General features: G+C 45.7%; 1 protein-coding gene across 1 annotated transcript; it reads left to right on the top strand.

The window, feature by feature from the left end:
* Window positions 1–30,085: 30,085 nt before the first annotated feature.
* Window positions 30,086–78,757, top strand: smad3a (SMAD family member 3a). Its single transcript, XM_031812743.1, has 8 exons — window positions 30,086–30,641; window positions 50,716–50,909; window positions 51,272–51,406; window positions 54,932–55,057; window positions 59,134–59,346; window positions 61,251–61,388; window positions 61,633–61,777; window positions 74,106–78,757. The coding sequence occupies exons 1-8, from the start codon at window positions 30,439–30,441 to the stop codon at window positions 74,227–74,229; spliced, it is 1,278 nt and encodes a 425-aa protein (XP_031668603.1). The 5' UTR covers window positions 30,086–30,438; the 3' UTR covers window positions 74,230–78,757.
* Window positions 78,758–111,343: the final 32,586 nt, after the last annotated feature.

The following is a 111,343-nucleotide window of genomic DNA, read 5'->3' as shown; positions in this document are numbered from 1 at the left end:
TACTACAACTGACTCAATGCAACACACACTGGGCTATACCCACACACTCACACATAATACACTGACTCAATGCAACACACACTGGGCTATAACCCACACACTCACACATACTACACTGACTCAATGCAACACACACTGGGCTATACCACACACTCACACATACTACACTGACTCAATGCAACACACACTGGGCTATACCCACACACTCACACAATACTACACTGACTCAATGCAACAAACACACACGGGCTATACCACACACTCACATACTACACGGACTCAATGCAACACTCACTGGGCTATACCCACACACTCACACATACTACAGGACTCAATGCAACACTCACTGGGCTATACCCCACACACTCACACATACTACACTGACTCAATGCAACACACACTGGGCTATACCCACACACTCACACATACTACACTGACTCAATGCAACACTCACTGGACTATACCCACACACCACACATACTACACTGACTCAATGCAACAACACACTGGCTATACCCACACACTCACACATACATACACTGACTCAATGCAACACTCACTGGGCTATACCCACACACTCACACATACTACACTGACTCAATGCAACACACACTGGGCTATACCCACACACTCACACATACTACACTGACTCAATGCAACACACACTGGGCTATACCCACACACTCACACATACTACACTGACTCAATGCAACACACACTGGGCTATACCCACACACTCACACATACTACACTGACTCAATGCAACACTCACTGGGCTATACCCACACACTCACACATACTACACTGACTCAATGCAACACACACTGGGCTATACCCACACAATCACACACAACTACACTGACTCAATGCAACACACACTGGGCTATACCCACCACCACATACATTCACACCACTGACTCAATGCAACACTCAGGGCTATACCCACACACTCACACATACTACACTGACTCAATGCAACACTCACTGGGCTATACCCACACACTCACCACATACTACACTGACTCAATGCACACCTCACTGGGCTATACCCACACACTCACACATACTACACTGACTCAATGCAACACTCACTGGGCTTACCCACACACTCACCACATACTAACACTGACTCAATGCAACACACACTGGACTATACCCACACACTCACACATACTACACTGACTCAATGCAACCACACACTGGACTATACCCACACACTCACACATACTACACTGACTCAATGCAACACTCACTGGGCTATACCCACACACTCACACATACTACACTGACTCAATGCAACACTCACTGGGCTATACCCACACACTCACACATACTACCACTGACTCAATGCAACTCTTCACTGGACTATACCCACACACTCACACATACTACACTGACTCAATGCAACACACACTGGCTATACCCACACACTCACACATACTACACTGACTCAATGCAACACACACTGGACTATACCCACACACTCACACATACTACACTGACTCAATGCAACACACACTGGGCTATACCCACACACTCACACATACTACACTGACTCAAGCAACACACACTGGGCTATACCCACACTCACATACTACACTGACTCAAGCAACACACCTGGGCCCCACACTCACACATACTACACTGACTCAATGCAACACTCACTGGGCTATACCCACACACTCACACATACTACACTGACTCAATGCAAACACACACTGGGCTATACCCACACACTCACACATACTACACTGACTCAATGCAACACACACTGGCTATACCCACACACTCACACATACTACACTGACTCAATGCAACACTCACTGGACTATACCCACACACTCACACATACTACACTGACTCAATTGCAACACACACTGGGCTATACCCACACACTCACACATACTACACTGACTCAATGCAACACACCACTGGGCTATACCCACACACTCACACATACTACACTGACTCAATGCAACACTCACTGGACTATACTCACACACTCACACATACTACACTGACTCAATGCAACACACACTGGGCTATACCCACACACTCACACATACTACACTGACTCAATGCAACACACACTGGGCTATACCCACACACTCACACATACTACACTGACTCAATGCAACACCACTGGGCTATACCCACACACTCACACATACTACACTGGCAATACAACACACACTCACACATACTACACTGACAATGCAACACTCACTGGGCTATACCCACACACTCACACATACTACACTGACTCAATGCAACACTCACTGGGACTATACCCACACACTCACACATATTACACTGACAATACACACTCACTGGGCTATACCCACACACTCACACATATTACCCTGACTCAATGCAACACACACTGGGCTATACCCACACACTCACACATACTACACTGACTCAATACAACACTCACTGGGCTATACCCACACACTCACACATACTGCACTGACTCAATGCAACACTCACTGGACTATACCCACACACTCACACATATTACACTGACAATACACACTCACTGGGCTATACCCACACACTCACACATATTACACTGACTCAATGCAACACTCACTGGACTATACCCACACACTCACACATACTACACTGACAATACACACTCACTGGGCTATACCCACACACTCACACATACTACACTGACAATACAACACACACTGAACTATACCCACACACTCACACATACTAGACTGACAATACAACACACACTCACACATACTACACTGACAATACACACTCACTGGGCTATACCCACACACTCACACATATTACACTGACAATACACACTCACTGGGCTATACCCACACACTCACACATATTACACTGACTCAATGCAACACACACTGGGCTATACCCACACACTCACACATACTACACTGACTCAATGCAACACACACTGGGCTATACCCACACACTCACACATACTAGACTGACAATGCAACACACACTGGGCTATACCCACACATTCACACATACTACACTGACAATACACACTCACTGGGCTATACCCACACACTCACACATACTAGACTGACAATGCAACACACACTGGGCTATACCCACACACTGACACATACTACACTGACAATGCAACACACACCGCTGTTTATACTGATTGCCAAGTCACTTTTACCCCACCTACATGTACTCTACAAATGACCTCAATCCCCTCCACTACCCCTCCACGTTGACTCAGTACTGGTACCCCTGCACATTGACTCGGTACTGGTACTCCTTGTATATAGCCTCGTTATTACCTCAACTACCTCATACCCCTGCACATTGACTCAGTACTGGTGCTCCTTGTATATAGCCTCATTATTACCTCAACTACCTCATACCCCTGCACATTGACTCAGTGCTGGTACTCCTTGTATATAGCCTCGTTATTACCTCAACTACCTCGTACCCCTGCACATTAACTCAGCACTGGTACTCCTTGTATATAGCCTCGTTATTACCTCAACTACCTCGTACCCCTGCACATTGACTCGGTACGGGTACTCCTTGTATATAGCCGCGTTATTACCTCAACTACCTCGTACCTCTGCACATTGACTGGGTACGGGTTCTCCTTGAATATAGCCTCGTTATTACCTCAACTACCTCGTACCCCTGCACATTGACTCAGTACTGGTACTCCTTGTATATAGCCTCGTTATTACCTCAACTACCTCGTACCTCTGCACATTGACTGGGTACGGGTTCTCCTTGTATATAGCCTCGTTATTACCTCAACTACCTCGTACCCCTGCACATTGACTCAGTGCTGGTACTCCTTGTATATAGCCTCGTTATTACCTCAACTACCTCGTACCCCTGCACATTGACACAGTGCTGGTACTCCTTGTATATAGCCTCATTATTACCTCAACTACCTCGTACCTCTGCACATTGACTGGGTACGGGTTCTCCTTGAATATAGCCTCGTTATTACCTCAACTACCTCGTACCCCTGCACATTGACTCAGTACTGGTACTCCTTGTATATAGCCTCGTTATTACCTCAACTACCTCGTACCTCTGCACATTGACTGGGTACGGGTTCTTCTTGTATATAGCCTCGTTATTACCTCAACTACCTCGTACCTCTGCACATTGACTGGGTACGGGTTCTCCTTGTATATAGCCTCGTTATTACCTCAACTACCTCGTACCTCTGCACATTGACTGGGTACGGGATCTCCTTGTATATAGCCTCGTTATTACCTCAACTACCTCGTACCTCATTGACTGGGTACGGATTCTCCTTGTATATAGCCTCGTTATTACCTCAACTACCTCGTACCTCTGCACATTGACTGGGTACGGGTTCTCCTTGTATATAGCCTCGTTATTACCTCAACTACCTCGTACCTCTGCACATTGACTGGGTACGGGTTCTCCTTGTATATAGCCTCGTTATTACCTCAACTACCTCGTACCTCATTGACCGGGTACGGGTTCTCCTTGTATATAGCCTCGTTATTACCTCAACTACCTCGTACCTCATTGACCGGGTACGGTTTCTCCTTGTATATAGCCTCGTTATTACCTCAACTACCTCGTACCTCATTGACTGGGTACGGGTTCTCCTTGTATATAGACTCGTTATTACCTCAACTACCTCGTACCTCATTGACTCGGTACGGGTTCTCCTTGTATATAGCCTCGTTATTACCTCAACTACCTCGTACCTCATTGACTGGGTACGGGTTCTCCTTGTATATAGCCTCGTTATTACCTCAGCTACAACGTACCTCATTGACTGGGTACGGGTTCTCCTTGTATATAGCCTCGTTATTACCTCAGCTACTACGTACCTCATTGACTGGGTACGGGTTCTCCTTGTATATAGCCTCGTTATTACCTCAACTACCTCGTACCTCTGTACATTGACTGGGTACAGGTTCTCCTTGTATATCGTGTCATTATTACCTCAACTACCTCGTACCTCATTGACTGGGTACGGGTTTCTCCTTGTATATCGTGTCATTATTACCTCAACTACCTCGTACCTCATTGACTGGGTACGGGTTCTCCTTACATATCGTGTCATTATTACCTCAACTACCTCGTACCTCATTGACTGGGTACGGGTTCTCCTTACATATCGTGTCATTATTACCTCAACTACCTCGTACCTCATTGACTGGGTACGGGTTCTCCTTACATATCGTGTCATTATTACCTCAACTACCTCGTACCTCATTGACTGGGTACGGGTTCTCCTTACATATCGTGTCATTATTACCTCAACTACCTCGTACCTCATTGACTGGGTACGGGTTCTCCTTGTATATCGTGTCATTATTACCTCAACTACCTCGTACCTCATTGACTGGGTACGGGTTCTCCTTACATATCGTGTCATTATTACCTCAACTACCTCGTACCTCATTGACTGGGTACGGGTTCTCCTTGTATATCGTGTCATTATTACCTCAACTACCTCGTACCTCATTGACTGGGTACGGGTTCTCCTTACATATCGTGTCATTATTACCTCAACTACCTCGTACCTCATTGACTGGGTACGGGTTCTCCTTACATATCGTGTCATTATTACCTCAACTACCTCGTACCTCATTGACTGGGTACGGGTTCTCCTTGTATATCGTGTCATTATTACCTCAACTACCTCGTACCTCATTGACTGGGTACGGGTTCTCCTTACATATCGTGTCATTATTACCTCAACTACCTCGTACCTCATTGACTGGGTACGGGTTCTCCTTACATATCGTGTCATTATTACCTCAACTACCTCGTACCTCATTGACTGGGTACGGGTTCTCCTTACATATCGTGTCATTATTACCTCAACTACCTCGTACCTCATTGACTGGGTACGGGTTCTCCTTACATATCGTGTCATTATTACCTCAACTACCTCGTACCTCATTGACTGGGTACGGGTTCTCCTTACATATCGTGTCATTATTACCTCAACTACCTCGTACCTCATTGACTGGGTACGGGTTCTCCTTACATATCGTGTCATTATTACCTCAACTACCTCGTACCTCATTGACTGGGTACGGGTTCTCCTTACATATCGTGTCATTATTACCTCAACTACCTCGTACCTCATTGACTGGGTACGGGTTCTCCTTACATATCGTGTCATTATTACCTCAACTACCTCGTACCTCATTGACTGGGTACGGGTTCTCCTTACATATCGTGTCATTATTACCTCAACTACCTCGTACCTCATTGACCGGGTACGGGTTCTCCTTGTATATAGCCTCGTTATTACCTCAACTACCTCGTACCTCATTGACCGGGTACGGTTTCTCCTTGTATATAGCCTCGTTATTACCTCAACTACCTCGTACCTCATTGACTGGGTACGGGTTCTCCTTGTATATAGCCTCGTTATTACCTCAGCTACTACGTACCTCATTGACTGGGTACGGGTTCTCCTTGTATATAGCCTCGTTATTACCTCAACTACCTCGTACCTCTGTACATTGACTGGGTACAGGTTCTCCTTGTATATCGTGTCATTATTACCTCAACTACCTCGTACCTCATTGACTGGGTACGGGTTCTCCTTGTATATCGTGTCATTATTACCTCAACTACCTCGTACCTCATTGACTGGGTACGGGTTCTCCTTACATATCGTGTCATTATTACCTCAACTACCTCGTACCTCATTGACTGGGTACGGGTTCTCCTTACATATCGTGTCATTATTACCTCAACTACCTCGTACCTCATTGACTGGGTACGGGTTCTCCTTACATATCGTGTCATTATTACCTCAACTACCTCGTACCTCATTGACTGGGTACGGGTTCTCCTTACATATCGTGTCATTATTACCTCAACTACCTCGTACCTCATTGACTGGGTACGGGTTCTCCTTGTATATCGTGTCATTATTACCTCAACTACCTCGTACCTCATTGACTGGGTACGGGTTCTCCTTACATATCGTGTCATTATTACCTCAACTACCTCGTACCTCATTGACTGGGTACGGGTTCTCCTTGTATATCGTGTCATTATTACCTCAACTACCTCGTACCTCATTGACTGGGTACGGGTTCTCCTTACATATCGTGTCATTATTACCTCAACTACCTCGTACCTCATTGACTGGGTACGGGTTCTCCTTACATATCGTGTCATTATTACCTCAACTACCTCGTAGCTCATTGACTGGGTACGGGTTCTCCTTACATATCGTGTCATTATTACCTCAACTACCTCGTACCTCATTGACTGGGTACGGGTTCTCCTTACATATCGTGTCATTATTACCTCAACTACCTCGTACCTCATTGACTGGGTACGGGTTCTCCTTACATATCGTGTCATTATTACCTCAACTACCTCGTACCTCATTGACTGGGTACGGGTTCTCCTTACATATCGTGTCATTATTACCTCAACTACCTCGTACCTCATTGACTGGGTACGGGTTCTCCTTACATATCGTGTCAATATTACCTCAACTACCTCGTACCTCATTGACTGGGTACGGGTTCTCCTTACATATCGTGTCATTATTACCTCAACTACCTCGTACCTCATTGACTGGGTACGGGTTCTCCTTACATATCGTGTCATTATTACCTCAACTACCTCGTACCTCATTGACTGGGTACGGGTTCTCCTTACATATCGTGTCATTATTACCTCAACTACCTCGTACCTCATTGACTGGGTACGGGTTCTCCTTACATATCGTGTCATTATTACCTCAACTACCTCGTACCTCATTGACTGGGTACGGGTTCTCCTTACATATCGTGTCATTATTACCTCAACTACCTCGTACCTCATTGACTGGGTACGGGTTCTCCTTACATATCGTGTCATTATTACCTCAACTACCTCGTACCTCATTGACTGGGTACGGGTTCTCCTTACATATCGTGTCATTATTACCTCAACTACCTCGTACCTCATTGACTGGGTACGGGTTCTCCTTACATATCGTGTCATTATTACCTCAACTACCTCGTACCTCATTGACCGGGTACGGGTTCTCCTTGTATATAGCCTCGTTATTACCTCAACTACCTCGTACCTCATTGACTGGGTACGGATTCTCCTTGTATATAGCCTCGTTATTACCTCAACTACCTCGTACCTCTGCACATTGACTGGGTACGGGTTCTCCTTGTATATAGCCTCGTTATTACCTCAACTACCTCGTACCTCTGCACATTGACTGGGTACGGGTTCTCCTTGTATATAGCCTCGTTATTACCTCAACTACCTCGTACCTCATTGACCGGGTACGGGTTCTCCTTGTATATAGCCTCGTTATTACCTCAACTACCTCGTACCTCATTGACCGGGTACGGTTTCTCCTTGTATATAGCCTCGTTATTACCTCAACTACCTCGTACCTCATTGACTGGGTACGGGTTCTCCTTGTATATAGACTCGTTATTACCTCAACTACCTCGTACCTCATTGACTCGGTACGGGTTCTCCTTGTATATAGCCTCGTTATTACCTCAACTACCTCGTACCTCATTGACTGGGTACGGGTTCTCCTTGTATATAGCCTCGTCATTACCTCAGCTACAACGTACCTCATTGACTGGGTACGGGTTCTCCTTGTATATAGCCTCGTTATTACCTCAGCTACTACGTACCTCATTGACTGGGTACGGGTTCTCCTTGTATATAGCCTCGTTATTACCTCAACTACCTCGTACCTCTGTACATTGACTGGGTACAGGTTCTCCTTGTATATCGTGTCATTATTACCTCAACTACCTCGTACCTCATTGACTGGGTACGGGTTCTCCTTGTATATCGTGTCATTATTACCTCAACTACCTCGTACCTCATTGACTGGGTACGGGTTCTCCTTACATATCGTGTCATTATTACCTCAACTACCTCGTACCTCATTGACTGGGTACGGGTTCTCCTTACATATCGTGTCATTATTACCTCAACTACCTCGTACCTCATTGACTGGGTACGGGTTCTCCTTACATATCGTGTCATTATTACCTCAACTACCTCGTACCTCATTGACTGGGTACGGGTTCTCCTTACATATCGTGTCATTATTACCTCAACTACCTCGTACCTCATTGACTGGGTACGGGTTCTCCTTGTATATCGTGTCATTATTACCTCAACTACCTCGTACCTCATTGACTGGGTGCGGGTTCTCCTTACATATCGTGTCATTATTACCTCAACTACCTCGTACCTCATTGACTGGGTACGGGTTCTCCTTGTATATCGTGTCATTATTACCTCAACTACCTCGTACCTCATTGACTGGGTACGGGTTCTCCTTACATATCGTGTCATTATTACCTCAACTACCTCGTACCTCATTGACTGGGTACGGGTTCTCCTTACATATCGTGTCATTATTACCTCAACTACCTCGTACCTCATTGACTGGGTACGGGTTCTCCTTGTATATCGTGTCATTATTACCTCAACTACCTCGTACCTCATTGACTGGGTACGGGTTCTCCTTACATATCGTGTCATTATTACCTCAACTACCTCGTACCTCATTGACTGGGTACGGGTTCTCCTTACATATCGTGTCATTATTACCTCAACTACCTCGTACCTCATTGACTGGGTACGGGTTCTCCTTACATATCGTGTCATTATTACCTCAACTACCTCGTACCTCATTGACTGGGTACGGGTTCTCCTTACATATCGTGTCATTATTACCTCAACTACCTCGTACCTCATTGACTGGGTACGGGTTCTCCTTACATATCGTGTCATTATTACCTCAACTACCTCGTACCTCATTGACTGGGTACGGGTTCTCCTTACATATCGTGTCATTATTACCTCAACTACCTCGTACCTCATTGACTGGGTACGGGTTCTCCTTACATATCGTGTCATTATTACCTCAACTACCTCGTACCTCATTGACTGGGTACGGGTTCTCCTTACATATCGTGTCATTATTACCTCAACTACCTCGTACCTCATTGACTGGGTACGGGTTCTCCTTACATATCGTGTCATTATTACCTCAACTACCTCGTACCCTCATTGACCGGGTACGGGTTCTCCTTGTATATAGCCTCGTTATTACCTCAACTACCTCATACCTCATTGACCGGGTACGGTTTCTCCTTGTATATAGCCTCGTTATTACCTCAACTACCTCGTACCTCATTGACTGGGTACGGGTTCTCCTTGTATATAGCCTCGTTATTACCTCAGCTACTACGTACCTCATTGACTGGGTACGGGTTCTCCTTGTATATAGCCTCGTTATTACCTCAACTACCTCGTACCTCTGTACATTGACTGGGTACAGGTTCTCCTTGTATATCGTGTCATTATTACCTCAACTACCTCGTACCTCATTGACTGGGTACGGGTTCTCCTTGTATATCGTGTCATTATTACCTCAACTACCTCGTACCTCATTGACTGGGTACGGGTTCTCCTTACATATCGTGTCATTATTACCTCAACTACCTCGTACCTCATTGACTGGGTACGGGTTCTCCTTACATATCGTGTCATTATTACCTCAACTACCTCGTACCTCATTGACTGGGTACGGGTTCTCCTTACATATCGTGTCATTATTACCTCAACTACCTCGTACCTCATTGACTGGGTACGGGTTCTCCTTACATATCGTGTCATTATTACCTCAACTACCTCGTACCTCATTGACTGGGTACGGGTTCTCCTTGTATATCGTGTCATTATTACCTCAACTACCTCGTACCTCATTGACTGGGTACGGGTTCTCCTTACATATCGTGTCATTATTACCTCAACTACCTCGTACCTCATTGACTGGGTACGGGTTCTCCTTGTATATCGTGTCATTATTACCTCAACTACCTCGTACCTCATTGACTGGGTACGGGTTCTCCTTACATATCGTGTCATTATTACCTCAACTACCTCGTACCTCATTGACTGGGTACGGGTTTCTCCTTACATATCGTGTCATTATTACCTCAACTACCTCGTACCTCATTGACTGGGTACGGGTTCTCCTTACATATCGTGTCATTATTACCTCAACTACCTCGTACCTCATTGACTGGGTACGGGTTTCTCCTTACATATCGTGTCATTATTACCTCAACTACCTCGTACCTCATTGACTGGGTACGGGTTCTCCTTACATATCGTGTCATTATTACCTCAACTACCTCGTACCTCATTGACTGGGTACGGGTTCTCCTTACATATCGTGTCATTATTACCTCAACTACCTCGTACCTCATTGACTGGGTACGGGTTCTCCTTACATATCGTGTCATTATTACCTCAACTACCTCGTACCTCATTGACTGGGTACGGGTTCTCCTTACATATCGTGTCATTATTACCTCAACTACCTCGTACCTCATTGACTGGGTACGGGTTCTCCTTACATATCGTGTCATTATTACCTCAACTACCTCGTACCTCATTGACTGGGTACGGGTTCTCCTTACATATCGTGTCATTATTACCTCAACTACCTCGTACCTCATTGACTGGGTACGGGTTCTCCTTACATATCGTGTCATTATTACCTCAACTACCTCGTACCTCATTGACTGGGTACGGGTTCTCCTTACATATCGTGTCATTATTACCTCAACTACCTCGTACCTCATTGACTGGGTACGGGTTCTCCTTACATATCGTGTCATTATTACCTCAACTACCTCGTACCTCATTGACTGGGTACGGGTTCTCCTTACATATCGTGTCATTATTACCTCAACTACCTCGTACCTCATTGACTGGGTACGGGTTCTCCTTACATATCGTGTCATTATTACCTCAACTACCTCGTACCTCATTGACTGGGTACGGGTTCTCCTTACATATCGTGTCATTATTACCTCAACTACCTCGTACCTCATTGACTGGGTACGGGTTCTCCTTACATATCGTGTCATTATTACCTCAACTACCTCGTACCTCATTGACTGGGTACGGGTTCTCCTTACATATCGTGTCATTATTACCTCAACTACCTCGTACCTCATTGACTGGGTACGGGTTCTCCTTACATATCGTGTCATTATTACCTCAACTACCTCGTACCTCATTGACCGGGTACGGGTTCTCCTTGTATATAGCCTCGTTATTACCTCAACTACCTCGTACCTCATTGACTGGGTACGGATTCTCCTTGTATATAGCCTCGTTATTACCTCAACTACCTCGTACCTCTGCACATTGACTGGGTACGGGTTCTCCTTGTATATAGCCTCGTTATTACCTCAACTACCTCGTACCTCATTGACCGGGTACGGGTTCTCCTTGTATATAGCCTCGTTATTACCTCAACTACCTCGTACCTCATTGACCGGGTACGGTTTCTCCTTGTATATAGCCTCGTTATTACCTCAACTACCTCGTACCTCATTGACTGGGTACGGGTTCTCTCCTTGTATATAGACTCGTTATTACCTCAACTACCTCGTACCTCATTGACTCGGTACGGGTTCTCCTTGTATATAGCCTCGTTATTACCTCAACTACCTCGTACCTCATTGACTGGGTACGGGTTCTCCTTGTATATAGCCTCGTTATTACCTCAGCTACAACGTACCTCATTGACTGGGTACGGGTTCTCCTTGTATATAGCCTCGTTATTACCTCAGCTACTACGTACCTCATTGACTGGGTACGGGTTCTCCTTGTATATAGCCTCGTTATTACCTCAACTACCTCGTACCTCTGTACATTGACTGGGTACAGGTTCTCCTTGTATATCGTGTCATTATTACCTCAACTACCTCGTACCTCATTGACTGGGTACGGGTTCTCCTTGTATATCGTGTCATTATTACCTCAACTACCTCGTACCTCATTGACTGGGTACGGGTTCTCCTTACATATCGTGTCATTATTACCTCAACTACCTCGTACCTCATTGACTGGGTACGGGTTCTCCTTACATATCGTGTCATTATTACCTCAACTACCTCGTACCTCATTGACTGGGTACGGGTTCTCCTTACATATCGTGTCATTATTACCTCAACTACCTCGTACCTCATTGACTGGGTACGGGTTCTCCTTACATATCGTGTCATTATTACCTCAACTACCTCGTACCTCATTGACTGGGTACGGGTTCTCCTTACATATCGTGTCATTATTACCTCAACTACCTCGTACCTCATTGACTGGGTACGGGTTCTCCTTAATATCGTGTCATTATTACCTCAACTACCTCGTACCTCATTGACTGGGTACGGGTTCTCCTTACATATCGTGTCATTATTACCTCAACTACCTCGTACCTCATTGACTGGGTACGGGTTCTCCTTACATATCGTGTCATTATTACCTCAACTACCTCGTACCTCATTGACTGGGTACGGGTTCTCCTTACATATCGTGTCATTATTACCTCAACTACCTCGTACCTCATTGACTGGGTACGGGTTCTCCTTACATATCGTGTCATTATTACCTCAACTACCTCGTACCTCATTGACTGGGTACGGGTTCTCCTTACATATCGTGTCATTATTACCTCAACTACCTCGTACCTCATTGACTGGGTACGGGTTCTCCTTACATATCGTGTCATTATTACCTCAACTACCTCGTACCTCATTGACCGGGTACGGGTTCTCCTTGTATATAGCCTCGTTATTACCTCAACTACCTCGTACCTCATTGACTGGGTACGGATTCTCCTTGTATATAGCCTCGTTATTACCTCAACTACCTCGTACCTCATTGACTGGGTACGGGTTCTCCTTACATATCGTGTCATTATTACCTCAACTACCTCGTACCTCATTGACTGGGTACGGGTTCTCCTTACATATCGTGTCATTATTACCTCAACTACCTCGTACCTCATTGACTGGGTACGGGTTCTCCTTACATATCGTGTCATTATTACCTCAACTACCTCGTACCTCATTGACCGGGTACGGGTTCTCCTTGTATATAGCCTCGTTATTACCTCAACTACCTCATACCTCATTGACCGGGTACGGTTTCTCCTTGTATATAGCCTCGTTATTACCTCAACTACCTCGTACCTCATTGACTGGGTACGGGTTCTCCTTGTATATAGCCTCGTTATTACCTCAGCTACTACGTACCTCATTGACTGGGTACGGGTTCTCCTTGTATATAGCCTCGTTATTACCTCAACTACCTCGTACCTCTGTACATTGACTGGGTACAGGTTCTCCTTGTATATCGTGTCATTATTACCTCAACTACCTCGTACCTCATTGACTGGGTACGGGTTCTCCTTGTATATCGTGTCATTATTACCTCAACTACCTCGTACCTCATTGACTGGGTACGGGTTCTCCTTACATATCGTGTCATTATTACCTCAACTACCTCGTACCTCATTGACTGGGTACGGGTTCTCCTTACATATCGTGTCATTATTACCTCAACTACCTCGTACCTCATTGACTGGGTACGGGTTCTCCTTACATATCGTGTCATTATTACCTCAACTACCTCGTACCTCATTGACTGGGTACGGGTTCTCCTTACATATCGTGTCATTATTACCTCAACTACCTCGTACCTCATTGACTGGGTACGGGTTCTCCTTGTATATCGTGTCATTATTACCTCAACTACCTCGTACCTCATTGACTGGGTACGGGTTCTCCTTACATATCGTGTCAATATTACCTCAACTACCTCGTACCTCATTGACTGGGTACGGGTTCTCCTTGTATATCGTGTCATTATTACCTCAACTACCTCGTACCTCATTGACTGGGTACGGGTTCTCCTTACATATCGTGTCATTATTACCTCAACTACCTCGTACCTCATTGACTGGGTACGGGTTCTCCTTACATATCGTGTCATTATTACCTCAACTACCTCGTACCTCATTGACTGGGTACGGGTTCTCCTTACATATCGTGTCATTATTACCTCAACTACCTCGTACCTCATTGACTGGGTACGGGTTCTCCTTACATATCGTGTCATTATTACCTCAACTACCTCGTACCTCATTGACTGGGTACGGGTTCTCCTTACATATCGTGTCATTATTACCTCAACTACCTCGTACCTCATTGACTGGGTACGGGTTCTCCTTACATATCGTGTCATTATTACCTCAACTACCTCGTACCTCATTGACTGGGTACGGGTTCTCCTTACATATCGTGTCATTATTACCTCAACTACCTCGTACCTCATTGACTGGGTACGGGTTCTCCTTACATATCGTGTCATTATTACCTCAACTACCTCGTACCTCATTGACTGGGTACGGGTTCTCCTTACATATCGTGTCATTATTACCTCAACTACCTCGTACCTCATTGACTGGGTACGGGTTCTCCTTACATATCGTGTCATTATTACCTCAACTACCTCGTACCTCATTGACTGGGTACGGGTTCTCCTTACATATCGTGTCATTATTACCTCAACTACCTCGTACCTCATTGACTGGGTACGGGTTCTCCTTACATATCGTGTCATTATTACCTCAACTACCTCGTACCTCATTGACTGGGTACGGGTTCTCCTTACATATCGTGTCATTATTACCTCAACTACCTCGTACCTCATTGACTGGGTACGGGTTCTCCTTACATATCGTGTCATTATTACCTCAACTACCTCGTACCTCATTGACTGGGTACGGGTTCTCCTTACATATCGTGTCATTATTACCTCAACTACCTCGTACCTCATTGACTGGGTACGGGTTCTCCTTACATATCGTGTCATTATTACCTCAACTACCTCGTACCTCATTGACTGGGTACGGGTTCTCCTTATATATCGTGTCATTATTACCTCAACTACCTCGTACCTCATTGACTGGGTACGGGTTCTCCTTACATATCGTGTCATTATTACCTCAACTACCTCGTACCTCATTGACTGGGTACGGGTTCTCCTTACATATCGTGTCATTATTACCTCAACTACCTCGTACCTCATTGACCGGGTACGGGTTCTCCTTGTATATAGCCTCGTTATTACCTCAACTACCTCGTACCTCATTGACTGGGTACGGATTCTCCTTGTATATAGCCTCGTTATTACCTCAACTACCTCGTACCTCTGCACATTGACTGGGTACGGGTTCTCCTTGTATATAGCCTCGTTATTACCTCAACTACCTCGTACCTCTGCACATTGACTGGGTACGGGTTCTCCTTGTATATAGCCTCGTTATTACCTCAACTACCTCGTACCTCATTGACCGGGTACGGGTTCTCCTTGTATATAGCCTCGTTATTACCTCAACTACCTCGTACCTCATTGACCGGGTACGGTTTCTCCTTGTATATAGCCTCGTTATTACCTCAACTACCTCGTACCTCATTGACTGGGTACGGGTTCTCCTTGTATATAGACTCGTTATTACCTCAACTACCTCGTACCTCATTGACTCGGTACGGGTTCTCCTTGTATATAGCCTCGTTATTACCTCAACTACCTCGTACCTCATTGACTGGGTACGGGTTCTCCTTGTATATAGCCTCGTTATTACCTAAGCTACAACGTACCTCATTGACTGGGTACGGGTTCTCCTTGTATATAGCCTCGTTATTACCTCAGCTACTACGTACCTCATTGACTGGGTACGGGTTCTCCTTGTATATAGCCTCGTTATTACCTCAACTACCTCGTACCTCTGTACATTGACTGGGTACAGGTTCTCCTTGTATATCGTGTCATTATTACCTCAACTACCTCGTACCTCATTGACTGGGTACGGGTTCTCCTTGTATATCGTGTCATTATTACCTCAACTACCTCGTACCTCATTGACTGGGTACGGGTTCTCCTTACATATCGTGTCATTATTACCTCAACTACCTCGTACCTCATTGACTGGGTACGGGTTCTCCTTACATATCGTGTCATTATTACCTCAACTACCTCGTACCTCATTGACTGGGTACGGGTTCTCCTTACATATCGTGTCATTATTACCTCAACTACCTCGTACCTCATTGACTGGGTACGGGTTCTCCTTACATATCGTGTCATTATTACCTCAACTACCTCGTACCTCATTGACTGGGTACGGGTTCTCCTTACATATCGTGTCATTATTACCTCAACTACCTCGTACCTCATTGACTGGGTACGGGTTCTCCTTACATATCGTGTCATTATTACCTCAACTACCTCGTACCTCATTGACTGGGTACGGGTTCTCCTTACATATCGTGTCATTATTACCTCAACTACCTCGTACCTCATTGACTGGGTACGGGTTCTCCTTACATATCGTGTCATTATTACCTCAACTACCTCGTACCTCATTGACTGGGTACGGGTTCTCCTTACATATCGTGTCATTATTACCTCAACTACCTCGTACCTCATTGACTGGGTACGGGTTCTCCTTACATATCGTGTCATTATTACCTCAACTACCTCGTACCTCATTGACTGGGTACGGGTTCTCCTTACATATCGTGTCATTATTACCTCAACTACCTCGTACCTCATTGACTGGGTACGGGTTCTCCTTACATATCGTGTCATTATTACCTCAACTACCTCGTACCTCATTGACCGGGTACGGGTTCTCCTTGTATATAGCCTCGTTATTACCTCAACTACCTCGTACCTCATTGACTGGGTACGGATTCTCCTTGTATATAGCCTCGTTATTACCTCAACTACCTCGTACCTCTGCACATTGACTGGGTACGGGTTCTCCTTGTATATAGCCTCGTTATTACCTCAACTACCTCGTACCTCTGCACATTGACTGGGTACGGGTTCTCCTTGTATATAGCCTCGTTATTACCTCAACTACCTCGTACCTCATTGACCGGGTACGGGTTCTCCTTGTATATAGCCTCGTTATTACCTCAACTACCTCGTACCTCATTGACCGGGTACGGTTTCTCCTTGTATATAGCCTCGTTATTACCTCAACTACCTCGTACCTCATTGACTGGGTACGGGTTCTCCTTGTATATAGACTCGTTATTACCTCAACTACCTCGTACCTCATTGACTCGGTACGGGTTCTCCTTGTATATAGCCTCGTTATTACCTCAACTACCTCGTACCTCATTGACTGGGTACGGGTTCTCCTTGTATATAGCCTCGTCATTACCTCAGCTACAACGTACCTCATTGACTGGGTACGGGTTCTCCTTGTATATAGCCTCGTTATTACCTCAGCTACTACGTACCTCATTGACTGGGTACGGGTTCTCCTTGTATATAGCCTCGTTATTACCTCAACTACCTCGTACCTCTGTACATTGACTGGGTACAGGTTCTCCTTGTATATCGTGTCATTATTACCTCAACTACCTCGTACCTCATTGACTGGGTACGGGTTCTCCTTGTATATCGTGTCATTATTACCTCAACTACCTCGTACCTCATTGACTGGGTACGGGTTCTCCTTACATATCGTGTCATTATTACCTCAACTACCTCGTACCTCATTGACTGGGTACGGGTTCTCCTTACATAACGTGTCATTATTACCTCAACTACCTCGTACCTCATTGACTGGGTACGGGTTCTCCTTACATATCGTGTCATTATTACCTCAACTACCTCGTACCTCATTGACTGGGTACGGGTTCTCCTTACATATCGTGTCATTATTACCTCAACTACCTCGTACCTCATTGACTGGGTACGGGTTCTCCTTGTATATCGTGTCATTATTACCTCAACTACCTCGTACCTCATTGACTGGGTACGGGTTCTCCTTACATATCGTGTCATTATTACCTCAACTACCTCGTACCTCATTGACTGGGTACGGGTTCTCCTTGTATATCGTGTCATTATTACCTCAACTACCTCGTACCTCATTGACTGGGTACGGGTTCTCCTTACATATCGTGTCATTATTACCTCAACTACCTCGTACCTCATTGACTGGGTACGGGTTCTCCTTACATATCGTGTCATTATTACCTCAACTACCTCGTACCTCATTGACTGGGTACGGGTTCTCCTTGTATATCGTGTCATTATTACCTCAACTACCTCGTACCTCATTGACTGGGTACGGGTTCTCCTTACATATCGTGTCATTATTACCTCAACTACCTCGTACCTCATTGACTGGGTACGGGTTCTCCTTACATATCGTGTCATTATTACCTCAACTACCTCGTACCTCATTGACTGGGTACGGGTTCTCCTTACATATCGTGTCATTATTACCTCAACTACCTCGTACCTCATTGACTGGGTACGGGTTCTCCTTACATATCGTGTCATTATTACCTCAACTACCTCGTACCTCATTGACTGGGTACGGGTTCTCCTTACATATCGTGTCATTATTACCTCAACTACCTCGTACCTCATTGACTGGGTACGGGTTCTCCTTACATATCGTGTCATTATTACCTCAACTACCTCGTACCTCATTGACTGGGTACGGGTTCTCCTTGTATATCGTGTCATTATTACCTCAACTACCTCGTACCTCATTGACTGGGTACGGGTTCTCCTTACATATCGTGTCATTATTACCTCAACTACCTCGTACCTCATTGACTGGGTACGGGTTCTCCTTACATATCGTGTCATTATTACCTCAACTACCTCGTACCTCATTGACTGGGTACGGGTTCTCCTTGTATATCGTGTCATTATTACCTCAACTACCTCGTACCTCATTGACTGGGTACGGGTTCTCCTTACATATCGTGTCATTATTACCTCAACTACCTCGTACCTCATTGACTGGGTACGGGTTCTCCTTACATATCGTGTCATTATTACCTCAACTACCTCGTACCTCATTGACTGGGTACGGGTTCTCCTTACATATCGTGTCATTATTACCTCAACTACCTCGTACCTCATTGACTGGGTACGGGTTCTCCTTACATATCGTGTCATTATTACCTCAACTACCTCGTACCTCATTGACTGGGTACGGGTTCTCCTTACATATCGTGTCATTATTACCTCAACTACCTCGTACCTCATTGACTGGGTACGGGTTCTCCTTACATATCGTGTCATTATTACCTCAACTACCTCGTACCTCATTGACTGGGTACGGGTTCTCCTTACATATCGTGTCATTATTACCTCAACTACCTCGTACCTCATTGACTGGGTACGGGTTCTCCTTACATATCGTGTCATTATTACCTCAACTACCTCGTACCTCATTGACCGGGTACGGGTTCTCCTTGTATATAGCCTCGTTATTACCTCAACTACCTCGTACCTCATTGACCGGGTACGGTTTCTCCTTGTATATAGCCTCGTTATTACCTCAACTACCTCGTACCTCATTGACTGGGTACGGGTTCTCCTTGTATATAGCCTCGTTATTACCTCAGCTACTACGTACCTCATTGACTGGGTACGGGTTCTCCTTGTATATAGCCTCGTTATTACCTCAACTACCTCGTACCTCTGTACATTGACTGGGTACAGGTTCTCCTTGTATATCGTGTCATTATTACCTCAACTACCTCGTACCTCATTGACTGGGTACGGGTTCTCCTTGTATATCGTGTCATTATTACCTCAACTACCTCGTACCTCATTGACTGGGTACGGGTTCTCCTTACATATCGTGTCATTATTACCTCAACTACCTCGTACCTCATTGACTGGGTACGGGTTCTCCTTACATATCGTGTCATTATTACCTCAACTACCTCGTACCTCATTGACTGGGTACGGGTTCTCCTTACATATCGTGTCATTATTACCTCAACTACCTCGTACCTCATTGACTGGGTACGGGTTCTCCTTACATATCGTGTCATTATTACCTCAACTACCTCGTACCTCATTGACTGGGTACGGGTTCTCCTTGTATATCGTGTCATTATTACCTCAACTACCTCGTACCTCATTGACTGGGTACGGGTTCTCCTTACATATCGTGTCATTATTACCTCAACTACCTCGTACCTCATTGACTGGGTACGGGTTCTCCTTGTATATCGTGTCATTATTACCTCAACTACCTCGTACCTCATTGACTGGGTACGGGTTCTCCTTACATATCGTGTCATTATTACCTCAACTACCTCGTACCTCATTGACTGGGTACGGGTTCTCCTTACATATCGTGTCATTATTACCTCAACTACCTCGTACCTCATTGACTGGGTACGGGTTCTCCTTACATATCGTGTCATTATTACCTCAACTACCTCGTACCTCATTGACTGGGTACGGGTTCTCCTTACATATCGTGTCATTATTACCTCAACTACCTCGTACCTCATTGACTGGGTACGGGTTCTCCTTACATATCGTGTCATTATTACCTCAACTACCTCGTACCTCATTGACTGGGTACGGGTTCTCCTTACATATCGTGTCATTATTACCTCAACTACCTCGTACCTCATTGACTGGGTACGGGTTCTCCTTACATATCGTGTCATTATTACCTCAACTACCTCGTACCTCATTGACTGGGTACGGGTTCTCCTTACATATCGTGTCATTATTACCTCAACTACCTCGTACCTCATTGACTGGGTACGGGTTCTCCTTACATATCGTGTCATTATTACCTCAACTACCTCGTACCTCATTGACTGGGTACGGGTTCTCCTTACATATCGTGTCATTATTACCTCAACTACCTCGTACCTCATTGACTGGGTACGGGTTCTCCTTACATATCGTGTCATTATTACCTCAACTACCTCGTACCTCATTGACTGGGTACGGGTTCTCCTTACATATCGTGTCATTATTACCTCAACTACCTCGTACCTCATTGACTGGGTACGGGTTCTCCTTACATATCGTGTCATTATTACCTCAACTACCTCGTACCTCATTGACTGGGTACGGGTTCTCCTTACATATCGTGTCATTATTACCTCAACTACCTCGTACCTCATTGACTGGGTACGGGTTCTCCTTACATATCGTGTCATTATTACCTCAACTACCTCGTACCTCATTGACTGGGTACGGGTTCTCCTTACATATCGTGTCATTATTACCTCAACTACCTCGTACCTCATTGACTGGGTACGGGTTCTCCTTACATATCGTGTCATTATTACCTCAACTACCTCGTACCTCATTGACTGGGTACGGGTTCTCCTTACATATCGTGTCATTATTACCTCAACTACCTCGTACCTCATTGACCGGGTACGGGTTCTCCTGTATATAGCCTCGTTATTACCTCAACTACCTCGTACCTCATTGACTGGGTACGGATTCTCCTTGTATATAGCCTCGTTATTACCTCAACTACCTCGTACCTCTGCACATTGACTGGGTACGGGTTCTCCTTGTATATAGCCTCGTTATTACCTCAACTACCTCGTACCTCATTGACCGGGTACGGGTTCTCCTTGTATATAGCCTCGTTATTACCTCAACTACCTCGTACCTCATTGACCGGGTACGGTTTCTCCTTGTATATAGCCTCGTTATTACCTCAACTACCTCGTACCTCATTGACTGGGTACGGGTTCTCCTTGTATATAGACTCGTTATTACCTCAACTACCTCGTACCTCATTGACTCGGTACGGGTTCTCCTTGTATATAGCCTCGTTATTACCTCAACTACCTCGTACCTCATTGACTGGGTACGGGTTCTCCTTGTATATAGCCTCGTTATTACCTCAGCTACAACGTACCTCATTGACTGGGTACGGGTTCTCCTTGTATATAGCCTCGTTATTACCTCAGCTACTACGTACCTCATTGACTGGGTACGGGTTCTCCTTGTATATAGCCTCGTTATTACCTCAACTACCTCGTACCTCTGTACATTGACTGGGTACAGGTTCTCCTTGTATATCGTGTCATTATTACCTCAACTACCTCGTACCTCATTGACTGGGTACGGGTTCTCCTTGTATATCGTGTCATTATTACCTCAACTACCTCGTACCTCATTGACTGGGTACGGGTTCTCCTTACATATCGTGTCATTATTACCTCAACTACCTCGTACCTCATTGACTGGGTACGGGTTCTCCTTACATATCGTGTCATTATTACCTCAACTACCTCGTACCTCATTGACTGGGTACGGGTTCTCCTTACATATCGTGTCATTATTACCTCAACTACCTCGTACCTCATTGACTGGGTACGGGTTCTCCTTGTATATCGTGTCATTATTACCTCAACTACCTCGTACCTCATTGACTGGGTACGGGTTCTCCTTACATATCGTGTCATTATTACCTCAACTACCTCGTACCTCATTGACTGGGTACGGGTTCTCCTTGTATATCGTGTCATTATTACCTCAACTACCTCGTACCTCATTGACTGGGTACGGGTTCTCCTTACATATCGTGTCATTATTACCTCAACTACCTCGTACCTCATTGACTGGGTACGGGTTCTCCTTACATATCGTGTCATTATTACCTCAACTACCTCGTACCTCATTGACTGGGTACGGGTTCTCCTTGTATATCGTGTCATTATTACCTCAACTACCTCGTACCTCATTGACTGGGTACGGGTTCTCCTTACATATCGTGTCATTATTACCTCAACTACCTCGTACCTCATTGACTGGGTACGGGTTTCTCCTTACATATCGTGTCATTATTACCTCAACTACCTCGTACCTCATTGACTGGGTACGGGTTCTCCTTACATATCGTGTCATTATTACCTCAACTACCTCGTACCTCATTGACTGGGTACGGGTTCTCCTTGTATATCGTGTCATTATTACCTCAACTACCTCGTACCTCATTGACTGGGTACGGGTTCTCCTTACATATCGTGTCATTATTACCTCAACTACCTCGTACCTCATTGACTGGGTACGGGTTCTCCTTGTATATCGTGTCATTATTACCTCAACTACCTCGTACCTCATTGACTGGGTACGGGTTCTCCTTACATATCGTGTCATTATTACCTCAACTACCTCGTACCTCATTGACTGGGTACGGGTTCTCCTTACATATCGTGTCATTATTACCTCAACTACCTCGTACCTCATTGACTGGGTACGGGTTCTCCTTACATATCGTGTCATTATTACCTCAACTACCTCGTACCTCATTGACTGGGTACGGGTTCTCCTTACATATCGTGTCATTATTACCTCAACTACCTCGTACCTCATTGACTGGGTACGGGTTCTCCTTACATATCGTGTCATTATTACCTCAACTACCCTCGTACCTCATTGACTGGGTACGGGTTCTCCTTACATATCGTGTCATTATTACCTCAACTACCTCGTACCTCATTGACTGGGTACGGGTTCTCCTTACATATCGTGTCATTATTACCTCAACTACCTCGTACCTCATTGACTGGGTACGGGTTCTCCTTACATATCGTGTCATTATTACCTCAACTACCTCGTACCTCATTGACTGGGTACGGGTTCTCCTTACATATCGTGTCATTATTACCTCAACTACCTCGTACCTCATTGACTGGGTACGGGTTCTCCTTACATATCGTGTCATTATTACCTCAACTACCTCGTACCTCATTGACTGGGTACGGGTTCTCCTTACATATCGTGTCATTATTACCTCAACTACCTCGTACCTCATTGACTGGGTACGGGTTCTCCTTACATATCGTGTCATTATTACCTCAACTACCTCGTACCTCATTGACTGGGTACGGGTTCTCCTTACATATCGTGTCATTATTACCTCAACTACCTCGTACCTCATTGACTGGGTACGGGTTCTCCTTACATATCGTGTCATTATTACCTCAACTACCTCGTACCTCATTGACTGGGTACGGGTTCTCCTTACATATCGTGTCATTATTACCTCAACTACCTCGTACCTCATTGACTGGGTACGGGTTCTCCTTACATATCGTGTCATTATTACCTCAACTACCTCGTACCTCATTGACTGGGTACGGGTTCTCCTTACATATCGTGTCATTATTACCTCAACTACCTCGTACCTCATTGACTGGGTACGGGTTCTCCTTACATATCGTGTCATTATTACCTCAACTACCTCGTACCTCATTGACCGGGTACGGGTTCTCCTTGTATATAGCCTCGTTATTACCTCAACTACCTCGTACCTCATTGACTGGGTACGGATTCTCCTTGTATATAGCCTCGTTATTACCTCAACTACCTCGTACCTCTGCACATTGACTGGGTACGGGTTCTCCTTGTATATAGCCTCGTTATTACCTCAACTACCTCGTACCTCATTGACCGGGTACGGGTTCTCCTTGTATATAGCCTCGTTATTACCTCAACTACCTCGTACCTCATTGACCGGGTACGGTTTCTCCTTGTATATAGCCTCGTTATTACCTCAACTACCTCGTACCTCATTGACTGGGTACGGGTTCTCCTTGTATATAGACTCGTTATTACCTCAACTACCTCGTACCTCATTGACTCGGTACGGGTTCTCCTTGTATATAGCCTCGTTATTACCTCAACTACCTCGTACCTCATTGACTGGGTACGGGTTCTCCTTGTATATAGCCTCGTTATTACCTCAGCTACAACGTACCTCATTGACTGGGTACGGGTTCTCCTTGTATATAGCCTCGTTATTACCTCAGCTACTACGTACCTCATTGACTGGGTACGGGTTCTCCTTGTATATAGCCTCGTTATTACCTCAACTACCTCGTACCTCTGTACATTGACTGGGTACAGGTTCTCCTTGTATATCGTGTCATTATTACCTCAACTACCTCGTACCTCATTGACTGGGTACGGGTTCTCCTTGTATATCGTGTCATTATTACCTCAACTACCTCGTACCTCATTGACTGGGTACGGGTTCTCCTTACATATCGTGTCATTATTACCTCAACTACCTCGTACCTCATTGACTGGGTACGGGTTCTCCTTGTATATCGTGTCATTATTACCTCAACTACCTCGTACCTCATTGACTGGGTACGGGTTCTCCTTACATATCGTGTCATTATTACCTCAACTACCTCGTACCTCATTGACTGGGTACGGGTTCTCCTTGTATATCGTGTCATTATTACCTCAACTACCTCGTACCTCATTGACTGGGTACGGGTTCTCCTTACATATCGTGTCATTATTACCTCAACTACCTCGTACCTCATTGACTGGGTACGGGTTCTCCTTACATATCGTGTCATTATTACCTCAACTACCTCGTACCTCATTGACTGGGTACGGGTTCTCCTTGTATATCGTGTCATTATTACCTCAACTACCTCGTACCTCATTGACTGGGTACGGGTTCTCCTTACATATCGTGTCATTATTACCTCAACTACCTCGTACCTCATTGACTGGGTACGGGTTCTCCTTACATATCGTGTCATTATTACCTCAACTACCTCGTACCTCATTGACTGGGTACGGGTTCTCCTTACATATCGTGTCATTATTACCTCAACTACCTCGTACCTCATTGACTGGGTACGGGTTCTCCTTACATATCGTGTCATTATTACCTCAACTACCTCGTACCTCATTGACTGGGTACGGGTTCTCCTTACATATCGTGTCATTATTACCTCAACTACCTCGTACCTCATTGACTGGGTACGGGTTCTCCTTACATATCGTGTCATTATTACCTCAACTACCTCGTACCTCATTGACTGGGTACGGGTTCTCCTTACATATCGTGTCATTATTACCTCAACTACCTCGTACCTCATTGACTGGGTACGGGTTCTCCTTACATATCGTGTCATTATTACCTCAACTACCTCGTACCTCATTGACCGGGTACGGGTTCTCCTTGTATATAGCCTCGTTATTACCTCAACTACCTCGTACCTCATTGACCGGGTACGGTTTCTCCTTGTATATAGCCTCGTTATTACCTCAACTACCTCGTACCTCATTGACTGGGTACGGGTTCTCCTTGTATATAGCCTCGTTATTACCTCAGCTACTACGTACCTCATTGACTGGGTACGGGTTCTCCTTGTATATAGCCTCGTTATTACCTCAACTACCTCGTACCTCTGTACATTGACTGGGTACAGGTTCTCCTTGTATATCGTGTCATTATTACCTCAACTACCTCGTACCTCATTGACTGGGTACGGGTTCTCCTTGTATATCGTGTCATTATTACCTCAACTACCTCGTACCTCATTGACTGGGTACGGGTTCTCCTTACATATCGTGTCATTATTACCTCAACTACCTCGTACCTCATTGACTGGGTACGGGTTCTCCTTGTATATCGTGTCATTATTACCTCAACTACCTCGTACCTCATTGACTGGGTACGGGTTCTCCTTACATATCGTGTCATTATTACCTCAACTACCTCGTACCTCATTGACTGGGTACGGGTTCTCCTTACATATCGTGTCATTATTACCTCAACTACCTCGTACCTCATTGACTGGGTACGGGTTCTCCTTACATATCGTGTCATTGACCGGGTACGGGTTCTCCTTGTATATAGCCTCGTTATTACCTCAACTACCTCGTACCTCATTGACCGGGTACGGTTTCTCCTTGTATATAGCCTCGTTATTACCTCAACTACCTCGTACCTCATTGACTGGGTACGGGTTCTCCTTGTATATAGCCTCGTTATTACCTCAGCTACTACGTACCTCATTGACTGGGTACGGGTTCTCCTTGTATATAGCCTCGTTATTACCTCAACTACCTCGTACCTCTGTACATTGACTGGGTACAGGTTCTCCTTGTATATCGTGTCATTATTACCTCAACTACCTCGTACCTCATTGACTGGGTACGGGTTCTCCTTGTATATCGTGTCATTATTACCTCAACTACCTCGTACCTCATTGACTGGGTACGGGTTCTCCTTACATATCGTGTCATTATTACCTCAACTACCTCGTACCTCATTGACTGGGTACGGGTTCTCCTTACATATCGTGTCATTATTACCTCAACTACCTCGTACCTCATTGACTGGGTACGGGTTCTCCTTACATATCGTGTCATTATTACCTCAACTACCTCGTACCTCATTGACTGGGTACGGGTTCTCCTTGTATATCGTGTCATTATTACCTCAACTACCTCGTACCTCATTGACTGGGTACGGGTTCTCCTTACATATCGTGTCATTATTACCTCAACTACCTCGTACCTCATTGACTGGGTACGGGTTCTCCTTACATATCGTGTCATTATTACCTCAACTACCTCGTACCTCATTGACTGGGTACGGGTTCTCCTTACATATCGTGTCATTATTACCTCAACTACCTCGTACCTCATTGACTGGGTACGGGTTCTCCTTACATATCGTGTCATTATTACCTCAACTACCTCGTACCTCATTGACTGGGTACGGGTTCTCCTTACATATCGTGTCATTATTACCTCAACTACCTCGTACCTCATTGACTGGGTACGGGTTCTCCTTACATATCGTGTCATTATTACCTCAACTACCTCGTACCTCATTGACTGGGTACGGGTTCTCCTTACATATCGTGTCATTATTACCTCAACTACCTCGTACCTCATTGACTGGGTACGGGTTCTCCTTGTATATCGTGTCATTATTACCTCAACTACCTCGTACCTCATTGACTGGGTACGGGTTCTCCTTACATATCGTGTCATTATTACCTCAACTACCTCGTACCTCATTGACTGGGTACGGGTTCTCCTTACATATCGTGTCATTATTACCTCAACTACCTCGTACCTCATTGACTGGGTACGGGTTCTCCTTGTATATCGTGTCATTATTACCTCAACTACCTCGTACCTCATTGACTGGGTACGGGTTCTCCTTACATATCGTGTCATTATTACCTCAACTACCTCGTACCTCATTGACTGGGTACGGGTTCTCCTTACATATCGTGTCATTATTACCTCAACTACCTCGTACCTCATTGACTGGGTACGGGTTCTCCTTACATATCGTGTCATTATTACCTCAACTACCTCGTACCTCATTGACTGGGTACGGGTTCTCCTTGTATATCGTGTCATTATTACCTCAACTACCTCGTACCTCATTGACTGGGTACGGGTTCTCCTTACATATCGTGTCATTATTACCTCAACTACCTCGTACCTCATTGACTGGGTACGGGTTCTCCTTACATATCGTGTCATTACTGTTATTTTATTGTGTTACTATTTCCTTTTTTTGCAAATATTTCTTAGTGTTTAACTTTGCATGATTTGGAAAGGGCTTGTAAGTGGGCATCTCACTGCAAAATTGTAATTATTCGCCTACCTCCTCATGCCTTTTGCACACATTGTATATAGACTCCCCCTTTGTTTTCTACTGTGTTATTGACTTGTTAATTGTTTACTCCATGTGTAACTCTGTGTTGTCTGTTCACACTGCTATGCTTTATCTTGGCCAGGTCGCAGTTGCAAATGAGAACTTGTTCTCAACTAGCCTACCTGGATAAATAAAGGTGAATTTTTTTATTTATTTTTAAACAGTCTACACCTTTTGTTAATCGGCATGTGTGACAAATCCCATTTGATTTGACTGCCACAGTTTTAGGATTGTGTTCTAAGAAGAGGAAAGTATGACAGGTACTCCAGTGGTGTGTTGTGTGGATTCTGTCCATTAATCTGGAACACATTGGGGGTGGACCCCTTCAAAAAGGTTCCCAAATGGTTAGACAAGAGCAAAGCCTCTCCTGAGTTCTGGACTCAAATATTGTTTATGTTATTTTTTTCTTCTAATAATGAGCAGAGATTACACACTTTATGCAATGTGCACAAGGTTGCTGTGTACAATGTCAGTTCTCATTGATGAAAGGAACCTTGTGATCTTCTGTAGGCCTCTAGGTTTTATTAAGTGATGGTGATGCATGCATTGTGGAATGTTACATAATGTATCAGACTTGAGCGTTATGTGGAGTTTTTATTACAACTCTTGGCAATTGGTATGGGTTGGGACCAGGGACTGGGACCAAGCTGGTGGGGCAGGCCCTGGCGAAAGGCAGGGCCCGTGCAATGCAGATGCAGCACATTTTGGTCAGCTGCAGCCAACGGGCTTTCACAAATCTACTTTGCAGTCTGAATGGGGAGTCTACAGAGGGTAGTCGTCCTGCGTTTACATTTGAAGCAGATTTTCTGGTAGACTTCAGACGGAGCCTACGACGGCGGATGACTATGAACTTGGCCAAACTTCGTTGATAATCACACGTATACCAACGCGTATGAGAGGAGGCCATATTACATATATATTTTTTTATTCAAAATCCTTAGTCCAAAATGACGAATGTTCTTTGGTTTTCACCTACGGCTTTAATTTAGGCGAGGATGAAGAATGCATTTCGAATCGACTAGAGCGAACTACGTTTCGCCGCGGAGTGTTACTGATTTGAATCGTGTGCAACAGTGTAGTGGTGGAGTGGTGCGGTAATCGCTGAGCCAGTCTGTGCGCTAAAATTGGTAGCTAGAAATGAACTTTGTTTGTGCAGCATATGTGTACATTTAACAAAGTCGTTGTTCAAGCGCCCACTTCATTTTGTCCTTTGGATAGTTTTACAAAATATTTACATCTGTATCTTGCGAAACCAAGGACCACAGTACTGGAAGGACTTTACTGACCTCAAGATGTCAATTCTGCCTTTTACTCCCCCCATTGTGAAAAGGCTTTTGGGTTGGAAAAAAGGCGAACAGAACGGACAAGAGGAGAAATGGTGTGAAAAAGCTGTGAAAAGCCTGGTGAAGAAGTTGAAGAAAACAGGGCAACTGGATGAATTGGAAAAAGCCATCACGACACAGAATATCAACACGAAATGTATTACTATACCAAGGTAGGCGACTACAAACATACATTGCAATGTTTGCGCAAGAAATGGAATCGATTGAATGTGACAGTTTTCAAACACAAATCTGGCTAGGTAGTTAGGTTGGACTTTCCAGTTGTAGCTTTCCCTTCCTCGCAAACAATTTGATATTGTAGCCATTGAATATTTCTCATTCAATAATAGTTTGGCTTTTGGGCATCCTGCAGAAACCATGGGTAGGTAACTAGCCAGCTAGCTAACTGAGCAAGTTATACAGTGAGCTGCCTCTTGTCTGCATCAGCAATCACAGTACAGTAAACATAGCTAGGTAGCAAATGTAGCTAGCTAGCGAGTGTTGAATGTTTTGAGGGTTGCCCGTGTTTCTTTTCAACAATAATCATTGCATGCCACTTTTGTTGCACAACGAATTCTAGTTCACTGTCCTAGCTGGCAAACTACACACTACCCTCGGTAGATATATTTATGATGCAGGAAACGAGGCGAATCTGCATAGTGGAATAGACAGCTGTTCAATTCTAAACACAAATGGGTGACGAAGTTATATAATTTGGCCTTAATCTGGGGCGCTTTCTACTAGGATGGTGCGTAGGCGAGACTGAATCATCGTTTTCGCCATGCAGTGCAATACATCCACTGCTGTCTTGACAGATTTCAACCCTTACACTGTAATACCCGAACGTACTCTCCTTAAAAAACATCAATTAGGCCTAGCCTAGTTCTTCAGCTGCATCCTTGTAAACTTGTCATGTCACTGTAATGCTGAAAAGCTAGCTTCTACTTACACCTCCTTGTCAGCTCAGTCAATGTGTTGTTTGTAAACTCATCCGTGTTTATTGTACAGAGAGCTTTCATATCCTTCAGTTATACGGTATCGATGTTTGGTTTATTTGCAGCCACACTAGTATGTAATGCTTAAGTTTGGGTAACTTCTGTGACCGTACTGCTGTCACTGTTGGTATTTCAGAACCTCACAACAAAGCAGACCTGTGATTGGCTGAAACTTTCATGTTGTCCCATAAATTCCAGCAGTTAATCAATGAATCGGCCTTCAAAATCTCATCTCCACTTTTGTCTGACATGGACTGTTGGTTAGCAAGCTGCTGGGGCGGTGGTGTGGGCTGAAGTTGGATATATTTAGCTAATCAGACACTCCCACATTCTTGTTTGACCATCACAAGTGTTGTGCATTCTTCAGTCAATTGAATATCCTCTTAGCCAGGCTTGTACCACTGAAGATATCCGGCCCGGAAGTATAATATGCTAATATCTCCCTAATACCCTGGCTGTAGTGCAAAAGCCCTTGTCACAGACCAGTGTCATATAGTGAATGCTGGGACTGGAATGGGGAAATCTGATCCAAGAGCAGTGCTTAAGGGGACTTCCTGCCCCTGAATAACGGCCCACATTGCCCGGGAGGTCTGTTCCTATTTATTCCCCTGTGGTGGGGCTGACAGCAGCTGCTTGCTCAGGCCTGTCGAGGTGGTCATGGGGGAGCTCTCCTGGCTAACACATGAATTCCCCAGCGCCTCATCATTACTATCCTCACAGCTGATGAGCTAGCTCTGGATTTCACTGAGTCACAGCTGGCTTGATAGAGCTGATGGTGGGGGACTTGTATGGGACGGTAACATGTGTAGCCTATAGGACAGGTGTTTGTGGGGAGACCCTAGTTGACAAATGATAATTAAAAAATATCTGTAAAATGTTGTCATATTGTTACTTTCAATTGAGAATTGAACTCCCAGTAAATAGGCATACTTTGAATAATTTACTCTGAACAATAAAAATGGTTATTACCCATTTAGGCTTTCTGTTTTCAGAGTAGGGCAGTTCATGCCAGATTGGCCAAGAATAAATATATTTATGATGTTTTGGATCCTTCTGAGATGAAATCCATAGATAGGTCCATTGAGGGAAGTCTATACATGGGATTCCCCAGTAACACATCAGATCAAGGTACTCACTGATCTCGACCCCAAATCCTATACCTGAGGAAGTTGAGCAACCGACCAGATCTAGACCCCAAATCCTAAACCTGAGGAAGTTGCGCAACTGACCTGATCTAAATGAAGCACAATTATTTCATATTGAAACAGGAGCTGTGTTAAACACTAAAGCCTCGGTGCCCGGTGTGGATTTAGAGGCCCTGAGTTGTTAGATAACATTTCAAATGGGTTTAACAGCAGCAATCTCCTCTAAGAACTTGTGTAATCAGAGAGAATTCTAGCCTATAGCTGGCCTAGTGGGTCATGGTGGGTCATAGAGCCGTTTTAGGCCTCATGATTTTTTTTTTCCTTCCTGATTGTCTGAATACAAAACATTGAAATAATGATTTGTTTGTTTGGAAACCAGTAGTCTTATTTCCTGTTACATTTCTCTTTTCTAAAATGTTGCGCAACAAATGGGCAGTTTTCTACCCAGAGTTTGTCTTATTTTGTGGTGCAAAGCTATTGCTCGGCATGCTTCTTGGCGCCTCTACACTTGTGGTTTTGGACAGTCATTTTTTTTGCTTTTTAAATAATGGGTAGTTCTGAGAAACTAAGGCTCTGGGCCAAATTCATGTCTTAGTCATTCTGCAGTGTGTACTTATGGCTTTGTGATGGCTCACACTCACACTCTCTCGCCTGAGCAATGCTGATGGCACTGGCAGGAACTTCGGTATGAGAGGCCTGCTTAGAGGCCCACTTCCGCCTAAAACAAACATTCTCACATCTGTCAAGTCATTTTAGAGTGACTTTCTCAGAGCCAGTGGAGGCGGCTGTTAAGTGACGGAGCCTGCTCTGTTTGAGTGGGGAGAAGACTAATGTTCTCTCCCTGTCCTTTTTAAATGTGCTTTAGTGAACTGTAGGCTAGGTGTGGCCTTCCTAAAGCAAAATGGGACAACACTATCATTTTCATGGGAGTCTCCCCTTTCTGTAGTGGGGTCATATTCGTTTGTATCTGTTTATTGTTTATTGTTTACTCCATGTGTAACTCTGTGTTGTTGTCTGTTCACACTGCAATGCTTTATCTTGGCCAGGTCGCCGTTGTAAATGAGAACTTGTTCTCAACTAGCCTACCTGGTTAAATAAAGGTGTTCTCAACTAGCCTACCTGGTTAAATAAAGGTGAATAAATCTCAAACGGTCCGGACGCTACAGACAGAGGTTGGCACATCGGCGGTACCGACCTCTGAGTCCGTAGCTTGTGGGGGTCTTAGAGCAAAACGGAGAACACCATGGTGTTGGTGAGAGGCTAGGTCCCTGCTAGGTCGTCATTGTAAATAAGAATTTGTTCTTAACTGACTTGCCTAGTTAAATAAAAAATAAATAAAATCAACAGTTTTAAGGATTAGGAGGAAAACACTTGCAGAGTCAATTCCATCTCAGTGGCTGTGAATGAATAAAATAGAATGGAATTGACAATCCTATTTGAAAATTAGGAGCCAATTGTCAATTAGTTTAATGAGTTGACTGTATTTTAACTGGTCTTCCCTCTTGACCCGTCCCAAACTGTAGGCCTTTACTGTGGAGCAGAGCTGAGAGAGCAGAACTGTAACAGATGGCACAGAATTGTCTCTCTCACTCCTGGTTCGGGGCCAGGACCCGGGAACAGCAGTCTGTCTTGTCCACACACGTCCCTTTGACTGCAGGGCTGCAGGCTGCTGCCACCGACTCACACGGCAGCATGTTTGAGCAGGAGAAAGACAGTCCCTCAGTTTGTGTCTGGATTAAGAACCAAAGTCACAGAATGGCCAATATGCCTTATTTACTGTGGTATTGTTTTGGTAAAGAGTGTTGAGTATTGTTTCTTAACCTGGTATGGAAGTAAAAATTCTGGTATTGTGACAACACTAAGGGAGAGGAAGCAGGAAGATCAGAGGGAGGAACTTGAGCTGATAACAAAAATAATTAACAGATTGGTGTCCCCACTGTTGGTGTCCCCACCACAAGTGGTCTACAGTGCTGTTGTACAGCAATAGAAGCGTGGGTGATGGTGTCTATTAGATAAAGCATGTCATGATGAATAAACTGGCCTAGTTGCGGTTTTAGAAAATATTTGAGAATGCATTATACCACCGAAGTGACCTACAGTGAAATCTCAACTATGTACACACGCACTAGAGGTCGACCGACAATGATTTTTCAACGCCGATACCGATTATTGGAGGACCATAAAAGCCGATACCGATTAATCGGCCAATTTTTATTTATTTGTAATAATGCCAATTACAACAATACTGAATGAACACTTCTTTTAACATAATATAATACATCAATAAAATCTATTTAGCCTCAAGTAAATAATGAAACATTTTCAATTTGGTTTAAATAATCAAAAAACAAACAAAGAAAGTAAAAGTGCAATATGTTCCATGTAAAATATGTGCCATGTAAGAAAGCTAACGTTTCAGTTCCTTGCTCAGAACATGAGAACATATGAAAGCTGGTGGTTCCTTTTAACATGAGTCTTTAATATTCCCAGGTAAGAAGTTTTAGGTTGTAGTTATTATAGGAATTATAGGACTATTTCCCTCTCTACCATCTGTATTTCATTAACCTTTGACTATTGGATGTTCTTATAGGCACTTTAGTATTGCCAGTGTAACAGTATAGCTTCCGTCCCTCTCCTTGCTCCTCCCTGGGCTCGAAGCAGCAACACAACGACAATTACCGTGCGCTAACTAGCTAGCCATTTCACTTCGGTTACACGAGCCTCATCTCGGGAGTTGATAGGCTTCAAGTCATAAACAGCACAATGCTTGACGCACAACGAAGAGCTGCTGGCAAAACGCACGAAAGTGCTGTTAGAATTAATGTTTACGCGCCTGCTTCTGCCTACCACCGCTCAGTCAGATACTTGTATGCTCAGTCAGATTGTATGCAACGCAGGACACGCTAGATAATATCTAGTAATATCATCAACCATGTGTAGTTAACTAGTGATTATGATTGATTGTTTTTTATAAGATACATTTAATGCTAGCTAGCAACTTACCTTGGCTTTACTGCATTCACGTAACAGGCAGCCTCCTTGTGGAGTGCAACGAGAAAGTGGCAGGTCGTTATTGCGTTGAACTAGTTAAGGTTGCAAGATTGGATCCCCCGAGCTGACAAGGTGAAAATCTGTCGTTCTGCCCCTGAACAAAGCAGTTAACCCACTGTTCCTAGGCCGTCATTGAAAATAAGAATCTGTTCTTAACTGACTTGCCTAGTTAAATAAAGCTTAAATAAAGGTATAAAACTTTTTTTTTTAAATCGTCGAAACGGCGCCCAAAAATACAGATTTCCCAACTGTTATGAAAATTTGAAATCGGCCCTAATTAATCGGCCATTCCGATTAATCGGTCGACCTCTAACACGCACACACCAAGGTTGTTATAGTAAATATTTAGTTAACTGAAATTAAATAATTATCCCCGTTTGGAAAAACTCAAACTAGACTTAAGCTATTAACTTTTACTCCAAAAATTAACAAAGCTAAAATATAAACCATCATGAATTATGTTAATCAAAAAAAAAAACTATTCTCAATCTGTGGTTTTCAAGCTGCTGAATCTGGTGGGTAAATGCAGCCAGGAGATGGAGACGTTTCAAAAAGGCCTCGCTTGTCTATCACTGCTCCGAGGCGTCACTAGCTAACATGGAAAAACATAGTCTAGGTAGCTAACGTCAGTCTAACACGTACTACTACAGTTGAAACTGTGGCTTTGGATCTTGACTTTTCGGGACTCCTCTTCCTGAACGCTAAAGGTCTGCCAGATCCCATAGTGATAGTACCATTTTTATTCATTTCTGTTATGAAGAATACTATTTGTGGGGTGCTTATATTTGTCCTGTTACACACAAGTGTGTTTTGGAAATGTGTTTTTGGCATATCCCAACTCCCCCTGAGAAACACCCACAGGGAATGGGGTCACGGCCTGGGTCAGCGTTGTACAGCACCCTCGGAGCAATTAGGATTAATTACCTGGCTCAAGGGCACAGCGACAGATTTTTCACCTTGTTGGCTCCGGTATTTGAACCGGTGACCTTTCGGTTACTGGCCCAACGCTACCTGCCGCCCCTGCCAAATATAACTGCATAGTATAAAGTTACTGTAAGACAAGAAACACCACCTCATTTCTTATATTTCAGGATGTGGGCAAAACTCAAGTGTGCCACTAGGCAAAATATGTGCTTTGATTGAAACTTAAAAATAGGTAGGCTTTGCTGCAGTTTAACACAATCTGCTCCAAAATGTGCTCACTGTACTTAATTCAAAAAGACACTGTATAGCTCAAGTTGATCTGAATGAATATTCCCATGAAAGTGATTGAGATCACATGGTTAATATGCAGATGCTGTGTGGACATTTCACTGGAAAAACTTGAAGAATTATCATTCACGGTTTGACAGTGAGAAATGTGAAGGGAGAGTGACCACAGCAATGTGGGCATAATGTAGACGTCAATAAACCCAGGGGTCTTTTGCTCTGGGGGACACGGGATCCGCAGCCTCTGAGACAAGTTAAAAAGCATTGGATTGTCGTCAGCATGGGCTTCAGTTTCACTCCACTATATAAGTCACATTGAGCTTGGCGTTATCATTTGAACTGCCCGCCCCCAAGTGACATCCTCCAAAATCACTATACAACACATGTCTCCTAGCCTCCCAGCATGCTTTCTGTTCCTAACACTAAATAATAGAAAATATTTTAAAACCAAACTAAAGCAAATCAGGTCTAAAAACAAACAGATTTACGAATTAAAATCTAAAAATGAACAGTAGCCTTGGCGCGCACATGTAAAGTACTGATAAATATATATAAACAGAACATGTAAAGTACTGATAAATATATATATATAAACAGAACATGTAAAGTACTGATAAATATATGGAAAGTACTGATAAATATATATATAAACAGAACATGTAAAGTACTGATAAATATATGTAAAGTACTGATAAATATATATAAACACAACATGTAAAGTACTGATAAATATATATAAACACAACATGTAAAGTACTGATAAATATATATAAACACAACATGTAAAGTACTGATAAATATATATAAACACAACATGTAAAGTACTGATAAATATATGGAAAGTACTGATAAATATATATATAAACAGAACATGTAAAGTACTGATAAATATATGTAAAGTACTGATAAATATATATAAACACAACATGTAAAGTACTGATAAATATATATAAACACAACATGTAAAGTACTGATAAATATATATAACACAACATGTAAAGTACTGATAAATACAAGTGCATCATGTAAAGTGTTGGTTTCATGAGCTGAAATAAAATATCCCAGAAATTCACCATACGCTCAAAGCGTATTTCTCTCAGATTCTGTACACATTTGTTTTACGTCCCTGTTAGTGAGCATTTCTCCTTTGCCAAGATAATCCATCCACCTGACAGATGTGGCCTATCAGGATCAATCATCCACCTGACAGATGTGGCCTATCAGGATCAATCATCCACCTGACAGATGTGGCCTATCAGGATCAATCATCCACCTGACAGATGTGGCCTATCAGGATCAATCATCCACCTGACAGATGTGGCCTATCAGGATCAATCATCCACCTGACAGATGTGGCCTATCAGGATCAATCATCCACCTGACAGATGTGGCCTATCAGGATCAATCATCCACCTGACAGATGTGGCCTATCAGGATCAATCATCCACCTGACAGATGTGGCCTATCAGGATCAATCATCCACCTGACAGATGTGGCCTATCAGGATCAATCATCCACCTGACAGATGTGGCCTATCAGGATCAATCATCCACCTGACAGATGTGGCCTATCAGGATCAATCATCCACCTGACAGATGTGGCCTATCAGGATCAATCATCCACCTGACAGATGTGGCCTATCAGGATCAATCATCCACCTGACAGATGTGGCCTATCAGGATCAATCATCCACCTGACAGTGTGGCCTATCAAGATCAATCATCCACCTGACAGATGTGGCCTATCAAGATCAATCATCCACCTGACAGATGTGGCCTATCAGGATCAATCATCCACCCGGACAGCTGATGAAACTGAGGAGTATTTCTGTCTGTAATTTAAAAAACTCATTCTGATTATCTGGGTCTGTCTCCCCAGTTGGTGGGCCTATGGCTGTGCCCCTGCCCAGTCATGTGGGCGGCAGGTAGCCTAGTGGTTAGAGTATTTGGCCAGTAACCAAAAGGTTGCTAGATCGAATCCCCGAGCTGACAAGGTAAAAATCTGTCGTTCTGCCCCTGAACAAGGCAGTTAATCCACTGTTCCCTGGTAGGCCATCATTGTAAATAACAATTTGTTCTTAACTGACTTTATTTAAAGGTAAAATATATTTATAATTTTAAATGTGACATACAGATCAATGTATTTAAAGCGACTGATTTCCTTATATGAACGCTAACTCAGTAAAATGGTTGAAATTATTGAGTTGAATATTTTTGTTCAGTATGGTGGTAGTTGTGGTTGTAGTCGTGGCCAATAGGACACAAAGCAGGCTTGTTGTCTGTGTGAAGAGTTAGTGTTCCTCTCCCCCACAGACAGATAGTGGTCAGGCCAAGGCAAAGCAGAGTAGAGCTTTCTCTCACTAATACAACCTAACTCCTGCCGCCTCCACACAGAGCAGCAGTTGCTAACCAAACAGCAGCCCACACCCTCCCCAAGGCCCCAGCAACCAGCCGCAGCACATTCCTCTGGGCTGACTAACCACGCCTCACACACACACACACACACACACACTATAAGCCCCGCACACACTCAGCGCATGGAGGGAGCGTGGAGACCACGATTGGGGCACTCACACTTAATACCATGACCAGACCTGGCACAGCGCACACACGCGTGCGCACAATACCCATGATGCCCTCTGCTTGGACACACAGAAGCAGTCAACAAGCCAAAAATGCAGATGACCCGGTGCCCACATACACTGGGGAATCGTCACACAAAACCCTCCTGCTTCTGGATGAGGTATGGTGATGGTACACGCTGGAGCTACCAGGCAGAGCAGACAGGCAACACTGTGTCCTTCTGTACCCATCTGCCAAGACTACACACACACACACACACACACAGACGGAGACACACACCGAAGGAACAGAAAGAGAGATGTCTCAGACAGCAGTATCCACTTTCTGTCAGACAAATCAAACAATGAGTTGAGCAGCCAGTGGTAATTACAACACAGACAGACACACTCTCAGTGAACCAGAGTGTATCATACCACTAGAGAACAATACAGTCTGGACTGTGACTCAGGTGCCTGCTTCAAAATGTGTGGGTGGGTGTGTGAGGAGGAGACATTGTGATGGCTCTGAGGGGTCTGTCCCAGACAGATTGAGATTAAACACCTTTGTTGAGCGAGTCAACCAGAAAGTGTGTGTCGGTCTGTTTTAGTTAGTTTTAGTTGCAGTGCTCAGGCTAGTGTCCCTGTCTGTTTGTTTTTAGTTGCAGTGCTCAGGCTTGTGTCTCTCTCTCTGTTTGTTTTAGTTGCAGTGCTCAGGCTTGTGTCTCTCTGTTTGTTTTAGTTGCAGTGCTCAGGCTTGTGTCTCTCTGTTTGTTTTTAGTTGCAGTGCTCAGGCTTGTGTCTCTCTGTTTGTTTTAGTTGCAGTGCTCAGACAAGTGTCTCTCTCTTTGTTTTAGTTGCAGTGCTCAGGCTAGTGTCCCTGTCTGTTTGTTTTTAGTTGCAGTGCTCAGGCTTGTGTCTCTCTCTCTGTTTGTTTTAGTTGCAGTGCTCAGGCTTGTGTCTCTCTGTTTGTTTTAGTTGCAGTGCTCAGGCTAGTGTCCCTGTCTGTTTGTTTTTAGTTGCAGTGCTCAGGCTAGTGTCCCTGTCTGTTTGTTTTTAGTTGCAGTGCTCAGGCTAGTGTCTCTCTGTTTGTTTTAGTTGCAGTGCTCAGGCTTGTGTCTCTCTGTTTGTTTTTAGTTGCAGTGCTCAGGCTTGTGTCTCTCTGTTTGTTTTTAGTTGCAGTGCTCAGGCTTGTGTCTCTCTGTTTGTTTTAGTTGCAGTGCTCAGGCTTGTGTCCCTGTCTGTTTGTTTTTAGTTGCAGTGCTCAGGCTAGTGTCCCTGTCTGTTTGTTTTTAGTTGCAGTGCTCAGGCTAGTGTCTCTCTGTTTGTTTTAGTTGCAGTGCTCAGACAAGTGTCTCTCTCTTTGTTTTAGTTGCAGTGCTCAGGCTAGTGTCCCTGTCTGTTTGTTTTTAGTTGCAGTGCTCAGGCTTGTGTCTCTCTGTTTGTTTTAGTTGCAGTGCTCAGGCTAGTGTCCCTGTCTGTTTTAGTTGCAGTGCTCAGGCTAGTGTCCCTGTCTGTTTGTTTTTAGTTGCAGTGCTCAGGCTTGTGTCTCTCTGTTTGTTTTAGTTGCAGTGCTCAGGCTAGTGTCCCTGTCTGTTTGTTTTAGTTGCAGTGCTCAGGCTAGTGTCCCTGTCTGTTTGTTTTTAGTTGCAGTGCTCAGGCTTGTGTCTCTCTGTTTGTTTTAGTTGCAGTGCTCAGGCTTGTGTCTCTCTGTTTGTTTTTAGTTGCAGTGCTCAGGCTTGTGTCTCTCTGTTTGTTTTTAGTTGCAGTGCTCAGGCTTGTGTCTCTCTGTTTGTTTTTAGTTGCAGTGCTCAGGCTAGTGTTTCCTTGGCAATATTAGGTTAAGCATTAAGCAAAGGCCCTAAAGCAACATCCAGGGTGGTCTGCAATACCTTTTATCAGTTGAAATCAAATGAAGCACAACGTATTTTGGTCCAGGCTAGATCCTCCCTGCCTCCCTGCCTATCTAATGGTTGAACCTATTTAACTTTCAGTTAGTATTTCATCTTGGCTGAACGAACATTAGCCTTTTCCCCTTGTGTTTGATGTTGGTGTTGAGACCACCCCAGACGCAGGCAGGCACACACACATTGTCTCTACTCCAGCTGTGCTCACTGAAACAGGATGTGTTTGCCTGCTGTTTTGAGCTGAGGGGAAGAGAGGAAATATCTAACTAGCTAGCAGGTGAATGACTGGCAGGGCAGGTGCACACACCCTTAGGATTTCCCCCAGACATGGAAGCTGTAAAGGTAGAGTTCAGGAAGTGTGTGGTATCATTTAGGCCTGCCCCCCCCCCCCCCCCCCCATGTTTTGCTTGCTGATGCAGTGTCATTTACCAGGTTAACACTGACTGCTTCCAGTCAGATTGGACACTTTGGCTGGCCACAAGCTTTTATGATGGGGCACACAATGCTTGGAGGGTGGAGAGGAGGAGAGGGGAAGTAGTCGGGCCAGGGGGACAGACGGAGGGGTGGTGGGGGGGGGCAGCAGACACACTGAGCCGCCCTGATCTATTGAGACAGTCTGTCATTCTTTACCCCCCTTTTGTCCTGCTTGCTCTCTCTGCTCTCTCTCGCTCTCTCTGCTCTCTCTCTCTCTGCTCTCTCTCTCTCTCTCTCTCTCTCTCTTCTCTCTCTCTGCTCTCTCTCTCTCTTCTCTCTTCTCTCTTCTCTCTTCTCTCTTCTCTCTTCTCTCTTCTCTCTTCTCTCTTCTCTCTTCTCTCTCTCTCTCTCTCTGCTCTCTCTCTCTCTGCTCTCTCTCTCTGCTCTCTCTCTCTCTCTGCTCTCTCTCTCTCTCTGCTCTCTCTCTCTCTCTGCTCTCTCTCTCTCTCTGCTCTCTCTCTCTGCTCTCTCTCTCTTCTCCTCTCTTCTTCTCGCTCTCTCTGCTCTCCTCCTCTCTGCTCTCTCTGCTCTCTGCTCTCTCTCTCTCTGCTCTCTCTCTCTGCTCTCTCTCTCTTCTGCTCTCTCTCCCCCCTGCTCTCTCCCCTGCTCTCCCTCTCATATTTCTGTATGAGGACATGGCCATTCTGTTATTGTAGATCAGTCTCTGTAGTTTATGGACATTAGAGACAGGAAAGGTAGTCTTTGTTGTGTTGCTCGACTGTAGTTAGTCATTATGAGGGAGCAGAAATAGAAAGTTTAGTCTAACTAGATTCTATATCAAAGCATAGCCTATAGGCTAGACCAACCAGGATTAGGATTATTAGTGAATAAACTGTCATTCATTTAAATATCTTAAATAACTACAACGATGTAGCCTGGTGGATGTTTTTCTACCAGTCCAACTTCCTTTTGACTCACTGTAGCAGTGTGCTGAGTGAGTTGAAGAATTCCGTGGCCAAAGTTTTGGCCTTGGTCCACAGAGGGGTGTGTGTTTGTTCAGAGGCGCTTGGAGCACAGAACCGTAGCCAGTGTGTGACTGTTCGTGCTTCAAAGTGTTTGTTTTGCCCTCTCAGATTAGTGCAGCTCAGCCTGGGCCAGTCGGAGTCTCTGATCTGAGGCACACACACACACCCCACCAACCCCTTAAATCTGAGAACCCCCTCTCACACAACCCCTAACCCCTCCACCCCAGCAGCAGCCTGGGCCAGTCGGAGTCTCTGATCTGAGGCACACACACACACACACACACACACACCCCTTAAATCTGAGAACCCCCTCTCACACAACCCCTAACCCCTCCACCCCAGCAGCAGCAGCTGTACCAACCCACAAATCTGGGCCCTTTCTTCTCCATACTACACAAACATAGACAACACACACAACAGCAGGCGATGTGGGTGAGGAAGGGGGATTTAGGTTGCAGGTCTCCCATCTCCTCCAGGGTTGTGAGGGGGCTCCGGGTCAGTCTCTGTTGGAGAGCCACAGTACCCTCCACCCAGTTCCCCCAAAGCAAATTCAACTTCTAACCCTTTCCACATCAGTTCAACACCTCCATTTAAATGTCCACATTGTTAACAGGTTTCCTTTGTCACACTTTATTCAAATGCCTGAATGCATTCTGCAAACGGTGGAACAGGCTACATCTGATAACACAACAACTTAATGACAGTGGCCAACTACTGTAGCTATCTAGCCAGCTGACCTCTGTAACTAGCAGGCAAGCCAGCAAGCAAAGCTGAAGGGATTGCAAACGGGTTAGAGTAACTCTAGCCAATGCAACCTTTGTTGGCCTAGGACCCGTCTTTTCAATGCTGTCTTCGTATTCTGATAGCTGAAGTTGCATGTAAGTGTCGGGTGTATACCGAGCTATACTGTAATGCCGCATAGGCCTAGCTGAATGGAATCAGGACTGGGGATAAATATGAGTAACCATGCTCCATTAGCTAGGTCTAGCTGAATGGAATCAGGACTGGGGATAAATATGAGTAACCATGCTCCATTAGCTAGGTCTAGCTGAATGGAATCAGGACTGGGGTTAAACATGAGTAACCATGCTCCATTAGCTAGGCCTAGTGACTCACCGCTTCTCACTAGTTTTCCCCCTAGATACACTCTAGAAGGTCATGTACTTGTTTACCCAGTTTCTGTCACTGAAATGATATTTTTGTATATGGCCTGTCCAATGCGGGATTGCTGAGAGTGTCATTCAGTGTAACTTGCCTCAGTCACACAGCCATACCTAGGGCCTGGCTGTTCTGCTGGCCTGAGTCCATGGAGGGCTTGGACTCCGGATCCTTCCTGAACCCATTTGGTGTTTTCCATTCCCCAGCACCCGATCCATCTTTCATGTCTTGTCAGAGTTCTCGCCCACCGGCACCGGCAGGGCATACCGGGTCAAAGCCATTCCTCCACTGCCATCCTGGAACATATTTGAAACACAACGCGCTCCACATACTCATAAAGCATATTTGAAGAGTGCGAGGTCGTCTGGGGCCTGGTATGGCCCCTCCAACAACATGGTAGTCGCTCGGGGACGGTGGCATGTTATGAATGGCTGGGGGTTGTTCTGGGCAACGTTTCACTCACTTTTATCGCTGTGGTAAATGTCTTGAACAGTGACTCAGCGGCTGTATGTGAAGTTGTTGGCGTTTTTGCCTAGGGCTTGTTGTATGGTCCCTTCCTCCCTCCCTGGACTGTGCTAGTGGAATCGCTCAGCACATTAAGTCTGCGTCTGAATCTCTGTGTCTTGTGTTTCCTGGACCTGAGTTGGTCCAGACCAGAAAGCTGTTGCGGGGGTGCAGTGACGAGAGTAGGGTCCCAGTGAAGGGCTGAGTCAGGGAATGAGAATGGGCAATTCCAAGGTAACGGAATTACGCAAAGACTCTAAAATGTATGCCAAACAAAAACTATTGATTTTTCAAAGTTTAACAAACCATACAATTTTATGCACAAAGACTACTTTTAACAATTACCATAGTAAATACAACCAAAAACATTTACTGGAAATTACAGTACAATCTCCTGGTTTATTCTGTTACCAAAGTTGTATCTGCACAGTTCTGCTGTAAATGTGGTTTTGCCACACACTGTAATAGTTTTGGTGAATAGGATGTTTTTGTCTGTTCCATGTTCAGTGTCAACCCCCAGCCTAAACCCCAAAGGAATACACCCACTGTAGAGCATGGGCCTGAGACGCAGTTACATCACCTCAGCCCAGTCTGTACACACACACACACACACACACACACACACACACACCAAACAAACCTGGGTTCAAATACTATTTCTATTACTTTTCAATACATTTCTTAACAATTATTCAGATAACCTTTAGTTATCTAGTTAGTTTTATGGAGAAAAAAAAACTGGTTGTTGAATATTGGAATGTATTTGATACACTTTTTGAAAATACTACACTGACTCAAATCCACGCCCAAGCCTAACCTTTAACCCATAACCCTACAACTATACCGAACCCCTAAACCTACCTGTATCCCATAGCCTTAATTATAACCCTAATTTGAACCGTAAATGGAACCCCTAAGCCTAAAATAGCATTTTTCCTCATGTGGACTGGAAAAATGTCCCCACTTACCCAAATGTTTCCTTGTTTTACTGTCCTTGTGAGGACTTCTGGTACCCACAAGGATAGTAAAACACACGCACACAGAACACTAGAGAGTGAGCTGAGCTAACCCAGCCCCCCATTAACCTTAATTCTTTATGATGGCCACAGGACTCACTGATGTGCAAAGCCCCAGGAAATGGCTGCTCGTTTACGGGCTGTGGCAACAGCAACCCACTGACTCCTTTTCAGCCAATTGGGGCTCATAAAAGGGGACCTTGCCCTGGGCCATGCGCTGTGTGAAATAACTTTTTGTTTAATAAGAACTGGAGGATGTGTTTGAGTAGGACCGAGAGCTCGTCGGGATAGAGAACTGAATGCTCTGTGTTACAATGCGACTTCTGATTAGGGACTGTATGTTATAGATTTTCTGCTGGTGGACACACACACACACACACACACAGAGGTTTTCATGGTTTAATTATTTAGTTTGGTTTAAGGCAACATTGTTGAATCCCAACCCCCACACACACACCTGTCCTCCACCACCACACACAGAGGGATTCTGCTTGTAACACCCCCCCCCCCCCCTTTCTCAAAATGCCAAGACAGTGAAACGCTGCTTTGAAATATTAAAGGCCCTGATGTTTTTCCCTCTGGAGGCACAGTAGTTGGCTGAGACTAACACACACGCGCTCAGTCTGGCTGAGTACCACTGAAGGCTCCTCCAATCACATTACAGCATGGAGCGTTGGTACGGTGAGGTCACTGGTTAGACTCCTCGTTGCTCCGCTGAGACTCTCCTGCAGGCTTCTAAAGAGCTTAGTGGGGGACCAGATTGAACCCTAACAGGGAAAAAAATGGAGGTTGACCGATTTTTATGATTTTTCAACGCCGATAACGATTATTGGAGGACCAAAAAAAGCTGCTAACGATTAATTGATATATATATATATATATTTGTAATAATAATAACACATATTTTAACTTAATATAATGCAGAAATAAAATCATTTTAGTCTCAAATAAATAATGAAACATGTTCAATTTGGTTTAAATAATGCAAAAACAAAGTGTTGGAGAAGAAAGTAAAATTGTAATATGTGCCATATAAGAAAGCTAACGTTTAAGTTCCTTGCTCAGAACATGAGAACATATGAAAGCTGGTGGTTCCTTTTTAACATGAGTCTTCAATATTCCCAGGTAAGAAGTTTTAGGTTGTAGTTATTATAGGACTATTTCTCTCTATACCATTTGTATTTCATATACCTTTGACTATTGGATGTTCTTATAGGCACTTTAGTATTGCCAGTGTAAGAGTATAGCCTCCGTCCCTCTCCTCACTCCTCGCTCCTCCCTGGGCTCGAACCAGCAACACAACGACAACAGCCACCACATCGAAGCAGCATTACCCATGCAGAGCAAGGGAAACAACCACCCCAAGGCTCAGAGCGAGTGAAGTTTGAAGCTCTATTAGCGTGCGCTAACTAGCCAGCCATTTCACTTCGGGTTACACGAGCCTCATCTCGGGAGTTGATAGGTTTGAAGTCCTAAACAGTGAAATGCTTGACGCACAACGAAGAGCTGATGGCAAAACGCACTAAAGTGCTGTTTGAATGAATGTTTACACGCCTGCTTCTGCCTACCACCGCTCAGTCAGATACTTAGATGCTCAGTCAGATTATATGCAACGCAGGACACGCTAGATAATATCTAGTAATATCATCAACCATGTGTAGTTAACTAGTGATTATGATTGTTTTTTATAAGATGAGTTTAATGCTAGCTAGCAACTTACCTTGGCTTAATGCATTTGCGTAACAGGCAGTCTCCTTGTGGAGTGCAACGAGGAGGCAGGTCGTTATTGCGTTGGACTCATTAACTGTAAGGTTGCAAGATTGGGTCCCCCGTGCTGACATGGTGAAAATCTCTCTTTCTGCCCCTGAACGAGGCAGTTAACCCACTGTTCCTAGGCCGTCATTGAAAATAAGAATGTGTTCTTACATCTTACATGTGTTCTTGCATTCGTGCTTCTCCACCTGCATTGCTTGCTGTTTGGGGTTTTAGGCTGGGTTTCTGTACAGCACTTTGAGATATCAGCTGATGTACGAAGGGCTATATAAATAAATTTGATTTGATTTGTTCTTAACTGACTTGCCTGGTTAAATAAAGCTTAAATAAAGATGAAATAAAAATTAAATAAAGGTGTAAAGAATTGTTTTTTTTAACGGAAAATCGGTGTCCAAAAATACCGATTTCCGACTGTTATGAAAACTTGAAATCGGCCCTAATTAATCAGTCGACCTCTACTCCATACATCTGGTCAAATATAGAGAACTGATAGTGTATACTAGCTGTTGGATTGTCATAGGGTCCTTGGGTGTCTTTTTGAAAAAAGAAATGGATTCTTCATGTCTTACTCATTTGTAGGAAGTAGTTTGGTCCAACTTGGATGTTGGGTATTATATTTACTGACTAATATCTAAATCCTATAAATTCAAATGGCCAATTTGGTTGCAATCAGTTAGCTGAATTTCTCTGCTATTTAAAATGTCAACAAAATGTTTCAGGAATGGCATTTTGTTTCTAACTCCAGAAACTATTTCAGACCAATCTGAGATGGTGGGTGTCATGGCTGGCTGAAATGACCTGAAATGACCTGATGACCTCATGGTTTACTTTGGACCGTCAGCAGGATGATATCTCTTTACCGAAGATGGTAATAATTCACGTCATAATTTTGACCATGTAATTGTAACCAGAGAATTAATAGTGAAGTTACAAAAACAAGGAGAAATTCAGTCGTGATGAATCGGCTGCACGTTTCCTAACCCCCCCCCCCCCCCACCACAAGTTCTACTAATAACAAGCTGAAAGCCATGCGTAGCTTCTCCTTTTACACTTCCTGTTTCTAAGTTAGTGATATCATTGCCACTTATTATTATTATTAGACCTTAAAACCCTTCTCACACAGCTCTGACCCATGACAATAAGGGGTTGTATTAAACCAAACGTTCACAAGCTGTGGTGTGACTGCTGTGTAGTTAGATTTTATACGCTGTGAAGACGTCTTTCTGACTGTCTGAAATTCTATGAAGGAACATGTTTAATTGCATTGGTAATGTTTTGAATGTTTACACGGTTATAGTGGAATCATTTTTGTTCAGTTCAATTCAAGAGTGCAGGCTGTTTCCCCTACATGTACCCTGGCTCAGTGGTCTACATGTTTCATTGACAACAGATGGCCATGGGGAGAAACCCTGTCACTACTGTAACCTAGTAACTGGTCTTTTGTGGCCTAGACAGCCTCCCTCTGCTGCTGGGATCCTAAATCAGGGTGCATCAGAATGAGACAGAGCAACATGAGCATATTTAATACATGTTATATAGTCAGCCCAGAGATGGGCAACTGCCCCACTGTTTGTCCATAATGATCATCATTATGTTTGGAGGAAAAAGGGGGAGGCTTGCAAGTCGAAGAGCACCATCCCAACCGTGAAGCACGGGGGTGACAGCATCATGTTGTGGGGGTGCTTTGCTGTAGGAGGGACTAGGTGGCATCACAAAATAGGTGGCATCATGAGGAAGGAAAATTATGTGGATATATTGAAGTAACATCTCTCAAGACATCAGTCAGGAAGTTAAAGCTTGGTCGCAAATGGGTCTTCCAAATGGACAATGACCCCAAGCATACTTGGGCAAAATGACTTAAGGACAACAAAGTCAAGGTATTGGAGTGGCCATCACAAAGCCCCGACCTCAATTCCATAGAAAATTTGTGGGCAGAACTGAAAAAGCGTGTGCGAGCAAGGAGGCCTACAAACCTGACTCAGTTACACCAGCTCTGTCAGGAGGTATGGTCCAAAATTTTACCCAACTTATTGTGGGAAGCTTGTGGAAGGCTACCTGAAACGTTTGACCCAGGTTAAACAATTTAAAGGCAATGCTACCAAATACTAATTGAGTATATTTGAGGGAGGCTGTCTAGGCCACAGAAGACCAGTTACTAGGTTACAGTAGTATATAGAGAACTGATAGTGAATATATTGAGTGTATTTAAACTAATGACCCACTGGGAATGTGATGAAAGAAATAAAAGATGGAAGAAATCATTCTCCTTTCTATAATTCTGACATTTCACATTGTTAAAATGAAGTGGGGATCCTAACTGACCTAAGACAGGGAATTCTTACTGGGATTAAATGTTAGGAATTGTGAAAAACGGAGTTTAAATGTATTTGGCTAAGGTGTGTGTAAACTTCCGACTTCAACTGTATGTACTACATTACTAAAAATATGTGGAAACCTTCTAGATCAACATCTCATTCCAAAATTATGGGCGTTAATATGGAGTTGGTCCCCCCCCTTTGCTGCTGTAATAGCCTCCACTCTTCTGGGAAGGCTTTCCACTAGATGTTGGTACGTTGCTGCAGGGACTTACTTCCATTCAGCCACGAGCATTAGTGAGGTCGGGCACTGATATTGGGCAATTAGTCGGTATTCCAATTCATCCCAAAGGTGTTCGATGGGGTTGAGGTCAGGGCTCTGTGCAGGCCAGTCAAGTTCTTCCACGCCGATCTCAACAAACCATTTCTGTATGGACCTCACTTTGTGCACGGGGGCATTGTCATGCTGAAACAGAAAAGGCCCTTCCACAAAGTTGGAAGCATAGAATCGTCTAGAATGTCATTGTATGCTGTAGCATTAAGACTTCCCTTCACTGGAACTAAGGGGTCTAGCCCAAACCATGAAAAACAGCCTCAGACCATTATTCCTCCTCCACCAAACTTTACAGTTGGCACTATGCATTCGTGCAGGTAGCGTTCTCCTGGCATCCGCCAAACCCAGATTTGTCTGTCGGACTGCCAGATGGTGAGGCGTGATTCATCACTCCAGAGAACGTGTTTCCACTGCTTCAGAGTCCAATGGCGGTGAGCTATACACCACTCCAGCTGACGCTTGGCATTGCTCATGGTGATCTTAGACTTGTGTGCGGCTGCTCGGCCATGGAAAATGGAAACACATTTCATGTAGTGTTTAAAATTGCACACTCTTCTCTCCGGATCAATGGTAGAATGTATATAATTGCAGGTGGGTGGGGGTGGGGGGGCTTTAAAGTGTTTTGCTCGCAAGGTGAAATGTTTTTGCCTATACTCAGTGTATTGGGGTGTGATCTCTGTACACTCGAAGTCGTGAGATTGTGAACTTACCTTTTTGGAGTTGGCCTGCTTGGCCGTTTTCAAGAACGGCAAACTATTCAAGCAACGTGCCAAAAGGCAAAACAGTTTATGAACTTATAACTCCAAAGCAGTAACAACAAAACAAACCTCTCTGTCTCTGCCAGGTCTCTGGATGGACGGTTACAGGTGTCCCACAGGAAGGGCCTCCCGCACGTCATCTACTGTCGCCTGTGGCGCTGGCCGGACCTGCAGTCCCACCACGAGCTGCGGGCCGTGGAGCTCTGTGAGTACGCCTTCCACACCAAGAAGGATGAGGTGTGTGTCAACCCCTACCACTACCAGAGGGTGGAGACGCCAGGTACGGACAACTGTCCCCTTTCATTAAAAACCATCAGAGGTTCAATGAGCTTCACCTCAGTAGCATGTATTGCACATCTTGTAAATGTATTGGCTCTGTGACTACTGGTTTGACAGGTGTGAGAGGCTCAGCCTCAACTGTCATTTGTGAAAACATAAAAGAGCTATCTATAACTTTTGGTGTGTTAGAGAAACAATGCACCGTATCTGTGCATTTGTGTTCTTTGTGTTTCTGTCTGTGTGTGATGTCTAATTGTGTTCTTTGTGTTTGTCTGTGATACATGTCTAATTGTGTTTCTGTGTGTGTGATACATGTCTAATTGTGTGTCTGTCTGTGATACATGTCTACTTGTGTGTCTGCAGTGCTGCCTCCTGTGCTGGTTCCCAGACACACAGAGATCCCCAGTGAGTTTCCTCCTCTGGACGACTACAGCCACTCCATCCCAGAGAACACCAACTTCCCCGCCGGCATCGAGCCACAGAGCAACTACATACCAGGTGACATATCAGTCATATAACTAGTGAGACCAGTCTACATACCAGGTGACATATCAGTCGTATTACTAGTGAGACCAGTGGTAAAGGAGGTGAAACTAGTCCTCACACAGACTCCAGGAGCAGGTGAGACCAGTGGTAAAGGAGGTGAAACTAGTCCTCACACAGACTCCAGGAGCAGGTGAGACCAGTGGTAAAGGAGGTGAAACTAGTCCTCACACAGACTCCAGGAGCAGGTGAGACCAGTGGTAAAGGAGGTGAAACTAGTCCTCACACAGACTCCAGGAGCAGGTGAGACCAGTGGTAAAGGAGGTGAAACTAGTCCTCACACAGACTCCAGGAGCAGGTGAGACCAGTGGTAAAGGAGGTGAAACTAGTCCTCACACAGACTCCTGGAGCAGGTGAGACCAGTGGTAAAGGAGGTGAAACTAGTCCTCACACAGACTCCTGGAGCAGGTGAGACCAGTGGTAAAGGAGGTGAAACTAGTCCTCACACAGACTCCTGGAGCAGGTGAGACCAGTGGTAAAGGAGGTGAAACTAGTCCTCACAGACTCCTGGAGCAGGTGAGACCAGTGGTAAAGGAGGTGAAACTAGTCCTCACACAGACTCCTGGAGCAGGTGAGACCAGTGGTAAAGGAGGTGAAACTAGTCCTCACACAGACTCCTGGAGCAGGTGAGACCAGTGGTAAAGGAGGTGAAACTAGTCCTCACACAGACTCCTGGAGCAGGTGAGACCAGTGGTAAAGGAGGTGAAACTAGTCCTCACACAGACTCCTGGAGCAGGTGAGACCAGTGGTAAAGGAGGTGAAACTAGTCCTCACACAGACTCCTGGAGCAGGTGAGACCAGTGGTAAAGGAGGTGAAACTAGTCCTCACACAGACTCCTGGAGCAGGTGAGACCAGTGGTAAAGGAGGTGAAACTAGTCCTCACACAGACTCCTGGAGCAGGTGAGACCAGTGGTAAAGGAGGTGAAACTAGTCCTCACACAGACTCCTGGAGCAGGTGAGACCAGTGGTAAAGGAGGTGAAACTAGTCCTCACACAGATTCCTGGAGCAGGTGAGACCAGTGGTAAAGGAGGTGAAACTAGTCCTCACACAGACTCCTGGAGCAGGTGAGACCAGTGGTAAAGGAGGTGAAACTAGTCCTCACAGACTCCTGGAGCAGGTGAGACCAGTGGTAAAGGAGGTGAAACTAGTCCTCACACAGACTCCTGGAGCAGGTGAGACCAGTGGTAAAGGAGGTGAAACTAGTCCTCACACAGACTCCTGGAGCAGGTGAGACCAGTGGTAAAGGAGGTGAAACTAGTCCTCACACAGACTCCTGGAGCAGGTGAGACCAGTGGTAAAGCAGGTGAAACTAGTCCTCACACAGACTCCTGGAGCAGGTGAGACCAGTGGTAAAGGAGGTGAAACTAGTCCTCACACAGACTCCTGGAGCAGGTGAGACCAGTGGTAAAGCAGGTGAAACTAGTCCTCACACAGACTCCTGGAGCAGGTGAGACCAGTGGTAAAGCAGGTGAAACTAGTCCTCACACAGACTCCTGGAGCAGGTGAGACCAGTGGTAAAGCAGGTGAAACTAGTCCTCACACAGACTCCTGGAGCAGGTGAGACCAGTGGTAAAGGAGGTGAAACTAGTCCTCACACAGACTCCTGGAGCAGGTGAGACCAGTGGTAAAGGAGGTGAAACTAGTCCTCACACAGACTCCTGGAGCAGGTGAGACCAGTGGTAAAGGAGGTGAAACTAGTCCTCACACAGACTCCTGGAGCAGGTGAGACCAGTGGTAAAGGAGGTGAAACTAGTCCTCACACAGACTCCTGGAGCAGGTGAGACCAGTGGTAAAGGAGGTGAAACTAGTCCTCACACAGACTCCTGGAGCAGGTGAGACCAGTCAGGATTTATGCAGCATGTTATAGGAAAGTATTTTAGTGGACGAGACTGGTCTAAGTGAGACACGTTTAAAATGAGAGGAAGGTCGGTGAGAAAAGTCTTAAAGCAAGTTAAAATCCCATTCAAGCGGACATGACCGGTGAGTAGGGGAGACTGAGTTTGCAATGCATGACCTTGTTTCACACAGCTCAGTGTCTGGGATTTGGTCTTGTCTGCCCACTCTCACACAGTCTAGTTGTGACAGACGAGGGTTTTTATCCAGTCACTTTTCCTTCAGTTCTCCTCCTGGCTTCTCAGTGAGGTTGGGTGACAGCCACTGCCCCTCTAGCCCCTCTCTGTTTTCTCTAGCCCCCTTTCCTTCTAGCCACCTAGACCCCTCTCCTTCCTTCACAGTGAGTTTGGGAGACGGTCACCTAGAGCCCTCTCCTTCCTTCACAGTGAGTTTGGGAGACGGTCACCTAGAGCCCTCTCCTTCCTTCACAGTGAGTTTGGGAGACGGCCACCTAGAGCCCTCTCCTTCCTTCACAGTGAGTTTGGGAGACGGTCACCTAGAGCCCTCTCCTTCCTTCACAGTGAGTTTGGGAGACGGTCACCTAGAGCCCTCTCCTTCCTTCACAGTGAGTTTGGGTGACGGCCACCTAGAGCCCTCTCCTTCCTTCAGTGAGTTTGGGAGACGGTCACCTAGAGCCCTCTCCTTCCTTCACAGTGAGTTTGGGAGACAAGTGAGTTCTAGACCCCTACCTTCAGACAGACGCTAGCAGAGGTGTGAGCTACATCAGCAGACCGGGTGAACAGTTGCCAAACACACACACACACACACTCACACTGAGTCCAGAGGAGGTGGGCAGTCTCTGCCTGGCACAAATGGTGTCTGTGGTGGCTTGAGAGGCCGTCAGAAGCAGACACTGCCTCTTGGAGACTAGACCAGCACATGATCTGTTACTACCTCTGGAAGACAAGTTGACCCCCCTGTTACAGGAGTAGAACCTGTAGAACCAACTCAGTCAGTACATTCAGCCTGTTAGGAGTAGAACCAACTCAGTCAATACATTCAGCCTGTCGGGAGTAGAACCAACTCAGTCAATACATTCAGCCTGTCGGGAGTAGAACCAACTCAGTCAGTACATTCAGCCTGTTAGGAGTAGAACCAACTCAGTCAGTACATTCAGGCTCTCAGGAGTAGAACCAACTCAGTCAATACATTCAGCCTGTCTGGAGTAGAACCAACTCAGTCAATACATTCAGGCTCTCAGGAGTAGAACCAACTCGGTCAGTACATTCAGCCTGTCAGGAGTAGAACCAACTCAGTCAATACATTCAGCCTGTCAGGAGTAGAACCAACTCAGTCAATACATTCATCCTGTCGGGAGTAGAACCAACTCAGTCAATACATTCAGCCTGTCGGGAGTAGAACCAACTCAGTCAGTACATTCAGCCTGTCGGGAGTAGAACCAACTCAGTCAGTACATTCAGCCTGTTTTCTACTGGGTTCCCCTTCCCTTCCCTGAATAAAAGCATTGGCCGAGAGCGCAATGACAAAGGGCGTTGTTAATATGCATATGTGGAGCAGTGTAGGGGCCTTTGGGACATGTTAGTAGAAGGAACCTACCAACCAATCATTGTTTACTGTGTTTCAGAGACTCCTCCACCTGGCTATCTCAGTGAAGATGGGGAGACCAGTGATCACCTGATGAACCACAGCATGGACACCAGTTCACCCAACCTGTCACCAAACCCAGTGTCTCCAACACACAGCAATTTAGGTAAGCATTAGGACTGGGTATGACCATGGACCTCACAATACAATATTATCACCATACTTAGGTGCCGAGGCTGTATGTGTTGCCATTCAATACTGCAATTTGAAATTCCCAACATATCGCTCTTCAAATGTCTGCTGCAGAGAGATGAGAGGGCAGGAGAATGTTTTGGTTTGTTGGTGTAGTTACCTCGGACAAAAAACAAATACAAAAATTGCTAGCTGGTTGTCTGTTTGGGGATGTTTATTTGTGAGATTGAGACACTGTGTGTGTGTGTTTGTGTGTGTGTTAACTAGTGGACAAGTGTTGCACCGCAGCCCTCCCTCGGGAAGCCAGTCCACTGCTCCGTATTGTAACAGAGGAAACCCGGTCTGAGCCCAGAGCTGTGGCCAACTCAGTCAGCCCACACTGACATCAATGATAACATCCTGTTTATTAAATCACTGGCCCAAGCTACTATAGAAAAAAACAAATAGACTGGGCCTTCACATGGGCCCAGACAGTTCACTGTCCTTCACATGGACCCAGACAGTTCACTGTCCTTCACATGGACCCAGACAGTTCACTGCCCTTCACAGGGACCCAGACAGTTCACTGTCCTTCACAGGGACCCAGACAGTTCACTGTCCTTCACAGGGACCCAGACAGTTCACTGTCCTTCACAGGGACCCAGACAGTTCACTGTCCTTCACAGGGACCCAGACAGTTCACTGTCCTTCACAGGGACCCAGACAGTTCACTGTCCTTCACAGGGACCCAGACAGTTCACTGTACTTCACATGGGCCCAGACAGTTCACTGTACTTCACATGGGCCCAGACAGTTCACTGTCCTTCACATGGACCCAGACAGTTCACTGTCCTTCACATGGACCCAGACAGTTCACTGTCCTTCACATGGGCCCAGACAGTTCACTGTCCTTCACATGGACCCAGACAGTTCACTGTACTTCACATGGGCCCAGACAGTTCACTGTACTTCACATGGGCCCAGACAGTTCACTGTCCTTCACATGGACCCAGACAGTTCTCTGTACTTCACATGGGCCCAGACAGTTCACTGTACTTCACATGAGCCCAGACAGTTCACTGTCCTTCAAATAGACTGGGACTTCACAGGGACCCAGACAGTTCACTGTCCTTCACAGGGACCCAGACAGTTCACTGTACTTCACATGGGCCCAGACAGTTCACTGTCCTTCACATGGACCCAGACAGTTCTCTGTACTTCACATGGGCCCAGACAGTTCACTGTACTTCACATGAGCCCAGACAGTTCACTGTCCTTCAAATAGACTGGGACTTCACAGGGACCCAGACAGTTCACTGTCCTTCACAGGGACCCAGACAGTTCACTGTCCTTCACAGGGACCCAGACAGTTCACTGTCCTTCACAGGGACCCAGACAGTTCACTGTCCTTCACAGGGACCCAGACAGTTCACTGTCCTTCACATGGACCCAGACAGTTCACTGTCCTTCACATGGGCTCAGACAGTTCACTGTCCTTCAAATAGACTGGGACTTCACATGGGCCCAGACAGTTCACTGTCCTTCACATGGACCCAGACAGTTCACTGTCCTTCACATGGACCCAGACAGTTCTCTGTCCTTCACATGGACCCAGACAGTTCTCTGTCCTTCACATGGACCCAGACAGTTCTCTGTCCTTCACATGGACCCAGACAGTTCTCTGTCCTTCACATGGACCCAGACAGTTCTCTGTCCTTCACATGGACCCAGACAGTTCTCTGTCCTTCACATGGACCCAGACAGTTCACTGTCCTTCAAATAGACTGGGACTTCACATGGACCCAGACAGTTCACTGTCCTTCACATGGACCCAGACAGTTCTCTGTCCTTCACATGGACCCAGACAGTTCTCTGTCCTTCACATGGACCCAGACAGTTCTCTGTCCTTCACATGGACCCAGACAGTTCTCTGTCCTTCACATGGACCCAGACAGTTCACTGTCCTTCACATGGACCCAGACAGTTCTCTGTCCTTCACATGGACCCAGACAGTTCTCTGTCCTTCACATGGACCCAGACAGTTCTCTGTCCTTCACATGGACCCAGACAGTTCTCTGTCCTTCACATGGACCCAGACAGTTCTCTGTCCTTCACATGGACCCAGACAGTTCTCTGTCCTTCACATGGACCCAGACAGTTCTCTGTCCTTCACATGGACCCAGACAGTTCTCTGTCCTTCACATGGACCCAGACAGTTCACTGTACTTCACATGGGCCCAGACAGTTCACTGTACTTCACATGAGCCCAGACAGTTCATTGTCCTTCACATGGGCCCAGACAGTTCACTGTACTTCACATGGGCCCAGACAGTTCACTGTCCTTCACATGGGCCCAGACAGTTCACTGTCCTTCACATGGGCCCAGACAGTTCACTGTACTTCAAAGGTAAATGTTGGAAGTAGTTGGAAGGAAAAGTAAAAATAAATCTTTGCTGTTACGAGAACTGTGCAAGCGTTTGCTGAATGTTTTGGTTACGGAACCCTGTAATTTGCCGTTGTCTCCACTGTCTCTGCGTGAGGGCCGAGGGAACTGGCAGACTTTGTCCTGGTTGTTTTTCTCCCTCTTTTCTTTTTCCATATTCCATCTTTATATCCTCTACTTCCCTGGCTCTGCTGTTCTCTCTCTCTTCAGTCTCCTTCTGTCTTTATGTCCTCTACTTCCCTGGCTCTGCTGTTCTCTCTCTCTTCAGTCTCCCTCTGTATTTATATCCTCTACTTCCCTGGCTCTGCTGTTCTCTCCCTCCATCTTTATCCTCTACTTCCCTGGCTCTGCTGTTCTCTCTCTCTTCAGTCTCCCTCTGTCTTTATCCTCTACTTCCCTGGCTCTGCTGTTATCTCTCTCTTCAGTCTCCCTCTGTCTTTATATCCTCTACTTCCCTGGCTCTGCTGTTCTCTCCCTCCATCTTTATCCTCTACTTCCCTGGCTCTGCTGTTATCTCTCCCATCTTTATCCTCTACTTCCCTGGCTCTGCTGTTCTCTCCCTCCATCTTTATCCTCTACTTCCCTGGCTCTGCTGTTCTCTCTCTCTCTTCAGTCTCCCTCTGTCTTTATATCCTCTACTTCCCTGGCTCTGCTGTTCTCTCCCTCCATCTTTATCCTCTACTTCCCTGGCTCTGCTGTTCTCTCTCTCTCTTCAGTCTCCCTCTGTCTTTATATCCTCTACTTCCCTGGCTCTGCTGTTATCTCCCTCTGTCTTTATATCCTCTACTTCCCTGGCTCTGCTGTTATGTCTCTTCAGTCTCCCTCTGTCTTTATGTCCTCTACTTCCCTGGCTCTGCTGTTCTCTCTCTCCATCTTTATCTCTAGCTGTGTCTTTTCTCCTCACTTCTGTTTCCCTTTCTCTTCCCTCTATCTTTATATCTTCACATTGTACCCACCTCTGTCTCTCTCTCTCTCTCTGTCTGTCTGTCTCTGTCTCTGTCTCTATCTCTCTCTGTCTCTATCTCTCTCTGTCTCTATCTCTCTCTGTCTCTATCTCTCTCTGTCTCTATCTCTGTCTGTCTCTGTCTGTCTCTGTCACTCTCTGTCTCTCTCTCTCTCTCTCTGTCTCTGTCTGTCTATCTCTCTCTGTCTCTATCTCTCTCTGTCTCTCTCTCTCTGTCTCTGTCTCTATCTCTCTCTGTCTGTCTATCTCTGTCTGTCTCTGTCTCTATCTCTCTCTGTCTCTATCTCTCTCTGTCACTCTCTGTCTCTCTCTCTCTCTCTCTGTCTCTGTCTGTCTGTCTGTCTCTGTCTCTATCTCTCTCTGTCTCTGTCTGTCTCTGTCTCTATCTCTCTCTGTCTCTATCTCTCTCTGTCTCTATCTCTGTCTGTCTCTGTCTCTCTCTCTCTGTCTCTGTCTCTATCTCTCTCTGTCTCTGTCTCTATCTCTCTCTGTCTCTATCTCTCTCTGTCTCTGTCTCTCTCTCTCTGTCTCTCTCGCTCTCTGTGTTCTGTATTTTACTCTGTAGTAGTCCCATATAGATGACATTGGTAAAGGCTTAGTCCCAAGTAGGATGCTCAATAACTATCTAAATAGTGTTTCCCCATTTCTCTCCTGTGTCTGTCAGACCTACAGCCTGTGATGTACTGTGAACCAGCCTTCTGGTGTTCTATCTCCTACTACGAGCTGAACCAGCGGGTGGGCGAGACCTTCCACGCCTCCCAGCCATCCCTCACCGTGGACGGCTTCACCGACCCCTCCAACTCAGAGCGCTTCTGCCTGGGCCTCCTCTCCAACGTCAACCGTAACGCCGCTGTGGAGCTGACACGCAGACACATCGGTACTGATGCTTTGAAAATAAGGGGGGGGGGGCTTAGCTCGGGGGATGGGCAAATAGATTCACAACACGGGACGATTTTTGTCAGAGAGAATGGTCAAGGGGCCAGAACATAATTATATTATTTTGTACACTGCTAAGCCCAAAATGAAATTGTATTTGAAAATAACAACCATTTCATACCTTGATTACAGTGAGACACGATCACATATGTCAAATTTGGGGGGGGGGGATACTTGGGAACAAGTTTCCTAAATACAGCGCATTCTGAAAGTATTCAGACATCTTGACTTTTTCCACATTTTGTTACGTTACAGATTTATTCTAAAATGTATTTAATTACACACAGTACCCCATAATGACCAAGCACTAACAGGTTTTAGAAATGTTTGCAAATGTATAAAAAAATTATAATAATTTAAACGAATACCTTATTTACATAAGTATTCAGACCCTTTGCTATGAGACTCGAAATTGAACTCAGCGGTATCATTTCCATTGATCATCCTTGAGATGTTTCTACAACTTGATTCAAGTCCACCTGTGGTAAATTCAATTGATTTGACATGATTTGTAAAGGCGCACACACCTGTCTATATAAGGTCCCACAGTTGACAGTGCATGTCAGGGCAAAAGCCAAGCCATGAGGCACAGATCTGGGGAAGGGTACCAAACAGATGTCTACAGCATTGAAGGTCCCCAAGAACACAGTGGCCTCCATCATTCTTAAATGGAAGAAGTTTGGAACCACCAAGACTCTTCCTAGAGCTGGCCGCCCGGCCAAACTGAGCAATTGAGGGAGAAGGGCATTGGTCAGGGAGGTGACCAAGAACCCGATGGTCACTCTGACAGAGCTCCAGAGTTCCTCTGTGGAGATGGATGTCATCTGGAAGGTTCTCCCATCTCTGCAGCACTCCACCAATCAGGCCTTTATGGTAGAGTGGCCAGACGGAAGCCACTCCTCAGTAAGAGGCACATGACAGCCCGCTTGGAGTTTGCCAAAAGGCACCTAAAGACTCTGACCATGAGAAAGAATTCTCTGGTCTGATGAAACCAAGATTCAACTCTTTGATCTGAATGCCAAGCATCACGTCTGGAGGGAACCTGGCACTATCCCTACGGTGAAGCATGGTGGTGGCAGCATCATGCTGTGGGGATGTTTTTCAGCGGCAGGGACTGGAAGACTAGTCAGGATCTAGGGAAAGATGAACAGAGCAAAGTACAGAGATCCTTGATTAAAACCTGCTCCAGAGCGCTCAGGACCTCAGACTGGGGAAAAGGTTCATTTTCCAACAGGACAACGACCATAAGCACACAGCCAAGACAACACAGGAGTGGCTTCGGGACAAGTCTCAATGTCCTTAAGTGGCCCAGCCAAGGCTGGACTTGAACCTGATCGAACATCTCTGGAGAGACCTGAAAATAGCTGTGCAGCGACGCTCTTCATTCAACCTGACAGAGCTTGAGAGGATCTGCAGAGAAGAATGGGAGAAACTCCCCAAATACAGCTGTGCCACGCTTGCAGTGTCATACCCAAGAAGAAACAAGGCTGTAATCGCTGCCAAAGGTGCTTCAACAAAGTACTGAGTAAAGGGTCTGAACTTATGTAAATGTCATATTTCAGTTTTCTATTTTTAATACATTTGCAAAAATGGAAAATAAAACATGTTGCTTTCTCATTATGGGGTATTGTGTGTAGATTGATGAGGGATGATTTAATCCCTTTTAGAATAAGGCTGTAACGTAACAAAGTGGGGAAAGTCAAGGTGTCTGAATACCTTGCGAATGCACTGTATTTAGGTATACATCACATGTTCGTTGTCATCCGTGTTCAGAATTGAATGGTCTGTGTGTTCACATCAGGGGTGGTTCTGGTTCTAGACAGATGGTTCTCTGTTTGTCTGCAGGCAGAGGGGTACGTTTGTACTATATTGGAGGAGAGGTGTTTGCAGAGTGCCTCAGCGACAGTGCCATCTTTGTCCAGAGTCCCAACTGTAACCAGCGTTACGGCTGGCACCCCGCCACGGTCTGCAAGATCCCCCCAGGTGAGAGCTGAGAAGGGTGTGTGTGTGTGTGTGTGTGTGTGTGTGTGGCAAAGAGAGCGAGACAAAAGGTTGACACACAGTAGGTTAATTTCCACAATGACTGTCGTACTGTGGTCACTCACCAACACACGTACGACACACACACACACGTACGACACACACACACACACGTACGACACACACACCTCATTCATTGTGTCTTGACGGTAACGGTTTGTCGGACGGTTGTGTGACGGTTCCGTAGGCTGCAACCTGAAGATCTTTAACAACCAGGAGTTTGCTGCCCTGCTGGCCCAGTCGGTGAACCAGGGCTTCGAGGCGGTCTACCAGCTCACCAGGATGTGCACCATCCGCATGAGCTTCGTCAAGGGCTGGGGAGCAGAGTACAGGTAACACACAGTCCACAGCCACACGCTCTCATTAAGGGTTCATGTATTAAACCAGAGTCAACCCCTGTCGGTCGTTGATACCATGCTCCTACCTGATTAGCTGACTAGGTGATTGAGACGGTACAGGAATGGAGAAACTATGTGGGATGGCTGAGGGGTGCAAGGTTAAATAACTATGTGGGATGGCTGAGGGGTGCAGGGACAGTCTGGGATATTAAATAGAACACCCTGATAGGTTATTGTAGACAGTGGTTCATGCAGGAGTCTGATGGTAGCAGAGACAGAACTCCCTGATAGGTTCTTGTAGACAGTGGTTCATGCAGGAGTCTGATGGTAGCAGAGACAGAACTCCCTGATAGGTTCTTGTATACAGTGGCTCATGCAGAGACAGAACACCCTGATAGGTTATTGTAGACAGTGGCTCATGCAGGAGTCTGATGGTAGCAGAGACAGAACACCCTGATAGGTTCTTGTAGACAGTGGCTCATGCAGAGACAGAACTCCCTGATAGGTTATTGTAGACAGTGGCTCATGCAGAGACAGAACTCCCTGATAGGTTCTTGTAGACAGTGGCTCATGCAGAGACAGAACTCCCTGATAGGTTATTGTAGACAGTGGCTCATGCAGAGACAGAACTCCCTGATAGGTTATTGTAGACAGTGGTTCATGCAGGAGTCGGTCCTTACACTCTAGAGGCCTTTTATCAAGTCCTTGCTTCCCCCTCTGTATTCCTAGAACAATAAGCATTAATCTATTGTAATCACAGCTACCCACCTCTCTCTTCTCCTCCCCTCTCTTCTCCTCCTCTCTCTTCTCCTCCTCTCTCTTCTCCACCTCTCTCTTCTCCACCTCTCTCTTCTCCTCCTCTCTCTTCTCCTCCTCTCTCTTCTCCTCCTCTCTCTTCTCCTCCTCTCTCTTCTCCTCCTCTCTCTTCTCCACCTCTCTCTTCTCCACCTCTCTCTTCTCCACCTCTCTCTTCTCCACCTCTCTCTTCTCCACCTCTCTCTTCTCCACCTCTCTCTTCTCCACCTCTCTCTTCTCCACCTCTCTCTTCTCCTCTCTCTCTTCTCCTCTCTCTCTTCTCCTCTCTCTCCACCTCCTCTCTCTCCACCTCTCTCTTCTCCACCTCTCTCTTCTCCACCTCTCTCTTCTCCACCTCTCTCTTCTCCACCTCTCTCTTCTCCACCTCTCTCTTCTCCACCTCTCTCTTCTCCACCTCTCTCTTCTCCACCTCTCTCTTCTCCACCTCTCTCTTCTCCACCTCTCTCTTCTCCACCTCTCTCTTCTCCACCTCTCTCTTCTCCACCTCTCTCTTCTCCACCTCTCTCTTCTCCACCTCTCTCTTCTCCACCTCTCCTTCTCACCTCTCTTCTTCTCCTCTCTCTTCTCCTCCTCTCTCTTCTCCGCCTCTCTCTTCTCCGCCTCTCTCTTCTCCGCCTCTCTCTTCTCCGCCTCTCTCTTCTCCGCCTCTCTCTTCTCCGCCTCTCTCTTCTCCGCCTCTCTCTTCTCCGCCTCTCTCTTCTCCGCCTCTCTCTTCTCCGCCTCTCTCTTCTCCGCCTCTCTTCTCCGCCTCTCTTCTCCTCCTCTCTCTTCTCCTCCTCTCTCTTCTCCTCCTCTCTCTTCTCCTCCTCTCTCTTCTCCACCTCTCTCTCCTCCTCTCTTCTCCTCCTCTCTCTTCTCCTCCTCTCTCTTCTCCGCCTCTCTCTTCTCCGCCTCTCTCTTCTCCGCCTCTCTCTTCTCCGCCTCTCGCTTCTCCTCCTCTCTCTTCTCCTCCTCCTCTCTACTCCTCCTCTCTACTCCTCCTCTCTCTACTCCTCCTCTCTCTCCTCCTCTCTCTCTCCTCCTCTCTCTTCTCCACCTCTCTCTTCTCCACCTCTCTCTTCTCCACCTCTCTCTTCTCCACCTCTCTCTTCTCCCTCTCTCTCTCCCCTCTCTCTTCTCCACCTCTCTCTTCTCCACCTCTCTCTTCTCCACCTCTCTCTTCTCCACCTCTCTCTTCTCCACCCTCTCTCTTCTCCACCTCTCTCTTCTCCACCTCTCTCTTCTCCACCTCTCTCTTCTCCACCTCTCTCTTCTCCACCTCTCTCTTCTCCACCTCTCTCTTCTCCACCTCTCTCTTCTCCTCTCTCTTCTCCACCTCTCTCTTCTCCACCTCTCTCTTCTCCACCTCTCTCTTCTCCACCTCTCTCTTCTCCACCTCTCTCTTCTCCACCTCTCTCTTCTCCACCTCTCTCTTCTCCACCTCTCTCTTCTCCACCTCTCTCTTCTCCACCTCTCTCTTCTCCACCTCTCTCTTCTCCACCTCTCTTCTCCTCCTCTCTCTTCTCCTCCTCTCTCTTCTCCACCTCTCTCTTCTCCTCCTCTCTCTTCTCCACCTCTCTCTCCTCCTCTCTCTTCTCCTCCTCTCTCTTCTCCTCCTCCTCTCTCTACTCCTCCTCTCTCTACTCCTCCTCTCTCTTCTCCTCTCTCTTCTCCTCCTCTCTCTTCTCCTCCTCTCTCTTCTCCTCCTCTCTCTTCTCCACCTCTCTCTTCTCCTCCTCTCTCTTCTCCACCTCTCTCTCCTCCTCTCTCTTCTCCTCCTCTCTCTTCTCCACCTCTCTCTTCTCCTCCTCTCTCTTCTCCGCCTCTCTCTTCTCCTCCTCTCTCTTCTCCTCCTCTCTCTCTCCTCCTCTCTCTCCTCCTCCTCTCTCTACTCCTCCTCTCTCTACTCCTCCTCTCTCTTCTCCACCTCTCTCTCTCCACCTCTCTCTTCTCCACCTCTCTCTTCTCCACCTCTCTCTTCTCCACCTCTCTCTTCTCCACCTCTCTCTTCTCCACCTCTCTCTTCTCCTCCTCTCTCTTCTCCACCTCTCTCTTCTCCACCTCTCTCTTCTCCACCTCTCTCTTCTCCACCTCTCTCTTCTCCTCTTCTCCTCCTCTCTCTTCTCCACCTCTCTCTTCTCCACCTCTCTCTTCTCCACCTCTCTCTTCTCCTCTTCTCCTCCTCTCTCTTCTCCTCTTCTCCTCCTCCTCCACCTCTCTCTTCTCCTCTTCTTCTTCTCCTCCTCTTCTCCTCCTCCACCTCTCTCTTCTCCTCCTCTTCTTCTCGTCCTCCTCTCTTCTTTTCATCCCCTATAATGATGATGTGCTCTGACAGACAGAGCTGCTGAATTGATGTATCATTCATCACTGTGGACTGTGCTGGATTATGGCTGCTAGTTGTTCTCTGTCCTGGCAGACACACATTGAGGGAAGCAGGAGTATGGCTGCTAGTAGTTCTCTGGCCTGGCAGACACACATTGAGGGAAGCAGGAGTATGGCTGCTAGTAGTTCTCTGGCCTGGCAGACACACAGTGAGGGAAGCAGGAGTATGGCTGCTAGAAGTTCTCTGGCCTGGCAGACACACAGTGAGGGAAGCAGGAGTATGGCTGCTAGTAGTTCTCTGGCCTGGCAGACACACAGTGAGGGAAGCAGGAGTATGGCTGCTAGTAGTTCTCTGGCCTGGCAGACACACAGTGAGGGAAGCAGGAGTATGGCTGCTAGTAGTTCTCTGGCCTGGCAGAGACACAGTGAGGGAAGCAGGAGTATGGCTGCTAGTAGTTCTCTGGCCTGGCAGACACACAGTGAGGGAAGCAGGAGTATGACTGCTAGTAGTTCTCTCTGGCCTGGCAGACACACAGTGAGGGAAGCAGGAGTATGACTGCTAGTAGTTCTCTGGCCTTCTCCTCTCTCTCTTCTCCTCTCTCTTCTCCTCCTCTCTCTCCACCTCTCTCTTCTCCTCCTCTCATCTCCACCTCTCTCTCTTCCACCTCTCTCTTCTCCACCTCTCTCTTCTCCACCTCTCTCTTCTCCACCTCTCTCTTCTCCACCTCTCTCTTCTCCACCTCTCTCTTCTCCACCTCTCTCTTCTCCACCTCTCTCTTCTCCACCTCTCTCTTCTCCACACTCTCTCTTCCTCCACCTCTCTCTTTCTCCACCTCTCTCGCTTCTCTCACCTCTCTCTTCTCCTCTCTCTCTTCGCCTCCTCTCTCCTCTCTCTCTCTCCTCTCTCTTCTCCTCTCTCTTCTCTCTCTCTCTCCGCCTCTCTCTTCTCCGCCTCTCTCTTCTCCTCCGCCTCTCTCTTCTTCCGCCTCTCTTCTCCTCTCTTCTCCGCCTCTCTCTCTCCTCCGCCTCTCTCTTCTCGCCTCTCTCCCTCCGCCTCCTCTTCCCTCCATTCCTCCTCGCTCTCTCCTCCTCTCTCTTCTACTCCTCCTCTCTGCTCCTTCTCTCTACTCCTCCTCTCTCTTCTTCTCCTCCTCTCTCTTCTCCACCTCTCTCTTCTCCACCTCTCTCTTCTCCACCTCTCTCTTCTCCACCTCTCTCTTCTCTCCCACCTCTCTCTTCTCCACCTCTCTCTTCTCCACCTCTCTCTTCTCCACTCTTCTCTTCTCCACCTCTCTCTTCTCCCACCTCTCTCTTCTCCACCCCTCTCTCTTCTCCACTCTCTTCCTCCACCTCTCTCTTCTCCACCTCTCTCTTCTCCACCTCTCTCTTGCTCCACCTCTCTCTTCTCCACTCTCTTCTCCGCCTCTCTCTTCTCCGCCTCTCTCTTCTCCGCCTCTCTCTTCTCCTCCTCTCTCTCCACCTCTCTCTCCTCCTCTCTTCTCCACCTCTTCTTCTCCTCCTCTCTCTTCTCTCCGCCTCTCTCTTCTCCGCCTCTCTCTTCTCCTCCTCTCGCTTCTCCTCCTCTCTCTTCTCCACCTCTCTCTTCTCCACCTTCTCTTCTCCACCTCTCTCTTCTCCACCTCTCTCTTCTCTCACCTCTCTCTTCTCCACCTCTCTCTTCTCCACCTCTCTCTTCTCCACCTCTCTCTTCTCCACCTCTCTCTTCTCCACCTCTCTCTTCTCCACCTCTCTCTTCTCCACCTCTCTCTTCTCCACCTCTCTCTTCTCCTCTCTCTCTTCTCCACCTCTCTCTTCTCTCTCTCTCTCTCTCTCTTCTCCTCTCCTCTCTCTTCTCCTCTCTCTTCTCCGCCTCTCTCTTCTCCTCTCTCTTCTCCTCTCTCTTCTCCTCTCTCTTCTCCGCCTCTCTCGTTCTCCGCCTCTCTCTTCTCCGCCTCTCTCTTCTCCGCCTCTCTCTTCTCCGCCTCTCGCTTCTCCTCCTCTCTCTTCTACTCCTCCTCTCTGCTCCTTCTCTCTACTCCTCCTCTCTCTACTCCTCCTCTCTCTTCTCCTCCCTCCTCTCTTCTCCTCCTCTCTCTTCTCCTCCTCTCTCTTCTCCTCCTCTCTCTTCTCCACCTCTCTCTTCTCCACCTCTCTCTTCTCCACCTCTCCTCTTCTCCACCTCTCTCTTCTCCACCTCTCTCTTCTCCACCCTCTCTCTTCTCCACCTCTCTCTTCTCACCTCTCTCTTCTCCACCTCTCTCTTCTCCACCTCTCCTCTTCTCCACCTCTCTCTTCTCCACCTCTCTCTTCTCCACTCTCTCTTCTCCACTCTCTCTTCCCACCTCTCTCTTCTCCACCTCTCTCTTCTCCACCTCTCTCTTCTCCACCTCTCTCTTCTCCACCTCTCTCTTCTTCCACCTCTCTCTTCTCCACCTCTCTTCTCCTCTCTCTTCTCCGCCTCTCTCTCCACCTCTCTCTCCTCCTCTCTTCTTCCACCTCTCTCTTCTCCTCCTCTCTCTTCTCCGCCTCTCTCTTCTCCGCCTCTCTCTTCTCTCCTCTCGCTTTCTCCTCCTCTCTCTTCTCCTCCTCTCTCTTCTCCTCCTCCTCTCTACTCCTTCTCTCTACTCCCTCCTCTCTCTACTCCTCCTCTCGCTTCTCCTCCCTCTCTCTTCTACTCCTCCTCTCTACTCCTTCTCTCTACTCCTCCTCTCTCTACTCCTCCTCTCTCTTCTCCTCCTCTCTCTTCTCCACCTCTCTCTTCTCCACCTCTCTCTTCTCCACCTCTCTCTTCTCCACCTCTCTCTTCTCCTCCTCTCTCTTCTCCTCTCTCTTCTCCACCTCTCTCTTCTCCTCCTCTCTCTTCTCCGCCTCTCTCTTCTCCGCCTCTCTCTTCTCCGCCTCTCTCTTCTCCGCCTCTCTCTTCTCCGCCTCTCGCTTCTCCTCCTCTCTCTTCTCCTCCTCTCGCTTCTCCTCCTCCTCTCTACTCCTTCTCTCTACTCCTCCTCTCTCTACTCCTCCTCTCTCTTCTCCGCCTCTCTCTTCTCCGCCTCTCTCTTCTCCGCCTCTCTCTTCTCCGCCTCTCTCTTCTCCGCCTCTCTCTTCTCCGCCTCTCTCTTCTCCGCCTCTCTCTTCTCCGCCTCTCTCTTCTCCGCCTCTCTCTTCTCCGCCTCTCTCTTCTCCGCCTCTCTCTTCTCCGCCTCTCTCTTCTACTCCTCCTCTCTCTACTCCTCCTCTCTCTACTCCTCCTCTCTCTACTCCTCCTCTCTCTACTCCTCCTCTCTCTACTCCTCCTCTCTCTTCTCCACCTCTCTCTTCTCCACCTCTCTCTTCTCCACCTCTCTCTTCTCCACCTCTCTCTTCTCCTCTTCTCCTCCTCTCTCTTCTCCTCCTCTCTCTTCTCCTCCTCTCTCTTCTCCACCTCTCTCTTCTCCACCTCTCTCTTCTCCACCTCTCTCTTCTCCTCTTCTCCTCCTCCTCCTCCACCTCTCTCTTCTCCTCTTCTTCTTCTCCTCCTCTTCTCCTCCTCCACCTCTCTCTTCTCCTCCTCTTCTTCTCGTCCTCCTCTCTTCTTTTCATCCCCTATAATGATGAAGTGCTCTGACAGACAGAGCTGCTGAATTGATGTATCATTCATCACTGTGGACTGTGCTGGATTATGGCTGCTAGTTGTTCTCTGGCCTGGCAGACACACAGTGAGGGAAGCAGGAGTATGACTGCTAGTAGTTCTCTGGCCTGGCAGACACACAGTGAGGGAAGCAGGAGTATGGCTGCTAGTAGTTCTCTGGCCTGGCAGAGACACAGTGAGGGAAGCAGGAGTATGGCTGCTAGTAGTTCTCTGGCCTGGCAGACACACAGTGAGGGAAGCAGGAGTATGACTGCTAGTAGTTCTCTGGCCTGGCAGACACACAGTGAGGGAAGCAGGAGTATGACTGCTAGTAGTTCTCTGGCCTGGCAGAGACACAGTGAGGGAAGCAGGAGTATGACTGCTAGTAGTTCTCTGGCCTGGCAGACACACAGTGAGGGAAGCAGGAGTATGACTGCTAGTAGTTCTCTGGCCTGGCAGACACACAGTGAGGGAAGCAGGAGTATGGCTGCTAGTAGTTCTCTGGCCTGGCAGACACACAGTGAGGGAAGCAGGAGTATGACTGCTAGTAGTTCTCTGGCCTGGCAGACACACAGTGAGGGAAGCAGGAGTATGACTGCTAGTAGTTCTCTGGCCTGGCAGACACACAGTGAGGGAAGCAGGAGTATGGCTGCTAGTAGTTCTCTGGCCTGGCAGACACACAGTGAGGGAAGCAGGAGTATGACTGCTAGTAGTTCTCTGGCCTGGCAGACACACAGTGAGGGAAGCAGGAGTATGGCTGCTAGTAGTTCTCTGGCCTGGCAGACACACAGTGAGGGAAGCAGGAGTATGGCTGCTAGTAGTTCTCTGGCCTGGCAGACACACAGTGAGGGAAGCAGGAGTATGGCTGCTAGTAGTTCTCTGGCCTGGCAGACACACAGTGAGGGAAGCAGGAGTATGGCTGCTAGTAGTTCTCTGGCCTGGCAGAGACACAGTGAGAGAATGGAAACAACATAATGAAGTGCCAGGACGCCAAGGGAACGTGAGGGGAAGAGAATGGAAACAACATAATGAAGTGCCATGACGCCAAGGGAACGTGAGGGGGAGAGAATGGAAACAACATAATGAAGTGCCAGGACGCCAAGGGAACGTGAGGGGGAGAGAATGGAAACAACATAATGAAGTGCCATGACGCCAAGGGAACGTGAGGGGAAGAGAATGGAAACAACATAATGAAGTGCCATGACGCCAAGGGAACGTGAGGGGGAGAGAATGGAAACAACATAATGAAGTGCCATGACGCCAAGGGAACGTGAGGGGGAGAGAATGGAAACAACATAATGAAGTGCCATGACGCCAAGGGAACGTGAGGGGGAGAGAATGGAAACAACATAATGAAGTGCCATGACGCCAAGGGAACGTGAGGGGAAGAGAATGGAAACAACATAATGAAGTGCCATGACGCCAAGGGAACGTGAGGGGAAGAGAATGGAAACAACATAATGAAGTGCCATGACGCCAAGGGAACGTGAGGGGGAGAGAATGGAAACAACATAATGAAGTGCCATGACGCCAAGGGAACGTGAGGGGGAGAGAATGGAAACAACATAATGAAGTGCCATGACGCCAAGGGAACGTGAGGGGGAGAGAATGGAAACAACATAATGAAGTGCCAGGACGCCAAGGGAACGTGAGGGGGAGAGAATGGAAACAACATAATGAAGTGCCATGACGCCAAGGGAACGTGAGGGGGAGAGAATGGAAACAACATAATGAAGTGCCATGACGCCAAGGGAACGTGACGCCAAGGGAACGTGACGCCAAGGGAACGTGAGGGGGAGAGAATGGAAACAACATAATGAAGTGCCATGACGCCAAGGGAACGTGAGGGGGAGAGAATGGAAACAACATAATGAAGTGCCAGGACGCCAAGGGAACGTGAGGGGGAGAGAATGGAAACAACATAATGAAGTGCCAGGACGCCAAGGGAACGTGAGGGGGAGAGAATGGAAACAACATAATGAAGTGCCATGACGCCAAGGGAACGTGAGGGGGAGAGAATGGAAACAACATAATGAAGTGCCAGGACGCCCAGGGAACGTGAGGGGAAGAGAATGGAAACAACATAATGAAGTGCCATGATGCCAAGGGAACGTGACGCCAAGGGAACGTGACGCCAAGGGAACATGAGGGGGAGAGAATGGAAACAACATAATGAAGTGCCAGGACGCCAAGGGAACGTGACGCCAAGGGAACGTGACGCCAAGGGAACGTGACGCCAAGGGAACGTGAGGGGAGAGAATGGAAACAACATAATGAAGTGCCATGACGCCAAGGGAACGTGAGGCCAAGGGAACGTGAGGCCAAGGGAACGTGAGGCCAAGGGAACGTGACGCCAAGGGAACGTGAGGGGAGAGAATGGAAACAACATAATGAAGTGCCATGACGCCAAGGGAACGTGAGGCCAAGGGAACGTGAGGCCAAGGGAACGTGAGGGGGAGAGAATGGAAACAACATAATGAAGCATTGTCTCTTGCTTTAATCTACCGATGGGTTCATGTTTAGTCACTGCCCAGCGATGCTTCTTTTTCCCCTGTGCAGTTCCTCACTCAAATATTTAGTTGTAATGAACTAATCATGCGCATGCCGTAGGTACATTTGTACAGACGTTTTCCATCAGCAGCCATTGATAAATTTTACATGCGTTTCCACAATAAGAAATAGACCAGCTCAGACCAGCACACAGGGCTGAGACAGAGAGGGAGTTGTGTAAGGGGGATGGAATGCAGGAAAGAGGGGAGGGTAGAGCGGGGGAGGCTGGAGACACGGGGGGAGGCTGGAGACGCGGGGGGAGGGAGGGAGGCTGGAGACGCGGAGGGAGGCTGGAGACGCGGAGGGAGGGAGGGAGGCTGGCGACGCGGAGGGAGGGAGGGAGGCTGGCGACGCGGAGGGAGGGAGGGAGGCTGGCGACGCGGAGGGAGGGAGGGAGGCTGGCGACGCGGAGGGAGGGAGGGAGGCTGGTGACGCGGAGGGATGGAGGGAGGCTGGCGACGCGGAGGGAGGGATGGAGGGAGGCTGGCGACGCGGAGGGAGGGAGGCTGGCGACGCGGAGGGAGGGAGGGAGGCTGGCGACGCGGAGGGAGGCTGGCGACGCGGAGGGAGGGAGGGAGGCTGGCGACGCGGAGGGAGGGAGGCTGGCTGGCTGGAGACGCGGAGGGAGGGAGGGAGGGAGGGAGGCTGGCTGGCTGGAGACGCGGAGGGAGGGAGGGAGGGAGGGAGGCTGGCTGGCTGGAGACGCGGAGGGAGGGAGGGAGGGAGGCTGGCTGGCTGGCTGGAGACGCGGAGGGAGGGAGGGAGGCTGGCTGGCTGGAGACGCGGAGGGAGGGAGGGAGGCTGGCTGGCTGGAGACGCGGAGGGAGGGAGGGAGGGAGGGAGGCTGGCTGGCTGGAGACGCGGAGGGAGGGAGGGAGGGAGGCTGGCTGGCTGGAGACGCGGAGGGAGGGAGGGAGGCTGGCTGGCTGGAGACGCGGAGGGAGGGAGGGAGGCTGGCTGGCTGGAGACGCGGAGGGAGGCTGGCGGGAGGCAGGCACGGAGGCAGGCTGGAGGCACTGAGGGAGTGTGGCACTGTGCTTCTGTCCCAGGGTGGGACGTCGTGTGCTCTCCTTGTCCCTTCAGACAGAAACGCAATGGTTCACTGTTGACTTTTATCACTGTAGTATTACTGCCCAGTCTACGCTAGCCTGGTTCCAGATCACTGTAGTGTTACTGCCCAGTCTACACTAGCCTGGTTCCAGATCACTGTAGTGTTATTGCCCAGTCTACACTAGCCTGGTTCCAGATCACTGTAGTGTTATTGCCCAGTCTACGCTAGCCTGGTTCCAGATCACTGTAGTGTTATTGCCCAGTCTACGCTAGCCTGGTTCCAGATCACTGTAGTGTTACTGCCCAGTCTACACTAGCCTGGTTCCAGATCACTGTAGTGTATTACTGCCCATCTACTCTAGCCTGGTTCCAGATCACTGTAGTGTTACTGCCCAGTCTACACTAGCCTGGTTCCAGATCACTGTAGTATTACTGCACAGTCTACGCTAGCCTGGTTCCAGATCACTGTAGTATTACTGCCCAGTCTACGCTAGCCTGGTTCCAGATCACTGTGGTATTACTGCCCAGTCTACGCTAGCCTGGTTCCAGATCACTGTAGTGTTATTGCCCAGTCTATGCTAGCCTGGTTCCAGATCACTGTAGTGTTACTGCCCGGTCTACACTAGCCTGGTTCCAGATCACTGTAGTGTTATTGCCCGGTCTACGCTAGCCTGGTTCCAGATCACTGTAGTGTTACTGCCCGGTCTACACTAGCCTGGTTCCAGATCACTAGTATTACTGCCCAGTCTACACTAGCCTGGTTCCAGATCACTGTAGTGTATTACTGCCCATCTACTCTAGCCTGGTTCCAGATCACTGTAGTGTTACTGCCCAGTCTACACTAGCCTGGTTCCAGATCACTGTAGTATTACTGCACAGTCTACGCTAACCTGGTTCCAGATCACTGTAGTATTACTGCCCAGTCTACGCTAGCCTGGTTCCAGATCACTGTGGTATTTACTGCCCAGTCTACGCTAGCCTGGTTCCAGATCACTGTAGTATTACTGCCCAGTCTACGCTAGCCTGGTTCCAGATCACTGTAGTATTACTGCCCAGTCTACGCTAGCCTGGTTCCAGATCTCAGGGGTTGGCAAAACAGCACAAACATCTCGACCAGTCTATTTCTTCGGGATCTTTGACCCTTCCATGGGACTGTTGAGCTAACGTAGGCTAATGCGAATAGCATGAGGTTTTAAGTAACAAGAAAATTTCCCTGGACAGACATATGATATTGAAATTCTTGTTAATCTAACTGCACTGTTCAATTTGCAATAGCTCTTACAAGGAATGAATACCATGCTATTGTTTAAGGAGAGTACACAATTTTTGAACATGAAAAGTTATTCATAAACAATTTAGGCACATTTGGGCACATTTGTTTTGAACAGAAATGCAATAGTTCTTTGTATCAGTCTAAAACTTTGCACATACACTGCTGCCATCTAGTGGCCAAATTCTAAATTGCACCCGGGCTGGAATAATACATTATGGCCTTTCTCTTGCATTTCAAAGATGATGGTACAAAAAAAATACAAATGAACTGTTGTTTTTGTCTTTGGATTATCTTTTACCAGATCTGTTATGTTCTACTACATTCCTTTCACATTTCCACAAACTTCAAAGTGTTTCCTTTCAAATGGTACCAATAACATGCATATCCTTGCTTTAGGGCCTGAGTTACACACAGTTAGATTTGGGTATGTCATTTCGGCGAAAAATGGGGGCGGTTCCTCCTCCCACTGAGAATCATCTGCTTTGAGTTGTATGATATATTTAAGCAATAAGGCACAAGGGCGTGTGGTATATGGCCAATATACCAAAGCTAAGGGCTGTTCTTATGCAAGTCTTATTCACAAACTCACACACTGTGTTGAAAACCTACAAGAAAATGGATGAGTCTTTGTCACTGTCATACAGGTATAATCCAGATCCTAGTTGATTGTGTCCTGCAGTGAACTATCCTGTCTCTTATGTCTCCTCCTCTTCGGTGTCTCTATCCAGGCGACAGACCGTGACCAGCACCCCTTGTTGGATCGAGCTGCACCTCAACGGTCCCCTGCAGTGGCTGGACAAGGTGCTCATGCAAATGGGTTCCCCCAGCATCCGCTGCTCCAGCGTGTCGTAGGAATACTCTCTCCACCGTCTCTGTCACAGCACCAGTGAATTAAACAGACTAGAGACCATAGACACATCAACTAAAGGATCAGAAAGGGTTCGGCAGGTATTGAGAGAAGGCTTTGTGTCTTTGGAAGAAGAGCCTGTAGGCTGAGAAAGCCCAACCCTCGTCTGAGACATATTCTCCCCAACCCTCGTCTGTCACATACTCTCCCCAACCCTCGTCTGTCACATACTCTCCCCAACCCTCGTCTGTCACATACTCTCCCCAACCCTCGTCTGTCACATACTCTCCCCAACCCTCGTCTGTCACATACTCTCCCCAACCCTCGTCTGTCACATACTCTCCCCAACCCTCGTCTGTCACATACTCTCCCCAACCCTCGTCTGTCACATACTCTCCCCAACCCTCGTCTGAGACATACTCTCCCCCAACCCTCGTCTGTCACATACTCTCCCCAACCCTCGTCTGTCACATACTCTCCCCAACCCTCGTCTGTCACATACTCTCCCCAACCCTCGTCTGTCACATACTCTCCCCAACCCTCGTCTGTCACATACTCTCCCCAACCCTCGTCTGTCACATACTCTCCCCAACCCTCGTCTGTCACATACTCTCCCCAACCCTCGTCTGTCACATACTCTCCCCAACCCTCGTCTGTCACATACTCTCCCCAACCCTCGTCTGTCACATACTCTCCCCAACCCTCGTCTGTCACATACTCTCCCCAACCCTCGTCTGTCACATACTCTCCCCAACCCTCGTCTGTCACATACTCTCCCCAACCCTCGTCTGTCACATACTCTCCCCAACCCTCGTCTGTCACATACTCTCCCCAACCCTCGTCTGTCACATACTCTCCCCAACCCTCGTCTGTCACATACTCTCCCCAACCCTCGTCTGTCACATACTCTCCCCAACCCTCGTCTGTCACATACTCTCCCCAACCCTCGTCTGTCACATACTCTCCCCAACCCTCGTCTGTCACATACTCTCCCCAACCCTCGTCTGTCACATACTCTCCCCAACCCTCGTCTGTCACATACTCTCCCCAACTCTCCCCAACCCTCGTCTGTCACATACTCTCCCCAACTCTCCCCAACCCTCATCTGTCACATACTCTCCCCATCCACACCAACTGACAGCACTTTTTTAACGTTTTTTTTTGTACATGTTTGTGGCAAAAGGGGACGTGTGCATTAAAACAGGAAGGCGTTGTTATCGCCTCTATGTCATAGACATGTTTTTATTGAACATGATTAATATGTCGGCATCTAGTGCCAACACCGCTGTAGCATGGGACATTTTAAGGCATGAGATTCCTCCATTTTTCTTTTCTGTTTTTGTTATCATTGTTAGTTGTACATATGTTTATGTAGCGCTGCTAGGTAATTACTAGATTGGGTGTTTCGGAATGGTGAGTGATACTGCTTTTTATATAGCATGCTAGAAGAACATGAAGTTTTACACATTTCAGTGGAGACTTTCTATGGTTGGCAGTTTTTTTTTTCGTTGTCTTTTTGTTGCAAATTTGTAGAATGCCGCCCATTTGTTAGCTGATTGAAAATATATGAATTTGTCGTGATGAAATATGTTCCTCCCTTGCCACTTCTGAGTAGTGTGTAAAGGGAAATCTAGTAAGAAGCTTTTAGGCGAGGTCTTTTTGGAAGCGCGCCAAATCTCTTTCCCGCACAGTCAGAGACCATTGGGTTGTGGATTTGAACTGTCACCCAGATATCCTCTGACTGTCTGAGGAGTTTGACATAGCAGTGTATTTCTCAATACATCTGAAACTGTGGTTTGATTATCCATAGCATTTGACAAAATTAGAACTTTACAAAAATAGTTTTTTTGTATTTTACCCCCTTTTTCTCTGCAATTTCGTGACATCTAATTGCGATCCAATTACGATCTTGTGTCATCGCTGCAACTCCCCAATGGGCTCGGGAGAGGTGTAGGTCGAGCCGTACATCCCCCGAAATATGACACGCCAAGCCGCACTTCTTAACACCCGCCCACTTAAACCCAGAAGCCAGCTGCACCATTGTGTCAGAAAACATTGTTCAACTGACGACCGAGGTCAGCCTGTAGGCGCCCGGCCCGCCACTAAGAGTCGCTAGAGCGCGATCAGGCAAATAAAGCCCCACCTGCCAAACACTCCGCTAACCCGGACAACACTGGGCCAATTGTGCGCTGCCCTATGAGGCTCCCGGTCACAGTCGTTTGTGACACTGCCTGAGATCGAACCCAGGTCTGCAGTGACGGCTCAGGCCTTAGACCGCTGAGCGACTCGGGAGGCCTTGACACAAACTTTTGTCATGGCAATGGTCGTGTTGAGCGACGTTGCCCCTGCATTTTTACAAGAAATCTCAAAGTCTGGGAATAGTTGATCCAATCATTATATAAGCAAACATACTTCAAGGGGCAATTCTTAGTGTCCATTTTGGAAAAGTGACTATTGACTGCTTATGGGCATTGCAGAGTGTTGCCAGTCAGCTGTTGTTCTCAGAACCTAGGATTAAGCTAAGTATCCTGGACTATAGATACAGGAGTGTTCCTTTCTCATCTCTATTTTACTACAGAAGTGTAATGTTCTGTATTTTGTAATGAAACGCCATGCAAGACTGTATGGTGCTGATGTGAAAACCCTGAGAGGTGCACTATCGCTTGTTAAAAGCTAGCTAGTCTGATCTCTCTCTCACACACACACACCAGTTGCCATACCCCCGTCCTTGGCTGATACCTGTCTCAATCTGCACATTTTCTAGGACTCCATGGGTTCCCCTGGAAGTGATAACTGTGGGTAAGAGTGGAACCTGTACTATGGTCTGTATTATTAGTGTTGTTTCATCACTGTTTCTTTGATGTAGTACTCACTCAGATCCAGCAGGGGGTGCTACTCTCACCCCAAAAAACACACGTGTATATACATCTAGAAAAAAAATCTAATGCATGCTTATTTTCACACTCGTCCCCTTTCTTTTGTAATGTAGATTCTATTTTGCTACCAAGTATTTTTGTAAAAAGGGGATGGTATAGCATTATATGCTCTGCTCCTGATGTCGTCACGGCGATTGAGACACTGCTGTCAGGTGGAGAGGACAATGTTTTGGGGGAATGCAGATGTAGTTTTGTTTTATTTTGTTTTAAGGGAAACGTTAGCCGACCCTGGTAATGTACATAGTAGGACCAAGTCCCCTTTCTGACAGTCTGTACTTTCTTCAATACTCTACTCCTCTTATGAAATGCAGGATTTTAAGCCTTCTTACTGTGTACCTGGAAGTGTATGAGTGTGTGTTTCTATGAATATGACCATTGTGATCCTGATGGTTTTGGGCTAGAGGAGGACAGAAGGGATGTAGGGGGAGATCAGATCTCCCTGTAATGACCGACAGCACCGCTTATTATTACAATCCCCTCACTGAAGACTGCACTGTCTGGAATGGCACCCTATTCCCTACATGGTGCACTACTACCCATAGGGCGCTGGTCAAAAGTAGTGCACTACTACCCATAGGGCGCTGGTCAAAAGTAGTGCACTACTACCCATAAGGGCGCTGGTCAAAAGTAGTGCACTACTACCCATAGGGCGCTGGTCAAAAGTAGTGCACTACGTGCCATTCCAGATGCAGCCCATTTGTCTTTATTAGGAGTGGTCTGTGTTTTGGGTGTTTCCATTCCCATCTTACTGTATGGGGGTGCTTGGTCAAGGTGGAGGGAATTGAACCATGGTCTCCTACAGCACTTAGTTACTTAAGTGCATTGACCAAGCGCAAGCTTCTGTCTTGACGCTCACCCAACGGTGATAACTGCTAGCCGTTATCGTTACAGTGATGCTAACCCAACGGTGCTAGCTGTTAACATTAGTGATGCTAACCCAACGGTGCTAACTGCTAGCAGTTAACATTACAGTGATGCTAACCCAACGGTGCTAACTGCTAGCCGTTATCATTATAGTGATGCTAACCCAACGGTGCTAGCTGTTGACATTAGTGATGCTAACCCAACGGTGCGAGCTGCTAGCAGTTAACATTACATTGATGCTAAGCCAACGGTGCTAGCCGTTAACATTACAGTGACACAGAGCAGTGTGTATGAGGTTATACTGTTATACTGCTCTCCATGTACATTGTCCTACAAGGACATTTCAGAAAAAGTAGTATCTACCGATCTGGAGAAAGAGATTTGCTCTTTTGTAAAGCTGTCCCCAAGTGTCCAGGTGAACTGAACCCAAATTCACCGTCCTATAGGACCATTGAAAATCCAATGGTACATGCATTTACCTGATAGAATATATTTTATTAGCAAAGAAATGTTTTTAATCTGCTCTTCAAGTTGTATTGCTTGTTCTTGTTTCCACCCGTACTATTCTGTGTGTATTAGTTGTTTGTTCTTTTTATGCTCCCAAATCTTTTAATGTCATTTTGTATAAATATATATCCTTTTTTTTTTGCATAGGAAATGTTGTCGAAATGATGCATCATACTTGTATCTGTTATTGTTGGTCTTTTAATAAAAAAATACATATCTCAACCGATTCCGGTGTAGCCTATTATCATTTTATTAGCTAGGACCAAGTCTATACATTTAATGCTGCTAGATGTGATTTTTTTTGGGGCGCCCTTATCAAATTCACATAGTAATATGAGTTATAGATCAGTCATTGTCATGGAAAGCAAGTCCAAGAAGTGGTAAATCGGTTCTATGCTTGATATTTCTATGCTTCCCGTTCTTAAGTTTTGAGTTTTTTCCTCTCTTACTTTAGGTTTTGTACACCAGGTTGAAACAGTGGGAAATACAATGTGTTTGGTTTTGGAAAAGAGATTTCACAGCGGTTTAGATAGTACATTGATTCTATGCACTACTTGCTTATTTTTATTTTACCCCCTTTTCTCCCCAATTTCTTGGTATCCAATTGTTAGTGGTTAGGTGTATCTCACTGATCATCCCTAAAGCCAACACCTCATTTGGCCGCCTTTCGTTCCAGTTCTCTGCTACCTGTGACTGGAACGAATTGCAAAAATCGCTGAAGTTGGAGACTTTCATCTCCCTCACCAACTTCAAACATCTGCTATCTGAGCAGCTAACCGATCGCTGCAGCTGTACATAGTCTATCGGTAAATAGCCCACCCAATTTACCTACCTCATCCCCATACTGTTTATATTTATTTACTTTTCTGCTCTTTTGCACACCAATATCTCTACCTGTACATGACCATCTGATCATTTATCACTCCAGTGTTAATCTGCAAAATTGTAATCATTCGCCTACCTCCTCATGCCTTTTGCACACAATGTATATAGACTCTTTTTTTTCTACTGTGTTATTGACTTGTTAATTGTTTACTCCATGTGTAACTCTGTGTTGTCTGTTCACACTGCTATGCTTTATCTTGGCCAGGTCGCAGTTGCAAATGAGAACTTGTTCTCAACTAGCCTACCTGGTTAAATAAAGGTGTTCTCAACTAGCCTACCTGGTTAAATAAAGGTGTTCTCAACTGGCCTACCTGGTTAAATAAAGGTGTTCTCAACTAGCCTACCTGGTTAAATAAAGGTGTTCTCAACTAGCCTACCTGGTTAAATAAAGGTGTTCTCAACTAGCCTACCTGGTTAAATAAAGGTGTTCTCAACTAGCCTACCTGGTTAAATAAAGGTGTTCTCAACTAGCCTACCTGGTTAAATAAAGGTGTTCTCAACTAGCCTACCTGGTTAAATAAAGGTGTTCTCAACTAGCCTACCTGGTTAAATAAAGGTGTTCTCAACTAGCCTACCTGGTTAAATAAAGGTGTTCTCAACTAGCCTACCTGGTTAAATAAAGGTGTTCTCAACTAGCCTACCTGGTTAAATAAAGGTGTTCTCAACTAGCCTACCTGGTTAAATAAAGGTGTTCTCAACTAGCCTACCTGGTTAAATAAAGGTGTTCTCAACTAGCCTACCTGGTTAAATAAAGGTGTTCTCAACTAGCCTACCTGGTTAAATAAAGGTGTTCTCAACTAGCCTACCTGGTTAAATAAAGGTGTTCTCAACTAGCCTACCTGGTTAAATAAAGGTGTTCTCAACTAGCCTACCTGGTTAAATAAAGGTGTTCTCAACTAGCCTACCTGGTTAAATAAAGGTGTTCTCAACTAGCCTACCTGGTTAAATAAAGGTGTTCTCAACTTGCCTACCTGGTTAAATAAAGGTGTTCTCAACTAGCCTACCTGGTTAAATAAAGGTGTTCTCAACTAGCCTACCTGGTTAAATAAAGGTGTTCTCAACTAGCCTACCTGGTTAAATAAAGGTGTTCTCAACTAGCCTACCTGGTTAAATAAAGGTGTTCTCAACTAGCCTACCTGGTTAAATAAAGGTGTTCTCAACTAGCCTACCTGGTTAAATAAAGGTGTTCTCAACTAGCCTACCTGGTTAAATAAAGGTGTTCTCAACTAGCCTACCTGGTTAAATAAAGGTGTTCTCAACTAGCCTACCTGGTTAAATAAAGGTGTTCTCAACTAGCCTACCTGGTTAAATAAAGGTGTTCTCAACTAGCCTACCTGGTTAAATAAAGGTGTTCTCAACTAGCCTACCTGGTTAAATAAAGGTGTTCTCAACTAGCCTACCTGGTTAAATAAAGGTGAAATAAAAAATCTAATAAAAAGTGGCTATCTTGTCTCATTGCTACAACTCCCGTACGGCTTGGGAGAGACGAAGATCGAAAGCTATGCGTCCTCCGAAACACAACCCAACCAAGCCTCACTGCTTCTAAACACAGTGCTCATCCAATCCGGAAGCCAGCCGCACCACTGTGTCGGAGGAAACACCGTCCACCTGGCGGCCCGCCACGAGTCTCTGGTGCGAGATGAGATAAGGATATCCCTACTGGCCAAACCCTCCCTAACCCGGACGACGCTAGGCAAATTGTGCGTCGCCCCACGGAGCGGCCGGCTGCGACAGAGCCTGGGCGCGAACCCAGAGTCTCTGGTGGCACAGCTAGTGCTGCGATGCAGTGCCCTGGACCACTGCGCCACCCGGGAGACCCCACTACTTGCTTATTTTGTCCCATGAACCGAAATTAGGCAAACTATTCGAATTTTAGCAACCAGGACATTCCGGAGCGATTTCTGCATAGTGCATCTTTAAGTTTATTCACACACCAAAGAAGAGCAAAACATTTATTTTTTATTTTTTATTGATATTTTCTTGCTTTTTACAGACATTTTGCTGTCGACCTTTTGTTCTGTTCTGTTCCAGGCAGCAGTTATCTAGATGAACGGTAGGTATTCTCTATGTCCTTTTGTTCTGTTCTGTTCCAGGCAGCAGTTATCTAGATGAACGGTAGGTATTCTCCATGTCCTTTTGTTCTGTTCTGTTCCAGGCAGCAGTTATCTAGATGAACGGTAGGTATTCTCCATGTCCTTTTGTTCTGTTCTGTTCCAGGCAGCAGTTATCTAGATGAACAGTAGGTATTCTCCATGTCCTTTTGTTATGTTCTGTTCCAGGCAGCAGTTATCTAGATGAACGGTAGGTATTCTCCATGTCCTTTTGTTATGTTCTGTTCCAGGCAGCAGTTATCTAGATGAACGGTAGGTATTCTCCATGTCCTTTTGTTCTGTTCTGTTCCAGGCAGCAGTTATCTAGATGAACGGTAGGTATTCTCCATGTCCTTTTGTTATGTTCTGTTCCAGGCAGCAGTTATCTAGATGAACGGTAGGTATTCTCCATGTCCTTTTGTTCTGTTCTGTTCCAGGCAGCAGTTATCTAGATGAACGGTAGGTATTCTCCATGTCCTTTTGTTCTGTTCTGTTCCAGGCAGCAGTTATCTAGATGAACAGTAGGTATTCTCCATGTCCTTTTGTTCTGTTCTGTTCCAGGCAGCAGTTATCTAGATGAACGGTAGGTATTCTCCATGTCCTTTTGTTATGTTCTGTTCCAGGCAGCAGTTATCTAGATGAACGGTAGGTATTCTCCATGTCCTTTTGTTCTGTTCTGTTCCAGGCAGCAGTTATCTAGATGAACGGTAGGTATTCTCCATGTCCTTTTGTTATGTTCTGTTCCAGGCAGCAGTTATCTAGATGAACGGTAGGTATTCTCCATGTCCTTTTGTTCTGTTCTGTTCCAGGCAGCAGTTATCTAGATGGACGGTAGGTATTCTCCATGTCCTTTTGTTATGTTCTGTTCCAGGCAGCAGTTATCTAGATGAACGGTAGGTAATCTCCATGTCCTTTTGTTATGTTCTGTTCCAGGCAGCAGTTATCTAGATGAACGGTAGGTATTCTCCATGTTCTTTTGTTCTGTTCTGTTCCAGGCAGCAGTTATCTAGATGAACGGTAGGTATTCTCCATGTCCTTTTGTTATGTTCTGTTCCAGGCAGCAGTTATCTAGATGAACGGTAGGTATTCTCCATGTCCTTTTGTTATGTTCTGTTCCAGGCAGCAGTTATCTAGATGAACGGTAGGTATTCTCCATGTCCTTTTGTTCTGTTCTGTTCCAGGCAGCAGTTATCTAGATGAACGGTAGGTATTCTCCATGTCCTTTTGTTCTGTTCTGTTCCAGGCAGCAGTTATCTAGATGAACGGTAGGTATTCTCCATGTTTTACATTGGCTGACATTATTTCAGCCACATCAAATATACATACTGTAGGGATAACTAATGGGACACATTAAGCTTGAGAGCTGTTCAGAAATCAAGTCCTAAAACCAATAGAATAATGTTATTTTAATGCTGTTTTTCAGAGTTCTCTTTTAACAATTTACAAAGACTTAAAATGATCTACTGTGTGAATTATTCTTTGAACACTTATTTTATTCTCTGAGGTAAAATCTGGATTGTACAATGATCCATGACTTCCTGTTTTGAGCTTTAGTTCAGATATTCTACTGTACTTTGAGGACCAATAGTCCACTCAGTCCCTGGTGTAAAGCACAAAGTGCTTACCTGGATAGTTTATAACCCAGGGGTCTTCAACAGGTCCATGGTCCACCCCTTCGAATTGGTGGATTCGGCCATTTCGGCCACACCCGTTGCTGACAGGTGTATTAAAATCCAGCACACCGCCATGCAGTCTCCAAAGACAAAAATTGGCAGTGGAATGGCCATACCGAAGAGCTCCGTAGCTTTCAGCGTGGCACCGTCATAGAATGCCAGCTTTCCAACAATTCAGTTCGTCAAATTTCTGCCCTGCTAGAGCTGCCCCGGTCAACTGTAAACGTCTAGGAGCAACAACGGCTCAGCCGTGAAGTGATAGGTCCTCAAGGTCCTAAACGATATCTTAACCGCCATCGATAAGAAACATTACTGTGCAGCCGTATTCATTGATCTGGCCAAGGCTTTCGACTCTGTCAATCACCATATCCTCATCGGCAGACTCGACAGCCTTGGTTTCTCAAATGATTGCCTCGCCTGGTTCACCAACTACTTCTCTGATAGAGTTCAGTGTTTCAAATCGGAGGGTCTGCTGTCCGGACCTCTGGCAGTCTCTATGGGGGTGCCACAGGGTTCAATTCTTGGACCGACTCTCTTCTCTGTATACATCAATGAGGTCGCTCTTGCTGCTGGTGAGTCCCTGATCCACCTCTACGCAGACGACACCATTCTGTATACTTCCGGCCCTTCTTTGGACACTGTGTTAACAACCCTCCAGGCAAGCTTCAATGCCATACAACTCTCCTTCCGTGGCCTCCAATTGCTCTTAAATACAAGTAAAACTAAATGCATGCTCTTCAACCGATCGCTACCTGCACCTACCCGCCTGTCCAACATCACTACTCTGGACGGCTCTGACTTAGAATACGTGGACAACTACAAATACTTAGGTGTCTGGTTAGACTGTAAACTCTCCTTCCAGACCCATATCAAACATCTCCAATCCAAAGTTAAATCTAGAATTGGCTTCCTATTTCGCAACAAAGCATCCTTCACTCATGCTGCCAAACATACCCTTGTAAAACTGACCATCCTACCAATCCTCGACTTTGGCGATGTCATTTACAAAATAGCCTCCAATACCCTACTCAACAAATTGGATGCAGTCTATCACAGTGCAATCCGTTTTATCACCAAAGCCCCATATACTACCCACCATTGCGACCTGTACGCTCTCGTTGGCTGGCCCTCGCTTCATACTCGTCGCCAAACCCACTGGCTCCATGTCATCTACAAGACCCTGCTAGGTAAAGTCCCCCCTTATCTCAGCTCGCTGGTCACCATAGCATCTCCCACCTGTAGCACACGCTCCAGCAGGTATATCTCTCTAGTCACCCCCAAAACCAATTCTTTCTTTGGCCGCCTCTCCTTCCAGTTCTCTGCTGCCAATGACTGGAACGAACTACAAAAATCTCTGAAACTGGAAACACTTATCTCCCTCACTAGCTTTAAGCACCAACTGTCAGAGCAGCTCACAGATTACTGCACCTGTACATAGCCCACCTATAATTTAGCCCAAACAACTACCTCTTTCCCAACTGTATTTAATTTTAATTTATTTATTTATTTTGCTGCTTTGCACCCCATTATTTTTTATTTCTACTTTGCACATTCTTCCATTGCAAAACTACCATTCCAGTATTTTACTTGCTATATTGTACTTACTTTGCCATCATGGCCTTTTTTGCCTTTACCTCCTTTCTCACCTCATTTGCTCACATTGTATATAGACTTGTTTATACTGCATTATTGACTGTATGTTTGTTTTTACTCCATGTGTAACTCTGTGTCGTTTTATCTGTCGAACTGCTTTGCTTTATCTTGGCCAGGTCGCAATTGTAAATGAGAACTTGTTCTCAACTTGCCTACCTGGTTAAATAAAGGTAAAATAAAATAAAAAAAATAAAAATAAAAATAGGACACAAGCTCACAGAGCGGGACCGCTGAAGCGCATAGTGTGTAAAAAATCATCTGTCCTCGGTTGCAACACTCACTACTAAGTTCCAAACTGCCTCTAGAAGCAACGTCAGCACAATACCTGTTAGTTGGGAGTTTCATGAAATGGGTTTCATTGGACTCTGGAGCAGTGTAAACGTGTTCTCTGGAGTGATGAATCACGCTTCACAATCTGGCAGTCCAAATCTGGGTTTGGCGGTTGCCAGGAGAACACTACCTGCCCTAATGCATAGTGCCAACTAAAGTTTTGGGAAGGAGGAATAATGGTCTGGGGCTGTTATTCATGGTTTGGTCCAGGCCCCTTAGTTCCAGTGAAGGTAAATCTTAACGCTACAGAATTCAATGACTTTCTAGACGATTCTGTGCTTCCAACTTTGTGGCAACAGTTTGGGGAAGGCCCTTTCCTGTTTCAGCATTACACTGCCACAGTGCACAATGAGGTCCATACAGAAATGGTTTGTCAAGATCGGTGTGGAAGAACTTGACATGCCTGCACAGAGTCCTGATCTCAACCCCATCGAACACCTTTGGGATGAATTGGAACGCCGACTACGAGCCAGGCCTAATCACCCAACATTAGTGCCCGACCTCACTATTGCTCTTGTGGCTGAATGGAAGCAAGTCCCCGCAGCAATGTTCCAACATCTAGTGGAAAGCCTTCTCAGAAGAGTGGAGGCGGTTATAGCTGCAAATGGGGGACCAACTCCATATTAATGCCTATGATTTTGAAATTAGATGTTCGACTAAGAGACGTCCACATACTTTTGGTCATGTAGTGTATGAGTAGCTCGCCAAACAATTCTGAAAGTACATACAGTGGGACAAAAAAGTATTTAGTCAGCCACCAATGGGGGCAAGTTCTCCCACTTAAAAAGATGAGAGAGGCCTGTAATTTTGAAAATTGTAGACCTGCACCAGGCTGGGAAGACTGAATCTGCAATAGGTACGCAGCTTGGTTTGAAGAAATCAACTGTGGGAGCAATTATTAGGAAATGGAAGACATACAAGACCACTGATAATCTCCCTCGATCTGGGGCTCCACACAAGGTCTCACCCCGTGGGGTCAAAATGATCACAAGAATGACCTAGTGAATGACCTGCAGAGAGCTGGGACCAAAGTAACAAAGCCTACCATCAGTAACACACTACGCCGCCAGGGACTCAAATCCTGCAGTGCTAGAAATGTCCCCCAGGCCCGTCTGAAGTTTGCTAGAGAGCATTTGGATGATCCAGAAGATGATTGGGAGAATGTCATATGGTCAGATGAAACCAAAATATAACTTTTTGGTAAAAACTCAACTCGTCGTGTTTGGAGGACAAAGAATGCTGAGTTGCATCCATACCTACTGTGAAGCATGGGGGTGGAAACATCATGCTTTGGGGCTGTTTTTCTGCAAAGGGACCAGGACGACTGATCCGTGTAAAGGAAAGAATGAATGGGGCCATGTATCGTGAGATTTAGAGTGAAAACCTCCTTCCATCAGCAAGGGCATTGAAGATGAAACGTGGCTGGGTCTTCCAGCATGACAATGATCCCAAACACACCGCCCGGGCAACGAAGGAGTGGCTTCGTAAGAAGCATTTCAAGGTCCTGGAGTGGCCTAGCCAGTCTCCAGATCTCAACCCCATAGAAAATCTTTCAATCAATCAAATGTATTTATAAAGCCCTTTTTACATCAGCCGATGTCACAAAGTGTTGTACAGAAAGCAATGCAGGTGTAGAAGCACGGTGGCTAGGAAAAACTCCCTAGAAAGGCAGGAACCTAGGAAGAAACCTAGAGAGGAACCAAGCTCTGAGGGGTGGCCAGTCCTCTTCAGGCTGTGCCGGGTGGAGATTATTACAGGTTAAAAAAAAAAAAAACATAAAACCAGGAAAAATAAAACGGGACTATTTGGGAAAATATAAAACAGAATTTGGGAGCAGGTATATTGACAGAAAAAACTGTGCACTACTTTCACTAAGGACCTGGGGAAGAGTTGCAGCGGAGAAGAGAAGAATGGGCCTATTTGAAAGCTAGAAATAAAATTGTATCTTGTGACATTGTTTCATTTTTTTTAAGTATCTCTCATGCTAGAAAAGGTTGGAGAACCCTGTACTAACCACTTTGCTTTGGGCACTGAATCCATTGGTGCACTGAAACCTCCATTGTATCCCTACACTGACCTCTAAAAGACTACTATGACAAGTGGAGCTACCCCAGAGAGAGAGAGAGAGAGAGAGAGAAGAAACTGTCTTGGATAGTTCCTCTGTTAGTTTGGGGATAGCCGGGCCCTGGTTGGTGAGTAATCTGACGCTCCTCTGGGCTGCAGAGATGAACAGGACCACTAATTACAGGCTTGCAGCCCAACGCGAGCTGTTTCTCTCTCCATGTTTCACCGTTGCTAGGTAACGGCTCATATAAACCATGCCGTCTGTGAGAATCACAGCTCCGCCCACGGTGATATGAAGACGGGCTTTGTTCAGGCGCCCGTGGGGCAAGGAGAACCTGCTGTCACTTCAGGAACCACCACCCACTGACACACACTGGGCTTAAGGGTGGCGATTTAGGTCCAGATTGACATGCCTTCGGTTAGTTTATTACACTTCAGGAACCACCACCTACTGACACACAATGGGCTTAAGGGTGGCGATTTAGGTCCAGATTGACATGCCTTCGGTTAGTTTATTACACCTCAGGAACCACCACCTACTGACACACACTGGGCTTAAGGGTGGCGATTTAGGTCCAGATTGACATGCCTTCGGTTAGTTTATTACACCTCAGGAACCACCACCTACTGACACACTGGGCTTAAGGGTGGCGATTTAGGTCCAGATTGACATGCCTTCGGTTAGTTTATTACACTTCAGGAACCACCACCTACTGACACACACTGGGCTTAAGGGTGGCGATTTAGGTCCAGATTGACATGCCTTCGGTTAGTTTATTACACTTCAGGAACCACCACCTACTGACACACACTGGGCTTAAGGGTGGCGATTTAGGTCCAGATTGACATGCCTTCGGTTAGTTTATTACACTTCAGGAACCACCACCTACTGACACACACTGGGCTTAAGGGTGGCGATTTAGGTCCAGATTGACATGCCTTCGGTTAGTTTATTACACTTCAGGAACCACCACCTACTGACACACACTGGGCTTAAGGGTGGCGATTTAGGTCCAGATTGACATGCCTTCGGTTAGTTTATTACACTTCAAAAAGCCTGTCAGATTTTTCAGACCTCAAGTCTTATGTTGAGATGCATATGTCCCAGGCCAGTCAATGTCTCAGCAGGCCAGAATGGGAAAGACATCACCGTATCTTGTTCAGATAGTTGGGCCTATACTTATTTCTACTAGTGTTTACATTTTAGTCATTTAGGAGATGTTCTTATCCAGAGAGATTTACAGGATCAATTAGGGTTAAGTGCCTTGCTCAAGAGCACATTGACAGATTTCAACTAGTCTGCTCGGGGATTCAAACCAGCAACCTTTTGGTTACTCGCCCAACCGCTAGGCTACCTGCCACTAGCAGTCACAGACATTCTCACAGACATGTTCCCTATGAAATGATTGCTGACTCATTGTTGTTAATGTCTTACGTTGTTGTGATGTCTTTTTGACCTTTGTGTTTCTGATGACTCTCGTCTCAGACGGTCTCTACTTGTATTCATTCAGCGTCACACTACACCTCATTACCAGGCTGAGCCTTCAACCCTGAAGAGCAGGTACACATGTAGATGGCCTTGGCTACATCATTAGTTGAGATGTATATTATCATGCTGCTTTACCACTGTAACACCAGTGTTATACTAGTGTATGCACCCTTATGTTACACTAGTGTATACACTCTTATGTTATACTAGTGTATACACCCTTATGTTACACTAGTGTATACACTCATGTTATACTAGTGTATACACCCTTATGTTACACTAGTGTATACACTCTTATGTTATACTAGTGTATACACCCTTATGTTACACTAGTCTATACACCCTTATGTTACACTAGTCTATACACCCTTGTGTTACACTAGTGTGTATACACCCTTGTGTTACACTAGTGTGTATACACCCTTGTGTTACACTAGTGTGTATACACCCTTGTGTTACACTAGAGATGCTACATTCAGAGATCCTAATGAACAGGAGAGCTGCTGGGGCGGCAGGTAGCCTAGTGGTTAGAGCATTGGGCCAGTAGCCAAAAAGTTGCTGGATAGAATCCCCGAGCTGACAAGGTAAATATCTGTCGTTCTGCCCTTGAACAAGGCAGTTAACCCACTGTTCCCTGGTAGGCCGTCATTGTAAATAAGAATTTTTTCTTAACTGACTTGCCTAGTTAAATAAATGTTACATTTAAATAGCTTTTTTTTGTTTGAAACGCGACAGTCACATCTAGTCATAGAGAGTCAGAGATCCTAATGAATGGGAGAGATGCTACAGTCACATCTAGTCATAGAGAGTCAGAGATCCTAATGAACGGGAGAGATGCTACAGTCTCATCCAGTCATAGAGAGTACATTGTTACAACACTGTATATGTGTGTATATATATATATATATATATATATATATATATATATATATATATATATATATATATATATGACATTTGTAATGTCTTTATTGTTTTGAAACTTCTGTATGTGTAATGTTTACTGTTAATGTGTATTGTTTTCATTGTTTATTTCACTTTTGTATATTATCTACCTCACTTGCTTTGGTAATGTTAACACGTTTCCCATGCCAATAAAGCCCCTTGAATTGAATTGAATTGAGAGTCAGAGATCCTAATGATCCTAATTGTTACAACACTGTATATATAATATGACATTTGTAATGTCTTTATTGTTTTGAAACTTCTGTATGTGAATTGTTTACTGTTAATTTTTGTTTATTTCACGTTTGTATATTATCTACCTCACTTGCTTTGGCAACACATGTTTCCCATGCCAATAAAGCCCCTTGAATTGAATTGAGAGTCAGAGATCCTAATGAACGGGAGAGATGCTACAGTCACATCTAGTCATAGAGAGTCAGAGATCCTAATGAACGGGAGAGATGCTACAGTCTCATCTAGTCATAGACAATCAGAGATCCTAATGAATGAGAGAGAGCCACTACAGTCACATCTAGTCATAGACAGAGATCCTAATGAATATGAGGGAGACGCTACAGTCGCATACTAGCCATAGACAGTCATAGACTCTTCTAAGCTGAGAAGTAATGGTGATGTAGACCTATAGGAATTGGTTAGGGATATTCAGGAATTTCCTTCAGTACGCAAACAGGTCAGAGAGAACTGTTGGTTCTTCTGTCCCATTTTAAACAAATGTCTACATTTAAAGGCTTTATATAGCATACATAAATATATAGCCTACATAAAGGCTCCATAACCACAGTATTGCCTGGAGCACAGCAGGTGTAACTGTCATGTCACGCTAGAAATGTACCTGTCATGTAGTGACAACGTGTAAAGAACATGTGAATAAATATAGAGTTGAAGTTAAAGACCGCTGTCTTAATTTATCCTGGTCAGTTTACTGACAGCATGTTATTAGCTTAGCTTAGCATAAACAGACCGCTGTCTTAATTGATCCTGGTCAGTTTACTGACTGCATGTTATTAGCTTAGCTTAGCATAAACAGACCGCTGTCTTAATTTATCCTGGTCAGTTTACTGACAGCATGTTATTAGCTTAGCTTAGCATAAACAGACCGCTGTCTTAATTTATCCTGGTCAGTTTACTGACAGCATGTTATTAGCTTAGCTTAGCATAAACAGACCGCTGTCTTAATTTATCCTGGTCAGTTTACTGACAGCATGTTATTAGCTTAGCTTAGCATAAACAGACCGCTGTCTTAATTTATCCTGGTCAGTTTACTGACAGCATGTTATTAGCTTAGCTTAGCATAAACAGACTGCTGTCTTAATTTATCCTGGTCAGTTTACTGACAGCATGTTATTAGCTTAGCTTAGCATAAACAGACCGCTGTCTTAATTTATCCTGGTCAGTTTACTGACAGCATGTTATTAGCTTAGCTTAGCATAAACAGACCGCTGTCTTAATTTATCCTGGTCAGTTTACTGACAGCATGTTATTAGCTTAGCTTAGCATAAACAGACTGCTGTATTAATTTATCCTGGTCAGTTTACTGACAGCATGTTATTAGCTTAGCTTAGCATAAACAGACCGCTGTCTTAATTTATCCTGGTCAGTTTACTGACAGCATGTTATTAGCTTAGCTTAGCATAAACAGACCACTGTATTAATTTATCCTGGTCAGTTTACTGACAGCATGTTATTAGCTTAGCATAAACAGGCTGCTGTCTTACATTTATTACATACATTTTGAACAGGATAAATTATCACTAGTCACTTTAAACAATGCCACTTTATATAATGTTTACATACCCTACATTACTCATCTCATATGTATATACTGTACTCTATACCATCTACTGCATCTTGCCTATGCCGTTCGGCCATCACTCATTCATATATTGGTATGTACATATTCTTATTCATTCCTTTACACTTGTGTGTATAAGGTAGTTGTTGTGAAATTGTTAGGTTAGATTACTTGTTAGATATTACTGCAAGGTCGGAACTAGAAGCACAAGCATTTCGCTACACTCGCATTAACATCAGCTAACCATGTGTATGTGACATATAACATTTGATTTGATTTGATTTTTTCCATTTACAGAAAAAACACGTTATTAGCTTAGCTTACCATAAACAGACCGCTGTCTTAATTTTTCCTGGTCAGTTTACTGACAGCATGTTATTAGCTTAGCTTAACATAAACAGACCGCTGTCTTAATTTATCCTGGTCAGTTTACTGACAGCATGTTATTAGCTTAGCATAAACAGACCGCTGTCTTAATTTATCCTATTCAATTTACTGATTTCCTGGTTTGGTGTTGCCAGTTGAAGAAGGTTCAACCCTTTCAGCAATTGCATCTTAATTAACTTGTGTTATGTCACTCTTTTAGAAGCACAGCTGTTTTGGGGACATTTATACAGTGTGTGGGTTAAGTTCCATTTGGCTATGCATCCTACATAAGGAATTGTTACATAACAATGCTTCTCCTTTCCCTTTAGTGGGCAAGATGGATTTTTCCTCATATCCTCTTCACTTATCCAGTCAGACATCCAGTCAGTTCAGATCCATGAGGACAATAGTCCTCCTCAGAAATGTATCTACCGTCTCTGACTGGATGTGTCACGTCTTCCTGTTATTCTAAACATGGGATTCTTACACCCTCTGTCGGCATGTGGTTGAATTGCATCGACACTAGTGAGAGTAGCAAATGACACCCTATTCCCTATATAGTGCACTACTTTTGACCAGAATCTATGGGCCCTATTCCCTATATAGTGCACTACTTTTGACCAGAATCTATGGGCCCTATTCCCTATATAGTGCACTACTTTTGACCAGAATCTATGGGCCCTATTCCCTATATAGTCAGCTACTTTTAACCAGAGTCTATGGGTTCTGGTCATAATGTAGTGCACTATATAGGGAATAGGATATCGTTTGGGATGCGGCTTAGTGTAGTCCGTACCGTAAACAAACCTCTAGCCACAAACCCCAAATGACGCACTGCCCAGCCAATGATGTCACAGTGGTGACACTGGACATCATGTCAGATTACTGAATGAGGGAAAATGCCGACTTCGCTGAGAAAAGGAAGCAGCAACAACCGTCCTTACGTTCTAGTTTTGTAAAAGACAAAATGGTCAAAAACTGGCCCAATATTTGCATGGAGTAGATCACTACTGTTGTAGTGATCAAAATTACATTTTTCTAATTTAGCAATCCCTCTTATCCAGAGCGACTAACAATTAGTGCATTCATCTTAAGATAACTAGTTTAGCTAGTTATAGTCATATTATAATATTTGCTGATCATTTGTGAGTCTGGATAATTAATAATGGCATTTTGTCAATATCCAAACTGAGGACGTTACCTCAGGATGGTGGTAGAGGATTGACGATCATCACACCACCTCAGTAACTGTAGTAAATTCAACATCGCCATCTACTGGCTATACTGCTGAAGCAAAGTGAAATGAGAGATAACTAACATTGGACTTGATATCATACGGTACATTAGATGAAGTATTAAACGCACTGTATGTCCATTAATGAACACGAATACATACAGTGGTAAAGTACTACAGTAAAAATACTTTAAAGTACTACTTAAGTCGTTTTTGGGGGGGTATCTCTACTACTTATATTTTTGCCAACGTTTACTTTAATTTCTCTACATTCCTAAAGAAAATAATGTACTTTTTCCTTACACCCAAAAGTACTCAGCAAAATGGTCCAATTCACACACAAGAGAACATCCCTAGTCATACCTACTGCCTCTGATCTGGTGGACTCACTAAACAGAGAACATCCCTAGTCATACCTACTGCCTCGGATCTGGTGGACTCACTAAACAGAGAACATCCCTAGTCATCCCTACTGCCTCTGATCTGGTGGACTCACTAAACAGAGAACATCCCTAGTCATCCCTACTGCCTCTGATCTGGTGAACTCACTAAACAGAGAATATCCCTAGTCATACCTACTGCCTCTGATCTGGTGGACTCACTAAACAGAGAATATCCCTAGTCATACCTACTGCCTCTGATCTGGTGGACTCACTAAACAGAGAACATCCCTAGTCATCTCTACTGCCTCTGATCTGGTGGACTCACTAAACAGAGAACATCCCTAGTCATACCTACTGCCTCTGATCTGGTGGACTCACTAAACAGAGAACATCCCTAGTCATACCTACTGCCTCTGATCTGGTGGACTCACTAAACAGAGAACATCCCTAGTCATCCCTACTGCCTCTGATCTGGTGGACTCACTAAACAGAGAACATCCCTAGTCATACCTACTGCCTCTGATCTGGTGGACTCACTAAACAGAGAACATCCCTAGTCATCCCTACTGCCTCGGATCTGGTGGACTCACTAAACAGAGAACATCCCTAGTCAACCCTACTGCCTCTGATCTGGTGAACTCACTAAACAGAGAACATCCCTAGTCATCCCTACTGCCTCTGATCTGGTGGACTCACTAAACAGAGAACATCCCTGGTCATCCCAACTGCCTCTGATCTGGTGGACTCACTAAACAGAGAACATCCCTAGTCATCCCTACTGCCTCTGATCTGGTGGACTCACTAAACAGAGAACATCCCTAGTCATACCTACTGCCTCTGATCTGGTGGACTCACTAAACAGAGAACATCCCTAGTCATCCCTACTGCCTCTGATCTGGTGGACTCACTAAACAGAGAACATCCCTAGTCATCCCTACTGCCTCTGATCTGGTGGACTCACTAAACAGAGAACATCCCTAGTCATCCCTACTGCCTCTGATCTGGTGGACTCACTAAACAGAGAACATCCCTGGTCATCCTCTGATCTGGTGGACTCACTAAACAGAGAACATCCCTAGTCATACCTACTGCCTCTGATCTGGTGGACTCACTAAACACTAATGCCTTGTTTGTAAATTACGTCTGAGTGTTGGAGTGAGCCCCTGGCTATCTGTAAATAAAATAAATAAAAACCGTGCCGTCTGGTTCGCTTAATATATGGAATTTTAAATGGTTTATCCTTTTACTTTTGATACTTAAGTACATTTAAAACCAAGTACTTTTAGACTTTTAACTCAAGCAATATTTTACTAAGTGACTTTCACTTTTACTTGAGCCTAATAGAAAATGACTATCTTTACTTTTACTCAAGTATGACAACTGAGTACTCGTTCCACCAATGAATACATATCATAATATGTTATGAATCTCAAGTCGCTGCTACTCATGTCTTTCAGCGAGAACAATGCATGTTGATTCCAAACACATTCACACAGTTGCTAAATATCCTCCGTCCATAATATGGTCCTTCCGTATACCGATGGAATAAAAGGTGAACCAAACTGATTTATCACGTCATTACTTTATATTCAGTCATTATTTATTTGGACAATAAAAATAAACGAATGGACCAAAGCCAAATATCCACCATATATTATACAGCATCTGAAATGACATTATTTATCGTAACCATCTTAGTGAGACCACACTTGAACACTTGCGTGGTCTGTGCTACACATGAGTAATTGTTTAGGTTATGTATAGCCTCTGGGCATGTTATTAGAACACACACGACACACACACACACACACACACACACACACACGACACACACGACACACCTATTACTTTGACGTTATGAATTTCTTCATTGCAGACTATCGACGTTCTGCCTCTTCATCTCCGCTAAGTGTATCGCATCAATACTGACTTGTATTCATCCTCCGGGGGCTAGTTGATTAGAAATTATTACACAAATGATTACAGCTAATGGAGATGAATGGAGTGTTATTACACAGTGATGGACTGCCTCTCCCCAACCTGCCTCATTACCAGAGCTGTAGCAGCCCCATGCCTACACTGGGCTGGTAGTCTATACTGGGTTGGTAGTCTATACTGGGTTGGTAGTCTATACTGGGCTGGTCGTCTATACTGGGTTGGTAGTCTATACTGGGTTGGTAGTCTATACTGGGCTGGTAGTCTATACTGGGTTGGTAGTCTATACTGGGTTGGTAGTCTATACTGGGTTGGTAGTCTATACTGGGTTGGTAGTCTATACTGGGTTGGTAGTCTATGATCAGAGCTGCAGCAGCCCCATGCCTATACTGGGCTGGTAGTCTATACTGGGCTGCTAGTCTATACTGGGTTGGTAGTCTATACTGGGTTGGTAGTCTATACTGGGCTGGTCGTCTATACTGGGTTGGTAGTCTATACTGGGTTGGTAGTCTATACTGGGTTGGTAGTCTATACTGGGTTGGTAGTCTATACTGGGCTGGTAGTCTATACTGGGTTGGTAGTCTATACTGGGTTGGTAGTCTATGATCAGAGCTGTAGCAGCCCCATGCCTATACTGGGTTGGTAGTCTATACTGGGTTGGTAGTCTATACTGGGTTGGTAGTCTATACTGGGCTGGTAGTCTATACTGGGTTGGTAGTCTATACTGGGCTGGTAGTCTATACTGGGCTGGTAGTCTATACTGGGTTGGTAGTCTATACTGGGTTGGTAGTCTATACTGGGCTGGTAGTCTATACTGGGCTGGTCGTCTATACTGGGCTGGTAGTCTATACTGGGTTGGTAGTCTATACTGGGTTGGTAGTCTATGATCAGAGCTGTAGCAGCCCCATGTCTATACTGGGTTGGTCGTCTATACTGGGCTGGTAGTCTATACTGGGTTGGTAGTCTATACTGGGTTGGTAGTCTATACTGGGTTGGTAGTCTATGATCAGAGCTGTAGCAGCCCCATGTCTATACTGGGTTGGTAGTCTATACTGGGTTGGTAGTCTATACTGGGTTGGTAGTCTATACTGGGTTGGTAGTCTATACTGGGCGGGTAGTCTATGATCAGAGCTGTAGCAGCCCCATGTCTATACTGGGTTGGTAGTCTATGACCAGAGCTGTAGCAGCCCCATGCCTATACTGGGTTGGTAGTCTATGATCAGAGCTGTAGCAGCCCCATGCCTATACTGGGTTGGTAGTCTATACTGGGTTGGTAGTCTATACTGGGCTGGTAGTCTATGATCAGAGCTGTAGCAGCCCCATGCCTATACTGGGTTGGTAGTCTATGATCAGAGCTGTAGCAGCCCCATGTCTATACTGGGTTGGTAGGCTATACTGGGTTGGTAGTCTATACTGGGTTGGTAGTCTATACTGGGCTGGTCGTCTATACTGGGTTGGTAGTCTATACTGGGTTGGTAGTCTATACTGGGCTGGTAGTCTATACTGGGTTGGTAGTCTATACTGGGTTGGTAGTCTATACTGGGTTGGTAGTCTATACTGGGTTGGTAGTCTATACTGGGTTGGTAGTCTATGATCAGAGCTGCAGCAGCCCCATGCCTATACTGGGCTGGTAGTCTATACTGGGCTGCTAGTCTATACTGGGTTGGTAGTCTATACTGGGTTGGTAGTCTATACTGGGCTGGTCGTCTATACTGGGTTGGTAGTCTATACTGGGTTGGTAGTCTATACTGGGTTGGTAGTCTATACTGGGCTGGTAGTCTATACTGGGTTGGTAGTCTATACTGGGTTGGTAGTCTATACTGGGTTGGTAGTCTATGATCAGAGCTGTAGCAGCCCCATGCCTATACTGGGTTGGTAGTCTATACTGGGTTGGTAGTCTATACTGGGTTGGTAGTCTATACTGGGCTGGTAGTCTATACTGGGTTGGTAGTCTATACTGGGCTGGTAGTCTATACTGGGCTGGTAGTCTATACTGGGTTGGTAGTCTATACTGGGTTGGTAGTCTATACTGGGCTGGTCGTCTATACTGGGCTGGTAGTCTATACTGGGTTGGTAGTCTATACTGGGTTGGTAGTCTATACTGGGTTGGTAGTCTATGATCAGAGCTGTAGCAGCCCCATGTCTATACTGGGTTGGTCGTCTATACTGGGCTGGTAGTCTATACTGGGTTGGTAGTCTATACTGGGTTGGTAGTCTATACTGGGTTGGTAGTCTATGATCAGAGCTGTAGCAGCCCCATGTCTATACTGGGTTGGTAGTCTATACTGGGTTGGTAGTCTATACTGGGTTGGTAGTCTATACTGGGCGGGTAGTCTATGATCAGAGCTGTAGCAGCCCCATGTCTATACTGGGTTGGTAGTCTATGACCAGAGCTGTAGCAGCCCCATGCCTATACTGGGTTGGTAGTCTATGATCAGAGCTGTAGCAGCCCCATGCCTATACTGGGTTGGTAGTCTATACTGGGTTGGTAGTCTATACTGGGCTGGTAGTCTATGATCAGAGCTGTAGCAGCCCCATGCCTATACTGGGTTGGTAGTCTATGATCAGAGCTGTAGCAGCCCCATGTCTATACTGGGTTGGTAGGCTATACTGGGTTGGTAGTCTATACTGGGTTGGTAGTCTATGATCAGAGCTGTAGCAGCCCCATGTCTATACTGGGTTGGTAGTCTATGATCAGAGCTGTAGCAGCCCCATGTCTATACTGGGTTGGTAGTCTATGATCAGAGCTGTAGCAGCCCCATGTCTATACTGGGTTGGTAGTCTATACTGGGCTGGTCGTCTATACTGGGTTGGTAGTCTATACTGGGTTGGTAGTCTATACTGGGCTGGTAGTCTATACTGGGTTGGTAGTCTATACTGGGTTGGTAGTCTATACTGGGTTGGTAGTCTATACTGGGCTGGTAGTCTATGATCAGAGCTGTAGCAGCCCCATGCCTATACTGGGTTGGTAGTCTATGATCAGAGCTGTAGCAGCCCCATGTCTATACTGGGTTGGTAGGCTATACTGGGTTGGTAGTCTATACTGGGTTGGTAGTCTATACTGGGTTGGTAGTCTATGATCAGAGCTGTAGCAGCCCCATGTCTATACTGGGTTGGTAGTCTATGATCAGAGCTGTAGCAGCCCCATGTCTATACTGGGTTGGTAGTCTATGATCAGAGCTGTAGCAGCCCCATGTCTATACTGGGTTGGTAGTCTATGACTTCCTCTGTGGTGGAGAGTGATGGGAGAGGCCTAAATGAACAGATGACTCCAGTCAGCTTCGTCTCCACAAAACGACGGGCCGACGTGAAGGTCACTACGTTGCAGGTGATGACAGTGAGAACATTTGTTAGTAAACAAATTAATCTTCTGAAAGGTCACCATTTGTTTCACGCCGTCTCCTTCCCCCTCCCTCTGTCCCCCTCCTCCCATCTCCTTCCCCCTCCCTCTGTCCCCCTCCTCCTCCCTCTGTCCCCCTCCTCCCATCTTCTTCCCCCTCCCTCTGTCCCCCTCCTCCTATCTCCTTCCCCCTCCCTCTGTCCCCCTCCTCCTCCCTCTGTCCCCCTCCTCCCATCTTCTTCCTCCACTCTTCGTTAACTTATCTCTCTGTACCGTGAGTTTGTCATGAGGAAAGCGGCTGTCACTTCCGGGTCTTTGTTCCGTCTGCCAGCCAGGCTCTGGCGAAAAAACACAGATTGTAGCATTATCAGCATTCGGCAGAAGTTGCCACCAACCTGATTGCTCCTCCATGGGCGGCTGGTTTACAGCTGTCTCCGGACAGAAGCGAGTACCTGGCCTTGCTTGCCAACGAAGACGGGCGTCAGCTTCCCCAACTGGCGCCCACTGGCCCTCTGCCCGATCGCCGTCCATGCCGCGCCTATCGTACAAGCCAGCGCTCGTCCTCCTCTGTCAGCCATGCCAGCGAGGAGTCTGTCACCCTTTCACTACTACAGGGCTTTTCTCTCCAGCAACATTCATAAGCACCTGGCCAGTGCTTCTGTTCCGTTTGAAAACTCCGCAGCTGAGAAATGTAAAAGTATGCAGAAATTAGGAGAGGTTGTGGGATGTTGTTTATCTAGGCGGCAGCCTGAGGAGCTTTAATTGTTTCACTCCTCAAAGCAGTTTTTTTTAAACGCTTGGCGCCAGGCTGGGATTTTGTTATAGTTGTCTACTCCGAATGTGTGTGTGACCCTCAAACATCCAAGCATGAGAGAACCACGTCCGTACTGAATATAGCAAGACACTCTCCTACTGCATATTTAAGTGTGTTCTGAATATGAACAATGTAACACAGAACCCTGAAAGAGACCGTATGAACAGTAACACAGAACCCTGAAAGAGACAGTATGAACAGTAACACAGAACCCTGAAAGAGACAGTATGAACAGTAACACAGAACCCTGAAAGAGACAGTATGAACAGTATAACACAGAACCCTGAAAGAGACAGTATGAACAGTAACACAGAACCCTGAAAGAGACCGTATGAACAGTAACACAGAACCCTGAAAGAGACTGTATGAACAGTAACACAGAACCCTGAAAGAGAGAGTATGAACAGTAACACAGAACCCTGAAAGAGACGGTATGAACAGTATAACACAGAACCCTGAAAGAGAGAGTATGAATGATGTAACACAGAACCTTGAAAGAGATGGTATGAACAGTAACACAGAACCCTGAAAGAGACAGTATGAACAGTAACACAGAACCCTGAAAGAGACAGTATGAACAGTAACACAGAACCCTGAAAGAGACAGTATGAACAGTAACACAGAACCCTGAAAGAGACAGTATGAACAGTAACACAGAACCCTGAAAGAGACAGTATGAACAGTATAACACAGAACCCTGAAAGAGACAGTATGAACAGTAACACAGAACCCTGAAAGAGACGGTATGAACAGTAACACAGAACCCTGAAAGAGACGGTATGAACAGTAACACAGAACCCTGAAAGAGAGAGTATGAACAGTATAACACAGAACCCTGAAAGAGACGGTATGAACAGTAACACAGAACCCTGAAAGAGACAGTATGAACAGTATAACACAGAACCCTGAAAGAGATGGTATGAACAGTAACACAGAACCCTGAAAGAGACAGTATGAACAGTATAACACAGAACCCTGAAAGAGACCGTATGAACAGTAACACAGAACCCTGAAAGAGAGAGCAAAAGAGAAAGAGAAGGAGCCAAGAAAGACGAGGTAAAAGAGAGCAGGAGGAACGAATGAAAAGGAGCGCGTAAAATATCTTTACTGACATGAGCACGCTGTCGCTGCTCTGATTAATGGCTGGCTGTGTCCTTGCCTGGTGGAAAGGTGTAGTGAGAGCACAGGCACTGACCTGGAACTAATAACATTGGACTGGAACAAGCCATCCAACCTGAGTGTGTGTGCTCTGTACTCTTGTATGTACTAGCAGTGGTGAGAGGAAGGTACAACCACAGAGACCTTAAGAGGCAGGGTAGCAGGTCATCATGTCCCTATCAAGACCTTTGACCTGGAAGCAGGAAAGCAGCTCACAATGTCCTTATCAAGGTCTTTGACCAGGAGGCAGGGTAGCAGCTCACCATGTCCCCATCAAGACCTTTGACCTGGAAGCAGGGAAGCAGCTCACAATGTCCTTATCAAGGTCTTTGACCTGGAGGCAGGGGAGCAGGTCATCAGCAGGTCATCATGTTCCTATCAAGGCCTTTGACCTGGAGGCAGGGGAGCAGGTCATCAGCAGGTCATCATGTTCCTATCAAGGCCTTTGACCTGGAGGCAGGGTAGCAGGTCACCATATCCATATCAAGACCTTTGACCTGGAGACAGGGTAGCAGGTCACCATGCCCCTATCAAGGCCTTTGACCTGGAGGCAGGGTAGCAGGTCACCATGCCCCTATCAAGGCCTTTGACCTGGAGGCAGGGTAGCAGGTCACCATATCCATATCAAGACCTTTGACCTGGAGGCAGGGTAGCAGGTCACCATATCCATATCAAGGCCTTTGACCTATAGGCAGGGTAGCAGGTCACCATATCCATATCAAGGCCTTTGACCTGGAGGCAGGGGAGCAGGTCATCAGCAGGTCATCATGTTCCTATCAAGGCCTTTGACCTGGAGGCAGGGTAGCAGGTCACCATATCCATATCAAGACCTTTGACCTGGAGACAGGGTAGCAGGTCACCATGCCCCTATCAAGGCCTTTGACCTGGAGGCAGGGTAGCAGGTCACCATGCCCCTATCAAGGCCTTTGACCTGGAGGCAGGGTAGCAGGTCACCATATCCATATCAAGACCTTTGACCTGGAGGCAGGGTAGCAGGTCACCATATCCATATCAAGGCCTTTGACCTATAGGCAGGGTAGCAGGTCACCATATCCATATCAAGGCCTTTGACCTGGAGGCAGGGGAGCAGGTCATCAGCAGGTCATCATGTTCCTATCAAGGCCTTTGACCTGGAGGCAGGGAAGCAGGTCACCATATCCATATCAAGACCTTTGACCTGGAGACAGGGTAGCAGGTCACCATGCCCCTATCAAGGCCTTTGACCTGGAGGCAGGGTAGCAGGTCACCATGCCCCTATCAAGGCCTTTGACCTGGAGGCAGGGTAGCAGGTCACCATATCCATATCAAGACCTTTGACCTGGAGGCAGGGTAGCAGGTCACCATATTCATATCAAGGCCTTTGACCTATAGGCAGGGTAGCAGGTCACCATATCCATATCAAGGCCTTTGACCTGGAGGCAGGGAAGGAGGTCACCATATCCATATCAAGACCTTTGACCTGGAGGCAGGGTAGCAGGTCATCATATCCATATCAAGGCCTTTGACCTAGAGGCAGGGTAGCAGGTCACCATATCCATATCAAGGCCTTTGACCTGGAGGCAGGGTAGCAGCTCACCATGTCCCTATCAAGGCCTTTGACCTGGAGGCAGGGTAGCAGGTCATCAGCAGGTCACCATATCCATATCAAGGCCTTTGACCTGGAGGCAGGGTAGCAGGTCACCATATCCATATCAAGGCCTTTGACCTGGAGGCAGGGAAGGAGGTCACCATGTCCCTATCAATATCTTTGAACTCACTTCCCAGCTAGCACATTTGGTTCCTTGGAAGTTGTGGGAACGTATGTTTTTGGTTCCAAATTGTTTCCTGACCGGTAAAAATGTACTTTCTTAAATGTTCTGAGAAAATAATAAATGTTTTTGCCTGTTCTGGGAACGTTTTTAGGTTCCAGGGAGGTTCTGAGAATGTTTTACTCTGGTTCCAGGGAGGTTCTGAGAATGTTTTACTCTGGTTCCAGGGAGGTTCTGAGAATGTTTTACTCTGGTTCCAGGGAGGTTCTGAGAATGTTTTACTCTGGTTCCAGGGAGGTTCTGAGAACGTTTTACTCTGGTTCCTTGAAAGTTTTCGTTGGAGGTTTTATTAACGCTCTGAAAATGTAAATGAGGTTATTAGGAGGTTTTTGAATTACTTCCTTAAAACTTTGACTGAATGTTAAAATATGACTTATATGAAAACACTGCTAGTTAATTTTGGGTTAACTTTTTTTTAACCCCCAAGCACAGATAGGAAACATGGAAATTAATTTCCTTAGCCGTTAATCATGCAAATCACATTATTGTACATGGCATCAGTGAGATTCAAACCTATAATCTTCTGTTTTCTATCCATGGAATTAGTCCACAACACCAACTGGATGGAGCTAGCATGCCAAGTTTTTGTTGTCTAGTCAAACAGACCCCATTTCAAAGGAAAGTAGCATTCATTAAGATCAGGTGTGGCCAATTAGAGGGTGCGGCAACACACCGGAACACACTTAACAAGATAAAGGATAGAGAGTTTGTTGATGCAAAGAACAGAATGTATATGTTTTTAAATAACGTTCCCTGAACGTTACTAAATGTCTTGTTTTTTTTAATGGAAAGTTTTCTTAACGTTCTTTGAACAATTTGAAAACGTTGCTCTAAATAGAGCCATGAGGAAACTGGTAGGAAACGTTATGCTGAAGTTCCCACAGAAGAATGTTGTTTATTAACGTTCTTGGAACAATTTGAAAACGTTACTCTAAATAGAGCCATGAGGAAACTGGTAGGAAACGTTATGCTGAAGTTCCCACAGAAGAATGTTGTTTATTAACGTTCTTGGAACAATTTGAGAACATGACTTTAAATAGAGCCATGAGGAAACTGGTAGGAAACGTTATGCTGAAGTTCCCACAGAAGAATGTTGTTTATTAACGTTCTTGGAACAATTTGAGAACATGACTTTAAATAGAACCATGAGGAAACCTGTAGGAAATGTTATGCTGAAGAACTGAAATTCCCACAAAAGAACTTTGTTTCCTAACGGTCTCTGAACTATTTGAGAACATTCCCAATGTCAAACAATTTGGAGAACATTCCTAGAATATTAACAAAATTGAAATTAAATGTAAACATGTTTAAACTTTTAGGAAGTGTTCTGTTAAAGTAATGAAATACCAAGATTTTTTTTTGTCAAGTTCTTTAAATGTGCTGAGAATGTTCCAAAGCTAAGCAACTGTCCTGCACCATTACCAGAAAGTTGTAGGAAGTTTGTATACAAAATAACCATAATAACCGCTCTTACCAAGCTCTAAGAAACATATGGTTCTCAGAACGTTATGTGCTAGCTGGGTTGTTTTAGGTCTGACCTCAGATCTGCTGTTTTGTTGACATGGGTTGGTAAAGTATACTGTATACCAGGGGTATTCAAATCTTACCCTGTGACATCCGGACTGCTACTGGTTTTCTGTTCCACCTGACAATCAATCATCTGGTGTCCCAGGTCCAAACCAGGGAACGATTAGAGGGATAGAATGAACAAAAACACTGGCTTCCAGGTCCAGATTTAGAATATGAGGGTTGTACAGTTGAAGTCTGAAGTTTACATATACCTTAGCCAAATACATTTAAACTCAGTTTTTTCACAATTCCTGACATTTAATCCTAGTAAAAATTCCCTGTCTTAGGTCAGTTAGGATCACCACTTTAATTTAAAGTATGTTAAATGTCAGGATAATAGTAGAGAATTTTTGTTTCTTTCATCACATTCCCAGTAGGTCAGAAGTTTACATACACTGAATTGGTATTTGTTAGCATTGCCTTTAAATTGTTTAACTTGGGTCAAACGTTTCGGGTAGCCTTCCACAAGCTTCCCACAAAAAGTTGGGTGAATATTGGCCCATTCCTCCTGACAGAGCTGGTGTAACTGAGTCAGGTTTGTAGCCCTCTTTGCTCGCACACACTTTTTCAGTTCTGCCCAAAATATTTCTATGGGATTGAGGTCAGGGCTTTGTGATGGCCACTCCAATACCTTGACTTTGTTGTCCTTTTGCCACAACGTTGGAAGTATGCTTGGGGTCATTGCCTATTTGGAAGACCTATTTGAGACCAAGCTTTAACTTCCTAACTGATGTCTTGAGATGTTGCTTCAATATATCCACATAATTTTCCTACCTCATGACGCCATCTATTTTGTGAAGTTCACCAGTCCCTCCTGCAGAAGAGCACCCCCACAACATGATGCTGCCAACCCCGTGCTTCACGGTTGGGATGGTGTTCTTCGGCTTGCAAGCCTCCCCCTTTTTCCTCCAAACATAACGATGGTCATTATGTCCAAACAGTTCTATTTTTGTTTCATCAGACCAGAGAACATTTGTCCAAAAAGTATGATCTTTGTCCCCATGTAAAGTTGCAAACCGTAGTCTGGCTTTTTTATGGTGGTTTTGGAGCAGTGGCTTCTTCCTTGCTGAGCGGCCTTTCAGGTTATGTCAATATAGGACTGGTTTTTACTGTGGATAGATACTTTTGTACCTGTTTCCTCCAGCATCTTCACAATGTCCTTTGCTGTTGTTCTGGGATTGATTTTCACTTTTCGCACCAAAGTACGTTTATCTCTAGGAGACAGAACATGTCTCCTTCCTGAGCGGTATGACGGCTGCGTGGTCCCATGTGTTTATACTTGCGTACTATTGTTTGTACAGATGAACATGGTACCTTCAGGGGTTTGGACATTTCTCCCATGGATGAACCAGACTTGTGGAGGACCACAATTTTTTTGCTGAGGTCATGGCTGATTTCTTTAGATTTTCCCATGATGTCAAGCAAGTAGGCACTGGGTTTGAAGGTAGGCCTTGAAATTCATCAACAGGTAAACCTCCAATTGACTCAAATGATGTCAATTAGCCTATCAGAAGCTTCTAAAGCCATGACATAATTTTCGGGAATTTTCCAAGCTGTTTAAAGGCACAGTCAACTTAGTGTATGTAAACTTCTGACCCACTGGAATTGTGATACAGTGAAATAATCTGTCTGTAAACAATTGTTGGAAAAATGACTTGTCATGCACAAAGTAGATGTCCTAACCGACTTGCCAAAACTATAATTTGTTAGCAAGAAATTTGTGGTGTGGTTGAAAAATGAGTTTTAATGACTCCAACCTAAGTGTATGTAAACCTCCGACTCAACTGGATATTGTGTCCACTAGGTTTCTGTTGCTTCTTCTGTTTCCTAGCTCAGATGTGGTTTTGGTCATGCTTCTTCTGTTTCCTAGCTCAGATGTGGTTTTGGTCATGCTTCTTCTGTTTCCTAGCTCAGATGTGGTTTTGGTCATGCTTCTTCTGTTTCCTAGCTCAGATGTGGTTTTGGTCATGCTACTTCTGTTTCCTAGCTCAGATGTGGTTTTGGTCATGCTCCTTCTGTTTCCTAGCTCAGATGTGGTTTTGGTCATGCTTCTTCTGTTTCCTAGCTCAGATGTGGTTTTGGTCATGCTACTTCTGTTTCCTAGCTCAGATGTGGTTTTGGTCATGCTACTTCTGTTTCCTAGCTCAGATGTGGTTTTGGTCATGCTACTTCTGTTTCCTAGCTCAGATGTGGTTTTGGTCATGCTTCTTCTGTTTCCTAGCTCAGATGTGGTTTTGGTCATGCTTCTTCTGTTTCCTAGCTCAGATGTGGTTTTGGTCATGCTACTTCTGTTTCCTAGCTCAGATGTGGTTTTGGTCATGCTTCTTCTGTTTCCTAGCTCAGATGTGGTTTTGGTCATGCTACTTCTGTTTCCTTCCTCAGATGTGGTTTTGGTCATGCTTCTTCTGTTTCCTTCCTCAGATGTGGTTTTGGTCATGCTCCTTCTGTTTCCTAGCTCAGATGTGGTTTTGGTCATGATGGTTGAGCCAAACAGGACTGAAAAATAGGCTTCCCGAAGAGCATAGTAATCATGGTCCCACTTTAAACTGAAGTATTTATGTCGTTGTCGTTGGTTTAAACTGTAAAGGGTGAATGTTGTGGTTGTTGGGAGCTACACATGGACAGTCATCTTGTTCAGTGCCAATACTTGTAGCTATTTTTCATCTAGCTATTACAACAGTGAACTACACCATACAACACCACCCAAAGCACATTTGCCTTTTTTATTTTCGGTAATTATATTTTTATTTGAGTTTTATATTCAGGTTTGGCCTCCGTTGTGAACAATATACGCATAACACGACAACATGAGACACTCAAAGGACTGCTTCTGAGGCTGCATGACACCATAACACATTAGAAAATATTACACGTTTCGCCTTTCAAACTATTTCAAATAAAACCACAGAGGTTTCTTCAACTCATTTGTTAGTCCAACATTTGCCAAAAAATCCTTCCCGCCGTGCCTGTATTGCTGAGGGGGACAGGAAGCCAACAGCTGGGCCATAATGGAGCTCTCAGGCACTTGTTCTCCCATGTAGAGCCAGCCCCTATCTGTTCACTACCAGATGTTCCATGGTTTCCTTCCAAATCAACACAGGGAATACACGCATGCACACACACACACACACACACACACACACACACACACGCACATGCACGCGCACGCATGCACGCGCACACACACACACACACCAGACATTCAATTGATGATTACAGAGTGACGGCGAGGTTAATTGCTGGTTTGGTGTTTATTTCCTTGTGAGGTCCTGTTCCTAATTTATGCTGTGTTACTGTTATTGTGAGTCAGATTGGTGGTGAGGGGCGGGGATACAGAATCTGGTGATGGGTGAACCTGTTCCTCAGTCCAACTGAATGAAAACCAACAGATCAGAGGCTCTTGACTCTAACGTTGTGGATGTGCTTCTAAAGGACAGTGTGACTTTGAGAGTGAAGTGGATGTATAACTCTCAACGTCACACTGTCCTTTAGAAGCACATCCACAGATAACCACTTCACTCTCAACGTCACACTGTCCTTTAGAAGCACATCCACAGATAAATCCACTTCACTCTCAACGTCACACTGTCCTTTTGAAGCACATCCACAGATAACCACTTCACTCTCAACGTCACACTGTCCTTTTGAAGCACATCCACAGATAAATCCACTTCACTCTCACCGTCACACTGTCCTTTTGAAGCACATCCACAGATAATCTCTTGGCATGTACGTACTGTACAGTGCAAAAACAGAACTGCAACAAACCATTGAAGGGGAGATAGGCAATAAGCCATCAGTGTCCTGTTCCCTGCCTCTCTCACCAGACCCCCTAACAACTACATTGGGTTGGCAGTTTTAAACGCCCCATCCCCACCATCATCACTACAGTAATGATTAACCATGACAGACTGCAGTCTACGGGGAGCACATGTAGCTCTGCTGTGGTCTCCTGTGGGGATGTTATGGGAGAATGTTGGTCCAGTCCAACCACTGGAGCTTCCTACAGTAGACCTCAGGGATGACTGGGTCTGAAACAGAGAGAAGAGTAGGTGGACACAGGCCAGGCCTCCCATAGGAGGTATGGTATATGGTGTAAACCACAAAAGCTGCCTCCCTTCTAGACTACCAGCCTCCCGTCTAGACTACCAGCCTCCCTTCTAGACTACCAGCCTCCCTTCTAGACTACCAGCCTCCCTTCTAGACTACCAGCCTCCCTTCTAGACTGCCAGCCTCCCTTCTAGACTACCAGCCTCCCTTCTAGACTACCAGCCTCCCTTCTAGACTACCAGCCTCCCTTCTAGACTACCGGAATCCCTTCCAGAGTACCTGTCTCCCTTCTAGACTACCTATGTCCCTTCTAGACTACCTGTCTCCCTTCTAGACTACATGTCTCCCTTCTAGACTACCTGTCTCCCTTCTAGACTACCTGTCTCCCTTCTAGACTACCTGTCTCCTTTCTAGGCTACCAGTGTCCCTTCTAGACTACCAGTGTCCCTTCTAGACTACCAGTCTCCCTTCTAGACTACGAGTCTCCCTTCTAGACTAGCAGTGTCCCTTCTAGACTACCTGTCTCCCTTCTAGACTAACTGTCTCCCTTCTAGACTAGCTGTCTCCCTTCTAGACTAGCTGTCTCCCTTCTAGACTACCAGTGTCCCTTCTAGACTACCTGTCTCCCTTCTAGACTACCTGTCTCCCTTCTAGACTACATGTCTCCCTTTTCGACTACCTGTCTCCCTTCTAGACTACCTGTCTCCCTTCTAGACTACATGTCTCCCTTTTCAACTACCTGTCTCCCTTTTCGACTACCTGTCTCCCTTTTCGACTACCTGTCTCCCTTCTAGACTACCTGTCTCCCTTCTAGACTACCTGTCTCCCTTTTCGACTACCTGTCTCCCTTCTAGACTACCTGTCTCCCTTCTAGACTACATGTCTCCCTTCTAGACTACCTGTCTCCCTTCTATTTATTTTTAATTTTTATTTCACCTTTATTTAACCAGGTAGGCTAGTTGAGGACACCTTTATTTAGCCAGGTAATCTAGTTGAGGACACCTTTATTTAACCAGGTAGACTAGTTGAGAACACCTTTATTTAACCAGGTAGGCTAGTTGAGAACACCTTTATTTAACCAGGTAGGCTAGTTGAGAACACCTTTATTTAACCAGGTAGGCTAGTTGAGAACACCTTTATTTAACCAGGTAGGCTAGTTGAGAACACCTTTATTTAACCAGGTAGGCTAGTTGAGAACAAGTTCTCATTTGCAACTGCGACCTGGCCAAGATAAAGCATAGCAGTGTGAACAGACAACACAGAGTTACACATGGAGTAAACAATTAACAAGTCAATAACACAGTAGAAAAAAAAGAGTCTATATACATTGTGTGCAAAAGGCATGAGGAGGTAGGCGAATGATTACAATTTTGCAGATTAACACTGGAGTGATAAATGATCAGATGGTCATGTACAGGTAGAGATATTGGTGTGCAAAAGAGCAGAAAAGTAAATAAATATAAACAGTATGGGGATGAGGTAGGTAAAATTGGGTGGGCTATTTACCGATAGACTATGTACAGCTGCAGCGATCGGTTAGCTGCTCAGATAGAAGATGTTTGAAGTTGGTGAGGGAGATAAAAGTCTCCAACTTCAGCGATTTTTGCAATTCGTTCCAGTCACAGGCAGCAGAGAACTGGAACGAAAGGCGGCCAATTGAAGTGTTGGCTTTAGGGATGATCAGTGAGATACACCTGCTGGAGCGCGTGCTACGGATGGGTGTTGCCATCGTGACCAGTGAACTGAGATAAGGCGGAGCTTTACCTAGCATGGACTTGTAGATGACCTGGAGCCAGTGGGTCTGGCGACGAATATGTAGCGAGAGCCAGCCGACTAGAGCATACAGGTCGCAGTGGTGGGTGGTATAAGGTGCTTTAGTAACAAAATGGATGGCACTGTGATAAACTGCATCCAGTTTGCTGAGTAGAGTATTGGAACTAGACTGGCAGTGTCCCTTCTAGACAGTGTCCCTTCTAGACTTCCAGCCTCCCTTCTAGACTACCAGCCTCCCTTCTAGACTACCTGTCTCCCTTCTAGACTACCTGTCTCCCTTCTAGACTACCAGCCTCCCTTCTAGAATAGCAGTGTCCCTTATAGACAACCTGTCTCCCTTCTAGACTACCAGTGTCCCTTCTAGACTACCAGTGTCCCTTGTAGACTACCAGTATCCCTTCTAGACTACCTGTCTCCCTTCTAGACTACCTGTCTCCTTTCTAGGCTACCAGTGTCCCTTCTAGACTACCAGTGTCCCTTCTAGACTACCAGTGTACCTTCTAGACTACCTGTCTCCCTTCTCGACTAGCAGTGTCCCTTCTAGACTACCTGTCTCCCTTCTCGACTAGCAGTGTCCCTTCTAGACTACCAGTGTCCCTTCTAGACTACCAGTCTCCCTTCTAGACTACCAGTCTCCCTTCTAGACTACCAGTGTCCCTTCTAGACTACCAGTCTCCCTTCTAGACTACCAGTCTCCCTTCTAGACTACCAGTATCCCTTCTAGACTACCAGTCTCCCTTCTAGACTACCAGTATCCCTTCTAGACTAGCCGTTTCCCTTCTAGACTACCAGTGTTTTCATGTCCTGGAATGTGCACAGTCTGCACAGCATTTGATCTATATCTCTTGGCTCGTGCACACTCTCCAGGATGGCGCTCACGCTCAGGTGAGCAGCATCAGTACAGGCCCCAGGGCTCAATGGATGTAGCACCTGGAGAATTACCTCAGCACGGGAAAGGTGAAGTCAGCCCGCATGCTGTCTCCACACACACATAAATGTATGTAGGTATGGAACACACACGCTCACACACAGATCAAATCAAATCAAGCTTTATTTATACAACCCATTTCAAACATGGAATGTGCTCCACAAACACACCCATACACTTCTCTTTACAGAGAGAGAGAGAGAGAGAGAGAGAGAGAGAGAGAGAGAGAGGGAGAGGGAGGGAGAGAGAGAGAGAGGGAGAGGGAGGGAGAGAGGGAGGGAGAGAGAGGGGAGAGGAGAGAGGGAGGGAGGGAGGGAGGGAGAGGGAGGGAGAGAGGGGAGGGAGGGGAGAGGGGAGAGAGAGAGAGGGAGGGAGGGAGCGGGAGAGGAGAGAGAGAGAGGAGGAGAGAGAGAGAGAGAGAGAGAGAGAGAGGAGAGAGGGAAGGGGGGCAGGAGGAGAGAGGGCAGAGGAGAGGGGAGAGGAGAGGAGACGAGGGAGGGAGGGGGGAGGAG

Source organism: Oncorhynchus kisutch, unplaced genomic scaffold, assembly GCF_002021735.2.
Source record: "Oncorhynchus kisutch isolate 150728-3 unplaced genomic scaffold, Okis_V2 Okis03b-Okis08b_hom, whole genome shotgun sequence".
Classification (NCBI taxonomy): domain Eukaryota; kingdom Metazoa; phylum Chordata; class Actinopteri; order Salmoniformes; family Salmonidae; genus Oncorhynchus; species Oncorhynchus kisutch.
This window is presented reverse-complemented; position numbering and strand designations above follow the sequence as displayed.

Excerpts from the sequence above, each read along its gene's own strand:
- smad3a (XM_031812743.1), top strand. The coding sequence starts at position 30,439 with ATGTCAATTCTGCCTTTTACTCCCCCCATTGTGAAAAGGCTTTTGGGT. Across the intron at positions 59,347-61,250 it reads GCTGACACGCAGACACATCG|GCAGAGGGGTACGTTTGTAC; the intron begins GTACTGATGCTT and ends GTTTGTCTGCAG. Across the intron at positions 61,389-61,632 it reads GGTCTGCAAGATCCCCCCAG|GCTGCAACCTGAAGATCTTT; the intron begins GTGAGAGCTGAG and ends ACGGTTCCGTAG.